We start from the raw sequence: 118,175 nt of genomic DNA on the forward strand, positions 1-118,175 counted from the left end.
CCAACTCTTCACAATCACGCTTTATTCATGTCATCAGTTTTCGGCAGCACTTATATTTGTGAGCAACTATTTTCGAGGATGAAGCACACGAAGGACAAGATTAGGACCCAAATGTCTGATGGTCACCTTGAGAATTCATTGAGAATTGCTACTACGTGTCAAATATCATACTTTCAAAGATAAAAAGGCAACTTTCTCTGCAATATTCGCCTTCAGTCCAGAGATGTCTTCTTTTCACCAGTGAGCCCTCATGCACACTTGACGTTTTTACAGCGGCTGTTTTTGGCATTTGACTTTTTTTTCTACAGTTAATAAGTTCCCCAGCAGGGGCGGACTGACAACTCATGGGGCCCCCGGGCAATAGGGGATCATGGGGCCCCTGTGTCCTTGCCCACACTCAAAAAAGTCTATGAAAGGTACCAGGGGCATCTCATGGGGCCCCTTAATGACCACGGGCCCTCGGGCAGTGTCTGAATGGTAAGTCCTGGTAGGTAGATGGGTAAGGTGAATACCAGGGGCGGACTGACTATTTGGAAACTTGGTCACTGCCCGAGGGCCCGGGGTCAGTAGGAGGCCTCATGAGATGCCCCTGGTACTTTTTATAGGCTTTATTGAGTTTGGGCAAGGACACAGGGGCCCCATGATCCCCTATTGCCCGGGGGCCCCATGAGTTGTCAGTCCACCCCTGGTGAATACATATGAGAGGTGTAAGCAGTGCCCGAGTGCTGGAATGGTCAGTCCACCCCAAATACACATTAAAACATCTAATTATTGCCCTCTGCCTGTTGTTTTTTTACACCTTTTACATGTTTATATATGAGCAGCAGGGGCGGACTGACAACTCATGGGGCCCCCGGGCAATAGGGGATCATGGGGCCCCTGTGTCCTTGCCCAAACTAAAAAAAGCCTATGAAAAAGGTACCAGGGGCATCTCATGGGGCCCCCTACTGACCCTGGGCCCTCAGGCAGTGCCCGAGTTTATAAATGGTCAGTCCACCCCTGCTCCCCAGCATGTTAGTCTAGGAGTCCATGCACACATAGGCTGTAATCAACGTTTTTTGGTAGAAACCCCCCCAAATCTAATGGTTTTTAGATGTGTTTTTTAGCTGGCAAAATGTGGTAAAATGAGGTAAAATGCAGCAAATCGACATTTGTGGAGTTTTTTGACCCCAAAAAAATTTTTTTGGTTAAAAAACGCCGCCGGTGGCGGCACAACACCCCTAAACGCGAATCCAAAAATGCTAAAAGAAAAACGTTTTTAACGTGACTTTACACAGCTAATGTTACCAGCGTTATCAAAACATCAAGTTTCCATGAGGGCTTAAAGTCAACCCACTTACCCTGAGCCCAGGTTGTCATGGGACCCCTACCCGCACCCGGTCTCCTTGCTTCCTTAGGAATTTTTCTCCATCGGTATAATGGCCATGGAATGTAATAAAAAATATAGTGCCTTATCCTTTTTAAAACATAATTTATTAACCCCTTGGTGCCGGCGCCTCCCAGCCCTTTAAGGGTTTCAGAAGCCGAGAGGCGGGGCAGGGTTTTAGGGTCATGTGACCGCCGTGATTCGCTGTCACATGATCGGGAAAGGTCCTGATCGAAAGAGGAGATCGGGACCTTTCCGTGAGTACCGGACATGTGTGCTGGGAGCGCGCTCTCTGCACATGTTTTTCTTAATTGCACACAAATGTGCGGCCGCTCGGCATCTAGGTCCAGACGCCGGGAGGTCACACATTTGTGTGCGGCCGGTGTGAAGTGCTTAAGTATGGTAGTGCACTCACATGTATTACAAGCAGGGGCGGACTGACAACTCATGGGGCCCCTGGGCAATAGGGGATCATGGGGCCCCTGTGTCCTTTCCCAAACTCAAAAAAGCCTATGAAAAAGTTACCAGGGGCATCTCATGGGGCCCCCTACTGACCCCAGGCCCTCGGGCAGTGCCTAAGTTTCCAAATGGTCAGTCCACCCCTGATTACAAGTTAAAACTGCATTGAAATGTAAAAATTTGAATCCACAGTAAAGTTTTCCACTCTTGTTAAATACTTGCTGTATGTTGCTTTAAGCGTCGTGACGTCAGAGCCCCTCCCCTACGCGTTACGCCACCGGGTCACGTGGCTTCATCAGTGGGAATTATATTTCAATCAGGATAAGGCACTATATTTTTTATTACATTCCATGGCCATTATACCTATGGAGAAAAATTCCTAAGGAAGCAAGGAGACCCCCTAGTGGGTAGAGGGATACTCCCGTCCACCTATCCAACTCCAGGAAAACCCATAAGGAAGCAAGGAGACCCCCTGCTTGAAAGAGGGAACACTCCGTTTATCCATCCATCCCAGGGAAAGAGGGATCATCCCATCCATTTACCACTTAGCCCCATTAAAGGGACATAAGTTTTTTATGACCTCGCTTAACAGCTTCGTCATATACACCAAGTGAGAGCACAACCGGTCCAGGTGTACAATTTTTCTTATGATTGGTGAACTGCACAGTTGATAATTTTGTATCGCAGCACTGGAAGACGTGTCAAAGTCAAGGATTTAATAAGGACATGTTTATAGCAATAAAATAATTGCAGAGATATTGTTATGAACATTTGTGAAGCTGGATTGTTATTTATTTATTTGCAGTTTTTTTTTGTTTGTTTTTTTGCAATTGGTATTGGAGCGCGACACTATTTATTTTCATTTTCTATGGCACAATGTTATGAGTTTGTGTAGAGTGTAAGCGAACCACTAATTTTCACTTATTTATTTACACCACTTTATGATAATTTTCATTTTATTATTGATGATATCACATTGGTATTATTTTAAATAGTGCAATATACACCATAGTAGTTCACAAGACCCCACATTTCAGTATTTCAGTAAATATAAACTGCTGAACACCTTTTCTCATCAGCAGTTACAGCAGTCTTGTGACTTCTCTCAGTGTTCAGCTGAGCACTGGTTAAACTTGTAGGAGGAGTTTTCATTCTGCTCTAGGAGGATGCAGAACCCCTGACATCTGTCTGGACAGCGCTGATTGGCCCTGTGCTGATCGCATCCACTCTCCCAAGAAAACAAAAACCTCTCTAGCAATACACACCAAACTGAGCAAGTGTAGAGTGACTCCCTTATTATATTATTATACAGGACTTCTATAGCGCCAACAGTTTGCTCAGCGCTTTACATTATAATGGGAGACAATACAGTAACAATACAAGAGGGATTAGAGGGCCCTGCTCCTTGGAGCTTACATAAATATGTCTTATCAGGAGATAAGGGGGGGGGGGGGCCACTGGAAGAAGGGGAGGATCAGAGAAGACAGGATCAAACATCCTTTTTACACAATGCAGAGGATTAACCCCTTAGGTTCTACAGTGAGTATAACAAGCATGCTTTACTGCATCTACAGACTGATTGTACTGTTGTGGGTTTAGTAACACTTTAAGTGCTTGGGTGAAACTTTATTTTTTTACACCTTTTTTTCAACAAACTTTATTTTTTTTCATCACATATAGGGCTAAAAGACCCCTGTGTGGTACTTTTTTTGGTGACAGGTTCTCTTTAATGAGACATCAGGGGTCATTTGGACCCCTGATGTCACACCTGCCCTCTAATGGAAGCTCCAGTAGAAGCAGTCATTTTGATTTGCAGTTGCCATGGAGCTGCACATGTAATCAGTTATGACATCAGCACATGTAATCAGTTATGACATCAGCACATGTAATCAGTTATGACATCAGCCTTTAATACCCACATTGTCCTTCAGGGAGCCAACAAAAAACCAACAGGGTCTTACAGAAAGGACCTACCAAGATGGGGCAAAATAACCCCTATTTTACAGAAAGGGTGTACCAAGATGGCAGTGGAAAGTGTGCAAATTTACAGGAATGGTATATCAAGAAGGTGATCGGAATAACCCTGTTTTACAGGCAGAGTGTACCAACGTAGCGGTAAAATACACACGTTTAATGGGAACGGTGTTCCATAGATGGTGAAAGACTACCCCCATTTTACAAGATGGGGTCAGAATACCCCGTTTTACAGGAGATTGTTCCAAGATGGCAGCGAAAACACATAAGCCCCCCAACTGCAATGGTGTACCAAGATGGAGGTGGAATACCCCTGTTTTTCAGTGGGTGTTTCTAGGGTTGCCACCTTATCCCTTTAAGACCGAACACATAATAATGACAAAGGTTCTGGGGCTGATTAAAGTGGTAGTTAAACTCACTCAGTGCCTCATCTGCATTAAATTAGCCTCAGAACCTGTGTAATTAATATGTGTTTGGCTTTAAGGGGATGAGGTGGCAACCCTGGGTGTTCCAAGATGAAGGCAGAATGACACCGTTTTACAGAAAGGGTGCACCAAGAAGGTGGTAGAATACCTCCATATTACATGAAAGGTGTTCCAAGATGGCAGCAAAAGTACACATGCCCTCAAGTGCAATAAAGTCTCAAGATGGAAGCAGAATACCTCTGTTTTACAGGAAGGGTGTTCCAAGATGACAGCGGAACGGCCCCGTTTTACAGGAAGGTGTACCAGAATGGCTGTAGAATACCTCCGTTTTACAAGAAGGGTGTTCCCAGATGGTAGCAAAAGCACACATGCCCCAACTGCAATGCTGTCCCAAGATGGCGGTGAAATAGCCCTGTTTTACAGGAAGAGCGTACCAACATGGTGGCCAAATACATACATTTTATGGGAAGGGTGTTCTAAGATGGCGGCAGACTAACCCTATTTTACAGGATGGGTGTTTGAAGATGGCGGTGAAAACACACAGGATTAAGTGCAAAGGTGTAAGAAGATGGTGGCGTAATACCTTTGTTTTACAGGAAGCGTGTGCCAAGATGGTGATGGAAAAACTATGTTTTACAAGAAGGGTGTACCAAGATAGCAGTTGGAATACTTGTTTTAAATGGTGTACCAAGATGGCAATGGAATAGTTTTACAGGAAGGGTGTACCAAGATGGTGGTGAAACACCTGTTTTACAGGAAGAGTGTACCAAGATGGCAGCAGAATATCCCGTTTCACAGGAAGTGTGTACCAAGATGGCCACAGAATACCTGGTTCACATGAAAGGTGTACCAAGATGGCGACAAAAATACCTTTCACAGGGCGTACCAAGATGGCCACAGACGTTTCACAGGAAAGGCGCAGCAAGATGGTGGCAAAATACCTCCGCTTACAGCAAGGGTGTACCGAGATGGTGGCAGAATAACTGTTTTATAGGAAGGGTATACCAAGATGACCACAGACTGTTTTAAAGGAAGGGTGTTTCAAGATGGCGGCGGAATACACACTGGGCTGTACGTAGGTGAACCAAGATGGCAACCGGCGACGCTTCTGTTATTGCGCGCACACGTAACGTCGGTCAGGTGACTAGCGCTCAGTTAGTCAGGGAGAAGGGACGCCGCCATCATGTACCGGACGCCGATGCGGCGCGGCTTTTCCCCGGACTCCCCCAAAGACTTGTATCGGAAATCCCCCGACTCTCCCCCTCACAATGGCCGGGCCCGCCGATCCTGGTCCCGGGGCCGCTCCCCCGATAGGCAGCACTCTCCGTCTAGGAGAGGCCGATCTCCTGCCAGACGGCGATCCCGATCACGGGACAGATCCCGGTCCAGGCCCAGCACCTCCCGCCGATCCAAATCTAGAAACCGCTCAAAATCCCGGCCCCGTAAGCGCCTTTCCATCTCGCCCTACTCCAAGCGCCCAGGGGAGGGCTATTCATACGAGGGGCGTGACCAGGTGAGAACCCCGCCCATGCATAGCCATGAAACCCCGCCCATTTCTGTCCAAACCTGATTTGTGTGCAGCTCTGTCAGTGACTCCTCCCCTTAGTATTGCATGCTCCTCCCACAGAGGTCGCATGACTCTCCCTCTGCCGCCATGTGTTGTCCAGTTACTCTCTATACTCCAGTAATCATCTTCTTTTCCTCCGCAGCGACGCTACTCACCCAGCTACCGGGACCGGTCACCGCGAGGGTCCCGCTCCCCGGACCGCCGAAACAGGGACAGGTACTGGCTCCACCCACACGTCATAGCTCCTCCCAAATGCAGCCAGCCCTATAATTCTAGAGAGGGCTCAGCTCCCCCCCCCCCCCCCGCGCGGAGCGTGCCAGCAGGGCGCCCCTAGAGAATAAAATAGCGGTAGTTCCAATTTTTTATGTCACATGATATTATCACAAAGGTCTAGGAAAAGCGACATTTTTGTAAAAAATACACTTATGTTAATTTTAGGGCACAAAAATCAACAGATTATCCAATGTTTTTGTAAAATATAAAAGACGAGGTTGCATCGAGTAAATAGATATCCAACATGTCAAACCTTAAAGTTGTGCACGCTCGTGAAATGGCGACAAACGTCAGTCCTCTATATTATCTATAGGTGACGCTTTTAACCCCTCGCCTACAGGGCACTTTTACCCCCTTCCTGCCCAGGCCAATTTTCAGCTTTCAGCGCTATCACACTTTGAATGACAATTGCGCGGTCATGCAACACTGCACCCATATGAAATTTTTATCACTTTTTTTGAGACAGAGCTTTATTTTGGTGGTATTTAATCACCTCTGATTAAATACCACCTGATATTTTTTGCTAAACAAACCAAAAAATTTTGAAAAAAAACCCACTTTTTTTTCTTAGTTTTTGTTATAAAATTTTGTAAATAAGTGATTTTTCTCCTTCACTGATGTGCGCTTTTGAGGCTGCAATGAGGTATTGATAAGCTGCTCTGATAGACACTGATAGGTGGCACTAATGAGGAGGCACTGGTAGGTGGCACTGATGGGCATTGACAGACATCACTGATGGGTACTGAAAGGCAGAACTCATATATGGCACTGATTGGCAGCACTGACTGGCATTGATAGGTGGCACTGAAAGGCAGCTCAGATGGGCACTGATATGTGGCATTGATGTGCACTGGTAGGCACTGATATGTGGCACTGATAGGTGGCATTGATGGACACTGACAGGTGGCACTGCTGGGGCTACACAGATCATCAGGGCACACTGATGATCAGTGTAGATGTCCCCTCTGAGTAAAGCTGATTACCGGCTCTCCTCTGTCAGCGTGACAGCTCATAAGGAGAGAAATGCCAGTAACCGGCATTTCCCTATTTACATGCGATCAGCTGTGATTGGACACAGCTGATCACATGACCGAGCCAACATCTTCTGCTCTTTCCGTTGATCGGTGATCCGCTGTGTCCGAGAGAACCACCTTGTGCCCGTCATTACCTTATATGGCGGGCAGGAGGCGGTTAAAGCCCCTTATAGGTCATCAGTTTACTGTTATGGAGGAGGTATGGTGCTAGAATTATCGCTCTCATTCTGGGGTGCGTGGTGATAAGGTGTATCGCAATCAACGTTTTCATGTGTAGGCGCCCCAGCATGTTTTTATGTTTGCATGCATACGTATGTGGGGGCGGGGAGGGGGTGGCTTGAAAAATTTTGCAGGGGTTAAATGCTTGGGTTTAACTTTCATTTAAAAAAAAAATATATATTTTTTCCTTTTTTTTTTTTTTTTATCACGTAGGTGATAAAAAGTCTCCTATGTGATGATTTTGTGGTGACAGGTTCTCTTTTTTGGAGACGTCCGGGGTCTAAAAGACCTCAGATGTCTCCCCTGTGCGTCACTGAATGTAATGCAGTGCACATCACACCGCATTACATTCTTTCCCGGCCTCAATGACCGGGAATCTGTCAACGGGGACCCAGATGCGACGTTACATCACTTCCGGGTCAGGACAAGAAGGGGAGGGGAGTGGATGTGTCCACTCTCCTCCCTCCTCTATACTACATCCCGTGGCACCCACTGAATCAGTCCCGGGCCCACAGACGGGCAAGTGGAGTTCAGGACATAGCAGGCAGGGGGGAGAGGCTGACACTGTAGGCTGTGTGGAAACAATCGGGCGTCAGCGCTGCCGCCCGAATGCTTCCACCTGAAAGGTGAGCCCTGCTGCTTGCCCTCAGCAGGGCTAAAGGCAAAAAATACCTACCTGCCCGACGCCCAGAACTACATGTCCCGAGTGTCGGGCGATATGAATTGCACATGCGTGCTGCATCCACGTTCCGTTTTTGGTGAAGAGGGGTGCCCTGGTCCTCGTTAGTCTTCAACACCTTCTCATCCATCCTGGCAGGCCTTGTGCCCTCGGTACACTTGTGCAGATAATAGCGAAGCTTCTCCATAAGCTTTCCTCTTTCCACAGTTTCTGATTCACATATGTTCAATTTCACACAAATTTCTATCGCGAGCCACTGTTCCAAACCCTCTTGCATTTTTCTCAATATGAGGCACTTGAACCGGTTGTCACAAAAATGTGTCGACTCAACTCTGACAGGGCTGAAATGCAACTGATCGGTGTTCTGATGTATACCTGGCACCCAGTGGTGTATTTAGGTTTTGTGCTGCCCTAGGCAACAAAAAGATCGGCCATCCCAACCTCCCCTGCGGAGAGAGCCTGATACCAACCAGCACCCCCCACCGTGGAGAGAGCATAACACTGACCAACAACCCCCCGAAGGAGAGAGCCTGACACCAATTAACAACCCCCCCAAGCGCTGAGAGAGCATAACACTGTCCAACAACCCCCCAAAGGAGAGAGCCTGACACCAATTAACAACCCCCCCAAGCGCTGAGAGAGCTTAACACTGTCCAACAACCCCCCGAAGATGAGAGCCTGACACCGACCAACAACCTCCCCCCAAGCGCGGAGAGAGCATAACACTGTCCAACAACCCCCCGAAGATGAGAGCCTGACACCGACCAACAACCTCCCCCCAAGCGCGGAGAGAGCATAACACTGACCAACAACCCCCCAAAGGAGAGAGCCTGACACCAACCAACAACCCCCCCAAGCGTGGAGAGAGCATAACACTGACCAACAACCCCCCGAAGGAGAGAGCTCAACCCCCCAAAGGAGAGAGCCTGACATCAACCAACAACCTCCCCCCAAGCGCAGAGAGAGCATAACACTGACCAACAACCCCCCCAAAGGAGAGAGCCTGATGCCAACCAACAATCCCCCACAAGCGCGGAGAGAGCATAACATTAACCAACAACCCACCAAAGGAGAGAGCCTGACACCAACCAACACCCTCCCCTCCAAGTGCGAAGAGAGCATAACACCAACCAGCAACCCACCCCCCAAAGGGGAGAACCTGACACCACCCAACACCACCTCCCTCCTCCTGGGCCGATGAGAGAGCCTTCCACTACCACTGCCTCCACCATACACCCGCCGCAACCCCCCGACAAGAGCGAGAACGGAAAGTCACAGACACTCACCTTCACAGCTCTGGACATCCCTGGGAACAAGAATCGGGTTCTGCATACGCCGTCAAGCTGCTCGCAGCCTTTCTCGAACCCCACTTGGTCTCCATGCGGCATGTGTTCTTTCTTCTGGGGGGCAGCGCTGCCCCCTTGAAAAAATGCTGCTCTAGGCAAATGCCTTGTTTGCCTTGTGGTAAATACGCCCCTGCTGGCACCCCACCCCAAGTGACTGTCCAGCTTCTCCCTTCACAGAGCCCTTCTCAAGCGTAGGAAGTTCATTCTCATTATGTTCTGGACACACCTTTTATTTTGCAACTTACAACTCCAGGGATGATATATTTTGCTAGGCACAATGCAAGTATGCAAATCTTTCCTAATCGGCCTCTCCGAAAACTGTAAATTGCTTCTGAAACCCAAGCTACTACATTGAAGAAGGGGGCGCTTGCTTGACACAGCCGCCATTCACAGGATGCCTTCCATTTTTTTCCCAGTAAATGCAAAGTGTTTTCTGATTGGATGAGGTGGAGATCGTAACATCATCATCTCATCTAATCAGAGAATGCTTTGCATTCATAAAGAAGAACACAAGGCATTGTTTGAACGGCTTCCAAGCCGAGTAAGCGATTTCTTGTGGTTATTTACGCAGAAGTGCAGCCGCTTGGCATAGGGCTTGGGCTTCTGCAGTGATTTACAGCTTCCAGGTAGGCTGATTAGGTAAGAGATTTGCATACTTACATTGTGCCAAGCAAAATATATAATCGCTGGAGGATGCAAAATATATACCATCTGTGACAGGTGTCACTTTGGGTGGGGGGGCTCATGGAACCCGGCTCTCTTTGGAGAGGTGGGGAGACCCCTGTCTCCGCTCCCCATATCCCTCTTATGTGTAAGTCACCCTGTGCCTGTTAGGGGTACAGGGTGGAATGTCCTAATATTGGGGTGGGGGGTTGTTGATTGTTTAATGCCATATGGTTGCATCCCATTGTTCTATTGTGTGTCTTACTTGGGAGCATACTATTATGGGATGTATGTGTTTATGGGTATTGGCTTGGTGGGGGGTGTCTCCAGCAGCCCTCCCTCCTCATGGAACTGTCTGTTGGTGTGTCTCTTGTTACTAAATGTAGAATCCCCCGCCCTGTGTCATTATGCAGGGAGGAGGGACTGCCCCCTGGGTGTGTATGTCTTGTATCTGTGTTAAAATAAAGTAGTCTACCTCCTGGTTTACTTCGACTGGTGTCGTCTAGTCTTGTATGGTCAGTGGTGGTGCCTGTTGTCGGTGTTTGGACAGGGAAGCGGTAGTCCCCAAGTGCAGTCTGGGGTCGGTTCCATTACACCATCCCAGGAGCAAGCCACATTCTGTGGTTGCTTATGCAGAAGGGCAGTCGCTTGGCACAACACCCTTCACTATAGTAGTTCTCCTTCTATAGTGATTTACAGCTTCCAGAGAGGCTAATTAGGTAAGAGATTTGCATACTGTGCCAAGCTGGCCCAGTACTTTAATGTGGATGGGAGGCACGGCCAGGCTCAGCAATGTAAATGTATGTTTCCTTGCACGCCCCTCCTGTGTGGGCACAGCGGATTACGGCTCCCAGTTCCCTGCCGCTCAATCGCCGTGCGATCACATCATCACAATGTCAACAAAGATGCTAGGAATGAATTTCATAACAGCAGTGATTCCTGTAGAGTGATGCTGTGATTGGCTCACAGCTATCACATGGTACTTGGGTAAATCACAGCACCCGACACTATGTGATTCTTCGTTGTAGACAGCCACATTATGTCAACAATAAGCCCAACTGTCATGAATGTAACCCATTTGTAACTGAACCGGACCTCGACTCTAGGGTATTTCCGTTAGATTCCAGCTTCCCTGTCCGGACACAGATCCACGGACACCACCGCTGACCACACAAGACTAGAGGAGACCAGTCTTGAAATAACTCAGGAGATAGACTGCTTTATTTTAACACAGACACAAGATATATACATTCAAGGGAACAACCCATCTCCCTGCATATGGACTGCATATGGGTGGGGCAAACCAAATCTAGCAACCAGAGACACATACCGGCAGACACACCCCACCAAGCCAATACACAAACACATATATATCCCATAATAATATGCTCCCAAGCAAGACACACAGTAGAACAATGGGATGCACCACATGGCAGTAAACTATGAGCAACCCCCACACCCCACCTATGCATGTCTACACAATATCGGGACATTTCACCCTGTACCCTAACAGGCACAGGGTGACTTACACATAGGAGGGATATGGGGAGCTGAGACAGGGGTCTCCCCACCCCTCCAAAGTGAGCTGCGTTCCATTGGCCCCCCCACCCAAAGTCACTCCAGTCACACCATTCTTGACAGATCAAACAATTGCTTATCGTAACAGCAGTCACATTGTGAAAAAAGAAAACAAAAATCCATGATCACCCCCTAGAGCAGGGGTCCTCAAACTTTTTAAACGGGGCCAGTTCACTGTCCCTCAGACCGTTGGAGGGCCGCACTATAGTTTAAAAAAAAAACTATGAACAAATGCGGACATAGTACAGGAGATGACCAGAGACTGCGGACATAATACAGGAGATGACCAGAGACTGCGGACACAGTACAGGAGATGACCAGAGACTGCGGACACGGTACAGGAGATGACCAGAGACTGCGGACACGGTACAGGAGATGACCAGAGACTGCGGATACGGTACAGGAGATGACCAGAGACTGCGGACATAGTCCAGGAGATGACCAGAGACTGCGGACACGGTACAGGGGATGACCAGAGACTGCGGACACGGTACAGGGGATGACCAGAGACTGCGGACACGGTACAGGAGATGACCAGAGACTGCGGACACGGTACAGGAGATGACCAGAGACTGCGGATACGGTACAGGAGATGACCAGAGACTGCGGACACGGTACAGGAGATGACCAGAGACTGCGGACACGGTACAGGAGATGACCAGAGACTGCGGACACGGTACAGGAGATGACCAGAGACTGCGGACACGGTACAAAGGATGACCAGAGACTGCGGACACGGTACAGGGGATGACCAGAGACTGCGGACACGGTACAGGGGATGACCAGAGACTGCGGACACGGTACAGGGGATGACCAGAGACTGCGGACACGGTACAGGGGATGACCAGAGATTTCGGACATACAACGGCGGCGGGAATACTGGGCCGGCCGCTCCATAAGACACACAGACATTTCTCCCCCAGTGTGTCTTATGGAGCAAAATATACGGTAAATGCAGGACACCTTGTTGGGTCAGATCTGTGTACAATGTAAAGAGAGAGAGGAGGGGGAGATAGACAGAGAGGAGGCGGGGAGGAGAAGGAGCACAGAGGGACAGGAGGAGCGCAGAAGAATAGGTGAGGGGCAGCGTGATGGGACATGGGACAGGATCGGGGCAGCTGGACAGGAGGAATGCAGAGGGACAGGTGAGGGGCAGATGGACAGGGAGAGCACAGAGGGACAGGTGAGGGGCAGATGGACAGGAGGAGCACAGAGGGACAGGTGAGGGGCAGATGTACAGGGAGAGCACAGAGGGACAGGATCGGGCAGAAGGACAGGAGGAGCACAGAGGGACAGGTGGGGACAGATGAGTGGTAGTGGGACAATGTGGGGGACAGGAGGGGGAAGTGGAACAGGTATGGGGCAGGGTGACGTGGGGGCAGTGTGATGGATGGGGGGCAGTGGGACGGGGGAGGGAAGTAGAACAGGTGGGGGGCAGTGTATCGGGACAGTGAGACAGGACCGAGGGAGCACCAGTCCTCCAAGCACTTACCTGTCCAGCAGCGGCTCCTCCAGATGGTGTCAGGATCATTCCAGGACGAGTGCCTGTGTCCCTTCCCCCCTCAATTTCCGGCGGCGGCTGCAAAGGAGTGGGCCGGCTCCGCCCCCCTGACCTCGTCCTCTTCTGCTTCCTCCTTCTGGCCTTCACCTGGATACGGGCACACTGACAGCGGGCCCCGCCCCTCACACGCTCCGAGCTCACTCCGGGGATCCGCCCACCACTCCGCTCTCCTCTGCAGCCGATCCCTCAGCCATGGTTGCCCTGCCCCTGTATCTTTCCCACGGAAGTGTCCCTTCCGTAGGAAAAGGGGGGGCGGCACTGCCGCCGTGCCGCCCCCCTGAAAAGTGCCGCCCTAGGCAAATACGCCCCTGGTCCCTTGCCGCGCGGCAGATACGCCCCTACCCAGCGGGCCGGATAAATGTCCTTGGCGAGCCGCATGTGGGCCGTAGTTTGAGGACCCCTGCCCTAGAGAGTAATAGTGTCAGTAAGGCAACACTGAACTACTTTGATGAAAATTTGAAAAAAAAAATAGTAGAAGAGAAATGTGTAAAAATGTTGAATAACAAATGACTTCCTTTTTTTTTTTTTTTACATACTATCCCTAGTCAGTATCCCGGATCACTGCCACACCAGTACTCTGCTGGTGACCGTATGTGTAAAAAAAAAAAAATGAATTTTTTTCATTTTCCCAAAAATTACAACCTCAAAAAACTCACAATGCCTCTTGAAAAATACTGCAGACTGTGTTCTTTCCAAAAAGGGGTCATTTGGGGGAGGGGTATTTGTACTGTCCTGGAATCTTAGAGCCTCAAGAAATGAGATCGGCCGTCAGTTCATTAGAATTGATTATTTTTTCAAATATACCATAGCATAGTTTGTAAACTTTTCTTTCTCTTTACCTTTCACACAGACTAAATATTATACACTGATTTGGGCTTTTCTTACCAAAACATGGTAAAATACATTTTGGCCTAAATAAATTATATATTAGCAAACTTTTCAAACAGAAACTAAGAAAAACTTTTTTTTTTTTCCAAAAAAAAGTTTTTTTTATATAATAAAAAAAAACCAAAATAAACAGTGATGATTAAATGCCACCAAAAGAAAGCTTTATTTGTGTGAAAAAGAATTGTAGAAATTTAGTTTGGGTACAGTGTTGCACGACCACGTAATTTCCAGTTAGTATAACGCAGTGCTGAATAGCAATAAAATGGTCTGGTCATGAAAGGGGGGTAAAACCTGGAGACTAGGTACAATAACCAGATAAATATAAAAAAATAAGTATTTAAAAAAAAATGCTCCATAGCAACAAAAATCAATTGATGAGCCATGGCCCTGCAAAGGGCCTTTTATTGTATAAACTATTTAGTGGAGCTTTATGTATGGCCTTGTGTAGGACTTTTTGCTCTTGGACACAATTTTGTGTTTACACCAATATATCCTTTTTTAATGTAATAAAACAGCCCAGAATCTCTGCCAGTAAATGTAAAGAGTGTGTAAGAACAGCAATTGAAGAGAAACCATTCCCAAGTCCCTCACTGGAGGATTCAGCATATAACTACACCCCTAAGGAGGCATTGCTCCTCCCCTTGTGGGATGTACCCTTCTGTGCAGGAAGCAGTCACATGATCGAGTTCTTGTAGCGAGGGGTCCTTCTAAGGGTGTGGGCATCTCTGTAAGCCCAGGTTTTTCTCTATTCTATCCAGAAATGGTTCTTTGTGCTCGCAGAAAATCTGAATTTTACTCTGATTTGGCAGAATTGGCCCCGCCCTGAAGGGGGGGGTGTTTCCTGTGAGTTTGTACCAATAGAATGTGCACTAGACATAACTTGAGGTTGGTTATGGACAGATGTGACCATTACTCCTTGGTGTTTTAGGTCTCGCGGGCGCTCTAGCCCGCGCCGTACAGAGGAGCCTCTGCCCATGCCCAAAAAGTCCATTTTAAAGAAGCGCCCTGATGTGGAAACCACCAGCCAGGACAAGGCTCCTCAGGTAAGCAGACCTGTTTTCTATATGTAAAGGAGTATATATATATATATATATATATATAATTTATTTATTTATACACACAGACACACACATACAGTGTATATAAAAAGTCTACACACCCCTGTTAAAGTGTCAGGTTTTTGTGATGTAAAAAAATGAGACACAGATAAATCATTTCAGAACTTTTTCCACCTTTAATGTGACCTATAAACTGTAAAACTCAATTGAAAAACAAACTAAAATATTTTAGGGGGGGATGTAAACATAAAAAACTAACATAATATGGTTGCGGTTGCATAAGTGTGCACACCTTCTTATAACTGGGGATGTAACTGTGTTAAGAATTAAACAATCATATTCAAAATCATGTTAAATACGAGTCAGTACACACCTGCCATCATTTAAAGTTCCTCTGATTAACCCCAAATAAAGTTCAGCTGTTCTAGTAGGTCTTTCCTGACATTTTCTTAGTCGCATCCTACAGCAAAAGCCATGGTCCGCAGAGAGCTTCCAAAGCATCAGAGGGATCTCTTTGTTAAAAGGTATCAGTCAGGAGAAGGGTACAAAAGAATTTCCAAGACATTAGATATACCATGGAACATGGTGAAATCATCAAGTGGAGAAAATATGGCGCAACAGTGACATCACCAAGAACTGGACGTCCCTCCAAAATTGATGAAAATACGAGAAGAAAACTGGTCTGGGAGGCTGCCAAGAGGCCTACAGCAACATGAAAGGAGCTGCAGGAATATCTGGCAAATACTGGCTGTGTGGTCCATGTGACAACAATCTCCCGTATTCTTCCTATGTCTGGGCTATGGGGTAGAGTGGCAAGACGGAAGCCTTTTCCTACGAAGAAAAATATCCAAGCCCGGCTAAATTTTGCAAAAACACATCTGATGTCTCCCAAAAACAAAGCTGAACTTTTTGGCCATAATTCCGAAAGATATGTTTGGCGCAAAAGCATCACTGCACATCACCAAAAGAACACCATACCCACAGTGAAGCATGGTGGTGGTGGCAGCATCATGCTTTGGGGTTGTTCTTCAGCTGGAACTGGGGCCTTAGTCAAGGTAGAGGGAATCCATGAACAGTTCCAAATACCAGTCAATATTGGCACAAAATTCAGGCATCTACTAGAAAGCAGAACATGAAGAGGAACATAATCTTTCAGCATGACAACGACCCAAAGCATACATCCAAATCAACAAAGGAATGGCTTCACCAGAAGAGGATGAAGGTTTTGGAATGGCCCAGCCAGAGCCCAGACCTGAATCTGATCAAAAATCTGTGGGATGATCTGAAGAGGGCTGTGCACAGGAGATGCCCTCGCAATCTGACAGATTTGGAGTGTTTTTGCAAGGAAGAGCGGGGAAATATTGCCAAGTCAAGATGTGCCATGCTGATAGACTCCTCCCCAAAAAGACTGAGTGCTGGAATCACATCAAAAGGGGCTTCAACAAAGGATTAGTGTAAGGGTGTGCACACTTATGCAATCATATTATTTTAGTTTTTTATTTTTACTTCACTCCACCTAAAAGATTTCAGTTTGTTGTTCAGCTGAGTTGTACAGTTTATAGGTCACATTAAAGGTGGAAAAAGTTCTGAAATTATTTATCTTGATCTCATTTTTTACATCACAGATACCTGATATTTTAACAGGGGTGTGTAGACTTTTTATATCCATTGTGTCTATGTATATATACATGTACAATTAGGTCCATATATATCTGGACACAGGCACAATTTTAGTTTTTTTCAGGTATTTACCAAAACATATTCAAGCTATAGTTCTATAATGGAAAGTACACACTCTCAGGTTGAATTTGAGGGTATGTACATCCAAATTGGAGGAAGGGTTTAGGAATTATAGCTCTTAAAGAGTAGCCATCCCCCCGGTTTCATGGAACCAAAAGTAATTGAACAAATGAATATAATCATAAATAAAATGTTCATTTTAATATTTTGTTTAGAATCCTTTACTGGCAATGACTGCCTGAAGGTTGGAACCCATGGACATTACCAAAGACTGGGTTTCCTTCTTTCTGATGCTTTGCCTGAAGTCTGGAACCCATGGACATTACCAAAGACTGGGTTTCCTCCTTTTCTGATGCTTTGCCTGAAGTCTGGAACCCATGGACATGACCAAAGACTGGGTTTCCTCCTTTCTGATGCTTTGCCAGGCTGTAACTGCAGCTGTTTTCGGTTGTTCTTTGTGGATCTTTCTGCCTTTTAGTTTTGCCTTCAGCAAGTGAAATGCATGCTCAGTTGGGTGGAGATCAGGTGATTGACTTGGCCATTGCAGAATATTCCACTTCTTTTTCTTCAAATGTTCCTGGGTTGCTTTTGCAGTGTGTTTTGGATCATTGTCCATCTGTACTGTGAAGCGCCGCCCAATCAACTTTGCTGCATTTGGCTCAATCTGGGCTGACAGTATATCTGTAAACACGGCAGAATTCATCCGGCTGCTTCTGTCACATCATCAATAAACACCAGTGACCCAGTGCCATTGGAAGCCATGCATGCCCATGCCATCACACTGCCTTCACCATGTTTTACGTTGTGTGCTTTGGGTCATGAGCTGTTTCAAGCCTTCTCCACACTTTTTTCTTCCCGTCATTCTGGTACAGATTCATCTTAGTTTCAGCCGTCCAAAGAATGCTTTTCTAGAACTGGTCTGGCTTTTTAGTTGTTTTTTGGAAAAGTCTAATCTGGCTTTTCTATTCTTCAGGCTTATGAATGGTTTGCACCTTGTGGTGAACTCTCTGTATTTGCTCTCCTTAAGTCTTCTCTTGATTGTAGACTGACAATGATACGCCCACCTAGTGGAGAGTGTCCTTCACTTGTCTGGGTGTTGTGAATGGGTTTTTCTTTACCATAGAGAGGATCCTGCGATCATCCACCACTGTTGTCTTCCATGGACATCCATGCCTTTTTATGTTGAGCTCACCAGTGTGTTCTTCTTTCCTCAGAATGTATCAAACTGTTGATTTGGCCACTCCTAATGTTGCTGCGATCTCTCTGATGGATTTGTTTAGGTTTGGAAGCCTTACAATGGCCTGTTTCAATTGCATGGTCAGCTTCTTTGAACTCATGATGTAGGTTCACAGCAATAGATTCCAAATGCAAATTCCGCACTTAGAATCAACTCCAGACCTTTTACTTGCTTAATTGATGAAGAAATAACGGAGTAACCCACACCTGGCCATGAAACAGCTTTTGATTCAATTGTCCAATTACTTTTGGTCCCTTGAAAAAGGGGGGATGGCTACTCTTAAGAGCTGTAACTACTAAACCCTTCCTTCAATTTGGATGTACATACCCTCAAATTAAACCTGGGAGTGTGCACTTCCAGCCCATATCCATTATATAACTATAGCTTGAATATGTTTTGGTAAATACCTGAAAAAAACTAAAATAATATTATGCAGGCACATTATATTGCCAAAAGTACTGGGACGCCTGCCTTTCCACGCAGGTGAACTTTGTTGGCATCCTAGTTTTAGTCCGTAGGGTTCGATATTGAGTTGGCCCCGCCCTTTGCAGCTATAACAGCTTCAACTCTTCTGGGAAGGCCGTTCACAAGGTTTTGGAATGTTTTTATGGGAATGTTTGACCATTCTTCCATAAGATCCTTTGTCAGGTCAGGCACTGATGTCGGACGAGAAGGCCTGGCTCGCAGTTTCCGCTCTAATTCATCCCAATGGTGTTCTATGGGGTTGAGGTCAGGACTCTGTGCAGGCCAGTCAAGTTCCTCCATCCCAAACTGTCTCCTCCATGTCTTTATGGACCTTGCTTTGTGCACTGGTGTACAGTCATGTTGGAACAGGAAGGGGCCATCCCCATACTGTTCCCAAAAAGTTGGGAGCATGAAATTGTCCAAAATGTCTGACGCCTTCAGAGTTCCATTCACTGGAACTAGGGGGCAAAGCCTAACCCCTGAAAACCACCATAATCCCCTCTCCACCAAACTTTGCTCTTGGCACAATGCCGTCAGGCAAGTACCGTTCTCCAGGCAACCGCCAAACCCAGACACGTCCATCGGATTGCCAGACAGAGAAGTGCGATTGGTCACTCCAGAGAACATGGCTCCTCCGCTCTGGAGTCCAGTGGCGGCGTGCTGTACACCACGGCATCCGATGCATTGCACTTGGTGATGTAAGGCTTGGATGAAGCTGCTCGACCATGGAAACCCATTCCATGAAGTCCTCTATGCACTGTTGTGGTGCTAACCTGAAGGCCACACCAAGTTTGGAGGTCTTATTGGATGGACTTATTGCCCAGGTGGCCACCTATCACGGGACCACGCTTGGAGTCACTGAGCTCCTGAGAGCAAACCATTCTTTCACCAATGTTTGTAGAAGCCGTCTGCATGCCTAGGGGCTTGATTTTATACACCTGTGTCCATGGAGGTGATTGGAACACCTGAATCTAATGATTTGTAGGGCTGGCCCAATACGTTTGGCAATAGTGTGTGTGTGTGTGTGTGTGTGTGTGTGTATATGTATACGCACACGCACACACACGCAAAACTATTTGGCCAGCCCTCCAAATCTTTTGGATTTAGGTGTTCCGATCCCCTCCATGGCCACAGGTGTATACAATCAAGCCCCTACGCATGCAGACTGCTTCTACAAACATTGGTGAAAGAATGGGTCGCTCTCAGGAGCTCAGTGACTCCAAGCGTGGTCCCGTGATAGGTGGCCACCTGTGCAATAAGTCCATCCGTGACATTTCCTGGCTACTAAATAATCCACGCTCAACTGTTAGTGGGATTATAACAAAGTGGAAACAACTGGGAACAACAGCAACTCAGCCACCAAGTGGTAGGCCACGTCACATGACAGAGCGGGGTCAGCGCATGCTGAAGCGCACAGTGTGCAGAAGTCACCAACTGTCTGTAGAGTCAATAGCTAAAGACCTCCAAACGTGGTGTGGCCTTCAGATTAACACAACCGTGCGTAGAGAGCTTCATGGAATGGGTTTCCATGGCCGAGCAGCTGCATCCAAGCCTTACATCACCAAGTGCAATGCAAAGCGTCGGATGCCATGGTGTAAAGCACGCCGCCACCGGACTCTAGAGCAGTGGAGACATGTTCTCTGGAGTGACCAATCACACTTCTCTGTCTGGCAATCTGATGGACATGTCTGGGTTTGGCGGTGGTCAGGAGAACGATACTTGCCTGACGGCATTGTGCCAAGTGTAAAGTTTGGTGGAGGGGGATTATGTTGTGGGGTTGATTTTCAGGGGTTGGGCTTGGCCCCCTAGTTCCAGTGAAGGGAACTCTTAAGATGTCAACATACTAAGACATTTTGGACAATTTCATGCTCCCAACTTTGTGGGAAGAGTTTAGGGATGGCCCCTTCCTGTTCCAACATGACTGCACACCAGTGCACAAAGCAAGGTCCATAAAGACATGGAGGAGCCAGTTTGGGGTGGAGGAACTTGACTGTCCTGCACAGAGTCCTGACCTCAACCCCATAGAACACCTTTGGGATGAATTAGAGCGGAGACTGCGAGCCCCCTGCAAAACACAGCAAAAACGCAAGTGCAGAAACAGCTCAAATGCAACCTGCATAGATGTGAACCTAACCTAAGCCACATCTCCAAACTAATGTCATTAATTGGACTCCAGGTGTGCAAACTACTAACTCCAGTTAGCTTTTTGTTGAAGTAATTAGTGTATGTATTCACTTATGCAGGTCATACATGGGTCGAATTCCAAACTAATTTATTTAGAAAATCGGAAATTGCATGCGTTTTGTAATGCAATGGCGCCACCATTGTTTCGAAATTCAATCAACCAAGCCTTCAATTTCTCCTCATGTTGCTACAGAAAATAATTTTTGCCAAGAAAAGAATTGTGGCCAAGAATTTTCTTTTCTTTCCAGGTCACAGCTTTATATTTTTGCACGATTCTTTCATCATTGATTCGAAATTTGTTCATTTTTCAAAAAATTTCCAACATTCTCGATCGCTCCGATTCGATGGTCACATGAAAATCGGCCATTTCTGTGTCCCACTAATGGTGCGAAATTCGAATGAAAATTATTACAAAAGATTTTCGAAATTGGACCCGTGTATGTCTGGCTTTAGTTTTTTCTCTAGCATTGTGAATGTTTAAAGGATGTGTTCAATAAAGAAATTACATTAAGGTAAAAAAAAAAACCTTTCAATGTCAGCTCCCCGCAGACCCCTCCTTAAATACGTACCTGAGCCCTCTCCTGATCCAGCGCTGTGCCCGTCTACAACAATGCTGCTCTTTTCTCCCCTTTTCTCATAGGAGGCTCGGCAGCAGCAGTAGCCATTGTCTCCTGCTGTTATCAATTGAATCCTGTGAGCAGGAGGCAGGGCTGAGCTGCGCTGTGTGTGTCAATAGACGCACACAGTCTGGTTTAGGATTGAGCTGGCACCAGTGTCCACATAGCAAGCGGCTTGCTGTGGGGGCACTCAGAAGGGAGAAGTAGCCGAGACCTCCAGCAGGGGACCCCAGAAGAAGAGCTTCAGATCTGCTCTATGCAAAACCATTGCACAGAGCAGGTATGTATGACTTGTTTGTTAAAAAAAAAATCAAATAAAAAAAAATAATAAAAAATGAACCTTTACAATCACTTTAAAGTGTTACTAAACCCACAACAGTAAGATCAGTCTGTAGATGCAGTAAAGCATGCTTGTTATACTCACTGTGGAACCTAAGGGGTTAATCCTCTGCATTGTGTAAAAAACCTGTTCATAGGACAGTCAGAGGAGAATGAAAATTCCTCCTATAAGATTAACCAGTGCTCTGCTGGACACTGATAGAAGTCACAAGACTGCTCTATACTGTGGATGAGAAAAGGGATAGTGAATGCAGGGTCCGGGGAGAGCGGATATAGTGAATGCAGGGTCTGGGGAGACCAGATATAGTGAATGCAGGGTCCGGGGAGAGCGGATATAGTGAATGCGGGGTCCGGGGAGAGCGGATATAGTGAATGCGGGGTCCGGGGAGAGCGGATATAGTGAATGCGGGGTCCGAGGAGAGCGGATATAGTGAATGCGGGGTCCGGGGAGAGCGGATATAGTGAATGCGGGGTCCGGGGAGAACGGATATAGTGAATGCGGGGTCCTGGGAGAGCGGATATAGTGAATGCGGGGTCCGGGGAGAGCGGATATAGGGAATGCGGGGTCCGGGGAGAGCGGATACAGCGAATGCGGGGTCCGGGGAGAGCGGATACAGCGAATGCGGGGTCCGGGGAGAGCGGATACAGCGAATGCGGGGTCCGGGGAGAGCGGATACAGCGAATGCGGGGTCCGGGGAGAGCGGATACAGCGAATGCGGGGTCCGGGGAGAGCGGATACAGCGAATGCGGGGTCCGGGGAGAGCGGATACAGCGAATGCGGGGTCCGGGGAGAGCGGATACAGCGAATGCGGGGTCCGGGGAGAGCGGATACAGCGAATGCGGGGTCCGGGGAGAGCGGATACAGCGAATGCGGGGTCCGGGGAGAGCGGATACAGCGAATGCGGGGTCCGGGGAGAGCGGATACAGCGAATGCGGGGTCCGGGGAGAGCGGATACAGCGAATGCGGGGTCCGGGGGGAGAGCGGATACAGCGAATGCGGGGTCCGGGGGGAGAGCGGATACAGCGAATGCGGGGTCCGGGGGGAGAGCGGATACAGCGAATGCGGGGTCCGGGGGGAGAGCGGATACAGCGAATGCGGGGTCCGGGGAGAGCGGATACAGCGAATGCGGGGTCCGGGGAGAGCGGATACAGCGAATGCGGGGTCCGGGGAGAGCGGATACAGCGAATGCGGGGTCCGGGGAGAGCGGATACAGCGAATGCGGGGTCCGGGGAGAGCGGATACAGCGAATGCGGGGTCCGGGGAGAGCGGATACAGCGAATGCTGGGTCCGGGGAGAGCGGATACAGCGAATGCTGGGTCCGGGGAGTGCGGATACAGCGAATGCTGGGTCCGGGGAGAGCGGATACAGCGAATGCTGGGTCCGGGAGTTGTTGGTATGGAGTGGGGTTGTCTCTGATGTGTAGGAACAATAAAGTTGATTCTAGCCTTCCAGGAAAACATTGAGACTTTATTTACACATTAGTTTTTAGTGTTATTACTTCACTTATATAAAATAAAACTGGTAGAGAAGTCTGAGCTGTTTAGTTTGAATGTGTTCATTTTATTATTGTCTATAAAGTTGTGTTTAGAAATCTAATAATGTCTGATTAGCTAACATTTATAGTTTTTCCCTGTAATCCTCTAAACAGGTTGACAGCTATTCAAGTCTTGGAAAGTCTTCATCATCTCTCCTGACCACTGTTGGCAGTGTGCTCTCAGGAGACATGAATGTCAGTCCAGTCTCTCCTTCAATAATTCAAAGGTCCGGCTCTCCACTTTTAACTGGGATTTCCCCTTCTGCAGCAGCAGGGGGGAGAAGTCTGAGCACAAAGGAGGAGCTCACCAGCAAAGCCCCTCTAAACCCTGGGCCTACTCTCATAGCAAATTACCCCCTAAACAGGCCCCCTGCTTCATCTGCGGGCAATTTTTTGGATTTGCTGAATAGAAACGAGTCTCCTGGCATTCCTTTTGGTTCTCCGACTTCTTTTCTGAACACCAGTGAAGTCATTAAAAGTTCAGCTCTAAGAGGAGATGGCTTTTTGTCATTGCATGATCAGGTGAAACCAGAGATGAAATCGGCAACTGCTCCATTAACTTTCCCTAAGCAGAAGAAGGAGCAGATGAGGTGCCTCTCGGAAATTGAAGAGGAGGAGAGATTTCTCTATGGAGACGAGGATGATAAGCCTCCGGAGCCTAGCAAAGAGCCCCCTATGCAAGCGCCTCCCATGCAAACACTTCCCATGCAACCTCCACCCAAGCAAACGCCACCCGCAAACGTTCCCAAGAATACTCCTGATGAGAAGGAGTATGCTAAGATCCATGATCTCCTAAAGACTATTGGACTAGACATTGGTGTGGCGGAGATCGGGAAACTTGCTGTGAGGACTCAAGAGCGGCTTCATGGAAAGAAAGCGATACCAAGAACATCGCAGACCCCATCGGAGAAAGCCCAGAACACCATCGCCAAACCTGAACTCGCGGTGAAAGCAGAACAGAAAGAGAAGGTTGTGCCGAAAATAACAGCAAAAACCGAGAGACCTGCAAAGCCACCTGTGACCGGAAAGCTTTCACCAGTTGCCCAGCAGTCGGGAACTACCATCAAAGAGAAGACACCGCCTGTAACACCAAAGACAGCTGCCAAAGAGCAGAGCCAGCCCACATCCAAAATGGAGACAATAGGGCAACCAATTAGTACTGTGCAAACATCCAGTGTTAGCTCGGTCCAGGCGATCAGCACTGTCCAGGCAATTACCACCGTTCAGTCACCCCCCATTGCAGTTCAGCCACTCCCAGTTGCTCCTGTCCCAGAGCTGACCCCTCCTCCTATAAGCCCCTCCCAGGTTCCTCTTTATTCTCCATACAACCCCTCCCCAATGGTACCCAACTTTGCAGTTCCACCTCCCACATATAACCCGTATTCACCTTATGTGACATACCCAACATCCAACTGGACAATGTATCCCCCACCACCGCCCGTTCACCAGCCTCCTCCTCCTCCAACTCATATACCACCTCCAATACCTTCCGCTCATTTAACTACCCCTCCTACAACTCACAACCCCCGCAGTAACCTACGCGTCATTGAAACAAACGCAGATCTTACCGAGGTCACCACTGCAAAGAATGAAACGAAAACAGGGCTGCTGGCCAAACACGAAGCTGAACGTAGAAACAAAGAAGCCGAGAAGCTGAAAGTAAGTCTATACCAGAGACTCTGCCATATCTGGTATGAGTCGGGGAAAAACGTAGAGATCTTCTTTACCATTGTTTCTTGATGTTCTTTGAAGCTGGCCATAGATTCCTTTTTATCAGCCGGCGGGCTGAATGAAAAAAAAAATCGAAATGATTCCTCCATAGGACTCACCTCCCTGCTGAAACGTATTCTGACAGCAGGGTCTTTAACCTCTGACAGCAGGGTCTTTAACCTCTGACAGCAGGGTCTTTAACCTCTGACAGCAGGGTCTTTAACCTCTGACAGCAGGGTCTTTAACCCCTGACAGCAGGGTCTTTAACCTCTGACAGCAGGGTCTTTAACCTCTGACAGCAGGGTCTTTAACCTCTGACAACAGGAAGTAGCAGCAACCATGATCTTGGTATAACCACTTCAACCTAAGGCCGTTTATAAATGGCCTAAGGTTGGAAGTGGTTAAAAGATACAATCAAGATGTTATTTATCAATCCAGTTAAAGACAGGAGAGCTAGACTATGATACCATTGGAATTCTGATTATAAGGAATGTAACATATGAATACTTTCTACTGTAATCTTTCCAGATTAGGGCATGAGTATTAGAACATTACATTATGTATAAATATACTAGTTTGTCATATTATTTGGTTCAAATAATAGATATAAGAATGCAACAAAGCTATAGTTACATTTTACTATGTAGAAGGGTGGATGTCACATACCTGTCTGTGGAGCTCGGGGTGGCCTCCTGCACAATTCCCATTCAAGCATCGGTCTTTACCTCTGACAGCAGGGTCTGTACCTCTGACAGCAGGGTCTGTACCTCTGACAGCAGGGTCTGTACCTCTGACAGCAGGGTCTGTACCTCTGACAGCAGGGTCTGTACCTCTGACAGCAGGGTCTGTACCTCTGACAGCAGGGTCTTTACCTCTGACAGCAGGATCTTTACCTCTGACAGCAGGGTCTTTACCTCTGACAGCAGGGTCTTTACCTCTGACAGCAGGGTCTTTACCTCTGACAGCAGGGTCTGTACCTCTGACAGCAGGGTCTGTACCTCTGACAGCAGGGTCTGTACCTCTGACAGCAGGGTCTGTACCTCTGACAGCAGGGTCTTTACCTCTGACAGCAGGGTCTGTACCTCTGACAGCAGGGTCTGTACCTCTGACAGCAGGGTCTTTACTTGTGTTTTGTTTGTTTTTGTTTTGTTCTGTGTTTTTTTTTTTTTAATTACGCACATTTTTCAGTTCAAGCTGTCTTTTTTTTTTTTTTTTTTCAATAACTAAATTATAAGAATTAATCAGATGTATTAGAGTAAATTCAAACAATTATTTGTGTTGGTTAAAACTGAATAAGTACCTGTATTTGGGTCCCATTCACACTTGTTAATGTGGCTTTTATCGAGGTCCCAGCAAATGGCGACAGCCCCATTACAAGTGATAGGAGGCTTACAGCTCCCGCAGCTAATCATGGCTGTTCACGTGTAATTGTTCATGGAGCGAATACATGCGAGCAGCCATGATTAGCTACGGGAGACGTCAACCGCACTTTGGGGCTGCCTACCGCAGCTGATCCATGGGAACCCCTTCTGGGTCCCCAGCATGTAAATGCTAATGGCCCCATTTGAAAGTGTGAATGAGGTCTTAAAGGGTAACTCCGCTTTTTTGTTGAGGAAAAAATTATTCTCCTCCTGCGTGATCTATGTACATTGCAGGGATTTCAACACACCTTTTTTGCAGATTCCTACCTTTTGTTATTCTGAAGAAATAGCTGAATCTGTATGGGAGTGGATTTGTAATTATCAGTTGCTGCACCTGCAGGGTTCTCATGAGGAAAGTGGCAGGGTCTGCATCCTTTTAGACGTGATTTCCCTTTGGGAGTGTCTCACGGAAAATGCCATTTTTTTTGTTGCAGGGGATGCTTAAAATCGAATTTGTATCTTAGTGCAGACTTCTGGGAAAATCAGTAAGCCAATCACACAAGCAGGAAATGACACATCTGCGGGGTGTCCTGTACACCATCTGTGTACAGAATGCCTCCAGGTAACCATATTGGATTGCATTTTGCCAAAAATCTGCAGGAAAGGAAAGGTCATATTTAACATTCAGTTACCATATGGCTTGAGTCACAATTGTGTGCGCTATAATATATATATATATTTTTTTCAATTTGCAAATTTTTTCCCCCACAAAAAAGGAGTTACCCCTTAAACCCCTTCATCGAGTTTTCTAACTGCATATTTCTTTTCTTTTTTTTTTTTCAAATGTTTTCAAATTGTTTTTGTATCTTTTTGAAACTTGCCTGCTGTTGTTTCCCTCTCCCAGCATTTCCCCGAACGTCCGCTCAGAGAGGGCACACTGATTTACCACTTGACCTCCTGACATAAGGACTACATGTCCCATAATCCCCTTGGTTTTTTTTTTTTTTTTTTTTACAGAGTATGCTTTATTGAACATGCTCAGGCACAGTTCGTCTGCCCAGTAACTAGATGGCTTCTCCATCCAGCAGTCCTTGAACTGACAGCAATAGCAGAATAAACCTGGGAAATTAATTACAAAAGAAATGATATAACTTAAAATTGAAAAAAAATATATATCTTCCATACTTTGAAATGTCAATATTTTATTTCAAGTTATGTAATTTTTTTTTTCTAAATTTGCCAGCCTTTTCCGGATGCTGTCCTTCTAAGGTCTGGTGGGTGGAGAAGCCATCTGAGCAGGCAGTCTGTGCCCAGAGCATGTTTGTGTGGTTGTAGTCGGCTGGCAGACCTTTCAAGGCCTTGTAGCTGTTCTATGGATGCTCCACAAGGCAGCTTAGCCATTCTATGGGCCCCCACAAGGCAGCCTAGCCATTCTATGGGCCCCCACAAGGCAGCGTAGCCATTCTGTGGGCCCCCACAAGGCAGCTTAGCCGTTCTGTGGGCCCCCGCAAGGCAGCGTAGCCATTCTGTGGGCCCCCGCAAGGCAGCGTAGCCATTCTGTGGGCCCCCGCAAGGCAGCGTAGCCATTCTGTGGGCCCCCGCAAGGCAGCGTAGCCATTCTGTGGGCCCCCGCAAGGCAGCGTAGCCATTCTGTGGGCCCCCGCAAGGCAGCGTAGCCATTCTGTGGGCCCCCGCAAGGCAGCGTAGCCATTCTGTGGGCCCCCGCAAGGCAGCGTAGCCATTCTGTGGGCCCCCGCAAGGCAGCGTAGCCATTCTGTGGGTCCCCGCAAGGCAGCGTAGCCATTCTGTGGGCCCCCGCAAGGCAGCGTAGCCATTCTGTGGGCCCCCGCAAGGCAGCGTAGCCATTCTGTGGGCCCCCGCAAGGCAGCGTAGCCATTCTGTGGGCCCCCGCAAGGCAGCCCACAGAATGGCTACGGTGGCAGCATAGCCATGCGTACGCTGCCCCCGCAAGGCAGCGTAGCCATTCCGTGGGCCCCCGCAAGGCAGCGTAGCCATTCCGTGGGCCCCCGCAAGGCAGCGTGGCCATTCCGTGGGCCCCCGCAAGGCAGCGTGGCCATTCCGTGGGCCCCCGCAAGGCAGCGTGGCCATTCCGTGGGCCCCCGCAAGGCAGCGTGGCCATTCCGTGGGCCCCCGCAAGGCAGCGTGGCCATTCCGTGGGCCCCCGCAAGGCAGCGTGGCCATTCCGTGGGCCCCCGCAAGGCAGCGTGGCCATTCCGTGGGCCCCCGCAAGGCAGCGTGGCCATTCCGTGGGCCCCCGCAAGGCAGCGTGGCCATTCCGTGGGCCCCCGCAAGGCAGCGTGGCCATTCCGTGGGCCCCCGCAAGGCAGCGTGGCCATTCCGTGAGCCCCCGCAAGGCAGCGTGGCCATTCCGTGGGCCCCCGCAAGGCAGCGTGGCCATTCCGTGGGCCCCCGCAAGGCAGCGTGGCCATTCAGTGGGCCCCCGCAAGGCAGCGTGGCCATTCAGTGGGCCCCCGCAAGGCAGCGTGGCCATTCAGTGGGCCCCCGCAAGGCAGCGTGGCCATTCAGTGGGCCCCCGCAAGGCAGCGTGGCCATTCAGTGGGCCCCCACAAGACAAGTGTATTTTGCAAGAGATTCTATTCTTTTTCTGAATGGATAACCCTGAGAAGGAAAGCAGTCAGTGTTTCTAAAAACATGTAAGTGATGCTACAATGTATTATTTTTGAAATAAGTTTATCAACACTTTATTTTGTAGAGAGCTAGGTATTACCCCCATTGCCATGAGCCATGGTGACTGTTGTGGCACCTTCCGTGGTACGACTTTCACAGGCTTGAAGGCTGATTGAGGTTGTACATTTTAGTTGAATTTACATTTTTGAATATTTTTAGCAAAATAAGAGAATGAAAGTAAAATCATTTTGCCCAGAGTTCTCTCTAAATTGTATTTGGTCCTGAATGAACTACAGGTTCCAGCGATACACTTCTTCTAGCAAGAGGAGCTTTGAGCCACCCTAACAGCATCTGAACTCTAGTTGTCTTTTATTTGTGTTCCTGAGATAGAGAACAGCATTGCCAGCAGAATCAACATTGTATGTGACCACCGACAAAGAACTGTAGACGTAAAAAAAATCCAATTTCTACCTACTCTTGCCGTTCTCCAGTGCTGTCCCCAGCTTCCTGCTCACTCCAGTGCTGGCGGTCCTGTTCCAGGCAGAACGACGCTTCCTAACGTTTACACACCCCCTGTGGGGGGGAAGTGGGGGGCTGCTTGTTATCACGCATGCTGGCCTCACAGTACTCCATGACTGAATGGTATTAAAGACTCCCATCACACCAACACGCACACCAAAACACTTTGCACTGTTTACAATTTTTTTTTTTTTTTATTGAAATACTACAAAATGACACTTCACTCAAGTCTCTGTACTGCATAGACTTATGTTGCGGCTCAGTATAAGGCCCAGCTCCCTGTTTATAACAAAAGGAAATGGGACGCCATACACCAAAGAACATCCTAAACTACAAAACTGTAAAAAGCAGCTGCAACCTGGTTCCTTGCAGGCCACGCACCACTAACGCGTTTCACACCAACTTGGCCATAGAGGACCTCAGGCCTGTGGTCGGTGCAAAATGCGTCACTCGGGCATGACAGTATAAGACCCAACTCCCTGTTTATAACAACAGGAAATTGGACGCCACACACCAAAGAACATTCTAAACTACGAAACGGTAAAAAACAGCTGCAACCTGGTTCCTTGCAGGCCATGCCCTTCTAACGTGTTTCACGCCAATACGACTTGGCCATAGAGGACCTCAGCCCTGTGGGTGGTGCAAAACGCGTCACTCGGGCATGACAGTATAAGGCCCAACTCCCTGTTTTTATATCAAAAGGAAATGGGACGCCACACACCAAAGAACATCCTAAACTACGAAACGGTAAAAAGCAGCTGCAACCTGGCTCCTTGCAGGCCACGCACCTCCAACGCGTTTCACGCCAACAGGACTTGGCCATAGAGGACCTTTTATGACTTAGCCCAGTGGGCGGTGCAAAACGCGTCACTCGGGCATGGCAGTATAAGGCCCAACTCCCTGTTTATAACAACAGGAAATGGGACGCCACATACCGAAAAACAACACAAACTACGAAAGGGTAAAAAGCAGCTGCAACCTGGCTCCTTGCAGGCCACGTCTCTAACGCGTTTCACGCCAACAGGACTTGGCCATAGAGGACCTCTTATGACTTAGCCCTGTGGGCGGTGCAAAACACGTCACTCGGGCATGAATTGAGAGCCAAGCTGAAGCCAATTTTCTCTTTCGTTCATTCAAGGACACAGCCATGCTTCATGACGGATGGGGTTTGAGCAGGACATCTCCATCTGCAGCAAGGAGGTCAGTTATTTCTTAGCATCTCAGGAATTAGGATGTGGAGCTTTCAAGCTCCTAGTTTTTGCTATTTTGTTTGCTGATATTTCAATTTAGTTTTTAGTTCTTGTCGATGGATTGAAGCCACTTTTTTATTGTGTCTTAGTTTGGGCTGTTCTTTGCTGTGCGGTGTCCCATTTCCTATTATGTGACTGAAGCGAGCCAGGATGAGCTCTTTTGAATGCTGTCACCTGCCAGCAGTAAGAGCCGCTGGACTACCTTGGAACGGCGCTGTTAGCCTTTTTCGTTAAGGTCCCAACTTCCTGTTGCCACAAATGTGCTTATGAACGGGTTAGGTATGAAGCTGAGCTCAGTAACACGGGGACATGAACCCAAACCAGCAGGAGGAAAATTCAATACTAGATAATGAACGACGCTCAAGCTGGGGAAGCCAAACTCCCGCAGTCACCAGGGAGAAAGACGCAGGCTGCCAAAAGCGCTCATCCGAAGTGATGCATGTACAAAATCAAGGAAGTGCCGCACTCCCGTCCAGCCAGCCTAGTGTAGACTTCAAAACAGCCTAAGCCCATGAGTCTCCACGGTAGCCACGCCCTCTGACATGTTTCGCTCCGCTCACAGGAGGTTAAACAAGGGGTCAGGACAAGAGCGTGGCGCTTCTTTGATGTTACTGAGCGTGGTTAGGTAGCGAGTCATTGAACAGCAAGAAAATTTAAACATGCTTGGGATAAACAGATTTATATTTAGACAAAAATGTGTATTAAAAATAACAAAAAAAAAAATGAGCACTTGATGGACAACTTGGTCTTTTTCTGAGGTCACTCGTCTGTGTTTTTGTTACTTGCTTGTAATCCAGTGCATAAGACTTATCTTTTGACTGGTGGTAAGTGCCCCACATTGCAGGTTTCTTTTTGCACTTCATTGACATCGGTCAGTGCCGTAATTGATGTATCATAACTTGTTAACTAGAAGAAGCAGTTCTGAACAGCCAGAGTTCAAGGTAAGTCTGGAGCCTCCAGTGGTTTTTTTTTCCCTTCAATTGTCTTGCCTGAGACTAGTCTGGATTTTAATTTACCAAAATATTGAGATAATGACACATGGAACAAATGCTTCCATATTTTTAAGGTGCTGGATGAGCTGGAGGGACTCAAGAAGGAAGTGAAAGCCAAAACCATAAACCTGGTGAATCTGAGCACGAAGGTGGAGCAGCTGCGTATACAGCATGGTGAGGAACTCTTCTCCCACTTATACATTGACCAAGCGGTGGGTGGGTCATTTAAAACTGTATACATTCCATAGATATAATTGTTTCCCAGTAATATTCTACAGCCGCCATAATGATTTTGTCATGTCACAGCAATTCTCATGCGGAAGAAGCGTCGAGAGAAAGATGGTCACAAGGACCCTCTCCTGGAGGAGCTGAACAATGTTCTGGATAGTGCCCGCAAGCAGATCAGCTCTCTGAACAAGGAGATTGGCGAAACCAAGCACAAGCAACAACAGTTGATCAAGGTGGCCGAGATCCTAGGTGTTAGCCCCATGGATTTAGCAGACAAAAAAGAAACTTCTAAAGAAAAGGAGAAGAGCCCTATATTTTATAGGGTAGGTAGTGTTCAGAGGTCCTGTTCTTCAGGCACCTCTGAAACTATAACACCTCCTGACTTGTCAGCAGCTCTATATGTTTACTGTGATGTTTCTCCAGCCACATTATTCCATTTGTTCTTCTTTGCTTAGATGCTCCTTCTTTCCTCTCTAGGACTCCAGTAATGATGCAAAATTCAGTGGAAGCATCAAGGAGAAAAAAGACTCAAAGACTAGTCAGGACTCCAAAGAGAAGAGGGACTCGAAATCCAGCAGAGACTTACCACCTGCAACTGGTAAAAAAGCGGACGTTAAACCCAAGAGCAGATCAGATTCTTCAGGGGATGTTTCCCCTTCTGTCAGCTCTCCTCGCTTGTCCATAAAGACAGAAGATGACGTAAAGCCTAAACGATCTTCAAGATCCCCAAAGCTCCGCACTGACAAGAGGAGTAACTCAGAATGCAGCTCACCTAGCTCGTCAAAGTCTGAGGAAACCTTGAAATCCCAAGACAAATCCAGGTCAAAAAGTCCACGGTCTAGTGCTCCTTCTTCAAAGGTCTCCCCCAAGAAAGAGGAACCATCTCCTTATGAAGTTGGGGACATATTTGAGTATTATGATTCTGGTGGACATTGGTGCGAGGACTGCAATAGCGTGTGCATAAGCGTACTTGACTTTATTCTACACTTTCACGATAGCAAGCACAGTGAGGTACGGATTAGAGGACCGCTGTTATTTCTCAGTGTGCAGGTGGAGGGGAATTTTGTCTTTACTATATATAAATTGTAGTTCTGAGTACACACATGGTAAGCCTTTTTATAGAACTCAATTACATTCTCATCGTGTTCGTATTTTTTGTGTTCTGCAATAGTGTTTGAAGCACCCGAAGAGGCCTTGGGTGAAGCCAAAAGAGCCTGAAACCAGTAGTTCAAAGAAGCAGAAGGTTAATGTCCCACTAAAAGGTGAGTCACACTGTGTACATGCTTAATTATTGTTACAAGAGTGTAGTCAATGTCCGTGACATTTCTGTTCTCGGCCCCTAGGTGCAGAATTCCTATTTCCAACTAAAGGCTATTACTGCTTGCTTTGCGATCAGTCCTTTGCAGATCATGTAGGTGCTGACAACCATCTCCGAACTTATTCTCACAATGAAAAATTTAAGGTAGGTTTTTTTTTTTTATTTCCCTTCTGTTGTTTCAGAATCCACATGGCTGGGTGAAGGAATGCAGGAAGATTGGCTGGATGAGTGTGAAGCAGTGGCGTGATGTTGGTTAAAGCTGAACTTTACCTTTTTATTCACTGTTGTAGCAAGTTCTCTCTTATGTTAAAATTGTCTGCTCTCAATTCATTGCAAACACGCCTCTCCACAATATAATCTTTGAGGCTGCAGCAGCAGTTTTGAGCCATCCTTAATTTACTGTCTGAATCTACTTAGTTGCTTCTTCTGCTGATCTGTACGGTTGCTGGCCTGCCTCTTACAGCTTTTGACTTTCTCTTCCATCAGTCATTTTTGCTTTTCATTGTGTGTTAGCGTGATCTTTAGGGCTGGTGTCAGTTGCTGTACTACTGTTCCCAGAGCATTATGTGAAAGAACACATCATTAGCATGCTCCTCCTTACTAGTCACTGGGTGCTGCAAACTTTGCCTGTGCAATCTGCTGATCAGTTGCTGTATTAGATAGTTATCAAGCAACTGATCAGCAGATTGCACAGATATTTTTCAGTGGCTAGCAGGGAAGAGCATGGACATCTGAAGGGATGCTGGGGATGTGTTCTTTTATATAATGTTTGGAAACAGCAGTACAGTGACTGGGAGCCCACCCCATTAAGGTGGCCAGCATTTACATAAAACCCTGCCAAGAGGCAGTGGACTGCTTGGGAGGGCTTTTGAAAGAAGATCCGAGGCAGGGTGCAGTAATGTTTGCAGGAGGCTGCTGGGCACATGCGCCAAATCAGACACTGATATCAACAGTGGGCCCACCCAGAGAACAAGAAAGAAGTTAGCCACCAAATACTTGTATTTCTGAAATGGGAGTGTGGGAATTCAAGCATGGGTGGACAGAGCAATGAGATTGGCAAAACAAAAACCCAAAAGGAAGGAACAATATCAATATCTTATAAAAAGTTGTGATAAACAAAATAACCACAAATAATAGCGCAATCCTAAATTGAATCAATAAATTAATTTGCACAATATATATAACCACCACCAAATATGTGCAAATTAATAGTGCAATAACATAAATAAGGGATCTCAATATTGTCCATTCAAAAAAGTCCATATATCAATGATCCTCCTTCATTAAATGTGATATTCAGTGCTCAGAACACCCCATCAAAATGCACACTCACCATGTGCTAGTAATTAACCAGCATATTGGTATATATCCAGCATTCACCAAACAGACTCCAAAAGAAGATCCTCGTGTGTTGGTTATCAATCAGCATATCAATATATATCCAGTATTCCACCAAACAAACTCCAAAGGAAGATCCTCTCATATCCAAATTAGCTCATGTGGGTAAAGAAAGAACTCGCCATAGTGTAATATTATCCAACAGATTTATTGTAAAAAACCCCCCTTAAAATCACACTCACAATAAGTAAGAGTAAAGCATTTGTTACATCAGGGCTCAGAGCCCTGTATCCAGCGTCTCACCAGCCTGCCTGCACGCAAGATGGCGGTAGTGCGATCACGTGATCCGGACATGTGCGTGGTGACGTCACCGGCTAGCCACACCCTAACGCGTTTCGTCCAATGACTTCCTCGGAAGAAGTCATTGGACAAAACGCGTTAGGGTGTGGCTAGCCGGTGACGTCACCACGCACGCCGACGCACGTGTCCAGATCACGTGATCGCACTACCGCCATCTTGAGTGCAGGCAGGCTGGTGAGACGCTGGATACAGGGCTCTGAGCCCTGATGTAACAAATGCTTTACTCTTACTTATTGTGAGTGTGATTTTAAGGGGGTTTTTTACAATAAATCTGTTGGATAATATTACACTATGGTGAGTTCTTTCTTTACCCACATGAGCTAATTTGGATATGAGAGGATCTTCCTTTGGAGTTTGGTGGAATACTGGATATATATTGATATGCTGATTGATTACCAACACATGAGGATCTTCTTTTGGAGTCTGTTTGGTGAATGCTGGATATATACTAATATGCTGGTTAATTACTAGCACATGGTGAGTGTGCATTTTGATGGGGTGTTCTGAGCACTGAATATCACATTTGATGAAGGAGGATCTCAGTACTTCATTGATTGAGGATCATTGATATATGGACTTTTTTGAATGGACTATATTGAGATCCCTTATTTATGTTATTGCACTATTAACTTGCACATATTTGGTGGTGGTTATATATATTGTGCAAATTAATTTATTGATTCAATTTAGGATTGCGCTATTATTTGTGGTTATTTTGTTTATCACAACTTTTTATTATTTACAGTTTTTTAATAATAGCAGCACCTATTAATTCTATCCACTCTCTGTTATATTGGCGCAATGATGTTGGTATAGGAGGAGTGTCATACTCATAGAGACATTTCTTTGGTGACTAACCTTATAGTGAATATAAATATCTTACTATAATTTCATAGATGTTGGTGGTGTAATATGAGGGTGGGGAGGGGAAGGTCCGCTTTATAACTTCCCTTCACTTAAGGTATGGTACAACTGTTGGAAAACTTCTGACCATTTACTAGCCCATGTTACTTTCACATGGCATTAATCTGGGAGTAGAAAATGCAGCTTTGAAAGTGCTTCTAGTTCAAGTGAGCAAAGCCTGGTCATGTGTTCTTTGTTGACGAGCAACATCGAAGTCCAGAATAGTTTATTATCCTTTTCAAAAATCTTCAGACCAAGTTTCTATGGTTTTGGTTACTTGGTCAACACTGGAGGGAGCCCGAAGCAGCAGTTTCTTTGGAAGTGGTAAGTATTTTAACGTATCCATTATTTTAAATGTTACCATTCCAGCATTGATGTGGATTGATATGTGGGTATGGATCCACCTCAAATACTTATTTAAAATTGATAATAGACCTATACTTTTATGCCTCTTTGATAGCCAATGTGTTTGAAGCGGTCCTTTTAAACCCCCCAATTTTTTTTTTGTTTTGTTAACACCTGCTTACCTGGTTGGGGGTCCTGCACAGGTAACATACTCACCTGAGGTCCTCCACCCTTCTGTCCCATGCTAGGTCTCGTACCTCCATCTTCATGCTTGACGTCATCGCGAAGCCACCATCTATTCTGGGTGCAGCTGGTGGCTCTCCCAGTAACTCACTGCATGGCCTGCCACCCTCCTCATTTCTCGGTGAAAGCCAGTGTCTTTTGAGATACATAACGTTCATCTCTCAAGACAAACAGCATGCAAATTGTACTTCATTCTCCTAGGCCAGTGGTCTTCAAACTGTGGCCCTTTGCTTGCCTTTATCTTGCCCTTGGGGCAGTATTTCTCCCACTGATGCAAAGCATTATTCATCCCACTGACACAAAAGATACGGCATTCTTCCTTCCACTGACACCAACAAGGGTGTGCTATTACTCCCACTGACATAAGGCACTATTCTTCAAACTGACACCAGCAATTCGGCACCCTTCTTTCCACAGACAACAGAAATGGAGCTCTGGTTCTCCCATTATTACCAACAGTGGGGTGCTATTCCTCCATCTAATGCCAATGAAGGGAAGTTGGTTATAGCCACTGACGCTGTGAAATTTTCTACAAAGTGCCCCCCCCCCCCCCAAAGTCTGAAACCCAGTAAACTGGCCCTTTTGTGTGGATAGATTGGGCACCCCTGGCCTAGGTGAATGACGTGTGTAACAGAACTGGAACCCAACTGCACTAGGGTATTACCGTTAGACGATCAACGGACACCACCGCTGACCATACAAGACTAGACAAGACCAGTCTTGAAGGAAACCAGAAAATAGACTGCTTTATTTTATTATAGATGCAAGATATATACACAGGACGGGGCAATACACACCCAGTAACAAGAAACACATCAGCAGGCAGTCCCATCAGGGGGAAGGGCTGCTGGAAACACCCCCCACCAAGCCAGTACACAAACACATACATCCCATAATAGTTTGCTCCCAAGCAAGACGCACAATAAAACAATGGGAAACAACCACATGGCATTAAACAATGAACAACCCCCCACCTATATATGTCTACACAATATCAGGACATCTCATCCTGCACCCCTAACAGGCACAGGGTGACTTACACATAAGAGTGATATGGGGAGCTGAGATGGGTCTCCCTACCTCTCTAAAGTGAGCTGTGTTCCATGGGACCCCCACCCAAAGTGACTCCTGTCACATCATGTACAGAGGGAGGGCCAGAGGAGTTTTTTTTTAAAAAAAGTAAATGGGGGTGCAGCGGAGGGAATATGAGGAAGAGGGTGAAGATCTACTTTGTCAAGAAGACTATCCACATCCAGCCAGCAGCTGGATTGTTGTAGAAATGTGACAAGTTATTTGCAAGTTAAAAACTTTTTTTTTTGTTGTATTTGTTTTGGATACAGCAGGTTAGTGTTAAAACCCCTGTCCCATTCAAGGGATTTCCCTTCATTTCCAATCTTGTATGCACACAAGGAAATGAGAGGAAGTTTCCCATCAGTATCACAAATAGGGTGAATCTTGAAGACAAATTTTATCTTTTTGTTTACAGACAATTTTATTAAAAGATAGACAACAGTATAACCACTTGAAGATCAAAACAGCTCAAGAAAAAGGCACATAGGTGAGAAACGGTAGTATGAGATACAAGCGTAAAAAAGATAAATGCACGTACATGAATGAGGCAGTCAGTAAGAAATACAAAACAACCAAGCTGTTAAAGATTGGAAACACATCGAGCCATGATAGAGCAGACAAGTTTTATCTTTAGATGTACTTTAGGGCTGTATGCAGTATGGGACATGCAGGAGCCATACCTTTTTTTTTATTGCAGGCCTGAACTTAGTGAAGCTTTAAAGCCTTGTCTATATTGTTCATAATTTTGTTAGGAAATGTCTAGTGGTCATTCCTGTAAAGCACTCACTGCCATCTATATTCAGCAATGAGAAGAGTGCTAAGTGTACTGGTGGGCTCTCCTTGTCTTCTAAGGTGTCCAGAGGTCTAGAAAATGTATTTTCAGAGATCTTTTCAATTCCTTATCTTTAAGTGTTTTGTTGTCCCTAATATCCAATTTAACAGCTTCTGTAGTCAATCCCTGGCCTGCTCTCTTCCTGATGGCCAGTGTTTGGTCACCAATAAAAATGAGCTGGGTTTGGTCTAAAACAAGTTCAGCAGAATGTGTAGGAAACTGTCACACGATCTCATCCCCACAAGCCAAGTCTGCTTCGACCTGGGAACGCCCTGCAGCTGCATGTATACATAGGGGTGGGGGATGCTTGTGACATCATTTGCCTAATATGGCTATATTAGGTCAATGACATTGACCAAGTATGGCAATCTGGCCATATTGGACCAAAGAGGTCACAAACATCCCTGCCCCCGTTTGTATGTGAAGTTGCGGGGTGGGGAATGCCCTAGCTGCACCTGACTGAGCTGGTAGGGATGCAATCATATGACCGCTTCCAACTGACTTTGCCAAACCGAGTTCAGACCTACCCTGGCTCCTCTCTAATCACCAACGAGAAGGAGCAGACTAGGCAATTTTATGGATTGTCCTCAAAAGTTGTGGTTGACGTTTGCCTAACGGAGCACATGAGTTTTTTTAGGTTATCTCGGGGTTCTGTGGAGATGAAAATGGAGTTGCCTATTCTGTGGACCTGGAAATTCCCTTGGAAACAATGAGCTCAGGTTCACTTGAGGGGCTCAACACAGATGTTTGAAGGATATTAAATGCTTTGCAAATGCCTAATTCTACTGCTTATCTTTCTGCTGTTCCCATATTGAAGTAACTTCTGTATAAGATCTGATTGTTTTCTTCTAATAAGTAACAGTTTGAACTCCTTTTTTTTTGGGGGGGGGGTTCCTGTTTTGTTTCTTGATGATTTAAAAGTTAATGCTCTAATATTTTTTTTATTTTATTTTACAGAAATTTACAGATGAGAACATAAATTATGAAGTGTTTCGTCGTGAGAGAAAAAAGGACCGCTTGTCCGCAGCCCAGGCGGTGGCGCGCAAGCAAGCAGAGCAGAAGCGTAAACTACAGAATGAAGAGCACAGCCGATCAAAGAAATCCAAGAAAGACCATGAGGAGGACAAGAGCAGCAGCAACAGGCGCAGGTCACACATATCCAGCACAATCGTCAAGCCTGAACAAAAACAGAAGTCAAAAACTCCAGATAAAGAGCCGGTAAAATCTGCCACATTTGGAAAGTTTACATGGAAGTCAACCGACACCAAAAACCAAGAGAATGGCAACACACAAAAAGTTGAGGAGGCATCAGCGAAAGAAAAAGAGGAAGAGGCCAAAGGGCATAACACTAAGCCAAAGGGAATTGAAATTAAGCTTCTGGGTAAACCCAGCAATTCCCAGGGTAAAAGTCCTACTTCACCTTCTGGTACTCCTACTTCGCCTTCCGGTACTCCTACTTCGCCTTCCGGTACTCCTACTTCGCCTTCCGGTACTCCTACTTCGCCTTCCGGTACTCCTACTTTACCTTCCGGTACTCCTACTTTACCTTCCAGTACTCCTGCTTTACCTTCCAGTACTCCATTTTCTAGTACACCCTCGTCGACAATCTCCACACTGACCACTGCTTCTATTGCTGCTTCTTTTATCACACCCTCTGCTTCCAATACTCCACGTATCAAAGTTAGACCGAATCTACCAGTTCCTTTGGCTCTCCTAAGAAAGTCTAGCGTAACTGTAAGCAAGCCTGCCCCTCTAAACACGTTCTTGTCCATAAAGTCTGCTGATGCCACATCCAAATCTTTACCTGTAGTCAAAAGCACTGCTCAGACTGTTCTGCCAGAAGATATAGTTTCTAAAGCTTTTGAGGGTGAAGAGGTGGTTTTAAAAGAAACCAAACCACAGCCTGTTCCAGCAGACACAAAAAAGGATGATACTAATAAGAATCCAGAACCTATTGCAAAGGCTCCTCTCCAAACCACTACTACATCTCAGCAGACTAGGGTCGGTGATTTGTACGATATGTTCTTTAAAAAGGTAACTACGGGCCCTCCTAATCAGGGTGCCAAAGTAAAGGCTGAACAAGACCGTAAGGCAGCGCCTTCTACAAAGCCTGCACCTTCTACAAAGTCCTCGCCTTCTACGAAGTCCTCGCCTTCTACGAAGTCCTCGCCTTCTACGAAGTCCTCGCCTTCTACGAAGTCCTCGCCTTCAACGAAGCCCTCGCCTTCAACGAAGCCCTCGCCTTCTACGAAGCCCTCGCCTTCTACAAAGCCCGCGCCTTTTACAAAACCCGCGCCTACTACAAAACCTGCATCTTTTGCAAAACCCGCACCTGTTACAAAACCCGCAACTTCCACAAATCCCTCACAAACCATTTCAAGCAGTTCCAATAAGTTAGCAGAGAGCAAAAGTTCTGAGAAAACCCAGCAAGATAAAAGCAGTTCAAGTCCAGGCCATGCAGCAGCTCTCCGAATATCTGAGGCTCAGAGTAAGAATGTTAAACCTGAGCCAGCTAAAGGAGTTGCAGCCGGTTCAACAAACAGTACGTTAAACGTTCAGAAAGTAATTGGGCCCTTACCAAAGAAGGAGATGGACCCTGCCGAAACAAAGACTGTTGCTAAACCTGAACAAGCAGCTTCTAAATCTGGCCAGGGTCATTCTCTGTCAATGAACCCGCTGACTGGTCGGCTGGAGTATTCATCTGTGCAGGTTTCAAAACCTAAAGAAACAAGTAAAACACAACCCCTGGAAACAAATAAACCGAATCCCCCAGAAACCAAAAAAGTATCTGTTATGCATATCCAGAGTATAAGGCAGATAAAACCATTGCTTCCAACCCCAGTGGCTGAGGTGCCACCAAAGCCCTCTTATAATCCAACTTCCAAACTGAATCAAAAATTTAAAAGGGAACCATTGTCTCTGCCCACCTCTTTGTTTGGTCACCTATCAGACCCAGGCTATAAAGACATAAAAATCGCACCTATTGTAACTCAGAGACTGAGCACTGATCAGATGAAATCTACAGAAAGTCATCCCCCGCCCTATAGTGCTTCTGTCAGTAAACAAACAATGCAGCAAGAAATAGACTCGTACTACAAGCTAATAGCTGCTGAAGAGGACCCTGCAGATTTAATACCTTCTGAAGACGAAGATCCAGAGGAAGAGGTTGCAAGTGCTCCACACAAGGTGGAGATTCCAGAAAAGAAGATAAAACTAGAAAGTCCTGCACCGGCCATGCAGGCACCTGCTAATCCCACGGTGCCTGATGTGGCCAGTGAAGACAATGATGATTCTGATATGGCCTGTGAAGTCCCTGATGTTCCTGCGAGTAACTTTTCCATATCAGGATTGGGAATGGTACAGTCCAGTTACAGTTTTTCCCCAACCTACGGGGCCAAATCCAAGCAACCCTTCAACGTCTTGCGTGGAATGGTTTTAATGGATAAAGATTATACAAAGAAAACACCAACAAGCGCCCCTGCAACCAGTTATTCTATGGAAGAATTGGAGGCATTAACCACATGTGACTCTGATTAGACCTGTGTCCTGCATTCGGACGTTCCATTGCAGGTTCTGCTCCATCTGAAGGATTTACTAACACAGGATGTTTAAATTTTGTAAATATGAAGTGTCTGCCAGAGGTTTACCAGTTACATGATGACTCTGCTAGACTCATTTCTGTTTGTGAACTGGTTTATGTTGGCAATGTTTGTTTTTCTTGAGTAAAATGTGACTTTTTTTTTTATTACGGTCCACAACTGTTCATCAGTTTGTATTTAATTTGACATTTCTTTAGTGTTCAAGAAAATTCTTTTTTGTTCAAGAAAATTATAATTTTTTTTTTTTAAGTAATTCTGTATGTATATTTTCTGATGAAGATCTGATCGTATAATATTCCATGGCAGAGTTTTGAAACTGTACTCCCTTTTCAGTTCCTCACACCAAGCTTAGATTTGCTATGCTTTTTAGCAGAGTCTGCTTGCGGAGGTCCAGGAGAACCGGCTTGTATCTCGTTTCTAATGTTGTAAATATTCCCTGTTGGATTACCTTTTATAGTCATGTCTCCATTAGTCTTCATGTTCTTTTAGCTCATATGTTTGCATGTTTCCATAATATCTCAGATGTTCCACTTTCTGGCTGGTTGAGGATAATGAAGGACGTCCTGCAATATCTGGTAAGGTTACAAATAAGTGGGCACTTTTATTTTGTTTTTCTTTCCCTCAGGACCTGTTGTTTGACTTGATTTATGTCCACAGATGACTGCAGAGTTGCGACAATAATATGCTCTCGCTTGCTACTACTGGTCCTTTCCTACAGCAAAAGGTGTCCCGTGGTTTTGAACCTTGTGTTTTCATCTTATATTACAAAATGTTACACAATGCATATTGAATCATGTGTTTCAATTAAAGGTGATCCATAACAATTCACTTTAATATTTTCTTTTGCTTGTATGATTATTTGAAGCAATTGGCTTTTTCCTTCCTGTATTTCACAGTGTGCAGCTAGAATATCAAGGTTTTGTTTCCTCTCTAGTTTCCTGTATAACTATGAATTTGTTGAATAACGACAGTATAGACCTGGAAAGGACTCACAAGTGCTTTTACTGTACCTAGATGCTTAAGAACACTCTCTTGTATTCCTCGTTTTGACAAATCTGACCGCGTTTTCTGCCCAACCAGTTGGGTTTGGATCTGCCATCTTTATTTTAGCTCCTCTGACCAGCTCTGCCAGATATGCTTGCTCTGGTCATGCATAGTCTCTATGAAGAACTGATTTACATAGTTAGTCTGGCTGAAAAAAGACAAAAGTCCATCCAGTTCAACCATTAAAAAAAAAAAATATAGTTCTAATCCTGTACCCACAGTTGATCCAGAGGAAGGCAAAAAAAATCCCCAGCAAAGCATGATCCAATTTGCTCCTGCAGGGAAAAATTCCTTCCTGATCCCCCGAGAGGCAATCGGATATTCCCTGGATCAACTTTACCTATACATGTTATATTCTGTGTATCTAAGAAACAATCCAGGACTTTTTTAAATCAATCAACTGAGCTGGCCAAAACCAACTCTTGAGGGAGTCTATTCCACATTTTCACAGCTCTCACTGTGAAGAAACCTTTCCATGTTTTTGAGATTAAATTTCTTTTTCTCCAGACGTAAAGAGTGCCCCCTTGTCCTCTGTGATGACCTCAGGGTGAATAACTCTACACCGAGTTCACTATATGAACCACTGATGTATTTATACATGGAGATCATATCCCCCCTTATGTATTATACATGGTGATCATATCCCCCTTATGTATTATACATGGAGATCATATCCCCCTTATGTATTCTACATGGAGATCATATCCCCCCTTATGTATTATACATGGAGATCATATCCCCCCTTAATCTCCTCTTAAGAGAATAAATTCAGTTCCTCTAATCTTTCCTCATAGCTGAGCTCCTCCATGCCTCGTATCAGTTTGGTTGCCCTTCTCTGTACTTTCTCCAGTTCCCCAATGTTCTTTTTGTGAATTGGTGCCCAAAACTGAACTGCATATTCCAGATGAGGTCTTACTAATGATTTGTACCGGGGGAAATATCTCTCTCTCTGGAGTCTATACCTCTTCTAATACAAGACAGGATTTTGCTCGCTTTAGAAACTGCAGCTTGGCATTGCATGCCATTATCAAGCTTGTAATCTACCAGAACCCCCAGATCCTTCTCCACCATTGATTCCCCCATTTGTACTCCCCCCCCATATAACCAACCATCTGATATTTTCCAGATTCTGATGTGATATACAGGCAGTCACACAAACGGCTTATTTACTAAGGAGTAATCATCAGCAAAGCTTGTATTAATATATAGTATCTTTATCTCTCACCACTGACATCCTCCCCTACACTCTAAAATTTGCCCTGGTCACCTCCACACTCCAAAAGGCATTGCTAGCCCCCACCAGTCTGAACCACATAAGTCCTAATGCACACCGGACGTTTGGCTTCTGATGGTTTTTTCTACAGCCAGTAAACCCCCCAGCATGTTATCCTATGTGTCCACGCACACACAGACTGTAATCAATGTTTTTTGGCAGGGGAGTTTTTTTGCTGGACAAAAAACCCAAAAATGCTCTAACGCGGTAAATCACGCCAAACCGGTGTTTTTGGACTTTTTTTGACCAAAAAAAATATTTTTTGATATAAAAAAACTCTACAAAACGTGAAAAAACGCTGCTAAATACTAATGCAAAAACGTTAAAAAACACAGAAAAACTTGTGGCTTTGCACAGCCAACGCTACCAGTGTTATTAAAATGCACCGTGTGCATGGAGCCTTAAGAATAAGTTCACCTTTGATAACATAGAAGAGCATCTGCCTACAATGAACTACAAGTACCATCTGCCATCGAGGCATTGCACTGGAGTGCTCTCATAGTGTATGAACTCCTCTTGGATTTTATCAACTGTCTGCCCGTATGAGAAGTACAGGACTGAGCATCTTAACCCATTGACGCCGACGTAACACAAATATGCGGCCTCACAGACCTGGGCTTTTTTCCGTGGGGCCGCATATTTGCGTACCTGTCTTTGTGCTGGGAGCGCGCCGCTCGGCGCGCTCCTAGCACCAAGACCGCGGTGTCACTGAGAGCCCCGGGTCCCGTTCTAACGATTGGGACACGGGACTCCCGATTCCGGGTCACGTGTGTGCTGTGATAGCCTCTGATTGGCTATCACAGTGATCAATCACTGTGCAGCCCGGCCCCCTTGTTTTCTCTCTCTCTATGAATGGAGAAGAGAGATACATTGTATCTCTCGAACTCCTGACATAGATAAAAAAAAAGTTTGTAAAAAAAAAAAAAAGATAAATAAATATTAAAAAATAAAATAAAAAATAAAGAAAAATACCTAGATCAAGGTTTGATCTAGTTCAGTACCAGGGTTAGTGTTTGGGTCAAGGTCAGGGTCAAGGGCAAAGGTCAGAATTTAAAAAAAAATTGGTATCAGTGTCAGTTAGTGTTAATGTCAATGTCAGTGACAGTGTGTTTTATGTAAAAAAAAAAAAAAAAAAGACAAAAACAAAATGCGCACTGTTGTTTCTGGACTGTACTACGGGTACAAACAACAAATAACATACACATATATGGTATCGCTGCGATCGTCAAGAACTGGAGAATGTATTTTGGGTTGTTTTTTGGTGGTAGGTTATGGTCGTAACAAGAAACACACAGTTAAATTTAAAAAAATGATTTTTTTTTTCTATTTTGGCCCAGTTTTCCTTTAATAATAAAAAAAAAAAATAGGAGCTATCCATTACCATTTACCACCAAATGAAAGCCCAATTTGTCCTGAAAAAAACAAGGTATAATTCACCTGGATGTACAAAGGAGTTGTGATGATATGTACGGTTTTACTAACACATGTCAACGTTGCAGAATTGTGCTCAGGCATTTAGATTTGTTTTACCCTTAGGCGTGAAGGGGTTAAGGATCCTGGCATTGCACCCTGCAAAAAGATGAGCATTTATTATTATTATTATTAGTAGTAGTAGTAATAAAATATATAGTTTTTGTTTTTTTTACCAAAGGCTTTTAAGATCACTTTCCTTGCTCTTTACCTCCAAACCTCTAGAACACCTGGTCTACAATTGTCTGAGCTGCCACCGCACTACTAACATCCTTTTTGACCCCCTACAGTCTGGCTTTTATCCCTAACACTCCACTAAAACTCACTAATGGCTTACTACCTGCTAAAACCAATGTCCACAACTCAGTACTCTTACTATTAGACCTTTCTGTTGCTTTTGACATTTTTGACCACCCATGTGACGATTACGGTGTCAGACCCCTGACCTTCTCACCAAACTCGTGACCGAAGGACTAGCCAATCTAAAACCGCGATTTCACGTGCGTAACAATGCCCTGCCCAGCTGCACCCTGCACAACGATTTTCCAGCTAATGGACCACAATCGAAATGGCAGCCTGAGCGCGATTGTTACTGGGTCAGGATAATTACGCAATTAACCCTTCACACTGCCACCACCTCCTTTTTGTACAGAGAGAGGACACTCTGCAATATCAGCAATACCACTAGGATGATTGGATAATCGTCTGTATACCACTGTCACTGCAGACAAGTTATACAGAGGGTTAAACACACATAGTAGCACTCTTCAGCGGCAGGAATTCATAAGTTGCGTTAAAAAGCTTTAGAAACAGTTCAACACTTTTAGAAGGAAAGATTTATTACTAAAAGGTCAAAAGGGTGCAATAAAAAATATTTACACAAAAAAGATGTAGCCAATATATATATAAATATACAGAGAACAATAACACAGCAAAGAGATAACAGGAGTTTTAAGGGTTAAAGTACTTGCCAGTTTAGCCTAGTTTTAAGCAGCTTCAAGTGTTATAAGTCAAAAGGATTTCTTGTCTCTGCTGCTAGTTTCGATGTTAAACGCAGGAGACTCTGCTTTCTCTCACACGCACCCCAACTCCAAGCTTAACAGCCTTTTTCTACCAAATCCCAGCAGGGTGTCTCTTTGGAGTAGTAACCAATGATCTCCTTTTGGGGAGGGGGTGTTGGGAGGAGACCTAAGTACAACCAGAATCTCTCTTAGCTTACATTTTGGTTCATAACTTTTCCTAGGTACATTTGCCGGCTTGGGCACTAGTTTATTAATACTCAGCAGCATCTGCGGAATGGTTAGAGATGAAAAATGCACTTGAATGGTTCAAGAGATATACTTTTCTAGGTATGACAGCTAAGGGGAGTCACATACCAGGAGAATGGCCTCAAACTGAGCCTTCCGAATATAGGCTCCATGTTTAGGTAGTTATGTCCTACGTGAAGATATCAACTTATATGAAAAGTGAGTTTTTAAAAGTAAGTCTGTTTTTACGACCCCCTGGAAGGTCTTTTGAAGTTCAGTGAGAGACTCAGTGTAACGGAACCGGAACCCAGACCGCACTGAGTTTTTCCGTTATAGCACAACTTCCCCTGTCCGGACACCATCCACGGACCACACCCTCGAAATCCCTCAGGAAAATAAAAAGACAGCACCCCGCTCTTACTAAAACAGGAAGTCAACTAACTTTATTGTACACAAAACATGTTTTATACAGAGGGCGGGGAAAGACAACCAGGGACAGGAAACACCTCATCACCCCTCCCCATCCAACCAGACACAGAACAATGGGATGCAACCATGTGGCAAAGGACATTGACCAACCCCCACACCAATACACAAACAGTACATCCCATAATAGTTGGCTGGACAGGGAGACACAGCACAATGGGGGGGTAGCACATGGTAAACAGACAATGGACAACACACTATACACAGGACTCAGACATTCACATACACACCCTGTAACCCTTAACAGGCACAGGGTGCCTTAAACATAATGAGGGGGACATGAGCTGACCAAGCGGTCCCCCCACCCCCAAAAGTCACTCCCGTCACACTCAGCTTATACTTTTACGATGCGCCAGATTGCACGGTTTTATAGCTCGGAGCTCCCTGCTGTGCTTTGGCCGCCTGTGACACTTCCAACTCACAGGCCACATGTCACTGTGGATGAACAGAGAGGGAGGGGGGATGATGGAACAACATGGAGAATTCTTAACAAAATGGAGGGCTGCGTCCAGCTCTGTGTGCATGATTGCTACAACCCACACCTCCTCAAAACTTTATTTCCTGGTTCTCTACTTAAGTGCTTCTTCATTGTCACAACTTTTTCCCCTTTTCCATTCTCTGTAGGGCTCCTTAAAGGACCTTTCTCTGAATTCCATCTATTTTTTATCTTCTCCTCCCTTGGTTAGTTGAAAACCTTCCAATACCACCTCTATGCTGCCATCACCGAAATCTGGCTCTCTACTCAGCCTTTTATTCTCCTCCCACATTACTAATTGGCATATTAGTATGGATGTTACTACACACTTCCTAAATATCAGTCATTCCAAAAATGTTTCTTCCCCCCATGGCCTCTTTGATTTTTCCATCAAGATTATTAACACAGCTATCAGTCCCTCCCATCATGCTGGGGTGCTAGGTGTAATCCTGGACTCTGACCTGTAATTTCAGCCTCACAACCAATCACTGTCAGTCTTTCTGCTTTCATAACATTTCCAAAACATGCTCCTTCATAATCTGACACCATCAAGCTACTAATTAACACCTTTGTTATCTCTTGCAACTCCCTCTCCTCATGCACACAGGACGATTTTACAGCGGCTGTTTTTGACTTTTTTTCTACAGCCAGTAAACCCCCCAGCATGTTATACTATGTGTCCATACACACATAGACTGGAATCAACGTTTTTTGACTGGAAAACCCCCCCCCAGAACTAGCGGGTTTCTAGAGGAGTTTTTTTTAGCTAAAAAAAGCGGTAAATCGTAACAAACCAGTGTTTTTGGACTTTTTTTTTACCAAAAAAAAATCGTGAAAAAATTCAGCTAAACACTAATACAAAGATGCTGAAAATCTCACGTTTTTAAAGTGACTTTACACAGCTAATGTTACCAACGTTATTAAAACGCCCCGTTTGCATGGAGCCTGAGTCCTATCAGTGTCTGCCAATCCCTTATTGGCTTCTACTCACCCAAAATACTAACATCATACAAAGTCATCCATTACATCACCAACCTAATCTCAAAATATCCATACACACTCGTTGCTGTTCCCAAGACCTTTCTAGCACTGCTGTCACCTCTCCTCCCTTGCTCACATTCCAGAACGTCTCCCACCTTCTGGTACTTCTGCCTCACTCTGTCTCCTACTCTTTTTAAATCAAGTATTGTTTAGAATTTTTAGAACAGTTTACGATATCACAAAACAATACCCAACCCCACCCACAGTAAACACCCTTTCAAGGGACTCTTTCCGCCTTTAATCCCTCAAAACTCATCTCTACAGGGAAGTTAACCCTGTCTGTACCCAACTACTGAACGTTTACTTTCTCCAACTCATCCCCCAGTAGTTAGTACCTTTTGTATCACTTGCACCTATCCTAACCCTCGTGTCTTGATTAGTATTTCAACTGTACTGTCTCTTTATATTTAAAGAGTTGGAAAAACTGTTGGTCCTGTATAAAAGCCATCATCATTCCTTCAGAAAATTAACCTGTAGTAGGAAGGTGTAGCAGGTACCCATTGACAATAATATTAAACATTTGAACAAAATGTTATAATTAGCGTTTGATTAATATTTCCTTTTTTAATGCTGCATGCATGTAGTCAAGGATTCCCAATGAAAAGGAATCAGAACATAAAAGTGGCAGAACCCATACTGATGCGCATAGGAGTCAGTGACCATCTGCGTCTGCCCTGCAGTCTGTTCTTCACAGAGGTAATGGAAGATCTGGGTGCAGTTGTGTGCAATAGGGACATGGAAGCTGTAGGCAACAGCCATCTTAAGGTCTTAGCCAATTTGTTTTCATGAGCCAATGATCTTACTCCTGCTCTCCTGCAAACGATGAAATTTGTGGCTGTAACTTTTTACAAACTTCAAAAGAGCCTCTTATCTCAATTAGGAACAACAGATGCCAGTATCCAGGTCTGGGTAAGAGCTGTAAAAAGCTAATTAGGCTTGGCAGGATGTTCGTTTCCACGAACCATTAAAAAAAAAACTCTACAGACTAACACTTTCCTCTGACCTATTGTAAAACAATGACAAGATTGATCAAGCCTGATGTGTAAGGCAATCAAAGCTAGGAATGCACAGCGTGCCATAATATGTTTAACTACACACACAATTCATTAAGTCCAACCGGAACAAGACATACTAATATTAAGCATATATTTGAATAGGGAATATCATACCGAACAAATCAAGGTCATACATGCCCAAACAAAAGGGGACAAAGCAGTCACCTCCCCCCTGGGTGATATATTCATCCAAAATATTCTGTGTTTGGTATCCCTGGGCACAAAATATAATACTGAACAATAATCTGCCAGTTTCTAGAATAGCACCTGCACATATTGGAAGATATTAATATTAGTATAAAACTGTATTTGGGACTTGGTCATAAAACGTGGTGACCTCCCAGCCAACACTCTTTAAATTGGATGATTGTTCAGATGGTCTCTGTCTGCATGACAGAAAAGGGGAATGTCAGGACCGGTTGTCAAGCTCTCGTTTTACCATCAGTAAAGGAACACCTGTCAAGTTGAGAGCTGATAACGCCTTGCTCATGGACTGACTCCAGGACTTTGAAAGTATTCTCCATTTTCACCTCCTTTTTATTTCTCTGTTGCTTTATTGTTCTCTTTATTTCTTGTAACCTCTTTTTTCTGTAGATATTTTATTTGCATCATTTAGACCTTTTCATTAATAAACCGTATTTTGAAAAGTGTTATTAATTTACAGGATTTATATAGCATCAACACTTTGCTCAGTACTTTACAATATAAAGGGGGACAATGCAGCAGTGATACAGTTCAATACAAGAGGGTTAGGAGGGCCCTGATCCTTGAACCTTACAAGCTAAGAGAAGGCTTTTAGTGCAAACTAAAGAATCCCTGTCTCTTGAAGAGTGTTACAGTATATGACAAATTTCTGAATATTCCTGTCTGTGGTGACAGTGTGTGTTAGACGGTTAAAATCATAGTTATTGCTAAGATTAGGAGCTCCACCTCAGTCAAAAGGGCATGGTGGTAGTTTGAGTTAATTCCTAATTAACTTAACCCAGTGACAATCTCTCAGGCTGCTGGCATCTAGATTGTGGTCCTGCGTGCTGGAAAATCTTTGTGCAGGGTGCATCCTAGATTGTAAGCTTGAAAGAGTAGGGCCCTCTTACCCCTCGTACGCTGTCTGTTTTTGTTGTACTGTCCCCCCTATTGTACAGCGCTGAGCAAACCCTTTGGCGCTATATAAACTCGATGTAATAATAATAATCTGAGAGTGGCATTGTTCTGTAAGTGACAACGTGGCGTGAGATTGGCCGATTTTTTGTCACAAGTCGGTGTGAAGGGCAGGGGTCGGGCAACCATGTTTTTCACACTAGGTAGTACGCCTCTGTAATGGAATCAACCCCGTCTGCGCTTGGGTACTTCCGTTATAATACCGCTGCCCCATCCAAACACTGACCACAGACACCACAACCGACCAAACAAGACTAGATTACATCAGTCTTGAAGTAAACCAGGAAATAGACTACTTTATTTTAACAGATACAAGATATATACATTCAAGGGAACAATCCCCCCTCCCTGCATAATGACACAGGGCAGGGCAATCTACATTTAGTAAGAGACACACCAACAGACAGTCCCATCAGAAGGGAGGGCTGCTGGAGACACCCCCGCCAACCAAACCAGTACACATAAACACATACATCCCATAATAGTTTGCTCCCAAGCAAGAGACACAATAGAACAATGGGATACAACCACATGACATTAGACAACAACCCCCCCACCCCAATATTAGGACAGATCACCCTGTAACCCTAACAGGCACAGGGTGACTTACACATAATAGGGATATGGGGAGTTGAGATGGGTCTCCCCACCTCTCCGAAGTGAACTGGGTTCCTTGGGCCCCCCACCCAAAGTGACTCCCGTCACAAACTCTGATGGTAACAGGATTGCTGTCTACTTCTAGTGCCACTTATTAGAGAATAATGGCTCTACTGGTGGAGAGGGAAGTAGTCCAGTCCACATTGTTAGAAATATAGGAAGCTCATATCCAGGGTTGTCTTTGCATAGGTTCTATTAATCTAAGCCCTAATTGTAAATAATCATCTTTGGCAAAAAACAAATCTATATTGGACGAGGGTGCGTTTCCCTACGTGCCATGTGTCCAATTGATGAATGTAAAATATATAACCTTTATTTAAATATATAGAAAATGTATGCTCAGCTGTAATTAATGCCTATTGGGGTGGAATGTACTGCGCACAACAACATGACTGGATACCATTGCAATTATTTACCTTGCATCCAAATGGTTAATACCACCAGACCAGATCAAATGCCATACCGGTTAGTATGAAGTGATGGCATACAAAGAGGCACTGTGGTTTGATCATACACCTATCCGCTTGAATATATAATCTTTGTTAAGGAAATGGAGTTACCCCATGGACAAAACCTAATTAGTATAATCTATCTTGCAAAAAAAAAAAAAAAGGTGGGTTCTGGATCATCTTTGGACCTTCAGTATAACATGCCCCCCTTTGCATTCCCTGGACTGACACCTCCCCATCAGATTCCAATAACAATTACATGCTTTCTTTTGCAGGGACAGGAGCGTGCACAGCTCTGACCAAGTGTACTATCCTAGTTTACTACAGGAGCATGAAGGTTGTTGCTGGGCTCCCTTGGCATTCATCGAGCCCGAATATCTAGCTCCAATCTTGCCTGAAGGTCCTGACATACACAACCGTTCCTGCCATGCTGCCCGTAGTAGGACGACAATGCTTCTCTACTGCTATGCAAATCAAATGTGAAATAAATTACCGCCAGCTATGATGATGCACAAGTGACTTTGTCTCCTGATTACGCAGGGGCCAGCACTGCTTTCCATCCGCAGTAGTAGGAAGAACTTCTGGGTCTCGAAGTCCCTGCGTTAGGGGTGACATCACTAAGGTCCCTTGTACACGGGACACTTCTGAATGATGGAAACTGCTGGAAAACGTAGGTTAAAAAATATCTGTTTAGCCGCATTTGCATACCGCATTTATGAGCTTTTGCTTTTAGACTTCTTTCCCTGCATGTCACGGGCACGGGAGTCCATTCAAATGAATGGGTTCTCGTGCCTGTGCAGAACGCGGCACGCACGGCCGAAATAGATGTGAGCCAGGAGTCAGGGCTCATGTACACGTGACGTTTAAAAAAGACTTCTGAACGATGCAAACTGACTGCTGGAAAACGTAGGTTAAAAAACGTCAGTTTAGCCGCGTTTGCATACCGCGTTTATGAATGTCTGCTTTTAGAAGCGTTTTTTAAAGATAACCTCAGGAGACCTTCCAGAATGCACTGAAAAACAGTAAACAACAATTTCAGCCATTTTTTCTTTCATGCGAAACCTCAAAGTATGGTGTACCGGGTCCATTTGATTACCGAGAAAACACTTTGCATGCATTTTTCATGATGAAAAGGGGCTCTGGACAGCATCTGGAAATGGAAGTGTTAAAAAAAATTGCAAACGCTTATAAACGTGGTTAGCTGTGTTTACAAGCGTTTGGCATTTGAAACGCTGATAAAATCTACTGAATGCAAGTTTGGTGCGTTCAAAAAAAACGACTGTAAACTCAACTGCCTGTAAACGACGATGTATACATGGACACATAGGAAAACATTAGGGTGAGTTCAGGGGCTGCTGGAAAAAAAACACAGAAAAGCTCCTGAATGTCAGGTTATCAGCTGCAGTGTACATGGAGCCTAATAGTGATCTAAACACTGTGCCAGCTGCTCAAAGCAGTGGTCATGTGCTCAACGAATCACGCTACTCAGATTTATTTATTTATTCCAGGTACTTATATAGCTCCATCAATTTATGCAGTGTTTTACATATATATTATACAGTCACATCAGTCCCTAACCCTCAAGGGGCGTACAATCTAAGGTCCCTAACTCACATTCATACATACACATACTAGGGACAATTTAGACAGGAGCCAATTAACCTACCAGCATGTCTTTGCAATGTGGGACGAAATCAGAGTATCCAAAGGAAACCCACGCAGGCACAGGGAGAACATGCAAACTCCAGGCAGGTGGTGCGGTGGTTGATATACGAACCAATGACCCGAGTACTTCAGGCGGAAGTGCTAACCATTTAGCCACTGTGTTGCCAGATGCATGAGTCCGGTTCCTAACCTGATCATTTCCTTGCAGCTTCTTACCTATGCCAGCAAATATATCTGAATACACAATGTTGTATTTCAGTCTCAGAGGTTGTTTTGAAGCAATGCACTTGCTCTTGGCTTAACAAGGGCATGGATTGGAAAGAAGAGATTGTGGACGCCTGGTTACAAGAAGATCCCGAAAAGGAAGTCGTGTGTGGTCAGCTTCCACGATTCAAGGATGGAGATTTCACTATGTATCCATCAGATGTCATTTTTGGGCCATCCTGATATGAATTGGGGTCTCTATGGGGAAATTCTATTTGAGGCTGCACATGTGGACTTGGTAAATGGTGGAAGATCTCAGGTTGCAGTACGTCCGTCTCAACTATCAAAACTATGGAAAAGGAAGATTACAGAAAGGCTCTTGCCACTGAACCTGGACATTTAGAGTGTGTCCTTGCTAGAAATAATGAAGGAAAAGGCTTTTTTTTTGTGTTGGAGATCAGATATAACCTTGTTGACCTGCTCAAGAGCCACCAGATGTTGGCTCCATACTGCCTCTCGGTCTTCCCTTTCCTGTCTGTCACCCACGTCATCAGCCATCTTAAGCTTGAATCTTACCTTTCCAGTTGAATTTGCAGCACATATACCAGGGAGAAAATAGAATTTCACAAGAATGGGCAGACGTATATAATAGCTGCATTTGACTGTAGACTTCCAGTATGGTGACAATGTGCACAGGCCTGTGCCAGATGGGGAGAGATATTAAAGTGTTCCTAAACCCACAATAGTACAATCGGTCTGTATATGCAGTAAAGCATGCGTGTTATACTCACTGTAGAACCTAAGGGGTTAATCCTCTGCATTGTGTAAAAACGCTGTTTGATCCTGTCTTCTCTGCCCCTCCTCTTGTTGAAATGACCACCTGATACAGACTGAATCCGTAGTCACATGCTCAGTTTGTTGTGTATTGCTAGAGAGGTTTTTTTGTCTTGGGAGATTGCATGTGATCAGCACAGGGCCAATCAGCACTGTCCAGACAGAGAGTCAGGACTTTCACATCTTCCTCGAGCTGAAAGAAAACTCCTCCTACAAGCTTTAATCAGTGCTCTGCTGAAGTCACAAGACTGCTATATACGGCTGATGAGAAAAGATATTTAGCAGTTTATATTTACTAAAATAATTGCATTTCCATGTTCTGTGTACTGTGGGAGACTGGATATAGTGAATGCAGGGTCCGGGGAGAGCGGATATAGTGAATGCGGGGTCCGGGGAGAGCGGATATAGTGAATGTGGGGTCCGGGGAGAGCGGATATAGTGAATGTGGGGTCCGGGGAGAGCGGATATAGTGAATGCGGGGTCCGGGGAGAGCGGATATAGTGAATGCGGGGTCCGGGGAGAGCGGATATAGTGAATGCGGGGTCTGGGGAGAGCGGATATAGTGAATGTAGGGTCCAGAGAGAGCGGATATAGTGAATGCGGGGTCCGGGGAGAGCGGATATAGTGAATGCGGGTTCCGGGGAGAGCGGATATAGTGAATGCGGGGTCCGGGGAGACCGGATATAGTGAATGCGGGGTCCGGGGAGAGCAAATATAGTGAATGCTGGGTCCGGGGAGACCGGATATAGTGAATGCTGGGTCCGGGGAGACCGGATATAGTGAATGCTGGGTCCGGGGAGACCGGATATAGTGAATGCTGGGTCCGGGGAGACCGGATATAGTGGATGCTGGGTCCGGGGAGACCGGATATAGTGAATGCTGGGTCCGGGGAGACCGGATATAGTGAATGCTGGGTCCGGGGAGACCGGATATAGTGAATGCTGGGTCCGGGAAGACCGGATATAGTGAATGCAGGGTCCGGGGAGAGCGGATATAGTGGATGCAGGGTCCGGGGAGACCGGATATAGTGGATGCAGGGTCCGGGGAGACCAGATATAGTGAATGCCGGGTTTGGGGGAGACTGGATATAATAAATGCTGGGTCCGGGGAGACTGGGTATAGTGAATGCAGGGTCCGGGGAGAGCGGGTATAGTGAATTCGAAGTCTGGGGAGACCGGATCTAGTGAATGCAGGGTCCGGGGAGAGTGGATATAGTGGATGCAGGGTCCTGGGTTTAGTATTACATTAATAAAAGGAAAGCAATAATAACTATGTATAAAAAAGGCCTGTGTTAAAGGACAAGTTCATGTTTGTTTAGAAAAAAAACTTCTCCAGCCTCCCACCCCATCCAGGTATTTATTTACCTGTTTATGATGGTGGCGACCACCTTCTGTGTTTTAAGCCTTTTCCTAGAATCTTGTCTAGCATTGCCAATGCAGTAGCTCCTCATAAAATGTAATGGCCTCATACACATTCGGTTGGGGTAAGTCAAGTGATCTCTCCAGTAACAGCATTACTTATCTGACATGAGATTTAGGATTAACTGTCAACGTTACCTGTAATAGATGAGCTCTGCTACTTTCCCTCCTTTTCATTGCTGCAGCCTCCATCAATCTCTTCAGCCTCCATCATCTCTGGGATTGTCGGATTCTTGTGATGTGGTTCCATCCTCCCACCCTTATGTCACCACAGAAATCAGTAATGGCTTTGAGGCCAGAGGATAGAATCAGAGCATGAAATGGGGGACACGGATCTCCCAGAGTCCCAGAAGAGCCCTAGTGCTCGTTCACACTGGTAGCGAACTGTAAAATGCATGCTAACCTGTGTAACCACAATTGCAAAGCAGCATGTACAGTTGCAAGAAAAAGTATGTGAACCCCTTGGGATTACGTGGAGTTTTGCATGAATTGGGCATAAAATGTGCTCTGAACGTCATCTAAGTCACAACAATAGAAGAACACAGTCTGCTGAACATAATACTACACAAACATTAGATGTTGCCATGGTTTAACTGCACATAACATGTAAACATTCACAGTGCAGGGAGGAAAAAGTATGTGAACCTTTGGACTTAATAACTGGTTGACCCTCCTTTGGCAGCAATAACCTCAACCAAACGTTTCCTGTAGTTGCAGATCAGACCTGCACAACGATCTGGAGTCATTTTGGACCACTCCTCTTCACAAAACTGTTTCAGTGTAGCAATATTCTTGGGATGTCTGGTGTGAATCGCTCTCTTAAGGTCATGCCACAGCATTTCAATCGGGTTGAGGTCAGGACTCTGACTGGGCCACTCCAGAAGGCGTATTCTGTGCTGTTGCAGCCATTGTTTTGTTGAATTACTTGTATGCTTTGGGTCATTGTCCTGTTGCATCACCCATCCTCTGCGGAGCTTCAGTTGGCGGACAGATGGTCGTACGTTTTCCTGCAGAATGTCTTGATAAACTCTGGAATTCATTTTCCCTCAATGACAACAATCCGTCCAGGCCCTGAGGCAGCAAAGCAGCCCCAAACCATGATGCTCCCTCCGCCATGTTTCACAGTGGGGATGAGGTTTTGATGTTGGTGTGCTGGGCCTTTTTTTCTCCACACATAGTGTTGTGTGTTCTTTTCAAACAACTCAATCTTGGTTTCATCTGTCCACAGTATATTTTGCCAGTAGTGCTGTGGAACATCCAGGTGCTCTTTTGCAAACTTCAAACGTGCTGCAATATTCTTTTTGGACAGCAATGGCTTCCTCCGTGGTCTCCTCCCATGTACTCCATTCTTGTTTAATGTTTTCCTTATTGTAGATGTGTCAACAAAAATGTTAGCATGTGCCAGAGATTTCTGTAGGTCTTTAGCTGACACTCTGGGATTCTTCTTTACCTCATGCAGCATTGTGCGCTGTGCTCTTGCAGTCATTTGTACAGGACGACCGCGCCTAGGGAGAGTAGCAACAGTGCTAAACTTTCTCCATTTGTAGACAGTCTGTCTTACCGTGGACACATGAACATCAAGGCTTTTGGAGATACTTTTGTAATCCTTTCCAGCTTCATGCAAGTCAACTATTCTTGATCGTAGGTCTTCTGAGAGCTCTTTTCTGCGAGGCATGGTTCACATCAGACAGTGCTTCTTGAAACCAATAAACCCAAAACAGGTGTGTGTTTTTTAAGGGCAGGACAGCTGTCAGCAACACATCCAATATCATCACACTGATTGGAGTCAAGGTTGGCTCACTCCTGGCTCCAATTAGCTCTGGGAGAAGTCATTAAGCTAGGGCCTCACATACTTTTTCCTCCCTGCACTGTGAATGTTTACATGTTATGTGCAATTAAACCATGGCAACATCTTATTTTGTGTAGTATTATGTTCAGCAGACTGTGTTCTTCTATTGTTGTGACTTAGATGACGTTCAGAGCACATTTTATGCCCAATTCATGCAAAACTCCACATAATCCCAAGGGGTTCACATACTTTTTCTTGCAACTGTATACTGCGGTGCATTGCCTTGCCAATTATTTGGAGTTGCACCTAAATGCACTAACAAAGAAATGTTGTGCACATGCATTATAATGCACCACAGTGCACAAATATGAACCATCTATGTATAATATATAAAAAGTGCAGCGCGGGAAAACATATAAAGTGAATAATAAAACAATTTGGTGACAAAAAAAAAAATATATATAAATTGAATATAAATAAATCAGTGTGACCAACAAAATAGTTGACGAAAAAAGTCCTTCCAGTTTAAATCTGTGTGTCGGTGGTGTGATAACGACAATCACGGCATATAGTGTTCAGTCCCGCACACTGCTCTGAACTCCAATGTGCAATCCACCACCACTATGCACTCACCAGAGAGCTATATATTAAGTAGCATGTATGTAATGGGGTCTGTACCATCATTCTCAGGTGGCTCTACTGGTCCGGTTCAATCCCAGAGAAAGATGCTCACCACATGGAGCCCGAAAATTTAGATATAGTGTAGTATTTATTTAAAAGTAGTCCATAAAAGCATTCCACGTGGAGAAATAAAAATATTACATATGCCACATACCAAGATGGCCACCGCTCCAGAATGCAGAATGACGTCAGCACATAGACTCCAGCCAACGGGTTTCGTACACACGCATGTCCTATTTGCTGTGATTGTCATCATACCACCGACACACATTTATATTAGAAGAACTTTTTCATCAACTGTAACGGAACCGACCCCGACTGCACTTGGGTACTACCGTTAGAATACAGCTTCCCCATCCGAACACTGACCACAGACACCACAGACGACCATACAAGACTAGACAACACCAGACTTGAAGTAAACCAGGAAGTAGATTACTTTATTGGAACGCAGATAAAAGATATATACACACGGGACAAATCCCCCCCTCCCTGCATAATGACACAGGGCGGTGCAGTCTACATTTAGTAACAAGAGACACACAGGTATTCAAACTTCACACCATCAGACAGTCCCATCAGGAGGGAGGGCTGCTGGAGACACCCCCCCACTAAGCTAATACACAAAAACACATACATCCCATAATAGTTTACTCCCAAGCAAGACACACGATAGAACAATGGGATGCAGCCACAACACTAAACAATCCACAACCCCCCACCCCACCTATCTCCTAGACATGTCTACAAAGTATTAACACAGATCACCCTGTACCCCTAACAGGCACAGGGTGACTTACACATAAGAGGGATATGGGGAGCTGAGACAGGGGTCTCCCCACCTCTCCAAAGTGAGCTGGGTTCCATTAGCCCCCCACCCAAAGTGACCCCCGTCACAACTATTTTGTTGGTCACACCCAGATTAATTTATATTCAATTGATATATATTTTTTGGCACCGAATTGTTTTATTATTCACTTTATATGTTTTCGCGCGCTGCACTTTTTATATATTGTGTTTTATTGAGATTTTTGATACCATCTCTTGTGCAAACTGCTCCCGTCTTTATAGCGCTCGCTGTTTGCTTCTGAAATCGTGAACCATCTATGTCAGGGGTGGCCAACCTGCGGCTCTCCAGCTGCTGCAGGACTACAAGTTCCATCATGCCTCTGCAAGTCAGTAACTTCCCATTTTTGCAATGCCTCATGGGAAATGTAGTTCCACAACAGCTGGAGAGCCACAGGTTAGCCACCCCTGATCTATGTGTTGGTGTAAGATGTGTGTTCCTTGAAGCATTTTAAGTGCATTGTGTCCAGTTAAAAATGAACGGCTTTGTGACGCAGTGCCTGTAAACCGCACAATGATGCATGTCCACACAATGATGCATGTCCGCACAATGATGCATGTCCACACAATGATGCATGTCCGCACAATGATGCATGTCCACACAATGATGCATGCCCATACAATGATGCATGCCCATACAATGATGCATGTCCGCACAATGATGCATGTCCACACAATGCACCAGCATGAATGGCTCCTTACGGAAGCAGCAGGGCTGGAACAGAGGGAAGGAAAGAGACTGGGGCAACCAGAGAGGCGAGAATATTCCTCTTTTTATTACAGGGAACTACTTTTGGTACTTTTTTTTTGGGTGACAATCATATCACTTCAAAGGATTATGTTAACTTTTGAGAGGGAAGATAAGATTTAAAGGAAATTTAATTTCTTTCTATATTCATTATCATGTTCAAGGGGTTGTAAACCTCCGATATGAAAAAATGAACAAAGCATATCTAGATTGGAAGCTCTAATGGGCAGGGCCCTCTGTTTCCTTTTGTACCAAATTGTAACTGTCATGTCTGCCTTCAATTTTTAAAGCGCTGAGCAAACTGTTTGTGCAATATAAATCCTGTATAATAATATAGTGTGCACTTACCTCAATCAAAAGGACTGGGTGTGATTTCTGTCTGCAGTCTGGTTCTTCTGCTATCTGCAGTCATTTCTGACAGACTTTGCTTACTCCAAAGGAATGAGGAGGGAGGGGAGCTCCTGCACACAGCCTGTGATTGACAGCCTCAGCTGTGCATGTTTCCCTATGATCTGGGGAGGGGGGGTCAGGCAATTCCCTCCTCTCAAGTCTCAGATTACACTCAGCTGTTCTTTCTGAGCTTTGCAGTGTGTGACATCAGATCTCTGCAACCCCCCCCCACTAGAGCTCAGAACAGCTGTGTAAATTCTGGACTTTAAACATCTGTAGAGAAGAGATGGCTGCAGATAAACAGGCACAACTTATGTGGAAGGATTTGTTTTATCTCTGCCTCACCTAAGGCTATTCACTGGGTGTAAAGATGTAAGGGTTTTCAGCCACTTTAAGACTAAAAAAAGTTTTTAATATTCCTTTTTATGTTGTTGTTCAGTAAATATGTGATCTTGTGTACTTCAAATGTGCATGATTACTATGTAACTTTTTTGTTATTGCACATTGATGATAATATTAGTGTCAAATACATCTCTAACCTGTTAAAAAATTATATATATATATATAATTTTTTTTAATGCTGCATTCACTTCAAAAAATGTCGCAATCGTTTAAAGAGTTGGGGGCATTTAACAGAAGAAAACTACCAGTGTCAAGAGCTGCAAAGACAATGTACTGATTCTTACCATTGATTACACTGTTCAACAAATTTTTATTTTTTGCCAGTTTTGGAAACAAAAGGATCCATTTCTTAATGAATTTCACATTCTGAGTTCAAATATAACAATGAAATTTGTCAATTGGCTCTAGTTTTTCTGTAAACGGAAAGTTTTCTACTATAGGCGTAATGACTACATAATGCACAATAATTATATAGATAGATGTCTTTCCACAAATATAAAGCAAGTGATATTGACTACATAACAGCCTAAATGGCATAATATATTGCATAGGATTACCAAGAAAAATTATAGCCATAAGCTAAGTTGAATCATTTTAATACTTAGGATTCTCACTAGTTTTGTCTTCAGTTTGTGTCGGTTTTGCTTCTCTTGGCTTTTCTCTTGTATTCGAGGAAAGGGCTATCTCTTACAACTGCACGTGACTACACGCTTCAGGTTCTTCCTCACTTGACTCAACCACGAAGGATTCTGGTGCTTTAGGAATTGGTAGCCCCTCTCCATGAGGAACTGGACGTATTGCCGATGAAATATTTGGATAGTGCACAGATAACTTTTTCTTCTTATTTAGCCCTTTTACAATTGGAGGCACCATACAAAAGTAACAATTACTAACATGATCTGTTGGCTCTCTCCAAATCATTGGCACAGCGAAAGGCATAGATGCCTTTTTTCCATTCAACCATTGCTCCAGTGCCGTCCCACAAGAATTGCAGCATATATGTGGTGCCCAGCTCTTGTCCTGGTCTCCTATCTTGCAGCCAAAATACAAGTTGTAGGCTTTCTTAATCATTCCTGTTATCCTCCTTTTTTGTGAGATAAAAGTTATTTCACCGCAGATATAGCAGAAATTATCTGCTTTATTCACACAAGTTCGAGGCATTACTGAGTAGCCTATATAAGCAGAAAACCAAATGTAAAGACGCTGTCGAACTACAATCAGCTACAGATACTGCAGCTTTTATGCAGTGAAGTGATGCAATTAAAGGCTAATATTGCATCATCTCAGTATACATGCAATTTTCTATTGGTCACCAGTATCAATTGCGCAATATGCAGCTGAAGTTGCATCATAATTTTGAATGGCTTACGTCATTAGATGGGTGAATATATCATGGAAACTAGAGCCAATCAACATTTTTTAGGGTCATTTTCGTTTTCAGCACCCCAAAATTATGTAAGATTAGCTAATTTTATGCCCAAAACTTTTTACCTGTTGAACAGTGTTATCAGTGTAAATTCCCCAGCATGAGAACGTCATTTGGTAGTGGACTTTGCTCTCTGCTTTAAGGATCTCATTTATGGACGTTTCTGGAAGTCCTAATTTTTAAGCACCTGTGGCCATTTTTGTCCCAATTCTGCACCAATTTTCTGTTTCAATGTATTTACTAGAGGTGATTGTAGCCGTATTAGTGCATTTGCGACAGGAACAATTGAGTACTGTCCGTGATACTTTTTTTATTTGCACTAACATACAAAATTGTCCTCAAAATTGTATGTTAGTGCAAATAAAAAAGTATCACGGACAGTACTCAATATATTTACTAGAAATGTTTGACCAATATAACAGGCTCATGATATGCCCATGCAGGGCAGAGCTAAGCAGTCACATACAAAAGCAGATATACGGACCTGTAGTATGTAGTCATGAAACTGGATAACAGAATATACTCTCCAACGCTCCAGGGATCAAATGCCAAAGGAAAGCCTGGGGAACCAGGACCAAAATCACCTATGGAGAGCCTTTCGGAGATGCTACCCTCCTCAGATGGGAAAATCAACAACTGAAAAAAGAGCAAACAGGAGGCGTACACCCCTAATGTATTATCCAAGGATTATTGGTAAAAAGGATTTATTATTATTCAGGATTTATATGGTGCCAACAGTTTGCTCAGCGCTTTACAATATAATGAGACAATACAGCAACAATACAGTTCAATACAAGAGGATTAGGAGGGCCCTGATCCTGGGAGCTTACAATCTAAGAGATGAAAACATACAAACATGGCAAGTATAGAGATGGCTATAACAATGGCGGGGTGTCCGACTGTCAGTGTGGTCGGCTTGCTGACGTGTTTCGGGGACGAATCCCTTTCCTCAGAGCTATTCAATTAATCAGTCAGTGCAATGCCCAACTTAACTGAAGAGGATCTGCAGGAAAATCTAAACCAATTATATCAATTCTGTACCAATTTTTAGCGGGAAAATTGTTGTGGAAGAGAACTTAAAGAGGTGACAATTCCAGAAAAAATTTAGTAAAATGTGGATGAAGCGAAATGTAGTGCCCCAAGAAAAGTCACTTTTCAGGTCCTTCCATGTGATGCATTTGATATATATAGATATACAGTTGCAAGAAAAAGTATGTGAACCCCTTGGGATTACGTGGAGTTTTTCATGAATTGGGCATAAAATGTGCTCTGAACGTCATCTAAGTCACAACAATAGAAGAACACAGTCTGCTGAACATAATACTACACAAACATTAGATGTTGCCATGGTTTAATTGCACATAACATGTAAACATTCACAGTGCAGGGAGGAAAAAGTATGTGAGGCCCTAGCTTAATGACTTCTCCCAGAGCTAATTGGAGCCAGGAGTGAGCCAACCTTGACTCCAATCAGTGTGATGATATTGGATGTGTTGCTGACAGCTGTCCTGCCCTTAAAAAATACACACCTGTTTTGGGTTTACTGGTTTCAAGAAGCACTGTCTGATGTGAACCATGCCTTGCAGAAAAGAGCTCTCAGAAGACCTACGATCAAGAATTGTTGACTTGCATGAAGCTGGAAAGGGTTACAAAAGTATCTCCAAAAGCTTTGTTCATGTGTCCATGGTAAGACAGACTGTCTACAAATGGAGAAAGTTTAGCACTGTTGCTACTCTCCCTAGGCGTGGTCATCCTGTAAAAATGACTGCAAGAGCACAGCGCAGAATGCTGTATGAGGTAAAGAAGAATCCCAGAGTGTCAGCTAAAGACCTACAGAAATCTCTGGCACATGCTAACATTTTTGTTGACACATCTACAATAAGGAAAACATTAAACAAGAATGGAGTACATGGGAGGAGACCACGGAGGAAGCCATTGCTGTCCAAAAAGAATATTGCAGCACGTTTGAAGTTTGCAAAAGAGCACCTGGATGTTCCACAGCACTACTGGCAAAATATACTGTGGACAGATGAAACCAAGATTGAGTTGTTTGGGAAGAACACACAACACTGTGTGTGGAGAAAAAAGGCACAGCACACCAACATCAAAACCTCATCCCCACTGTGAAACATGGCGGAGGGAGCATCATGGTTTGGGGCTGCTTTTCTGCCTCAGGGCCTGGACGGATTGTTGTCATTGATGGGAAAATGAATTTCAGAGTTTATCAAGACATTTTGCAGGAAAACGTACGACCATCTGTCCGCCAACTGAAGCTCCGCAGAGGATGGATGATGCAACAGGACAATGACCCAAAGCATGCAAGTAATTCAACAAAACAATGGCTGCAACAGCACAGAATACGCCTTCTGGAGTGGCCCAGTCAGAGTCCTGACCTCAACCGGATTGAAATGCTGTGGCATGACCTTAAGAGAGCGATTCACACCAGACATCCCAAGAATATTGCTACACTGAAACAGTTTTGTGAAGAGGAGTGGTCCAAAATGACTCCAGATCGTTGTGCAGGTCTGATCTGCAACTACAGGAAACATTTGGTTGAGGTTATTGCTGCCAAAGGAGGGTCAACCAGTTATTAAGTCCAAAGGTTCACATACTTTTTCCTCCCTGCACTGTGATTGCTTACATTTTATGTGCAATTAAACCATGGCAACATCTAATGTTTGTGTAGTATTATGTTCAGCAGACTGTGTTCTTCTATTGTTGTGACTTAGATGACGTTTAGAGCACATTTTATGCCCAATTCATGCAAAACTCCACGTAATCCCAAGGGGTTCACATACTTTTTCTTGCAACTGTATAAGTATATGTTATGTATAGATTTTCTGATTTTCTCAGACTTACGTAGAAAAAAAATCTGTTGGGTTTGGTTGTGTTAAAAGTAACCATAACATTACTTGAGTGGACATTTCTCAAGCAAATGTTGTTGGAAATGTTTGCCCAAGCTGGCCTTTAATACAGTGAGAAAATAGATAGTATTGTATGTTGGCCAAATGTCAGGTGACAGCTGCTTCTTTTGTTACAGCAATTCTGTAACCAAGGTCAACAATAGCTTGATCCTTTGACATATATGACCTATGGCATATATGATACAATAGTGCCATCGAGAGGTTGAATTGGGAAATGTTTCACCTATAGCAAATAAAATGTAATGTAGTGAGAAAGGGGCCACACCCATATGGGATTGTCTACCTAAACTCTCCAAATAAAAGGCCAGCAGCATAAGCTGACAGGAGGACTCCTTAATGACATGAAGAAACTTTGCTTGAGGATGATGCTATCGCCCCATTTCCTGCAATCGCTAGTAGAGTCTGGGGTCCTGATTGCCTATGGAGACCGTGAAGCTGCTATAACCTGAGCTAAGATACTTTTTCGCGTATTCTTACTGTACATAAACCATTATTCATGTTCAATCACTAAGAAGGTGTCAGGGCTCCAGGTATGACCAGAGATGTGTGGACTGACACGGAAACGCAGGCTTCAGGTATAGTATAAACAATACAATTTATTAAAGACTAAACAATACATAATCGCAGTGCAAGACTAAACATAAACACAGTGCAAACAAACCAAACCTCCAAAAAATAACAATAAGAACAATACTAAACGTAGTCGGGCAGGCCGGGTTGGTAGCAAACGGGCAGGCAAGGTACAAGGAGCAGGCGGAAGGGTAGTCAGGAATAGCCGAGGTCGGTACAGGCAGAGTTCGTGCAGAGTCAGGATTCAAGCAGGCAGGATCAGGATACAGGGGCCAAGGGAAACAATACACCAAAGCACTGACTGCAGGCCTGGTCACTCCTTAAATACACCTCCTGCAATCAGCCTCAGGCGATGACTTGATTGCAGGAGTGAGCTTCTGGCTGCTGAGAGCACCCACTGGCCAGCCCTGGTACTGCAGCCCACACGGCAGGTGAGTCCCACCACCAGTGATGAGTCTATTCCTGACAGAAGGACAGTGTGTGTACATGTGTGTTGTATGTCTTGAATTTTTTTTACCATTGTAGGTGCAGCATTTTTGTTTAGTAAAGCATATTAATACACTACAGAGGATTTATGCTTCTTTGCTTTCACTGCAAAAAAAAAACTTAAAGCGGAGTTCCACTCACCCTGTCAAAAAATAAAAGTCAGCATCTACAAAAACTGTAGCTGCTGACTTTTAAAAAACAACCGCTTACCTGTCCCACGGTCCCGTGGTGTGTCCCCCGCAGCCTGCCATCCTGGAGGCCGGCATCTTCAGTGTGGGCACCCGGCTGTGACTGCTTGTGGCTTCACAGCCGGGTACCCACTGCACATGCGTGAGTAGCTCTGCGCTTCATCAATGGTCCTGTAGTCTTCTGGGAACTGTCACGTGTCCCAGAACACTACGGGGAGGGAAGGAGGGAGGACACCTTCCGTTTCCGATCGCCTAGGCGGTCCATCCGCAGTTGGGAGCCAGTACCTTTCAAATTCGGGTACCCGCTCCCCCCCGCCCCTCAAAGGTGCCAATCCTTAATGGGGAGCAGTCCTTAAAGCAAAACCTACCCTTTTGGGTGGAGCTCTGCTTTAAGATGCAAAACACTCCATTGAAATAACAAGACACCCATCGGATTAGTGTGGTGGAAATTCTCAGTGGATTTGTGGAGAAAGGGGCCACACCCAAGTGGGATTGTCTACCTAAACTCTCCAAATAAAAGGCCAGCAGCATAAGCTGACAGGAGGACTCCTTAATGACATGAAAAAACTACACTTGAAGATGATACTATTGCCTTTGTCAAAATATAGGTGCTCTGCCAGTCCCAGTTATTAATTCCTTTATTAATCCCTTGTGCCCAGAGGAAGTACATCCTCAATTAGTGTTCTACTCCTGTGTGCCAAATGCTCCTAGCTGTAATTAATGCATGCCCTCCACCCGCATCCTGCCAAAAGGTCCACAAATTCAATTAATGTATTCTCCCCACTGTCATTCTGGTGTACAGCTACAAATTCAATTACTGTATTTCCTCTCCTGTCCATCCTGTCTTGTGCCCAAATGTAGTACATCCCTAACCTCTTGCCTACCGGGCACTTATACCCCCTTCTTTCCCCGGCCAATTTTCAACTTTCAGCGCTGTCGCACTTTGAATGACAATTGCACGGTCATGCAAGATTGTACCCATATGAATTTTTTATCATTTTTTTCTCACAAATAGAGCTTTCTTTTGGTGGTATTTATTAGCCGCTGGGCACTTTACTTTTTGCGCTATAAACAAAAAAATTGCAACAAATTTGAAAAAAAAAAAAGTTTGTTTCTATTATAAAATTCTTCAAACAGGTAAATTTTCTCCTTCACTGATGCGCGTTGATGAGGCAGCACTGATGGGCACTAATAGGCGGCACTGATGGGCACTGATAGGCAGCACTGATTGGAACTGATAGGCAGCACTGAGGTGGCACGTATAGGCGGCACTAATGAGGTGTCACGGATAGGCGGCACTGATAGACAGCACTGATAGGTGGCACTGACTGGCATCACTGCTGGGCACTGACTGGCGGCACTGCTAGGCATTGACTGGCACAACTGCTGGGCACTAACTGGCACAACCACTGGGCACTGACTGGTGGCACTGACTGGCAGCACTGCTGGGCTGCACTGATGGGCACTGGTGGGCACATGTGGGTGGGTGGCACTGCTGGGCACAGGTAGGTGGCACTTCTGAGCACAGGTGTGTGGCACTGCTGGGTGGCACAGGTGGGTGCACTGCTAGGCATAGGTGAGTGCACTGCTGGGCACAGGTGGGCGCACTGCTGGGCACCGATCATCAGGGCACTGATCATCAGTTGCCTGATGATCGGTGCCGATCCCTGCTCTGACAACTGCCGGTACTCGGCAGCACTTTCCTTACGATCTGACAGCGTGAGGAAAGTGCAGCCGAGAACCGGCAATTGCATTTCCCGGTGATCAGCGTGTCATTGGACATGGCTGATCACGTGGTAAAAGGCTGCTGTGATTGGCCTTTTACCACATCACGTGATCAGCTGTGTCCATAGGACACAGCGATCACGGAGATCGCCGAGTGCGCACCCCTGGGGGCGCGCATGAGAGCGTGTTCTGGGAGGACGTCATATGACGCCCTCCCAGAACTGGCCAGCCACAGTGTAGCCGTCATGCGGTCGGCAGGTGGCTAATTAATGCCTTTTTGTGCCAGAGGAAGTGCTTCCCATCTCCATTGCAATTAGTGCCTTTCCTGCCAAATGTTCCCTAATTCAATCAAGGCATCCCCTCCATTGTCATCCAAATGTCCCCAAACTCAATCAAGGCATCCCCTCCATTGTCATCCAAATGTCCCCAAAACTCAAGGCATCCCCTCCATTGTCATCCAAATGTCCCCAAAACTCAGTCAAGGCATTCCCTCCATTTTCATCCTGCTAATGACCCCCCTCCACCTCTCGTCCTGCCCCGGTTTAAGAGGTCGGTGCTGGGCTCTTCCCGGGCATCCATTCTGCTGTGCAGCCACTGAGGGATCCCAGCTTCGGCGGGACTCTAGTGGCCAAACAATGCCTAAGCCCCATTGGAGTAAGGGGGACCCCAGAAGCTACATCAGCCCTGCCTGAGACTATCACATCAGCTCTGCCTGAGACGCTGCCAGCTTTGCCTGAGACTACCACATCAGCTCTGCCTGAGACTACTGCATCAGCTCTGCCTGAGACTACCGCATCAGCTCTGCCTGAGACTACCACATCAGCTCTGCCTGAGACTACCACATCAGCCCTGCCTGAGGCTATCACATCAGCTCTGCCTGAGACTACCGCATCAGCTCTGACTGAGACTACCGCATCAGCTCTGACTGAGACTACCGCATCAGCTCTGACTGAGACTACCGCATCAGCTCTGACTGAGACTACCGCATCAGCTCTGCCTGAGACTACCACATCAGTTCTGCTTGAGACTACCACATCAGCTCTGACTGAGACTACCGCATCAGCCCTGCCTGAGACTACCGCATCAGCCCTGCCTGAGACTACCGCATCAGCCCTGCCTGAGACTACCGCATCAGCCCTGCCTGAGACTACCACATCAGCTCTGCATGCGTGTATGCTTCCCCTGTGTTATCAGAACTGTTTGTGAACTGCCTCCTACCCCCCTGTTGGATAACAAACTGCTGTAGAGACTTTAACTTTGCCCACCGGGGCTGGATTACAAGTATTTTGTGCTCTCTCTCTGCACTACTCCCCATTGAGTGACTGTTGTCTGTTTTAATAAAGCTTTAAGTGTTTGCCGTCTGCCTTGTGTGTTCTGTCCTGCCTACCCTCCGTCACAGCCCCATTTCCTGCAATCGCTAATAGAGAACAGCCTGGGGTTCTGGTTGCCTATGGAGACCGTGAAGCCACTATAACCTGAACTAAGTTACTTTTTAGCGTATTCTTACTGTACATAGACCAGTATTCATGCTCATTCACTAAGGACAGTGTGTGTACATGTGTCTTGTATGTCCTGAATTTTTTCTACAATTGGTCGTGCAGCATTTCTGTTTAGTAAAGCATATTAATACACTACAGAGGATTTATGATTCTTGGCTTCTACTGCAAAAAAAAAACTTAGGACACAAAACACTCCATTGAAATAACAAGACTCCCATCTGATTAGTGTGGTGGAAATTCCCAGTGGATTTGTGGGGAAATGTGAAGAAATTGGTGAAATTCCTTCTATGAGAAACATTTTGAGTTCGGGTTTATAAATATGTTGTAATGATTGTGAAGAAATTTGGTAATGTGACTTTTATTCTGATTCTGTAAATGTATAATATGTTCTGATGTAGATCTGTAGGATGTCCATTAAAGTGATTGTAAACCCAGACATGAAATATGATCAAAGCATATCCCTCTATAGTGTGTACTTGTCTCAAGAGCCCTAAGTGTCTTTTCTGTCTGCTGCCTTGTTCCTCTGCTATCAGCATGAATCGCTTCTGACAAGTTTTTCTGACACCAAGAAATACAAAGGTAACGGGTGGGAGCGCCAGCACACAGCCTCTGCTTGACATACCCAGCAGTAGCAATTGTACCCACAGAGATGGACGTGGTTCAACCATTTTGCTCCAACACTCCATCTTGTAAATCTCTCTCCCCCTCTTTGCTCATCCCCCTCCCTCGCTGTGAGGTGACATGTGACCTGAGTGATGGCAGAGGTCACAGGCAGCCAAAGCACAGCAGGGAGCTCCGAGCTATAAAACCCCCAATGGAGCTGGGGTCTAGCTGTCTGCTAGTTGTGCAATCTGGGATATCGTAAAAGCGTAAACAAAGCCCTTCACTGAGTTCAAAGACATTCCAGAGAAGTAATAAACTAGACACCACATTCAAAATCCATTTTCCCCCTATGATTTCATATCTTGGAATATGAGGGACTTACACAAAAAAACAGGCATATCTTCAGATCGGTCACGTTAAGACAAATTGTTTGGTATATTACATTCCCTAGCTGAGATCAACAGGAGAGCAGAAAATAAAATCTCCTTAATCATCCCAGCAGGTATGTTATATTTCATATGTAGATCTTCAGCAGACGATTCTGCATATTAATCTACCCATGGGTGGCATGTTACATGTACCTAGGAAAAGTTATGGGCCAAAATATAAGCTATGAGAGTTTCTGGTTATAACTTAGGTCTCCACCTACACCTCCCTCCCCAAATAAGGCAATTGGTTCTCTGTTGTAAGGAGACACCCTGCTGAGATCCTAGAAAAAGGCTGTTATGCTTGGTGTGTGGGTGTGTGAGAGAAAGAAGAGTCTCCCGTTTAACATCGAAACTGACAGTGCGAGACAAGAAATCCTTTTTGGGCTCATAAGACTTGAAACTGCTTAAACCAAGGCTGATTGGCAAGTACTTTAACCCTTTAAACTCCTTTCTGTTTTCTCTTTGCTGTGCTATTCTCTGTATATTTATATATATATATTGGCTACATCTTTTTTTGTAAATATTTTTATTGCACCCTTTTGACCTTTTTAGTAATAAATCTTACTTTCTGAAAGTGTTGAACTGTTTCTAACGCCTTTAATACAAATTATGAATTCCTGCCTCTAAAGAGCACTACTGTGTGTGTTTAACCCTCTGTATAACCTGTCTGCGGTGACAGTGGTATACCGACGATTATTTCAACCATCACAGTGTTATTGCTGATATTGCCGAGTTTCCTCTTTCTCTGTACAAAAAGGAGGTGGTGGCAGTGTGAAGTGTTAATTGAGTAATTAACCTGACCCAGTAACAATCGCGCTCAGGCTGCAAGCACACAGGTTGTGGTCCATTAGCTGGAAAATTGTTGTGCAGGGTGCAACTGGGCGTGGCATTGTTACGCATGTGACATGGCGGTTTTAGATTGGCTAGTCCTTCGGTGACGAGTTTGATGTGAAGGGCTGGGATCTGACGTCGCGATCATCACACCAGCTTTGCATGTTTTCCTATCATTTGGGGAGGGGTGTCAGCCAATTCCCTCCACTCAAGTCTCAGATTACACTCAGCTGTCCTGTCTGAGCTGTGCAATGTGTGACATCAGATCTCTGCCCCCTGCCTGCTAGAGTTCAGAAAAGCTGTGTAAATTTTGGACTTTAAACATCTGTGAAGATGGCTGCAGATAAACAGGTATGACTTATATGGAAGGATTTGTTTTATCTCTGTATCACCTAAGGCCAGTCATTGGGTATATGTAAGGATTTACAACCACTAACATAAAAAAAGTTTTTTTAAATTTTTTTTTTTGTTCAGTAAATATGTGTCACCCCTTCTGACAATATATTTGTATATGAAACGCAGTAAGGAGGAGCCCCACCACCCAGAGACGCCAAGCCGCTGGATCATGGAGGTCCGGCGGCCATTACAACTATTGTACTGGTCAGTAACATTGCCAGCACAGGCTTTTTTGCATTCGATTCACGTTAGTACTGCACCTTTTTATTACATGTATGTGTTCATTTTTATGCTTTCATTTTTTAAATCCTATTAAAAAGTATATACCTTACTACACTTTGAGACCCCCCCCCCCTTTTTCTGGCTCTACCATGAGCACCTAACCCCCAGGATCCAAGTTTCATCCAATTTGGAGGATGGAACACATTCTATGACCAGACCAGTTTTTAAGATCTTGGAGAGGGTCCTCGTTTTCACTGGAAGAAGTGGATAACTTCCAGACCAGACCAGGGTCCATTCGATTTAAGTTCTTCAAGCCGGATACATCATCTAATGCACATTTAAATAGCGCTTCTGGTGAGTTTGCAATCCTGCTAATCTTCTGCACACCACCGGATGGTTGTTTTCATTTTCTGGTTGATTTTTCACCCCCAGATCTCATCGCTTATGGGAATTTCATTATCAAATTAATGACTTTTACATCAATACTTCCTTTTATCTGTCTATTCATTAGGACTTATATTTGGGTTTACGTGATATATTTTATTATTAATTTATTTTGTATTGTAAGCGCTGCACTACTACCACGTCTTTGTGATTGTATATTTCATATTTATATTATTGCTGTATAAAATTGTTTTCTTAATGCACATTGATGAGAATATTTTTGTCAAACACATCTCTTACCTGTTCCTATTTGTTATGTGAAGGGGGGGGGGGTGTTTCTTCCCTCCATTCAGCTTTTGGAGTTCTCTGCAGTGTGTAATTTCAGCTCCCTGCCCCCTGCTTTCTAAAAGCTAAATAAGTTCTGGTCTTTGAACTGATGTGGAGAAGATGTCAGGGCAGGGGCCGAGGAACGGACAGGCAGGCCTAACAATGTAACGCACTGGCTGACGACAACCACCACCCACAGACCGAAGTCCCTCAGGGCGCAGAGTCTAAGTCCCAGGCTGCCCTTCACCAGGGCCCCTGATGGTGGGGATGAACTTGACGCAGCCAGGAACCAGGTCGCGGCCCTCAAGACACCTCAGCTGCGGTAATGGCCGCCGCCAATGGCGTGTAGCTGGTGGAAGAAACAAAAGAGTAGTCAGACAGGCCGGGTCAACAACAACAGGACAAAACAGTACAGGACAGCAGACGAGAATCACAGGTCACGAGCCGGGTTCAGCAACAGAGGGTCAGATCAAAGGAGAACACAAAGAATAGTCGAGTCACAAGCCGAATCAGATACCAGGAGAGTCACGAGAGTCAGAACAGAGTAATAGCAACACAAAGACACAAGACACGAGTGCAAAGAGCATGTGCGGAACACAGGCTTATATGTCATCAGCCACACCCCTCTGGGGGATGGACCTCAGAGACCTGAAGGCATAAAAGGATTCCCACCATGCACAGCAGAATCCAAGATGGACGCCAGCACATGGAGTAACATAACCTCAGGGAAAAGGTAGGACCTTGACAGAATAGAATACTGCAGATAAACAGGTACAACTTTTCTAGGAGGATTTGTTTCATCTCTGTATCACCTGAGGCCTGGGTATATGGAAGGGTTTACAATCACTTTAATGGGGTGTCTTCTTTTTATTTATTAATTGTTGGAACTCTCCCCCCCCCCCCTTTGTCTTTTCTAAATCATTTGACATTTTCTTACGTTTTGATCCCTAGTTTTATGTTTTCTATACTATGAATCCTTAGGTTTGAATAATTGAGATGATCAGTACATTGTAAACTGATAATCTGTTCGGCAGATTGAAGGTGGGTAGAAGAGAAGTGATCTGTTCTATATAATGAACTGGAAGAAATCTGTTATCACTTGATTATCTGGCCGGGTTCCTGTTGGAGGTGAATGAAGGCTGAGATCTGAGACCTGACAAGAGCAGTTTGTATTGTCCTCTTGTATGTGTTTTGTATTATATCTGCGGTTTTCCCTTTTTTAGTCCCTGCTTGCCATAGAAATACTTAGTAGTTACATAGCCAGGTCGAAAAAAGATGCAAGTCCATCTAAATCAACCAATAAAAATGTAAAAGAAAACTTCCATATACACAATTCTATACCCACAATTGATGCAGAGGAGGGAAAAAAAAAACTTTAACCGCTTTCCCGCTGCCCTATAACATAAATATTGCTACAGGGCGGAACGGGTGCGTAAAATCATGTTTATATACGTGACTTTGCATGTCTAGGTAGGAGGCGCACACGAGCCCTACCCGTGCCACTATTCGTGGCCTCGGCTGTCAATCACCGGGTCCCGGACAGTGATTACATGCTGGCATCTGGTGATCAAGGAGCTTTACCCACGGTGGGAGAGAACTGTACGTAAACAACACAGATCTCTCCCCTGTCAGCTCCTGCACACTGCTTTGTATGGCTCTGCATAGCACAGTCATACAAAGCAGTGTGCTTACAGGGAAGCACATAGTAAAACAGCTCACAGTTAACCCCTTGATCATTCCTCATGTTAGCTCCTTCATGCCCAGTGCCATTAGTACAGTGTCAGTACTTTTTATTAGCACTGATCACTGTATTGGTGTCACTGGGGATGTCAGTGACACCAAGTCAGTTCCCCCCCAGTGTCAGAATGCCTGCCGCAGTCCCACTATAATGATCGCCGCCATTACTAGTAAAGAAATAAAATTTCAGTATATATACCGCCATTTGTAGACTAACTTTCACGAAAGCAACTCTGGTGTGTATTTAGATGTAATTGAAAAAGAGCGTTTTTAGAAAAGGTACTAATTTATGAAAATTGTTCAAATAAATGTTTTTCCATTTTGTTATTTTCTCATTTCACTGGTATATTTATTTAGCTTTTTTTTTCTTTTTTTTTTAATCAGATCCTCTTATAGCTGTGAAGTGTTCATTTGGATGGTCCAGGGTCCTAATCTAATACATTATGTGCAGTCAGGGGTGAATTACAGGAGAGGAGGGGTGGGCAAAATGCGTCAATGCTTTCTGGGCCTCTCAGATTTGTTGTAGGGCAGCCCTAGGCCAAGCTTTTGAAACGGTGTTTTGTTTCATAGTCACCAAGTATCGGAACAGAGCTGCACAATGAGAGATGTGCACACTGCTGCCAGGCTCATCCACCTTCCCAACCATTCAGTGTCCTCCACCCCTCTCTGCCAATCCCTCCACTGACCTCCACTCAGTGTCCTCCACCCCTCTCTGCCAATCCCTCCACTGACCTCCACTCAGTGTCCTCCACCCCTCTCTGCCAATCTCTCCACTGACCTCCACTCAGTGTCCTCCACCCCTCTCTGCCAATCCCTCCACTGACCTCCATTCAGTGTCCTCCACCCCTCTCTGCCAATCCCTCCACTGACCACTCAGTGTCCTCCACCCCTTTCTGCCAATCCCTTCACTGACCTCTACTCAATGTCCTCCACCCCTCTCTGCCAATCCCTTCACTGACCTCCACTCAGTGTCCTCCACCCCTCTCTGCCAATCCCTCCATTGACCTCCACTCAGTGCCCTCCACCCCTCTCTGCCAATCCCTCCACTGGCCTCCAATCAGTGTCCTCCACCCCTCTCTGCCAATGCCTCCCCTGGCCTCCAATCAGTGTCCTCCACCCCTCTCTGCCAATCCCTCCACTGGCTTCCACTCGCCCAATGAATAAAATTCAAAATACTAACAACAACCTACAAAGCCATCCACAACTCTGCCCCCAGCTACATCACCAACCTGGTCTCAAAATATCAACCAAACCGCTCTCTTTGATCCTCCCAAGACCTTCTGCTCTCTAGTTCTTGTGTCACCTCCTCCCATGCTCGCCTCCAGGATTTCTCCCGAGCTTCTCCCATCCTATGGAACTCCCTACCCCAATCCATCCAGTTATCCCCTAATCTATCCACCTTTAGACGATCCCTGAAAACCTTTCTCTTTAAAGAAGCCTATCCTGCTTCTACCTAGTAAACTGCCATTTATTTCCTCCATCAGCTCACCCCCCCCCCCCCCCCCCCCACAGCTATTACCTTTTTGTATCACTCAACCCTTCCTCCTAGATTGTAAGCTCTGATGAGCCGGGCCCTCTGCTTCACAAATTATATTGTAACTGTAATGTCTGCCTTCATTTTGTAAAGCGCTGAGCAAACTGTTGGCTCCATATAAATCCTGTATAATAATAATAATCTTCACCACCGTGAGGAAAATCCACAGGCTGGCCCAAGCTGTATTCTCCACCCATGAGATATACACCCTTCTAATGCATTTCACCTGAAAGGGCTTAGCTGTAGAGCAGGGGTCTCCAAACTGTGGCCCTCCAGCTGTTGAAGTACTACAAGTCCCATCATGCCTCTGCCTCAGGAGGTCTTGCCTGTTACTGTCAGAGTCTTGCAAGGCCTCATGGGACTTTCAGTTCCTCAATGCCTGGAGGGCCATAGTTTGGAGACCTAGGAACACTGCAGTAATGTGCCCCCTAGAGGCTGCTTTGTGCTATTCAAAATACACAGTGAACTCCCCCCTCCAATTGTGCTCAGCAGGGGCAGACTGACCATTTGGAAACTCGGGCACTGCCCAAGGGCCCGGGATCAGTAGGGGGCCCCATGAGATGCCCCTGGTACCTTTTTCATAGGCTTTTTTGAGTTTGGGCAAGGACACAGGGGCCCCATGATCCCCTATTGTTCGGGGGCCCCATGAGTTGTCAGTTCGCCCCTGGTGCTCAGTAGTAACTTTTCTGGCCCATTAACATTCGGCGCGTGCGCAGTACACAATATCCTCCAGCAGAGCTCAGCGGGAGAAGGAGAGAGCACACTGTGCATGCATGGAGTTTGAATAGCTGGGAGCGGCTGCTACTGAGCACAGCTGGAGTGGGGAGAGCACATGTGCGCAGTTTGAGGGGCCACATTGCTGTAATGTTTAGACTGTCCTACCAACAATAATGGAGGGGACTGAGGGTCCCCAACAGCAGCATCTGTAATGGTAAACCTTGCACCATTTACAACAGGAAGAGCGCTGTTATGTACTTTTCCTTGGATGTAGAACTGCATGGGGGAATTTCGGAAAATGTTCTTGAAGGTGAGCTTACACTTTAACAGAATGGAGCCTCAGAGAAGAATATTTATGTAAACCTTCACCTTGTAAGGGTCATTGGAGGAGAGCACACTGAGTTCTCAGCACAGCTAGAGAACTGACCACGTTGTGTTCTCATGCCTAGTGTGGTCAGTTTTTAATAGGAAAGCAGAGGGACTGGCAGGAACACCAGAGATTTCACACAAAGGAAGCACTACAAAGAGAACAGGATACTTTTTCATACAAGTACTTGGTACAGCAGGCACCTATCCGGAATATGAAATGTTGGCTTTACATACTCTTTAACCACCTCCCGTCCTGCCGTTGTATATAAACAGCCAGACAGTGGCAGTGCAGGTCAGGTGGCTACTTGTTCAAATGGACCCGGTACACCAGCGCAGTCAGTTCCAGGTTTTGCGTGAAGGAACAAATGGTAGAACGCGCCACATTCTGCTCATGATGGGATCCATAGTGAATACAACCAGAAAAGACGGGTCGTCTCCACACATACTGCTCTCTCTGCTTCTGCTCTCTCTATTTCTCTCAAAATGTCTGAAATAGTAAATTTTTTACTGTTTTCCAGTGCATTCTGGGCATTTAGGAGGGTCTCCTGAGGTTATCTTAAAAAAAACGCTTCTAAACGCAAATGCGCATAAACGCGGCATGCAAACACGGATAAACAGACGTTTTTTAATCTACATTTTCCAGCAGTCAGTTTCCATCATTCAGAAGTGTCCCGTGTACATGGGGCCTAAGTGTCTTGTTTGCTCAGTGTGCTATAAATTGTGTGGTTTCCAAGCTGCAAATCTCAGAGTAACCTGCAGAGGGCGACACACACCAGTGCATATATAAAATGATCTTCTGTCCTCTACCTGCTCCATACATTCTACCTCTGACATTGACACTGAAAGGCATTCCCAATCATTTCTTGTCCAATACCTTGTGTATAAATGATGACCCAATGCTCTGATTCAGGCTAACTGTATATAATGAAAAGTAATGGCATCAAGAACGTGTACATGAAATTATTCCAGACATGTCACACTGTAATAAACTGCAAACCAAGCACACAGCAGCAAATGAAAATGCTTAACCACTTCCAGTCCGGACACTTTCCCCTCCTTCCAGTCCAGACACTTTCACCCCCTTCCTGTCCGGACACTTTCACCCCCTTCCAGTCCGGACACTTTCCCCTCCTTCCAGTCCAGACACTTTCCCCCCCCTTCCAGTCCAGACACTTTCACCCCCTTCCAGTCCGGACACTTTCACCCCCTTTCAGTCCGGACACTTTCACCCCCTTCCAGTCTGGACACTTTTACCCCCTTCCAGTCCGGACAATTTCCCCCCCTTCCAGTCCGGACACTTTCACCCCCTTCCAGTCCGGACACTTTTATCTCCTTCCTGTCCGGACACTTTCCCCCCCTTCCAGTCCGGACACTTTCACCCACTTCCAGTCTGGACACTTTCACCCCCTTCCAGTCCGGACACTTTCACCCCTCTTCCAGTCCGGACACTTTCACCCCCTTGCAGTCCGGACACTTTCACCTCCTTCCAGTCCGGACACTTTCACCTCCTTCCAGTCCGGATACTTTCCCCCCCTTCCAGTCCGGACACTTTCACCCCCTTCCAGTCTGGAAATTTTCACCCCCTTCCAGTCCGGACACTTTCCCCCCCTTCCAGTCCAGACACTTTCCCCCCCTTCCAGTCCGGACACTTTCACCCCCTTCCAGTCCGGACACTTTTACCCCCTTCCAGTCCGGACACTTTCACCCCCTTCCAGTTCGGACACTTTTCCCCCCTTCCAGTCCGGACACTTTCACCCCCTTCCAGTCCGGACACTTTCACCCCCTTCCTGTCCGGACACTTTCACCCCCTTCCTGTCCAGGCCAATTTTCAGCTTTCAGTGCTATCACACTTTGAATGACAATTGCGCGGTCCTGCAACACTGTACCCTCTTTATGGGTGTAAAAGCAATCAGTGTAAAAAAAAAAAAAATCTTCATCACCCCCCACAAGTAAATACAGTGTCACTATGGTGACACTGTACTGCTAGGGTGACAGTATGTTAAAAAAAACATAAATAATAATATAAAAAAAAAAATAAAAATGTCAAAAAAAATTTGAAAAATTATAATTTTTGGTTATAAACTAATTTGGGTTATTTTTTTTTTTACTAAAAAGATAGTTGAATACATTTTGGCCAAGATTTATGAAGAAAGATTATTTATTTGCAAACGTTTATAAGAAAAACACTTTTTTTTTTCAAAATGTTTGGACTTTTTCATTTATATAGCAAAAAAATAAAAATCCCAGTGGTGAATAAATACCACCAAAATAAAGTTTTATCTGTCTCAAAAAAATGCTAAAAAATTCATATGGGTACAGTGTTGCATGACCGCGCAATTGTCATTCAAAGTGTGACAGCGCTGAAAGCTGAAAATTGTCCTGAGCAGGAAGGGGGTGAAAGACTGGAAGTGGTTAAGGACCACATGTTGCACAGATGGGTTGCTAATGTTTCTGTGCTGAAAGCGTGCTCACTGGGCGCTCCCAGGACAGAGACCACGCTGTGAAAGACAGCTCTTGATCCCGGCCAATGATCGGTAGCAGGTGGGACCAGCTCCTAATCATGTAACCACTGTGACAGCCAATCACAGTGCAAGTGTATAGTCCAAACGCACACGTTCCTGCGTTAAAAATGGCTGTGTGTATAAGTGGGTGCTGCAGCGACCGTCGGCTGGAACTGAACAAAATCAGCAAGGAAAAGTGTCACCAGCACACCAAGGATCACCAATATGGGTCCAAAGGTTTTAATGAACGATCACATACTGTAGTTACAGCAAGGCAACGTTTCGGAGTCTCACAGGACCCCTTCATCAAGCATGTGACCAATGCCTGATGAAGGTGTCCTGCAAGACTCTGAAACATTGCCTTGCTGTAACTATGTGATCGTTCATTAACCTCCCTGGCGGTATGATTATTTCAGATTTTTGGTGCTGAAAGCGGTACATTATTTTGCATGGAAATATGTATTTTTTTTATTGTAGGCCTGTAATATTTAGGAATAACTCACTGAAATCTGTCCGAACAAGAGTCTAGTAAACATCCCGGGGATGATAAAACTTGAAACACAAAATCATAAATTATAATTTAATAAATAATCATAAAAAATAATAATATAATAATAAATTTAATTCAATAATATAATCAAACCAAAAACACTGAAATTTGAAATACAGAGGCAAATTCGCACATCGCTGAGCAAAGTCGCAGAATCGTTTTCAGTGTCTGATGAGGAATTTCCCCCACGAATCATTATCACTCAATTCTGCAAGTGGTTCTGATTTACTATTGCTGTTCTCTAGCCGGTCTAAACCCGCTTTTGACCTAAAGGGACGCTTTTTGGATGCCATGGACTTTTCTAAGTTTCCAGGCAGAAAGAACAGTCAAAATGCAGGCAGGGCGCCGGACAAAGCACTCGGGACAAAATGTATGTGAAATGGGTCGAAACAGCAATGTTTTACTATGTAAAATTCGTTTTGAAAAAAATGAAATTTTTTAAAAATTTTCAAATTTCCTGCCGCCGGCGGCGCCTGTACGTCCCAACGTCACAGGGACCGGAACACAGAAGCCGGATGCCGGCATCAGCCGGAGGAGATGGCTGGGGACGCTGCAGGGGACACATCGTGGGAGCGAAGGAGAAGCTACATGGTAAGCCCGAGTGTAGCTCGGGGTTACCGCTAGGGAGGTTAAAACCTTTGGACCCATATTGGTGATCCTTGGTGTGCTGGTGACACTTTTCCTAGCCAATCACAGTGGACACGTGATCGGGCAATCTTTCCATCCCCTGGCATTCAGAATTTTTTGAATGGACACTGGGGTGGGCAGGAAGGGGTTAAATACATTAAAAGTCTAATTTTAATTCATCAAAACAGTTTGTGTATATCTTCCTAAACCACTGAGGTGTCACATTGACATCGGCGGAAGTGAATCATGAAAATGTTTTATGGAGGTACGAGTCCCTCAAGCCTGTCTACAGCAGACAATGAGAAAATCAGAATGTCTTCCTTTGGATTGTTCTGAACAAAGGTAAGATCTGGTTGCTGTGGTGTACGGTACATTACATAGATAATTGATGTACAAGTGACGGCAGGGAGGTTCAAAAGAGTGTTAATAATCCAGAGAAAGGCAGAGTAATCAGAGGCTTGGCAAGTACTGCTTGTTACCCCTTTTGTAGTGGGATGTCTGGAATTGTCAGCCCAGTGAGGTGTGAAGGCCGTTCAGGCTCAGGCTTGCGTTCTTTGGATCTATCCGATTGTCCATGAAAAGCTGCTCTGGATGCAGTCCAACCTTGCTGTAAATCAATCTTCGCTCACGTGTCTGTGAAGGTTCTCATTTATCTAGGCCATGGTAGAGCTAGTAGTAGTTGGTCTCATTCAACTGAACGTGTTCTGTAATGTTGAAGATGTTTTGTAGTTTCTCCAATCCATTTCTTCAGTTCTAATCAGGGGCGGACTGACAACTCATGGGGCCCCCCGGGCAATAGGGGATCATGATAATAAATATAAAGTGCAGCGCTGAAAATGTCAAACCAATAGTTTGTTCAAAAAAGTTTGTGCAATTAATAAAGCGACAACCAGGTAGTAACACAGCTGTGAAAGATCCAGTAGAAATGACAGAAATGCGAACTCACCGACCGCGCATAGGAAATGCGCATGTATGTATTAAGATCAGCAGGTGTCGTTTCCCTCAAGAAGGGGTATCATCAAGCTATGGTCTGCTGGACTCAGAGGACCTCCTCAAGATCAGGGTGCACAATCCGGGTGAAGTCTCCTTCCTCTGGATATAGTATGCAGTGAAGGCTGTGTATGCTGGTCTGGTAACCCCTCTGATGTTGCTACAGAAAAGAATTTTCCTGGCCAAGAATTTTCTTTTCTTTTCGGGTCACAGCTCATGCTCCTTTCTTTTTTGATATTTCTTACACGATTCTCTCATTGTTGATTAGAAATTCACTTGTTTTTCAAAAAAATTCCAGCATGCCTGATCACTCAAATTTGATGTTCGCTCGAAAATCGACCGTTGCTGTGGCCCACAGCTTACATCCGGAAACCGCACAGCACAATTCTTCCCGGGTCTATTCCACCAGCAACGGTCGATTTTTAGCTGCTTACTCATTCATTTACAAATAAGGAGCGCTTGCTTTATTATTTTAAATAGGGGATCATGGGGCCCTTGTGTCCTTGCCCAAACTCAAAAAAGCCTATGAAAAAGGTACCAGGGGCATCTCATGGGCCCCCTACTGACCCCGGGCCCTCGGGCAGTGCCCGAGTTTCCAATTGGTCAGTCCGCCCCTGGTTCTAATTGGTTATAGGAACTAGGGATTAGCTTGGGTTCGATGCTAACCCGGAATTCGGCTGTCATTGCTGGATTCCCCATCCTGCAAATGCATGTATGGGTGGAGATTCTCATGACATCATTAACCTATGATGGCCATATAGCCATCTTAGGTCAATGACAGCCAAATTTGGAATGGGGAATACAGCAATTTTATTTAGTTATATAGTCTGGCTGAAAAAAGACAAAAGTCCATCCAGTTCAACCATTAAAAAAAAAAGTTATAATCCTATACCCACAGTTGATCCAGAGGAAGGCAAAAACCCAGCAAAGCACGATCCAATTTGCTCCTGCAGGGAAAAAAATTCCTTCCTGATCCCCCGAGAGGCAATCAGATATTCCCTGGATCAACTTTACCTATAAATGTTATATCCAGTTATATTCTGTGTATCCAAGAAAGAATCCAGGACTTTCCTACAGCAATCCACTGAGCTGGCCACAATCAACTCTTGAGGGAGTCTATTCCAAATTTTCACAGCTCTTACTGTGAAGAAACCTTTCCGTGTTTGGAGATTAAATTTCTTTCCTTTCCTCCAGACGTAAAGAGTGCCCCCTTGTCCTCTGTGATGACCTCAGGGGGAATAAATCTACACCGAGTTCACTATATGAACCACTGATGTATTATACATGGGGATCATATCCCCCCCTTATGTATTATATACGGAGATCATATCCCCCCTTATGTATTATACATGGAGATCATATCCCCCCTTATGTATTATACATGGAGATCATATCCCCCCTTATGTATTATACATGGAGATCATATCCCCCTTATGTATTATACATGGAGATCATATCCCCCCTTATGTATTATACATGGAGATCATATCCCCCCTTATGTATTATACATGGAGATCATATCCCCCCTTATGTATTATACATGGAGATCATATCCCCCCCCCCTTATGTATTATACATGGAGATCATATCCCCCCTTATATATTTATACATGGAGATCATATCCCCCCTTATGTATTTATACATGGAGATCATATCCCCCCTTATGTATTATACATGGAGATCATATCCCCCCTTATATATTTATACATGGAGATCATATCCCCCCTTATGTATTTATACATGGAGATCATATCCCCCCTTATGTATTATACATGGAGATCATATCTCCCCTTATGTATTATACATGGTGATCATATCCCCCCTTATGTATTATACATGGAGATCATACCCCCCCCCCCTTATGTATTATACATGGAGATCATATCCCCCCTTATGTATTATACATGGTGATCATATCCCCCCTTATGTATTTATACATGGAGATCATATCCCCCCTTATGTATTATACATGGAGATCATATCCCCCCTTATGTATTATACATGGTGATCATATCCCCCCTTATGTTTTATACATGGAGATCATATCCCCCCTTATGTATTATACATGGAGATCATATCCCCCCTATGTTTTATACATGGAGATCATATCCCCCCTTATGTATTATACATGGAGATCATATCCCCCCTTATGTATTATACATGGATATCATATCCCCCCTTATGTATTTATACATGGATATCATATCCCCCCTTATGTATTTATACATGGTGATCATATCCCCCCTTATGTATTATACATGGAGATCATATCCCCCTTTATGTATTATACATGGAGATCATATCCCCCCTTATGTATTATACATGGTGATCATATCTCCCCTTATGTATTATACATGGAGATCATACCCCCCCCCTTATGTATTATACATGGAGATCATATCCCCCCTTATGTATTATACATGGAGATCATATCCCCCCTTATGTATTATACATGGCGATCATATCCCCCCTTATGTATTATACATGGTGATCATATCCCCCCTTATGTTTTATACATGGAGATCATATCCCCCCTTATGTATTATACATGGAGATCATATCCCCCCTTATGTATTATACATGAAGATCATATCCCCCCTATGTTTTATACATGGAGATCATATCCCCCCTTATGTATTATACATGGAGATCATATCCCCCCTTACGTATTATACATGGATATCATATCCCCCCTTATGTATTATACATGGAGATCATATCCCCCCTTATGTATTATACATGGAGATCATATCCCCCCTTATGTATTATACATGGAGATCATATCCCCCTTATGTATTATACATGGAGATCATATCCCCCCTTATGTATTATACATGGAGATCATATCCCCCCTTATGTATTATACATGGAGATCATATCCCCGCTTATGTATTATACATGGAGATCATATCCCCCCCCCCCTTATGTATTATACATGGAGATCATATCCCCCCTTATATATTTATACATGGAGATCATATCCCCCCTTATGTATTTATACATGGAGATCATATCCCCCCTTATGTATTATACATGGAGATCATATCCCCCCTTATATATTTATACATGGAGATCATATCCCCCCTTATGTATTTATACATGGAGATCATATCCCCCCTTATGTATTATACATGGAGATCATATCTCCCCTTATGTATTATACATGGTGATCATATCCCCCCTTATGTATTATACATGGAGATCATATCCCCCCTTATGTATTATACATGGTGATCATATCCCCCCTTATGTATTTATACATGGAGATCATATCCCCCCTTATGTATTATACATGGAGATCATATCCCCCCTTATGTATTATACATGGAGATCATATCTCCCCTTATGTATTATACATGGTGATCATATCCCCCCTTATGTATTATACATGGAGATCATATCCCCCCTTATGTATTATACATGGTGATCATATCCCCCTTATGTATTTATACATGGAGATCATATCCCCCCTTATGTATTATACATGGAGATCATATCCCCCCTTATGTATTATACATGGTGATCATATCCCCCCTTATGTTTTATACATGGAGATCATATCCCCCCTTATGTATTATACATGGAGATCATATCCCCCCTTATGTATTATACATGGAGATCATATCCCCCCTTATGTATTATACATGGATATCATATCCCCCCTTATGTATTTATACATGGATATCATATCCCCCCTTATGTATTTATACATGGATATCATATCCCCCCTTATGTATTTATACATGGAGATCATATCCCCCCTTATGTATTATACATGGTGATCATATCCCCCCTTATGTATTATACATGGAGATCATATCCCCCTTTATGTATTATACATGGAGATCATATCCCCCCTTATGTATTATACATGGTGATCATATCTCCCCTTATGTATTATACATGGAGATCATACCCCCCCCTTATGTATTATACATGGAGATCATATCCCCCCTTATGTATTATACATGGCGATCATATCCCCCCTTATGTATTATACATGGTGATCATATCCCCCCTTATGTTTTATACATGGAGATCATATCCCCCCTTATGTATTATACATGGAGATCATATCCCCCCTTATGTATTATACATGAAGATCATATCCCCCCTATGTTTTATACATGGAGATCATATCCCCCCTTATGTATTATACATGGAGATCATATCCCCCCTTACGTATTATACATGGATATCATATCCCCCCTTATGTATTATACATGGAGATCATATCCCCCCTTATGTATTATACATGGAGATCGTATCCCCCCTTATGTATTATACATGGTGATCATATCCCCCCTTATGTATTTATACATGGTGATCATATCCCCCCTTATGTATTATACATGGTGATCATATCCCCCCTTATGTTTTATACATGGAGATCATATCCCCCTTATGTATTATACATGGAGATCATATCCCCCCTTATGTATTATACATGGAGATCATATCCCCCCTATGTTTTATACATGGAGATCATATCCCCCCTTATGTATTATACATGGAGATCATATCCCCCCTTATGTATTATACATGGATATCATATCCCCCCTTATGTATTTATACATGGATATCATATCCCACCTTATGTATTTATACATGGATATCATATCCCCCCTTATGTATTTATACATGGTGATCATATCCCCCCTTATTTATTATACATGGAGATCATATCCCCCCCTTATGTGTTATACATGGAGATCATATCCCCCCTTATATATTTATACATGGAGATCATATCCCCCCTTATGTATTTATATATGGAGATCATATCCCCCCTTATGTATTATACATGGAGATCATATCTCCCCTTATGTATTATACATGGTGATCATATCCCCCCTTATGTATTATACATGGAGATCATACCCCCCCCCCTTATGTATTATACATGGAGATCATATCCCCCCTTATGTATTATACATGGTGATCATATCCCCCCTTATGTATTTATACATGGTGATCATATCCCCCCTTATGTATTATACATGGTGATCATATCCCCCCTTATGTATTATACATGGAGATCATATCCCCCCTATGTTTTATACATGGAGATCATATCCCCCCTTATGTATTATACATGGAGATCATATCCCCCCTTATGTATTATACATGGATATCATATCCCCCTTATGTATTTATACATGGATATCATATCCCCCCTTATGTATTTATACATGGAGATCATATCCCCCCTTATGTATTATACATGGTGATCATATCCCCCTTATGTATTATACATGGAGATCATATCCCCCTTTATGTATTATACATGGAGATCATATCCCCCCTTATGTATTATACATGGTGATCATATCTCCCCTTATGTATTATACATGGAGATCATACCCCCCCCTTATGTATTATACATGGAGATCATATCCCCCCTTATGTATTATACATGGAGATCATATCCCCCCTTATGTATTATACATTGTGATCATATCCCCCCTTATGTATTATACATGGTGATCATATCCCCCCTTATGTTTTATACATGGAGATCATATCCCCCCTTATGTATTATACATGGAGATCATATCCCCCCTTATGTATTATACATGAAGATCATATCCCCCCTATGTTTTATACATGGAGATCATATCCCCCCTTATGTATTATACATGGAGATCATATCCCCCCTTACGTATTATACATGGATATCATATCCCCCCTTATGTATTATACATGGAGATCATATCCCCCCTTATGTATTATACATGGTGATCATATCCCCCCTTATGTATTATACATGGAGATCATATCCCCCCTTATGTATTATACATGGAGATCGTATCCCCCCTTATGTATTATACATGGTGATCATATCCCCCCTTATGTATTTATACATGGTGATCATATCCCCCCTTATGTATTATACATGGTGATCATATCCCCCCTTATGTTTTATACATGGAGATCATATCCCCCTTATGTATTATACATGGAGATCATATCCCCCTTATGTATTATACATGGAGATCATATCCCCCCTATGTTTTATACATGGAGATCATATCCCCCCTTATGTATTTATACATGGATATCATATCCCCCCTTATGTATTTATACATGGAGATCATATCCCCCCTTATGTATTATACATGGTGATCATATCCCCCTTATGTATTATACATGGAGATCATATCCCCCTTTATGTATTATACATGGAGATCATATCCCCCCTTATGTATTATACATGGTGATCATATCCCCCCTTATGTATTATACATGGAGATCATACCCCCCCCCCTTATGTATTATACATGGAGATCATATCCCCTCTTATGTATTATACATGGTGATCATATCCCCCCTTATGTATTATACATGGTGATCATATCCCCCCTTATGTTTTATACATGGAGATCATATCCCCCCTTATGTATTATACATGGAGATCATATCCCCCCTTATGTATTATACATGGAGATCATATCCCCCTTATGTATTATACATGGAGATCATATCCCCCTTATGTATTATACATGGATATCATATCCCCCCTTATGTATTATACATGGATATCATATCCCCCCTTATGTATTATACATGGTGATCATATCCCCCCTTATGTATTATACATGGTGATCGTATCCCCCCTTATGTATTATACATGGTGATCGTATCCCCCCTTATGTATTATACATGGTGATCGTATCCCCCCTTATGTATTATACATGGTGATCGTATCCCCCCTATGTTTTATACATGGAGATCGTATCCCCCTTATGTATTATACATGGAGATCATAACCCCCCTTATGTATTATACATGGAGATCATATCCCCCCTTATGTATTATACATGGAGATCATATCCCCCTTATGTATTATACATGGAGATCATATCCCCCTTATGTATTATACATGGAGATCATATCCCCCTTATGTATTATACATGGAGATCATATCCCCCCCTTATGTATTATACATGGAGATCATATCCCCCCTTATGTATTATACATGGTGATCATATCCCCCCTTATGTATTATACATGGAGATCATACCCCCCCCCCTTATGTATTATACATGGAGATCATATCCCCCCTTATGTATTATACATGGAGATCATATCCCCTCTTATGTATTATACATGGTGATCATATCCCCCCCTTATGTATTATACATGGAGATCATATCCCCCCTTATGTATTATACATGGAGATCATATCCCCCTTATGTATTATACATGGAGATCATATCCCCCCTTATGTATTATACATGGTGATCATATCCCCCCTTATGTATTATACATGGAGATCATACCCCCCCCCCCTTATGTATTATACATGGAGATCATATCCCCCTTATGTATTATACATGGAGATCATATCCCCCCTTATGTATTATACATGGTGATCATATCCCCCCTTATGTATTATACATGGTGATCATATCCCCCCTTATGTATTATACATGGAGATCATATCCCCCTTATGTATTACACATGGAGGTCATATCCCCCCTTATGTATTATACATGGTGATCATATCCCCCCTTATGTATTATACATGGTGATCATATCCCCCCTTATGTATTATACATGGAGATCATATCCCCCCTTATGTATTATACATGGCGATCATATCCCCCTTATGTATTATACATGGAGATCATATCCCCCCTTATGTATTATACATGGTGATCATATCCCCCCTTATGTATTATACATGGAGATCATATCCCCCCCCTTATGTATTATACATGGTGATCGTATCCCCCCTTATGTATTATACATGGTGATCGTATCCCCCCTATGTTTTATACATGGAGATCGTATCCCCCTTATGTATTATACATGGAGATCATAACCCCCCTTATGTATTATACATGGAGATCATATCCCCCCTTATGTATTATACATGGAGATCATATCCCCCTTATGTATTATACATGGAGATCATATCCCCCTTATGTATTATACATGGAGATCATATCCCCCTTATGTATTATACATGGAGATCATATCCCCCCCTTATGTATTATACATGGAGATCATATCCCCCCTTATGTATTTATACATGGTGATCATATCCCCCCTTATGTATTATACATGGTGATCATATCCCCCCTTATGTTTTATACATGGAGATCATATCCCCCTTATGTATTATACATGGAGATCATATCCCCCTTATGTATTATACATGGAGATCATATCCCCCCTATGTTTTATACATGGAGATCATATCCCCCCTTATGTATTATACATGGAGATCATATCCCCCCTTATGTATTATACATGGAGATCATATCCCCCCTTATGTATTTATACATGGATATCATATCCCCCCTTATGTATTTATACATGGAGATCATATCCCCCCTTATGTATTATACATGGTGATCATATCCCCCTTATGTATTATACATGGAGATCATATCCCCCTTTATGTATTATACATGGAGATCATATCCCCCCTTATGTATTATACATGGTGATCATATCCCCCCTTATGTATTATACATGGAGATCATACCCCCCCCCTTATGTATTATACATGGAGATCATATCCCCTCTTATGTATTATACATGGTGATCATATCCCCCCTTATGTATTATACATGGTGATCATATCCCCCCTTATGTTTTATACATGGAGATCATATCCCCCCTTATGTATTATACATGGAGATCATATCCCCCCTTATGTATTATACATGGAGATCATATCCCCCTTATGTATTATACATGGAGATCATATCCCCTTATGTATTATACATGGATATCATATCCCCCCTTATGTATTATACATGGATATCATATCCCCCCTTATGTATTATACATGGTGATCATATCCCCCCTTATGTATTATACATGGTGATCGTATCCCCCCTTATGTATTATACATGGTGATCGTATCCCCCCTTATGTATTATACATGGTGATCGTATCCCCCCTTATGTATTATACATGGTGATCGTATCCCCCCTATGTTTTATACATGGAGATCGTATCCCCCTTATGTATTATACATGGAGATCATAACCCCCCTTATGTATTATACATGGAGATCATATCCCCCCTTATGTATTATACATGGAGATCATATCCCCCTTATGTATTATACATGGAGATCATATCCCCCTTATGTATTATACATGGAGATCATATCCCCCTTATGTATTATACATGGAGATCATATCCCCCCCTTATGTATTATACATGGAGATCATATCCCCCCTTATGTATTATACATGGTGATCATATCCCCCCTTATGTATTATACATGGAGATCATACCCCCCCCCCCTTATGTATTATACATGGAGATCATATCCCCCCTTATGTATTATACATGGAGATCATATCCCCTCTTATGTATTATACATGGTGATCATATCCCCCCCTTATGTATTATACATGGAGATCATATCCCCCCTTATGTATTATACATGGAGATCATATCCCCCTTATGTATTATACATGGAGATCATATCCCCCCTATGTATTATACATGGTGATCATATCCCCCCTTATGTATTATACATGGAGATCATACCCCCCCCCCCCCCTTATGTATTATACATGGAGATCATATCCCCCTTATGTATTATACATGGAGATCATATCCCCCCTTATGTATTATACATGGTGATCATATCCCCCCTTATGTATTATACATGGTGATCATATCCCCCCTTATGTATTATACATGGAGATCATATCCCCCTTATGTATTACACATGGAGGTCATATCCCCCCTTATGTATTATACATGGTGATCATATCCCCCCTTATGTATTATACATGGTGATCATATCCCCCCTTATGTATTATACATGGAGATCATATCCCCCCTTATGTATTATACATGGCGATCATATCCCCCTTATGTATTATACATGGAGATCATATCCCCCCTTATGTATTATACATGGTGATCATATCCCCCCTTATGTATTATACATGGAGATCATATCCCCCCCTTATGTATTATACATGGTGATCGTATCCCCCCTTATGTATTATACATGGTGATCGTATCCCCCCTATGTTTTATACATGGAGATCGTATCCCCCTTATGTATTATACATGGAGATCATAACCCCCCTTATGTATTATACATGGAGATCATATCCCCCCTTATGTATTATACATGGAGATCATATCCCCCTTATGTATTATACATGGAGATCATATCCCCCTTATGTATTATACATGGAGATCATATCCCCCCCTTATGTATTATACATGGAGATCATATCCCCCCTTATGTATTATACATGGTGATCATATCCCCCCTTATGTATTATACATGGAGATCATACCCCCCCTTATGTATTATACATGGAGATCATATCCCCCCTTATGTATTATACATGGAGATCATATCCCCTCTTATGTATTATACATGGTGATCATATCCCCCCCTTATGTATTATACATGGAGATCATATCCCCCCTTATGTATTATACATGGAGATCATATCCCCCTTTATGTATTATACATGGAGATCATATCCCCCCTTATGTATTATACATGGTGATCATATCTCCCCTTATGTATTATACATGGAGATCATACCCCCCCCCTTATGTATTATACATGGAGATCATATCCCCCCTTATGTATTATACATGGAGATCATATCCCCCCTTATGTATTATACATGGCGATCATATCTCCCCTTATGTATTATACATGGTGATCATATCCCCCCTTATGTTTTATACATGGAGATCATATCCCCCCTTATGTATTATACATGGAGATCATATCCCCCCTTATGTTATATACATGAAGATCATATCCCCCCCTTATGTATTATACATGGAGATCATATCCCCCCTTATGTATTATAAATGGAAATCATATCCCCCTTATGTATTATACATGGAGATCATATCCCCCCCTTATGTATTATACATGGTGATCATATCCCTCCTTATGTATTATATATGGAGATCATACCCCCCCCCCTTATGTATTATACATGGAGATCATATCCCCCCTTATGTATTATACATGGTGATCATATCCCCCCTTATGTATTATACATGGTGATCGTATCCCCCCTTATGTATTATACATGGTGATCGTATCCCCCCTTATGTATTATACATGGTGATCGTATCCCCCCTTATGTATTATACATGGTGATCGTATCCCCCCTATGTTTTATACATGGAGATCGTATCCCCCTTATGTATTATACATGGAGATCATAACCCCCCTTATGTATTATACATGGAGATCATATCCCCCCTTATGTATTATACATGGAGATCATATCCCCCTTATGTATTATACATGGAGATCATATCCCCCTTATGTATTATACATGGAGATCATATCCCCCTTATGTATTATACATGGAGATCATATCCCCCCCTTATGTATTATACATGGAGATCATATCCCCCCTTATGTATTATACATGGTGATCATATCCCCCCTTATGTATTATACATGGAGATCATACCCCCCCTTATGTATTATACATGGAGATCATATCCCCCCTTATGTATTATACATGGAGATCATATCCCCTCTTATGTATTATACATGGTGATCATATCCCCCCCTTATATATTATACATGGAGATCATATCCCCCCTTATGTATTATACATGGAGATCATATCCCCCTTATGTATTATACATGGAGATCATATCCCCCCTTATGTATTATACATGGTGATCATATCCCCCCTTATGTATTATACATGGAGATCATACCCCCCCCCCTTATGTATTATACATGGAGATCATATCCCCCTTATGTATTATACATGGTGATCATATCCCCCCTTATGTATTATACATGGTGATCATATCCCCCCTTATGTATTATACATGGAGATCATATCCCCCTTATGTATTACACATGGAGGTCATATCCCCCCTTATGTATTATACATGGTGATCATATCCCCCCTTATGTATTATACATGGTGATCATATCCCCCCTTATGTATTATACATGGAGATCATATCCCCCCTTATGTATTATACATGGCGATCATATCCCCCTTATGTATTATACATGGAGATCATATCCCCCCTTATGTATTATACATGGTGATCATATCCCCCCTTATGTATTATACATGGAGATCATATCCCCCCCCTTATGTATTATACATGGTGATCGTATCCCCCCTTATGTATTATACATGGTGATCGTATCCCCCCTATGTTTTATACATGGAGATCGTATCCCCCTTATGTATTATACATGGAGATCATAACCCCCCTTATGTATTATACATGGAGATCATATCCCCCCTTATGTATTATACATGGAGATCATATCCCCCTTATGTATTATACATGGAGATCATATCCCCCTTATGTATTATACATGGAGATCATATCCCCCTTATGTATTATACATGGAGATCATATCCCCCCCTTATGTATTATACATGGAGATCATATCCCCCCTTATGTATTATACATGGTGATCATATCCCCCCTTATGTATTATACATGGAGATCATATCCCCCCTTATGTATTATACATGGTGATCATATCCCCCTTATGTATTATACATGGAGATCATATCCCCCCTTATGTATTATATATGGAGATCACATCCCCCCTTATGTATTATAAATGGTTATCATATCCCCCCTTATGTATTATACATGGAGATCATATCCCCCCTTAATCTCCTCTTCTCAGTAGAGAATAAATTCAGTTCCTCTAATCTTTCCTCATAGCTGAGCTCCTCCATGCCTCGTATCAGTTTTGTTGCCCTTCTCTGTACTTTCTCCAGTTCCCCAATGTTCATTTTGTGAATTGGTGCCCAAAACTGAACTGCATATTCCAGATGAGGTATTACTATAGTTACATAAGGACAGACAAATTCTAGGTTGGGACCCAAGTTCATCCCTAGTTCCTATAACCAATTAGAAGAAGCTAAAAAAAAACATCTCCAACATTACAGAACAAGTCCAGTTGAATGTGACCAACTACTACTAACTCTAACATGGCCTAGATAAACAAGAACCTTCACAGATATGTGAGCTAAGATTGATTTACAGCAGTCTTGGGCTTCATCCAGCTTTTCCTGGACAATAGACGATAGATCCATAGAATGCAAGCCTGATCTAACGAACGCAAGCCTGAGCTTGAATGGCCTTCACACCTCACTGAGCTTGACAATTCCACATGGCCATCTTAGGTCAATGACATTGACCTAAGATGGCCATGTGCCCATGTTAGGTCAATGATGTCACATCCATCTCTGCCCCTTTGTGAACCTCCCATCCACAGCTCCTTAGCCCAGCAATGACAGATAACATCCAGGTTCTAACAAGCTTGGGTTTATTTATTTATTTCAGGTACTTATATATCGCCATCAATTTACGCAGCACTTTACATATATATTGTACATTCACATCAGTCCCTAACCCTCAAGGGGCGTACAATCTAAAGGGTTCAAACTGAACTGAAAATACCCCAGATTTGATACCTCCACCTTAATTAAATCACCATGAAACAATGTTGATTGCCCAAGAACATGATGGGAGGAGGTGTGAAAGTATATTTTTTAAAAATATATTTTTCAGATTTTTTTTAACATATAAAAAAGTAATTTTAACTGATATTTTTACATATATTTTTACATATATTTGTAAATACATTTGATGATTTATATTTTTAAAGACATACAGTATATTTGAAATTTATTTTTAAAAATATTTTCCATATATTTTGTAATAAAAAAAAACACATTTCAACATGCAGTATACATATATATTTATTGAAGTATATTTTGAAATATATTGAATACGGCCAAAATTGTAGCATTTCAAATATATGGTAATATATTTGGGAAGAATATTTTTAAAATATATTTCAAATATATTTTTCTTCCATGTGGGCGTACAAGGCCTTAAATGAGAGTATCGCTCAGGACCGCCTCCAGCATATTTCAGCCTGCATGCTCCATTTCCTATCTTGCACCCAAAAATACCGTCATGATGGACATGTGAATCCAATACACACTAAACTGTCTGTTCTATGTATATATTCACTTGTTATTGGAGGGACTTTATACAATTCGCAGCAATGCAGCACGTTTGCAGCGTTATCATCCTCCTGACGTGTCCTATCATCATTCCGGACAATACAGCCAGAGGAATTCTAGAGATAGCAGCTTGACCTGCTGCAGGCTCCGAAGTTATCTCCTGTTCCTCCCTACAGATAGTCTGCGGCGGTCTCCTGCGTTGGAAGATTCCGCATTTGGTCCCACAGCTAATCCCTTGGCGTCATTTCCCAATCTGGATTATTACGTCTTGTTACTACTTTTAGGTCGTTGCTGGGATTGGGAAGGGCGGGTGCAATAATATATAAATGATTTTGAGAGAGAGAGTCAAGAGGCAATAAAAACCGGTCTCCCCGGACCCTGCATTCACTATATCTGGTCTCCCCGGACCCTGCATCCACTATATCCGCTCTCCCCGGACCCTGCATTCACTATATCTGGTCTCCCCGGACCCTGCATTCACTATATCTGGTCTCCCCGGACCCTGCATTCACTATATCTGGTCTCCCCGGACCCTGCATCCACTATATCCTCTCTCCTTGGACCCCGCATTCACTATATCCGCTCTCCCCGGACCCTGTAATCACTATATTCGCTCTCCCCGGACCCTGCATTCACTATATCTGCTCTCCCCGGACCCTGCATTCACTATATCCGCTCTCCCCGGACCCTGCATTCACTATATCCGCTCTCCCCGGACCCTGTAATCACTATATTCGCTCTCCCCGGACCCTGTAATCACTATATTCGCTCTCCCCGGACCCTGCATTCACTATATCTGCTCTCCCTGGACCCTGCATTCACTATATCCGCTCTCCCTGGACCCTGCATTCACTATATCTGGTCTCCATGGACCCTGCATTCACTATATCCGGTCTCCCCAGACCCTGCATTCACTAACGTCCCGTGTGCATGAGGACTAAAACCGAACGCATATTAATTACACAGGTTCTGTGGCTGATTAAGGTGCTAATTAAATTCACTTAGCACTTTATCTGCATTAAAGTGTTACTAAACCCAGGACCCTGCATTCACTATATCCGCTCTCCCCGGAACCCGCATTCACTATATCCGCTCTCCCCGGACCCCGCATTCACTATATCCGCTCTCCCCGGACGCTGCATTCACTATATCTGGTCTCCATGGACCCTGCATTCACTATATCCGGTCTCCCCGGACCCTGCATTCACTATATCCGGTCTCCCCGGACCCTGCATTCACTATATCCGGTCTCCCCGGACCCCGCATTGACTATATCCGGTTTCCCCGGACCCTGCATTCACTATATCAACTCTCCCTGGACCCTGCATTCACTATATCTGGTCTCCCCAGACCCTGCATTCACTATATCCGGTCTCCCCAGACCCTGCATTCACTATATCTGGTCTCCCCAGACCCTGCATTCACTATATCCGCTCTCCCCGGACCCTGCATTCACTATATCCGCTCTCCCTGGACCCTGCATTCACTATATCCGCTCTCCCCGGACCTTGCATTCACTATATCTGCTCTCCCCGGACCCTGCATTCACTATATCCAGTCTCCCCGGACCCTGCATTCACTATATCCAGTCTCCCAGGACCCTGCATTCACTATATCCGGTCTCCCCGGACCCTGCATTCACTATATCCAGTCTCCCCGAACCTTGCATTCACTATATCTGCTCTCCCCGGACCCTGCATTCACTATATCCGGTCTCCCCGAACCTTGCATTCACTATATCTGGTCTCCCCGGACCCTGCATTCACTATATCCAGTCTCCCAGGACCCTGCATTCACTATATCCAGTCTCCCTAGACCCTGCATTCACTATATCCGCTCCCCTCGGACCCTGCATTCACTAAATCTGGTCTCCCCGGACCCTGCATTCACTATATCTGCTCTCCCCGGACCCTGCATTCACTATATCCAGTCTCCCTAGACCCTGCATTCACTATATCTGCTCTCCCCGGACCCTGCATTCACTATATCCAGTCTCCCAGGACCCTGCATTCACTATATCTGGTCTCCCCGGACCCTGCATTCACTATATCTGCTCTCCCCGGACCCTGCATTCACTATATCCAGTCTCCCTAGACCCTGCATTCACTATATCTGCTCTCCCTGGACCCTGCATTCACTATATCCAGTCTCCCAGGACCCTGCATTCACTATATCTGGTCTCCCCGGACCCTGCATTCACTATATCCGCTCTCCCCGGACCCTGCATTCACTATATCCGCTCTCCCTGGACCCTGCATTCACTATATCCGCTCTCCCCGGACCTTGCATTCACTATATCTGCTCTCCCCGGACCCTGCATTCACTATATCCAGTCTCCCCGGACCCTGCATTCACTATATCCAGTCTCCCAGGACCCTGCATTCACTATATCCGGTCTCCCCGGACCCTGCATTCACTATATCCAGTCTCCCCGAACCTTGCATTCACTATATCTGCTCTCCCCGGACCCTGCATTCACTATATCCGGTCTCCCCGAACCTTGCATTCACTATATCTGGTCTCCCCGGACCCTGCATTCACTATATCCAGTCTCCCAGGACCCTGCATTCACTATATCCAGTCTCCCTAGACCCTGCATTCACTATATCCGCTCTCCTCGGACCCTGCATTCACTAAATCTGGTCTCCCCGGACCCTGCATTCACTATATCTGCTCTCCCCGGACCCTGCATTCACTATATCCAGTCTCCCTAGACCCTGCATTCACTATATCTGCTCTCCCCGGACCCTGCATTCACTATATCCAGTCTCCCAGGACCCTGCATTCACTATATCTGGTCTCCCCGGACCCTGCATTCACTATATCTGCTCTCCCCGGACCCTGCATTCACTATATCCAGTCTCCCTAGACCCTGCATTCACTATATCTGCTCTCCCTGGACCCTGCATTCACTATATCCAGTCTCCCAGGACCCTGCATTCACTATATCTGGTCTCCCCGGACCCTGCATTCACTATATCCTATAAATGATTTCGAGAGAGAGAGTCCAGAGGCAATAAAAACAGTTAATGCACCAAGGGATAAAAAAAAAAATGATCACGAGGGACTGCAGGCTGGATTCCTTTTTCTCCCAATGCATTTTTTATTGAATGGGAACGCATCAAAGCACTCGTCACCATGTGTTGCGGCGAGCTTTTAACACCTTGTGCTGGATGTCAACACATATTTTCACATAGCGCGCATCAACGCGCGTCATTGGCCAAATATGACGCACTTTCTCCCGTCTTAACGTTTCTGTTGCCTTTTTTGATGCGTATCAACACGTATTGTAACATAACGCACAGGAATCACGTCATTGGCCATTTATGTGAATTAAGTTATTATTTATTTATTTCAGGTACTTATATAGCGCCGTCAGTTTACACAGCACTTTACATATATATTGTACATTCACATCAGTCCCTAACCCCCAAGGAGCGTACAATCTAAGGGCCCTAACTCACATTCATACATACACATACTAGGGACAATTTAGACAGAAGCCAATTCACCTACCAGCATGTCTTTGGAATGTGGGAGGAAACTGGAGTACCCGGAGGAAACCCACACAGGCACAGGGAGAACATGCAAACTCCAGGCAGGAGGTGCCGTGGTGGGGATTTGAACCAACGACCCGAGTACTGCCAGGTGGAAGTGATAAGCATTTAGCCACTGTGCTGCCCATTTAGCACTTTCTCCTGTCTTAACCTTTCCGATGCCTTTTTTGATGCAAATCAATACATATTTGAACACAGCGCACATCGATGCACATAAACGCGCGTCATTGGCCATTTATGTGAATTATGATGAATTTACTCCTGTCTTAATGTTTGTATTGCATTTTTTGGCATTTTCATTGATTTTCAAAGATGTGTGAATTCACCCTGAGCCCCTATTCACACCTGAGCCGAGCATTTTTCTGGCGATCTGGAAGTTTTTTTTTTTTCTCTTTGGTTGTTTTTACGGCTTTAAGGGCCAGTTCACATCACAATGACGCACTCCGGGTGCATTGTTGTGCTCGTGTTTCATCGTGTTTTTCCGCATTTACTAGTGTTACAGCATTTTTACAACTAAAAAACTCCACTGGAAACCCACTAGTTCTGTTCTTTGTTTTTTTTCCTGCCCAAAAATTTCCCTGCTACAAAACGTTGATTAAAGCCTATGTGTGCATGGACACATAGGATAACATGCTGGGGGTTTAGAAAAAAATGCCAAAAGCCAAAAACAGCCGCTGTAAAAACGTCCCGTGTGCATGACTAAAACCGAACGCATATTAATTACACAGATTCTGTGGCTGATTAAGGTGCTAATTAAATTCACTTAGCACTTTATCTGCATTAAAGTGTTACTAAACCCAGGACCCCCCATTCACTATATCCGCTCTCCCCAGACCCTGCATTCACTATATCCGGTCTCCCAGGACCCTGCATTCACTATATCCGGTCTCCCCGGACCCTGCATTCACTATATCCGCTCTCCCCGGACCCTGCATTCACTATATCCGCTCTCCCCGGACCCTGCATTCACTAGATCCGGTCTCCCCGGACCCCGCATTCACTATATCTGGTCTCCCCAGACCCTGCATTCACTATATCCGGTCTCCCCGGACCCTGCATTCACTATATCCGCTCTCCCCGGACCCTGCATTCACTATATCCGGTCTCCCCGGACCCTGCATTCACTATATCTGCTCTCCCCGGACCCCGCATTCACTATATCCGCTCTCCCTGGACCCCGCATTCACTATATCTGGTCTCCCCAGACCCTGCATTCACTATATCCGCTCTCCCCGGACCCCGCATTCACTATATCTGCTCTCCCCGGACCCCGCATTCACTATATCCGCTCTCCCTGGACCCCGCATTCACTATATCCGCTCTCCCTGGACCCCGCATTCACTATATCCGCTCTCCCTGGACCCCGCATTCACTATATCCGGTCTCCCCGGACCCTGCATTCACTATATCCGCTCTCCCCGGACCCTGCATTCACTATATCCACTCTCCCAGGACCCTGCATTCACTATATCCGCTCTCCCAGGACCCTGCATTCACTATATCCGCTCTCCCAGGACCCTGCATTCACTATATCCGCTCTCCCCGGACCCCGCATTCACTATATCCGCTCTCCCCGGACCCTGCATTCACTATATCCGCTCTCCCCGGACCCTGCATTCACTATATCCAGTCTCCCCGGACCCTGCATTCACTATATCCGGTCTCCCCAGGACCCTGCATTCACTAGATCCGGTCTCCCCGGACCCTGCATTCACTATATCCGCTCTCCCCGGACCCTGCATTCACTAGATCCGGTCTCCCCGGACCCTGCATTCACTATATCCGCTCTCCCCGGACCCCGCATTCACTATATCCGCTCTCTCCGGACCCCGCATTCACTATATCTGGTCTTCCCGGACCCTGCATTCACTATATCCGGTCTCCCCGGACCCTGCATTCACTATATCCGCTCTCCCCGGACCCTGCATTCACTATATCCGGTCTCCCCGGACCCTGCATTCACTATATCCGCTCTCCCCGGACCCCGCATTCACTATATCCGCTCTCCCCGGACCCCGCATTCACTATATCCGCTCTCCCCGGACCCTGCATTCACTGTTCCTGGTCTCCCCGGACCCTGCATTCACTATATCCGCTCTCCCCGGACCCTGCATTCACTATATCCGCTCTCCCCAGACCCTGCATTCACTATATCCGGACCCTGCATTCACTATATCTGGTCTCCCCGGACCCTGCATTCACTATATCCGCTCTCCCAGGACCCTGCATTCACTATATCCGCTCTCCCAGGACCCTGCATTCACTATATCCACTCTCCCCGGACTCTGCATTCACTATATCCGGTCTCCCCGGACGCTGCATTCACTATATCCGCTCTCCCAGGACCCTGCATTCACTATATCCGCTCTCCCCGGACCCTGCATTCACTATATCCGCTCTCCCCGGACCCTGCATTCACTATATCCGCTCTCCCCGGACCTTGCATTCACTATATCCGGTCTCCCCGGATGCTGCATTCACTATATCCGCTCTCCCAGGACCCTGCATTCACTATATCCGGTCTCCCCGGACCCTGCATTCACTATATCCGGTCTCCCCAGACCCTGCATTCACTATATCCGCTCTCCCCGGACCCCGCATTCACTATATCCGCTCTCCCCGGACCCTGCATTCACTATATCTGCTCTCCCCGGACCCCGCATTCACTATATCCGCTCTCCCCGGACCCCGCATTCACTATATCTGCTCTCCCTGGACCCTGCATTCACTATTCCTGGTCTCCCCGGACCCTGCATTCACTATATCCGCTCTCCCCGGACCCTGCATTCACTATATCCGCTCTCCCCGGACCCTGCATTCACTATATCCGCTCTCCCCGGACCCTGCATTCACTATATCCGGACCCTGCATTCACTATATCTGGTCTCCCCGGACCCTGCATTCACTATATCCGGACCCTGCACTCACTATATCTGGTCTCCCCAGACCCTGCATTCACTATATCCGCTCTCCCCGGACCCTGCATTCACTATATCCGCTCTCCCAGGACCCTGCATTCACTATATCTGGTCTCCCCGGACGCTGCATTCACTATATCCGGTCTCCCCGGACGCTGCATTCACTATGTCTGCTCTCCCAGGACCCTGCATTCACTATATCCGCTCTCCCCGGACCCTGCATTCACTATATCCGCTCTCCCCGGACCCCGCATTCACTATATCCAGTCTCCCCGGACGCTGCATTCACTATATCCGCTCTCCCAGGACCCTGCATTCACTATATACGCTCTCCCCGGACCCTGCATTCACTATATCCAGTCTCCCCGGACGCTGCATTCACTATATCCGCTCTCCCAGGACCCTGCATTCACTATATCCGGTCTCCCCGGACGCTGCATTCACTATATCCGCTCTCCCAGGACCCTGCATTCACTATATCTGGTCTCCCCGGACCCCGCATTCACTATATCCGCTCTCCCCGGACCCCGCATTCACTATATCCGCTCTGCCTGGACCCCGCATTCACTATATCCGCTCTCCCCGGACCCCGCATTCACTATATCCGCTCTCCCCCGACCCTGCATTCACTATATCCGCTCTCCCCGGACCCCGCATTCACTATATTTGCTCTCCCCGGACCCCGCATTCACTATATCCGCTCTCCCCGGACCCCGCATTCACTTTATCCGCTCTCCCCGGACCCCGAATTCACTATATCCGCTCTCCCCGGACCCCGCATTCACTATATCCGGTCTCCCCGGACCCCTCATTCATTATATCCGGTCTCCCCGGACCCCTCATTCATTATATCCGCTCTCCCCGGACCCCGCATTCACTATATCCGGTCTCCCCGGACCCCGCATTCACTATATCCGCTCTCCCCGGACCCTGCATTCACTATATCCGCTCTCCTTGGACCCCGCATTCACTATATCTGCTCTCCCCGGACCCCGCATTCACTATATCTGCTCTCCCCGGACCCCGCATTCACTATATCTGCTCTCCCCGGACCCCGCATTCACTATATTTGCTCTCCCCGGACCCTGCATTCACTATATTTGCTCTCCCTGGACCCTGCATTCACTATATTTGCTCTCCCCGGACCCCGCATTCACTATATCTGCTCTCCCCGGACCCCGCATTCACTATATTTGCTCTCCTTGGACCCCGCATTCACTATATCCCCTCTCCTTGGACCCCGCATTCACTATATCTGCTCTCCCCGGACCCCGCATTCACTATATCTGCTCTCCTTGGACCCCGCATTCACTATATCTGCTCTCCCCGGACCCCGCATTCACTATATCTGCTCTCCTTGGACCCCGCATTCACTATATTTGCTCTCCCCGGACCCTGCATTCAATATATCCGCTCTCCTTGGACCCCGCATTCACTATATCTGCTCTCCCCGGACCCCGCATTCACTATATCTGCTCTCCCCAGACCCTGCATTCGCTATATCTGGTCTCCCCGGACCCCGCATTCACTATATCTGGTCTCCCCGGACCCCGCATTCACTATATCTGCTCTCCCCAGACCCTGCATTCACTATATCTGCTCTCCCCAGACCCTGCATTCACTATATCTGCTCTCCCCGGACCCCGCATTCACTATATCTGCTCTCCCCAGACACTGCTTTCACTATATTTGCTCTCCCTGGACCCCACATTCACTATATCTGCTCTCCCTGGACCCCGCATTCACTATATCTGCTCTCCCCGGACCCTGCATTCACTATATCTGGTCTCCCCGGACCCTGCATTCACTATATCTGCTTTCCCCGGACCCTGCATTCACTATATCCGCTCTCCCCGGACCCCGCATTCACTATATCCGGTCTCCCCAGACCCCGCATTCACTATATCTGCTCTCCCCGGACCCCGCATTCACTATATCTGGTCTCCCCGGACCCCGCATTCACTATATCTGGTCTCCCTGGACCCCGCATTCACTTTATCTGGTCTCCCCGGACCCTGCATTCACTATATCCGGTCTCTCCGGACCCTGCATTCACTCTATCCGCTCTCCCCGGACCCTGCATTCACTATATCTGCTCTCCCCGGACCCTGCATTCACTATATCTGGTCTCCCCGAACCCTGCAGTCACTATATCCGCTCTAACATAGTACACAGAACATGGAAATGCAATGATTTTAGTAACTATAAACTGCTAAATACCTTTTCTCATGAGCAGTATATAGCAGTCTTGTGACATCTGTCAGTGTCCAGCAGAGCACTGGTTAAAGCTTGTATGAGGAGTTTTCTCTAGGAGGATGCAGAACCCCTGACCTCTGTCTGGACAGTGCTGATTGGCCCCATGCTGATCCCATGCACTTTCCCAAGAAAAAAAAAAAACAACCTCTCTAGCAATACACACTAAACTGAGCATGTGCAGAATGGCTACAGGTTCAGTCTGTCTTATCAGGAGATAAGATGTGAATATTTGAAGAAGGGGAGGATCAGAGAAGACAGGATCAAACAGCGTTTTTACACAATGCAGAGGATTCACCCCTTAGGTTCCACAGTGAGTATAACAAGCACGCTTTACTGCATCTACAGACTGATTGTACTGTGGGGGGTTTGGTAACACTGTAAGTTGGCCTCAGAACCTGTATAATTAATGTGTGTTCGGTGTTACATGGATGAGGTGACAGCCCGTCCCTCCCAGTCCTAGGGGTACTGTGCCCTGTCCCTAGTCTTGCAATCTCCGTGTGTCCCCCTAGTCCTGGAGCCTCTGTGCCAACCCCCCCCCCCCAGCCCCGCTGTGTCTGTGCCCCTCCAATCTGGCGGTCTTTGTGCCCCCCAGTCCTGCAGGCTCTGTGTCTCCCCTACAAGTCCTGTGTCCCCAATCCTGAGGACCCTGTGCCCCCCCCCCCACTCTTTCAAGCACTGTGTCCTTCCCTCCCCAGGCCTGCAGTCTCTGTTTGTTCCCTCAGCTGTTTGGTCTCTGTGTCCCCCCCCCCAGCCCCCCAATCTGGGCTGGGGGGGGATACCGCCTGGATATCTCTGTGTCCTCCCCCAGCCCCCCAATCTAACGAGCCCAGCAACCCCCCCCATCCTCAGTCCTCCAGTCACTGTGCCCCCCCCTCCAGACCTGAGGTCTCTATGTCCACCCAGTCCTACAGGTCCTGTGCCCCCCTCACCAGTCCGCCAAGCACCATGTACTCCCACTAGCTCTGCCGTCTCTGATTGTACCCTCAGCCCCTGTGCCCCCCCCCCCCAAGGGTTGCCACCTCATCCCTTTAAAATGGAATACATATTAATCACACAGGTTCTGGGGCTGATTTATTGCAGATAAGGCTCTAAGGGAATTTAATTACCACCTTAATCAGCCCCAGAACCTGTGTCATCAATGTGTTCAGTTTTAAAGGGATGAAGTGGCAACCCTGTCCCCCCCCAGCCCTGTGGTCTCTGTGTCCCCCCAGTTCAGCGGTCTCTGTGCTCCCCTTACCACCATCTTTTGTTCTCTGTATCCCCCAGAACTACAGTTTCTGTACAGCCCCAGTCCTGCGGCCTTGTACCCCCCTCCCCAGGTACTCTGTCCTCCGCTCAGACCCTGCAATCTCTAATTGTTGTTTCAACCTTGGAGCCTCTGTGCCTCCCCAAGCCCTGTGGTCTCTGTGTCCCCCTAGAGGTCTCTGTGCCCCCCCCAAGCCCTGTGGTCTCTTTATTCCCCTAGACCTGCAGCCTCTGTGCCCCCCCAGCCTTGTGGTCTTTGTGTCCCCCTAGACCTGCAGCCTCTTTGCCCCCCTCCAGCCTTGTGGTCTCTGTGTCCCCCTAGACCTGCAGCCTCTGTGTCCGCCCCCAGCCTTGTGGTCTCTGTGTTCCCCTAGATCTGCAGCCTCTGTGCCCCCCCAGCCTTGTGGTCTCTGTGTCCCCCTAGACCTGCAGCCTCTGTGCCCTCCCCCCAAGCCCTGTGGTCTCTGTATCCCCCTAGACCTGCAGTCTCTGTGCCCCCCCCCCAGCCTTGTGGTCTTTGTGTCCCCCTAGACCTGCAGCCTCTGTGCCTCCCCCCCAGCCTTGTGGTCTCTGTGTCCCCCTAGACCTGCAGCCTCTGTGTCCCCCCCCCAACCTTGTGGTCTCTGTGTCCCCCTAGACCTGCAGCCTCTGTGCCTCCACCCCAGCCTTGTGGTCTCTGTGTCCCCCTAGACCTGCAGCCTCTGTGCCCCCCAGCCTTGTGGTCTTTGTGTCCCCCTAGACCTGCAGACTCTGTGCCCCCCAGCCTTGTGGTCTTTGTGTCCCCCTAGACCTGCAGCCTCTGTGTCCCTCCCCCCACGCTCTGTCGTCTCTGTGTCCCCCTAGACCTGCAGCCTCTGTGTCCCCCCCCCCCAACCTTGTGGTCTCTGTATCCCCCTAGACCTGTAGCCTCTGTGCCCCCCCAGCCTTGTGGTCTCTGTGTCCCCCTAGACATGCAGCCTCAGTGCCCCCCCAGCCTTGTGGTCTCTGTATCCCCCTAGACCTGCAGCCTTGGTGTCCCCCCCAACCTTGTGGTCTCTGTATCCCCCTAGACCTGCAGCCTTTGTGTCCCCCCCCCAACCCTGTGGTCTCTGTATCCCCCTAGATCTGCAGCCTCTGTGCCCCCCCAGCCTTGTGGTCTCTGTGTCCCCCTAGACATGCAGCCTCTGTGCCCCTCCAGCCTTGTGGTCTCTGTGTCCCCCTAGACCTTCAGCCTCTGTGCCCCCCCAGCCTTGTGGTCTCTGTATCCCCCTAGATCTGCAGCCTCTGTGCCCCCCCAGCCTTGTGGTCTCTGTGTCCCCCTAGACCTTCAGCCTCTGTGCCCCTCCAGCCTTGTGGTCTCTGTGTCCCCCTAGACCTTCAGCCTCTGTGCCCCCCCCCCCCAGCCTTGTGGTCTCTGTGTCCCCCTAGACCTGCAGCCTCTGTGCCCCACCACCCCACCACTACCGTCCTGTGGTCTCTGCATCCCCCACCCCAGCCCAGCAGCATCTGCACCCCCTTCCAGCCCTGTGGTCTCCATGTCCCATTGTCTCCCAGCACACAGTGCCAGCCTCTCTTCTGTGCCAGTCTCCTCTCTACACGGCCTTTTCTCAGCCCCCCCCCTCCTCTGTCCCTGTTTTCATTCCCAGCTTCTTCTGATGTCTCGTTTCTCTCCTCTGCCTTTCTGGATGTGTCATTCCATCCTGTACACTCAATGAATCTTGTCTTCTACACAGTCTCTGCACCTTACAATGACGTTCCTGCTGTTGGTGGGCCGATTGACCCTGCTTGCTTCTGATACCATTTGAGGAATTTGCCACCAAGTCCCCCCCCATCACGGCTCCATTTCCACCCACCAGAACACGGAAATGTCAGTTTTGGGTGGACTGACCTTTTAAAGTGAACTAGTCATAGCTAGGCTTCGGGAAGAATGACTTCAGGCTTAACCCTGTCATTGCCAGGAGTTGTCTCTAGTTTTGGACTTCAGATGGCTCCACCATCGGTTTTAAATCTGACGATAAAATACACATTACAGGCAGGGGCGGACTGACCATTTGGAAACGCGGGCACTGCCCGAGGGCCCAGGGTCAGTAGGGGGCCCCATGAGATGCCCCTGGTACCTTTTTCATAGGCTTTTTTGAGTTTTGGCAAGGACACAGGGGCCCCATGATCCCCTATTGCCCGGGGGCCCCATGAGTTGTCAGTCCGCCCCTGGGAGAGGGGATGTGTTCTGCAGTCCTCTGCTAGGGTGACAACACTGCTCCTCCATAGATGTAGTACAGGGAGCGTTGTCACTCTACGACAGAAATGTGCTACTGCTGGTTGGTAGATCACAGACACGAGGACTCCACCTGGGTAAATGTGAGGGGTCTTGCAGTTCTCGCCCATTGCTAGTGTGTGAGGATGGGTCTGGGAAACCCGGCCATAGAATATGGAGGTAATGAAGGTAAGAACAGTCCTGTACAGTATGAAAGCTCACACTTCACTGCTCTAGGTAACAATTCTCCCTTTGGTGATGCGGGACACTGCGTCCAGTTCCAGGAATCAGATATCCGAGGCTTTGTGATCCATGCAATTACTGAACCTCCTTTGTCCGATGTAAAGGTCAGTGCTCTCCAGAGATGCTGTCCTGGGAAACTTCTGCCTCATTCCACAATTCTGTTGTAGCTGCAGAATATCTCCGTATAGAACTATGAAAAACCACGCTAACAGAAAAAGGGCTGAGCTGACCAGTCACACCATCTACTGTCCCTCAAAGCTGCGTCATCAGCCATAGGGCCACCTGACACAGAACACAAACACATGGGAGACTAATTAAAAAATTCCAATCAGGGGAACACAAATCTTCCTGAGCTGGAAGGGAGGACACATAAACATCTCTGTTTAGGTATCGCTGTGCATTCGCAAAGTCAGCTGTCCATCATCAGGTATAGTTATAAACCATGCAGGTCACGTGACACTGCTATACCCTGGACAGATCTATTAAACGGTATGCCGTCCCATACAGGGCCATGGAAGGTGTGCCTTCCCTGTACAGCACCTTGGAACAGTGTGCCTTTCTGATATAGAGCCATGGAACTGTGTGCTTTCTCTGCACAGAATCTTAAAACGATGTGCTTTCTCTGTACAGAACCTTAGAACAGTGTGCTTTCCCAGTACAAACCCATAGAACGGTGTGCCTTCCCCATGCAGAGCCATCGAAGGCGTGCCTTCCCCATACAGAGCCATTGAAGGTGTGCCATCCCCATACAGAGCCATGGAAGGTGTGTCGTCCCCATACAGAGCCATGGAAGGCATGCCTTCCCCATACAGAGCCATGGAAGGTGTGTCGTCCCCATACAGAGCCATGGAAGGCATGCCTTCCCCATACAGAGCCATGGAAGGTGTGTCGTCCCCATACAGAGCCATGGAAGGCATGCCTTCCCCATACAGAGCCATGGAAGGTGTGCCATCCCCACACGGAGCCATGGAAGGTGTGCTGTCCCCATACAGAGCCATGGAAGGCATGCCGTCCCATACAGAGCCATGGAAGGCATGCCTTCCTTATACAGAGCCATGGAAGATCTGCCTTCCCTGTACAGCACTTTGGAACAGTGTACCTTTCTGATATAGAGCCATGGAACTGATGTGCTTTCCCTGTACAGAACCTTAGAACAGTGTGCTTTCCCAGTACAAACCCATAGAACGGTGTTCCTTCCCCATGCAGACCCATGGAAGGCGTGCCTTTCCCATACAGAGCCATGGAAGTTATGCCGTCCCCATACAGAGCCATGGAAGGTGTGCCATCCCCATACAGAGCCATGGAAGGCATGCCATCTCATACAGAGCCATGGAAGGCGTGCCATCCCCATACAGTGCCATGGAAGGTGTGCCATCCCCATACAGAGGCATGGAAGGTGTGTCATCCCCGCATGGAGCCATGGAAGGTGTGCTGTCCCCATACAGAGCCATGGAAGGTGTGCCATCCCCATACAGAGCCATGGAAGGCATGCCATCTCATACAGAGTCATGGAAGGCGTGCCATCCCCATACAGTGCCATGGAAGGTGTGCCATCCCCATACAGAGGCATGGAAGGTGTGTCATCCCCGCATGGAGCCATGGAAGGTGTGCTGTCCCCATACAGAGCCATGGAAGGTGTGCTGTCCCCATACAGAGCCATGGAAGGCATGCCTTCCCCATACAGAGCCATGGAAGATGTGCCTTCCCTGTACAGCACTTTGGAATAGTGTGCCTTTCTGATATAGAGTCATGGAACTGTGTGCTTTCTCCACACAGAATCTTAAAACGATGTGCTTTCCCTGTACAGAACCTTAAAACAGTGTGCTTTCCCAGTACCAACCCATAGAATGGTGTGCCTTCCCCATACATAGCCATGGAAGGTGTGCTGTCCCCATACAGAGCCATGGAAGGCATGCCATCCCATACAGAGCCATGGAAGGCGTGCCTTCCCCATACAGAGCCATGGAAGGTGTGCCATCCCCATACAGAGCCATGGAAGGTGTGCCATCTCATACAGAGCCATGGAAGGTGTGCCTTCCCCATACAGAGCCATGGAAGGTGTGCCATCCCCATACAGAGCCATGGAAGGCGTGGCTTCCCCATACAGAGCCATGGAAGGTGTGCCATCCCCATACAGAGCCATGGAAGGTGTGCCATCTCATACAGAGCCATGGAAGGTGTGCCTTCCCCATACAGAGCCATGGAAGGTGTGCCATCCCCATACAGAGCCATGGAAGGTGTGCCATCCCCATACAGAGCCATGGAAGGCATGCCATCCCATACAGAGCCATGGAAGGCGTGCCTTCCCCATACAGAGCCATTGAAGGTGTGCCATCCCCATACAGAGCCATGGAAGGCATGCCATCTCATACAGAGCCATGGAAGGCATGCCTTCCCCATACAGAGCCATGGAAGGTGTGCCATCCCCACATGGAGCCATGGAAGGTGTGTCATCCCCATACAGAGCCAGGGAAGATGTGCCTTCCCTGTACAGAACTTTAGAACAGTGTGCTTTCCCAGTACGAACCCATAGAATGGTGTGCCTTCCCCATGCAGACCCATGGAAGGCGTGCCACACGTGAGTGTGGGCAAGGACACAGGGGCTCCACGATCCCCTATTGCCCAGGGGGCCCCATGAGTTGTCAGTCTGCCCCTGGTATCCATCCAAATTTCCAAAAATGAAATTTTCATCTGAAAAAGGAATCATAACTAAATGAAACGCACATATCTACCGTCAGACTGACAACTCATGGGGCCCCCGGGCAATAGAGGATCATGGGGCCCCTGTGTCCTTGCCCAAACTCAAAAAAGCCTATGAAAAAGGTACCAGGGGCATCCCATGGGGCCCCCTACTGACCCCAGGCCCTCGGGCAGTGCCCAAGTTTCCAAATGGTCAGTCCGCCCCTGTCTACCGTTGACATCTAGATCCTGGAGCCCTCTGGCTCTTCTTGTTCAGCCCATCGGGCCCCCGCACATGTTGTTTTGCTGCTTCTTCTTGCCGTTGAAGGAAAATATTTCTCCTGTTAATTTGAGAGTTTGGTTTATTTTTTCCCGCTGTCTGACTTTTGTCTCTGCTGTCCACCCATTTCCTCTGTTTATGTTTTTCTCCCTCTGATCTTTTATAATGGAGCTTCCTGAGAGAAATACCAAATGCAGGAAAAGTGACTTTACGAATGTGGAAGGATTGATTGTTAAAGCAGTCTCCTATGTGATGTTTCTTCACTCTACAACCGCCGTGTCCCAAGTCTCCAGCATCTCCTGTTGCATGTTCTCCATCACTGATCGTCTCCTGCAGCATGAATGCAGTCTCTAACCATCACCTGTAGCCTGTCTGCAGTCTCTGAACCTCCCTTGCAGCATGTAGGCGGTCTCTAGCCATCTCTTGTACTATGTCTGCAGACTCTTTCCATCTCTTTTAGCACATCCGCAGTCTATAACCATCTATTTTAGTATGTCTGTGGACTCTATCCATCTCCTGTATCATGTCTGCAGTCTCTAACCATCTCCTGTAGAATGTCTGCAGTCTCTAACCATCTCTTGCATCATGTCTGCAGTCTCTAACCATCTCCTGTAGAATGTCTGCAGTCTCTTTCCATCTCTAGTATCATGTCTGCAGTCTGTATCCAACTCTTGTGTAATGTCTGCAGTCTCTTTCCATCTCTAGTATCATGTCTGCACTCTCTATCCAACTCTTGTGTAATGTCTGCAGTCTCTGACCATCTCTTGTATCATGTCTGCAGTCTCTATCCATCGCTTGTAGTATGTCTGCGGTCTCTATCCATCTCCTGTAGCATGTCTACGGTCTCTATCCATCTCCTGTAGTATGCCTGCGGTCTCTATCCATCTCTTGTAGTATGTCTGCGGTCTCTATCCATCTCTTGTAGTATGTCTGCGGTCTCTATCCATCTCTTGTAATATGTCTGCGGTCTCTAACCATCTCTTGTAGCATGTATGCGGTCTCTAACCATCTCCTGTATCATGTCTGTAGTCTCTAACCATCTCCTGTATCATGTGTGCAGTCTCTAACCATCTTCTGTAAAATGTCTGCAGTCTTTATCCATCTCTTGTAGCATGTTTGTGGTCTCTTTCCATCTCTTGTATCATGTATGCAGTCTTTGACTATCTCCTGTAGAATGTCTGCAGTCTCTAAACATCTCCTGTAGAATGTCTGCAGTCTCTTTCCATCTCTAGTATCATGTCTGCAGTCTCTATCCAACTCTTGTCTAATGTCTGCAGTCTCTGACCATCTCTTGCATCATGTCTGCAGTCTCTATCCATCTCTTGTAGTATTTCGGCAGTCTCTATCCATCTCCTGTAGTATGTCTGCAGTCTCTATCCATCTCTTGTAGTATGTCTGCGGTCTCTATCCATCTCTTGTAGTATGTCTGCGGTCTCTATCCATCTCTTGTAGTATCTCTGCGGTCTCTATCCATCTCTTGTAGTATGTCTGCGGTCTCTATCCATCTCTTGTAGTATGTCTGCGGTCTCTATCCATCTCTTGTAGTATTTCTGCGGTCTCTATCCATCTCTTGTAATATGTCTGCGGTCTCTAACCATCTCTTGTAGCATGTCTTCAGTCTTTATCCATCTCTTGTAGCATGTTTGTGGTCTCTTTCCATCTCTTGTATCATGTATGCAGTCTTTGACTATCTCCTGTAGAATGCCTGCAGTCTCTAACCATCTCCTGTAGAATGTCTGCAGTCTCTTTCCATCTCTAGTATCATGTCTGCAGTCTCTATCCAACTCTTGTCTAATGTCTGCAGTCTCTGACCATCTTATGTATCATGTCTGCAGTCTCTGAGCATCTCCTGTAGTATGTCTGCGGTTTCTATCCATCTCTTGTAGTATGTCTGCGGTCTCTATCCATCTCTTGTAATATGTCTGCGGTCTCTATCCATCTCTTGTAATATGTCTGCGACCTCTAACCATCTCCTGTATCATGTCTGTAGTCTCTACCCATCTCCTGTATCATGTCTGCAGTCTCTAACCATCTTCTGTAGAATGTCTGCAGTCTTTATCCATCTCTTGTAACATGTTTGTGGTCTCTTTCCATCGCTTGTATCATGTATGCAGTTTTGACTATCTCCTGTAGCATGTCTGCAGTCTCTATCCATCTCTTGTAGTATGTCTACGGTCTCTATCCATCTCTTGTAGTATGTCTGCGGTCTCTATCCATCTCTTGTAGTATGTCTGCGGTCTCTATCCATCTCTTATAGTATGTCTACGGTCTCTATCCATCTCTTGTAGTATGTCTGCGGTCTCTATCCATCTCTTGTAGTATGTCTGCGGTCTCTATCCATCTCTCGTAGTATGTCTGCGGTCTCTATCCATCTCTCGTAGTATGTCTGCGGTCTCTATCCAACTCTTGTGTAATGTCTGCAGTCTCTGACCACCTCTTGTATCATGTCTGCAGTCTCTATCCATCTCTTGTAGCATGTATGTGGTCTCTTTCCATCTCTTGTATCATGTCTGCAGTCTCTGACCATCTACTGTAGTATGTCTGTGGTCTCTATCCATCTTTTGTAGTATGTCTACGGTCTCTATCTCTTGTATCACGTCTGCAGTCTCTGACAATGTCTTGTAGTATCTCTGTGGTCTCTATCCATCTCTTGTAGTATGTCTGCAGTCTCTATCCATCTCTTGTAGTATGTCTGCGGTCTCTATCCATCTCTTGTAGTATGTCTGCGGTCTTTATCCATCTCTTGTAGTATTTCTGCGGTCTCTATCCATCTCTTGTAGTATGTCTGCGGTCTCTATCCATCTCTTGTAGTATGTCTGCGGTCTCTATCCATCTCTTGTAGTATGTCTGCGGTCTCTATCCATCTCTCGTAATATGTCTGCGGTCTCTAACTATCTCTTGCAGCATGTCTGCAGTCTCTAACCATCTCCTGTATCATGTCTGCAGTCTCTAACCATCTCTTGTACCATGTCTGCAGTCTCTAAGCATCTCTTGTACCATGTCTGCAGTCTCTAACCATCTCTTGTACCATGTCTGCAGTCTCTAACCATCTCTTGTACCATGTCTGCAGTCTCTAACCATCTCCTGTAGAACGTCTGCAGTCTCTATCCATCTCTTGTAGCATTACTGTGGTCTCTTTCCATCTCTTGTAGCATGTCTGCAGTCTCTATCCAACTCTTGTGTAATGTCTGCAGTCTCTGACCACCTCTTGTATCATGCCTGCAGTCTCTATCCATCTCTTGTAGCATGTATATGGTCTCTTTCCATCTCTTGTATCATGTCTGCAGTCTCTGACCATCTCCTGTAATATGTCTGTGGTCTCTATCCATCTTTTGTAGTATGTCTACGGTCTCCATCTCTTGTATCACGTCTGCAGTCTCTGACAATGTCTTGTAGTATCTCTGCGGTCTCTATCCATCTCTTGTAGTATGTCTGCAGTCTCTATCCATCTCTTGTAGTATGTCTGCGGTCTCTAGCCATCTCTTGTAGTATGTCTGCGGTCTCTATCCATCTCTTGTAGTATGTCTGCAGTCTCTATCCATCTCTTGTAGCATGTCTGCAGTCTCTATCCATCTCTTATAGTACAGTGCCTTGCAAAAATATTCATACCTCTTGAAATTTTCCACATTGTCATGTTACAACCAAAAACGTAAATGTATTTATTGGGATTGGATGTGATTGACCAACACAAAGTGGCACATAATTGTGAAGTTGAAGGAAAATATAAATGGTTTTTCAACATTTTTTACAAATAAATATCAGAAGAGTGTGGCGGCATTTGTATTCAGCCCCCTTTACTCCGATACCCCTAACTAAAATCTAGTGGAACCAATTGCCTTCAAAAGTCACCTAACTAGTAAATAGAGTCCACCTGTGTGTCATGTGATCTCAGTATAAATACAGCTGTTCTGTGAACCCCTCTGAGGTTTGTTAGAGAACATTAGAGGACAAACAGCATCATTAAGGCTGAGGAACACACCAGAAAGGTCGGGGATAAAGTTGTGGAGATGGTTAAAGCAGGGTTAGGTTATAAAAAAATATCCCAAGCTTTGACCATCTCACGGAGCGCTGTTCAATCCATCATCCGAAGATGGAAAGAGTATGGCACAACTGCAAACCTACCAAGACATGGCCATCCACCTAAACTGACAGGCCGGGCAAGGAGAGCATTCATAAGGGAAGCAGCCAAGAGGCCCATGGGAACTCTGGAGGAGCTGCAGAGATCCACAGTTCAGGTGGGAGAATCTGTCCTCAGGACAACTATTAGTCGTCACTCCACAAATCTGGCCTTTATGGAAGCGTGACAAGAAGAAAAGTCATTGTTTGAAGAAAGCCATAAGAAGTCCCGTTTGCAGTTTGTGAGAAGCCATGTGGGGGACACAACAGACATGTGGAAGAAGGGGCTCTGGTCAGAGGAGACTAACATTGAACTGTGTGGCCTAAAAGAAAAACACTTTGTGTGGTGGAAAACTAACACTGTACATCACCCTGAACACACCATCCCTACCGTGAAACATGGTGGTGGCAGCATCATTTGGTGGGGATGCTTTTCTTCAGCAGGGACAGGGAAGCTGGTCAGAGTTGATGGGAAGATGGATGGAGCCAAATACAGGACAATCTTAGAAAAAAGCCTTTCTGAGTCTGCAAAGGACTTGAGACCGGGGCGGAGGTTACCCTTCCAGCAGGACAACAACACGAAACATGCAGTGGATATAAAAAGTCTACACATCCCTGTTAAAATGTCAGGTTTCTGTAATGTAAAAAAATGAGACAAAGATAAATAATTTCAGAACTTTTTCCACCTTTAATGGGACCTACAAACTCAGTTGACCAACAAAGTGAAATCTTTTAGATGGAGGGAAGTAAACATAAATAACTAAAATAATGTGGTTGCAAAAGTGTGCACACCCTTACACTAATCCTTTGTTGAAACCCCTTTTGATGTGATTCCGGCAGTCAGTCTTTTTGGGGAGGAGTCTATCAGCATGGCACATCTGGACTTGGCAATATTTGCCCGCTCTTCCTTGCAAAAAACACTCTCTGGCAAAATCTGGCAGATTGCGAGGGCATCTCCTGTGCACAGCCCTCTTCAGATCACCCCACAGATTGTCCATCGGATTCAGGTCTGGGCTCTGGCTGGACCATTCCAGAACTTTCATCTTCTTCTGGTGAAGCCATTCCTTTGTTGATCTGGATGTATGCTTTGGGTGGTTGTTATGCTGAAGGATGAAGTTCCTCTTCATGTTCAGCTTTCTAGCAGAAGCCTGAAGGTTTTGTGCCGATATTGACCGGTATTTGGAACTGTTCATAATTCCCTCTACCTTGACTAAGGCCCCAGTTCCAGCTGAAGAAAAACAGCCCCAAAACATGATCCTGCCACCTCCACCATGCTTCACAGTGGGTATGGTATTCTTTTGGTGATGTGCAGTGTTGTTTTTGCGCCAAACATCTTTTGGAATTATGACCAAAAAGTTCACCCTTGGTTTCATCAGACCAGAACACATTTTCCCACATGCTTCTGGGAGACTTCAGATGTGTGTTTGCAAAATGTAGCCGGGCTTGGATGTTTTTCTTCGTAAGAAAAGGCTTCCGTCTTCCACTCTACCCCATAGCCCAGACATAGGAATAATACGGGAGATTGGTGTCACATGGACCACACAGCCAGGACTTGTCAGATATTCCTGCAGCTCCTGTCATGTTGCTGTAGGCCTCTTGGCTGCCTCCCAGACCAGTTTTCTTCTTGTATTTTCATCCATTTTGGAGGGACGTCCAGTTCTTGGTGATGTCACTGTTGCGTCATATTTTCTCCACTTGATGACTTCATCATGTTCCATGGTATATCTAATGCCTTGGAAATTCCTTTGTACCCTTCTCCTGACTGATACCTTTTAACAACGAGATTCCTCTGATGCTTTGGAAGCTCTCTGCGGACCATGGCTTCTGCTGTAGGATGCGACTAAGAAAATGTCAGGAAAGACCAGGGGGGACTGACAACTCATGGGGCCCCCGGGCAATAGGGGATCATGGGGCCCCTGTGTCCTTGCCCACACTCAAAAAAGCCTATAAAAAAGGTACCAGGGGCATTTCATGGGGCCCCCTACTGCCCCCGGGCCCTCGGGCAGTGCCCGAGTGCTCGAATGGTCAGTCCACCCCTGGGAAAGACCTACTAGAACAGCTGAACTTTATTTGGGGTTCATCAGAGACACTTTAAATGATGGCAGGTGTGTACTGACTCCTATTTACCATGATTGTGAATGTGATTGCTTCATTCTGAACACAGCTACATCCCCAGTTATAAGAGGGTGTGTACACTTATGCAACCATATTTTTTTAGTTTTTTATGTTTACTTCCATCCCCTAAAAGATTTCAGTTTGTTTTTTAATAGGGTTGTACAGTTTATAGGTCACATCACAGGTGGAAAAAGTTCTGAAATGATTTGTCTCATTTTTTACATCACAGAAACCTGACATTT

At 45.3% G+C, this 118,175-nt stretch overlaps 1 protein-coding gene and 1 pseudogene across 3 annotated transcripts; both read left to right on the forward strand.

Moving 5' to 3' along the window:
- Nucleotides 1-5,378: 5,378 nt before the first annotated feature.
- ZNF318 (zinc finger protein 318) lies at nt 5,379-42,759 on the forward strand. 2 transcript variants are annotated; one of them, XR_016308142.1, is made up of 11 exons: nt 5,379-5,737; nt 5,934-6,007; nt 14,961-15,075; nt 23,322-24,866; nt 31,763-31,862; nt 31,995-32,239; nt 32,394-32,927; nt 33,088-33,178; nt 33,260-33,378; nt 39,284-42,500; nt 42,583-42,759. XR_016308142.1 is itself a non-coding variant. In XM_089660918.1 (10 exons), exons 1-10 carry the CDS (start codon nt 5,408-5,410, stop codon nt 41,861-41,863), a joined length of 5,733 nt encoding a protein of 1,910 aa, XP_089517044.1. In that variant the 5' UTR covers nt 5,379-5,407; the 3' UTR covers nt 41,864-42,759. The 2 variants fall into 2 exon arrangements, 1 of the variants encoding a protein (XP_089517044.1); XM_089660918.1 differs by having other exon boundaries at nt 39,284-42,759.
- Nucleotides 42,760-42,903: 144 nt separating this feature from the next.
- On the forward strand, nt 42,904-54,892 carry LOC149437430 (glutathione S-transferase P 1 pseudogene; annotated as a pseudogene). Its single transcript, XR_016308143.1, has 2 exons — nt 42,904-49,657; nt 52,556-54,892. The product of XR_016308143.1 is annotated as a glutathione S-transferase P 1 pseudogene (transcript).
- The last annotated feature ends 63,283 nt before the right edge of the window (nt 54,893-118,175 follow it).

Source organism: Staurois parvus, unplaced genomic scaffold (genome assembly GCF_062004578.1).
Source record: "Staurois parvus isolate SC_StPar_1 unplaced genomic scaffold, SC_StPar_1.0 ptg001288l, whole genome shotgun sequence".
In the NCBI taxonomy this organism is placed as follows: domain Eukaryota; kingdom Metazoa; phylum Chordata; class Amphibia; order Anura; family Ranidae; genus Staurois; species Staurois parvus.

What these genes read in the sequence shown, in the direction of transcription:
- ZNF318 (XM_089660918.1), top strand. Translation starts at nt 5,408, where the DNA reads ATGTACCGGACGCCGATGCGGCGCGGCTTTTCCCCGGACTCCCCCAAA. An exon ending in GACCGCCGAAACAGGGACAG is followed by an intron (nt 6,008 to 14,960) that starts GTACTGGCTCCA and finishes TTGGTGTTTTAG; the next exon opens with GTCTCGCGGGCGCTCTAGCC. An exon ending in CTCACAATGAAAAATTTAAG is followed by an intron (nt 33,379 to 39,283) that starts GTAGGTTTTTTT and finishes TTTATTTTACAG; the next exon opens with AAATTTACAGATGAGAACAT.